The 121,896-nt window shown below is 37.8% G+C and overlaps 7 protein-coding genes and 4 non-coding genes across 15 annotated transcripts in view; 5 read left to right on the top strand and 6 right to left on the bottom strand.

Annotated features, from left to right (window-relative positions):
• bcl2l1 (BCL2 like 1) overlaps nt 1–9,170 on the bottom strand; it is a 42,829-nt gene extending 33,659 nt beyond the window's left edge. Inside the window, exons 1-2 of one of the 3 annotated variants that reach the window (XM_007249924.4) lie at nt 8,986–9,170; nt 4,244–5,045 (exon numbers count right to left, since the gene is read on the bottom strand). In XM_007249924.4, the coding sequence (XP_007249986.3) occupies nt 4,244–4,816 (573 nt within the window). In that variant the 5' untranslated portion in view covers nt 4,817–5,045; nt 8,986–9,170. Of the gene's footprint in view, nt 1–4,243; nt 5,046–6,814; nt 6,992–7,602; nt 7,755–8,985 lie in introns of those variants that run through there. The other 2 variants (XM_007249925.4, XM_022677392.2) reach the window with 2 other exon arrangements.
• Nucleotides 9,171–11,109: 1,939 nt separating this feature from the next.
• arfgef2 (ADP-ribosylation factor guanine nucleotide-exchange factor 2 (brefeldin A-inhibited)) lies at nt 11,110–51,723 on the bottom strand. Its single transcript, XM_022677391.2, has 39 exons — nt 51,392–51,723; nt 45,585–45,615; nt 45,078–45,201; nt 44,542–44,688; nt 43,772–43,951; nt 43,331–43,631; nt 39,087–39,236; nt 38,849–38,967; nt 37,597–37,730; nt 36,121–36,355; nt 35,011–35,110; nt 33,943–34,082; nt 33,513–33,621; nt 32,374–32,551; nt 32,165–32,276; nt 31,836–32,041; nt 31,556–31,640; nt 31,104–31,275; nt 30,831–30,982; nt 29,562–29,690; nt 27,831–27,989; nt 27,589–27,736; nt 27,387–27,483; nt 27,247–27,287; nt 26,022–26,191; nt 25,765–25,916; nt 25,486–25,658; nt 25,197–25,357; nt 24,879–25,009; nt 24,488–24,617; nt 23,714–23,849; nt 23,289–23,427; nt 21,688–21,745; nt 19,797–19,911; nt 19,327–19,466; nt 18,201–18,378; nt 16,799–16,937; nt 15,662–15,779; nt 11,110–12,979 (listed from the first exon to the last, which is right to left on the bottom strand). Exons 1-39 carry the CDS (start codon nt 51,555–51,557, stop codon nt 12,815–12,817), a joined length of 5,520 nt encoding a protein of 1,839 aa, XP_022533112.1. The 5' UTR covers nt 51,558–51,723; the 3' UTR covers nt 11,110–12,814.
• A 4,106-nt stretch (nt 51,724–55,829) lies between these two features.
• pard6b (par-6 partitioning defective 6 homolog beta (C. elegans)) lies at nt 55,830–94,493 on the bottom strand. The gene is made up of 3 exons (XM_007249922.4): nt 94,099–94,493; nt 90,645–90,867; nt 55,830–60,160 (listed from the first exon to the last, which is right to left on the bottom strand). Exons 1-3 carry the CDS (start codon nt 94,159–94,161, stop codon nt 59,274–59,276), a joined length of 1,173 nt encoding a protein of 390 aa, XP_007249984.2. The 5' UTR covers nt 94,162–94,493; the 3' UTR covers nt 55,830–59,273.
• A 2,157-nt stretch (nt 94,494–96,650) lies between these two features.
• fkbpl (FKBP prolyl isomerase like) lies at nt 96,651–99,669 on the top strand. Its single transcript, XM_022677394.2, has 3 exons — nt 96,651–96,889; nt 97,509–97,908; nt 98,251–99,669. Exons 2-3 carry the CDS (start codon nt 97,525–97,527, stop codon nt 98,974–98,976), a joined length of 1,110 nt encoding a protein of 369 aa, XP_022533115.2. The 5' UTR covers nt 96,651–96,889; nt 97,509–97,524; the 3' UTR covers nt 98,977–99,669.
• A 1,709-nt stretch (nt 99,670–101,378) lies between these two features.
• trnan-guu (transfer RNA asparagine (anticodon GUU)) lies at nt 101,379–101,452 on the top strand. Its single transcript has one exon. It is a non-coding gene; the product is annotated as a tRNA-Asn (tRNA).
• A 3,852-nt stretch (nt 101,453–105,304) lies between these two features.
• Nucleotides 105,305–105,377, bottom strand: trnaf-gaa (transfer RNA phenylalanine (anticodon GAA)). The gene has a single exon. It is a non-coding gene; the product is annotated as a tRNA-Phe (tRNA).
• Nucleotides 105,378–106,660: 1,283 nt separating this feature from the next.
• On the bottom strand, nt 106,661–109,085 carry LOC103033067 (EBP cholestenol delta-isomerase). Its single transcript, XM_007249907.4, has 5 exons — nt 108,854–109,085; nt 107,739–108,045; nt 107,347–107,383; nt 107,120–107,250; nt 106,661–106,977 (listed from the first exon to the last, which is right to left on the bottom strand). The coding sequence occupies exons 2-5, from the start codon at nt 108,043–108,045 to the stop codon at nt 106,763–106,765; spliced, it is 690 nt and encodes a 229-aa protein (XP_007249969.2). The 5' UTR covers nt 108,854–109,085; the 3' UTR covers nt 106,661–106,762.
• Nucleotides 109,086–110,177: 1,092 nt separating this feature from the next.
• trnah-gug (transfer RNA histidin (anticodon GUG)) lies at nt 110,178–110,249 on the bottom strand. Its single transcript has one exon. It is a non-coding gene; the product is annotated as a tRNA-His (tRNA).
• Nucleotides 110,250–110,675: 426 nt separating this feature from the next.
• Nucleotides 110,676–110,747, top strand: trnae-uuc (transfer RNA glutamic acid (anticodon UUC)). The gene has a single exon. It is a non-coding gene; the product is annotated as a tRNA-Glu (tRNA).
• Nucleotides 110,748–111,664: 917 nt separating this feature from the next.
• Nucleotides 111,665–114,519, top strand: ccdc115 (coiled-coil domain containing 115). Its single transcript, XM_007249908.4, has 5 exons — nt 111,665–111,913; nt 112,021–112,124; nt 113,396–113,502; nt 113,687–113,872; nt 114,218–114,519. Exons 1-5 carry the CDS (start codon nt 111,803–111,805, stop codon nt 114,331–114,333), a joined length of 624 nt encoding a protein of 207 aa, XP_007249970.2. The 5' UTR covers nt 111,665–111,802; the 3' UTR covers nt 114,334–114,519.
• A 660-nt stretch (nt 114,520–115,179) lies between these two features.
• On the top strand, nt 115,180–120,480 carry si:dkey-109j17.5 (zinc finger BED domain-containing protein 4). 3 transcript variants are annotated; one of them, XM_007249909.4, is made up of 2 exons: nt 115,180–115,475; nt 118,308–120,480. In XM_007249909.4, exons 1-2 carry the CDS (start codon nt 115,284–115,286, stop codon nt 120,084–120,086), a joined length of 1,971 nt encoding a protein of 656 aa, XP_007249971.1. In that variant the 5' UTR covers nt 115,180–115,283; the 3' UTR covers nt 120,087–120,480. The 3 variants fall into 3 exon arrangements, with proteins under 3 accessions (XP_007249971.1, XP_022533116.1, XP_007249972.1); XM_022677395.2 differs by lacking the exon at nt 115,180–115,475 and adding an exon at nt 115,508–116,461; XM_007249910.4 differs by lacking the exon at nt 115,180–115,475 and adding an exon at nt 116,469–117,070.
• The last annotated feature ends 1,416 nt before the right edge of the window (nt 120,481–121,896 follow it).

Raw genomic sequence — 121,896 nt, forward strand, 5'->3', positions numbered from 1 at the left:
TCTGTGTGTAGTAGTAGTAGTAGTAAAAGTAGTAGTAATAGATAAGACTAACTTTAAAGCATATCTCACACCTATTTTTCAAAAATGGAAAGATGATGAGCTAAGTGAAATGAGTCGGATGGAGAGAGTGAGGGCAGCTGTGTGGCTGTGTGAAGGGCTGCGTGTAGGAAACCCCACTCGAGGGCCATCCCCTACGTCAGCAGGGACGTGTGGCTGGGATTTTAAATTTGCATATGGGAATGTTATACCAGCCAACACTATTATTACAAGTCATGGGCCATTGTTCCCTATTCTAATGTACTGGTACTCATGTAAATACAATAACTGATTGGTCATAAATATAGAGCAATCTGCAGGAAATGTTTTTTTCACTAGCTGCTTCAGACAGTTTTAAAAGATCAGAACAAATACACACACACACACAAACACACTTACACACTCTACATAGAATGTTTCTGTCTGGTTGACATTTAAAAAGCTCTGCGAGTTTCCCTTCTTTACTTTAAGAGAAGCGAAACAGAACAGCTGAATCAAAACCAGCCAGGCCCGGTTATTTCTTGTTATGTCAGACAAGGCGTTCTGTTAGCACAGAGTATCAGCTGATACATGAAAAACACTCAGCTGTTCAATTCTAATGTCCACAACAGGCATCTCAGCAATATCACACAAGACTAAACTCTGCTCTCTATGAACAGAGAGAGACTTAGGCCTAATCCCAATCCTAATTCACCCAATTCAAGATGACGGTCAATAGAAAGACACAAATTTGAGTATTTCCCTTGTTAAAATTTATGATAACCACTATATTACCATAGTTTAACGGGTCTTTTCAATGTTTTATGGCCATTACTTTACTTTATAACATGCATAAAAACTAGTAGGTCATCTCAGAAGCAAGGTAGCTAGCTAACTGTGCCATTCCACCATAAATGGTGCAGCAGACAGTAGGCTGCAGCATATAAGATGGAACGAAAAACAAAGAAAATAAAAGTTAAAACAAGCTAATTTCAGCTCCCCATCACAGAGGGATTAAGGAACGGACAGTAATTATTACTTAACCAGCAGCCAGGCTGACCTCCACTGCTATATACAGGTTTAGAAAAAATTAAGAGACCACTTCAGTTTCTGAATCAGTTTCTCTGATTTTGCTATTTATAGGTATATATTTAAGTAAAATAAACATTGTTGTTTATTTATAAACTACAGACAACATTTCTCCCAAATTACAAATAAAAATATTGTCATTTAGAGCATTTATATGCAGAAAATGAGAAAAGGCTGAAATCACAAAAAGATGCAGAGCTTTCAGACCTCAAATAATGCAAAGAAAACAAGTTCATATTCATAAAGTTTTAAGAGTTCAGAAATCAACACTTGGTGGAATAACGCTGGTTTTAATCACAGTTTTCATGCATCTTGGCATGTTCTCCTCCACAAGTCTTACACACTGCTTTTGGATAACTTGAAGCCACTCCTGGTGCAAAAATTCAAGCAGTTCAGCTTGATCTGATGGCTTGTGATCATCCATCTTCCTCTTGATTATATTCCAGAGGTTTTCATTTTGTTAAAATCAAAGAAACTCATCATTTTGAAGTGGTCTCTTATTTTTTCCAGAGCTGTATGTCTCTGGTATCAGGTGCATGAATGCTTGAAGGGTTGTTCCAATTCTTAATGGGAAGATTTTACTCAAAAACAAAGTGGTAGGTATATGTGTACAAAAGAGAAATTGGATTGGGTCCAAATATTCAACAGTGAAGAACAGGAATTACCTTTTCAAAAACATATTTTGAATAACTGATCAAATCTTTGAGAATAGTCTGCAGACTTGCCAGCATTTTGCTCAATTTGCTCATGGTATGGATGTCACAGTTTAGTGCACACGGTTACTTTCGCATGGAAAGTAAAAAACATCCTGATGCAATTCCAGCCTGTCAATCAAGTTGATAGCCCCCATAATTGCTGTACAATAACTGGTTAGATCCGAAATGGTTGATTAAATCTGCATGTGGGCTGCAGAACATTCTGTGTTGGGTCAAATGAGTTGCGAGTTACGCTAAAATGTACACACTAAAGTCATTTAAATGCTGTGAAAGAGAAAGGTTTTTTCCATCAAATGTACCAAACACATAGTCCAAACTACATGGTCCAAATTATGGTGTAAACCAAACCATGACTTTTGTGTACTATGTTCCAACCATAACAACAACAGACTGTATACAGCTTCCATTTACAGAAGACAGTTGCTGTGATTTGTGATTATTTTTTCTCCTCTTCATCTTTACAGTATGTAAACCACAGCCTGAGGCTCTACATCTGACTGTACTCTAGTACAGTATCAAAGCAGCTGATCAATACCAAACATTAGCCAAACCTAACCAGCAATTAGCTGGAGGCCTAGTGTTAATAGGGTGCCATTATCAAGCGTGCGTCTGTATGTGTGTGTGTGTGTGTGAGTGTGTGTGTGATAACAGGTTGTGAGCAGATCTCTGAGGATTGCTGGCCTACATTTAGCAACATTCGTGCACTATATTCGTGACCGTCTCCCTCACGTCAGACACGCAGACCCACTTTCATCACCCACAGAGGAAGTAGCATCAGAACGACACTCTTGCCTGCTTCAATTCTGGAAACAAAAAGTAACTCTAAAAAGAAACCCCTAAAACAGCTGTGTGTTAAAAACCACCTAAATGACTTTATAGTCATGAAGTCTATGAAGATCTAGACATTACTGGTGCCTAGCAGACTGGGCTGACTGCCCACTCAAGGTGGCGTTCTTGACACACCTTCTAGGGTCTATTAGGGACCAAGGAGTAACTTTGGAGGAGTGCAACACACGCAAACATGTTCTTTGCAAGATTCAATTTTAGGCCATAATTGAGGCCAGAGCTACATTAAGCACCACACAGATATTTTTAGTTTTAAACTAAACTGAGAGGAATATTTCTCAGTTCTCTGGACAGTTTACACCCAAGTGAAGACTCTTACAGAAATACTGCTGACCACTTCTCTTCAGGCTTTGGTTTAGCTTGTTATGCTAACAGAGAAATCCATCCTGCTTTGTGAAACACTCCCCAAGCTCATCGTCAAGAGTGCTGCTGTGTTGACGTTTGTAATTGAGAATGTTCTGAACAGCATGTGCTGAGAGGCAAGAAGTTAGGACATTCTGGAAAGGGAGGGACATGAGTAGACCAGTACATCATTGTGTGTACAGATGAGTGTATATATGTGTGTGTTTTTGTGTATAGAACAGTTTCATGTCACTTGATCCTGTGAAAGAAAAAAAAAAAAGAAAGGTAGAGAAAGAGAGGAAGAAATAGAAAAAAGGTTCAGTCCTGGCACATACTGCAGCAGCAACTCGAGCCAACCAATCAGGAAAGGGCTGCATAAAAAAGCTACCCAATCCGAGAGCCTCAAAATGACCTTTCTAATTAGACAACGACTTCCATACCATATCCCCTACAGACCACCCAATCGTCTGGTGGTCTTCGCCACAAAGAGACAGGGTTGTTTTTCATAGCACACCTCCATTTCCCCAGCACAAAGCCTCCCACACATGACCTCACTGACAACAAGCCTTTTGATGAACTGACCAGCTGACCAAAGAGGAGAGAAAAAAAACTATGTAGAAAGCAAAAGTGAGAACAATAGAATAAAAAAACAATGACAACAATGGACCACGAGCGCAGTACTCCACCCCTCAGCCCCCCCCATCCGCCAGCCATATGTACTCATCCTCCATAATGCCAGCCGTTCAGTTCAGTGCAGTTGGGTTTCGATTTAGCAGAACAGCAGCAGCAGAGCTGGTCAGTGCTCAGCGGACCACTGGACGTCTGTACTGTTATCTGCCTGTCCTTTCCCCTCCATAGAATTTAAAGATCTCCACCCAGACCCAGGAGAGGACAGGCACTAAAAACAGCTCTCGGCTCGACCCAGGGGAGCCAGCAAATCAGCCAATGCAAAACACAGGCACAAGCAGGCGCCTGGGGTAACTGCGTAAAATGATCAATAACACCCACTTAAGACTGCTTTCGCTTTCCTTTGAGCGACTCTTAAGGAGGCAATCAGAAGGCCTAATCAAGAGGGCTGAATACACAAGGACATTTATGATAACAATGGCACCAGGCAGATTTTAAAACTGCCAACAGCAACCACAAAACATCCCATCATGTCTGTCTTTTACTGGGAGGAAAAAAAAGAAAACGCTGTGACTAAGCTGACAAAGTTAAGAAAACAGTTCACCTACCCATCCTCCTTGCTCCTGGATCCAGGGCTGGATGTGGTTGTCCAAGTAGACGGTCATCCACTCTGCGATGCGTCCCACCAGGGGGCTCATCTCCTTCTCCACGCACTCCACACACAGAGCCCCGCCGAAAGCGAACAAACCTACGACGCGGCCCCAGTTGACGCCATCGCGAAACACCTCGTCCATCACGCTCTCAAAGCTCTGGTACGCAGTAGCAGGCGTGATGTGCAGCTGGGAGGACAGGTCGCTGAAGGCGCGAGAGTATCGCAGCTCAAACTCGTTGGCTGAGTCCCGCAGTGCCTCTTTCACTGCATCCAGCCCCCGAGCCCCGTTGGCCCTTCTCTGGGGGGACGAGGTGGGCGACCCTGCCGCACCGTGACTCGTCCCATTTACGGACCCGTTAACGACTGCGGTGGGAGTCACCCCGGCCGCCTCTGCATTCCCCTCCGCTTCCTGGCCCCCTTCAGTTCGATTTGTTTCTTCCATGAGTTCGATGTGATTAGTAGGATAGTTCCTCTGTGAGAGTTTGTACTTAATAAAGTACACCACTAATTCTCGGTTATAGTACGACATAACTGAGTCCTGCTCAATGCTCGTGCCGGGATCCCACTCTCCACTCACTCGTCACCCACCGTCTGCGGAACGGCGCGCGGACCCTCCTTGTCCCTTCTCAGGCGTGTTCCGATGCTGACGCTTTCATCACGGATCTTAAATCAGGCTGATCTCTGATCTTCATTGATTTCTTCTGCTTGTTATCCAGCATAAGCAAACACAATCAAGGAATGGCGCAACGGCTCACGAGCTGTGGTTAGAGAAGAGCAAGATGAAGAAACGATTAGTGAGGGCTCACAAACACACACGCACACAGTTTCCAGTAACACAAGCTAACACTGCTAAACCCCTCTTACTTAATTGGGTATCTCGCACAAAGCAGCAGATGGTAGCCTCTCCTCACCTGCCTCTGAGGAAGAATAGAGAGAATAGCTCCCCTTTCCCCTTTCCTAAAGCTTCAGGAGAGCAAAGCAAATCTACACTGACCTTGACACAGGTGAATTTGAGCAGCAGGGGGTATGAATAGACAGCGTGGTTTGAATTATGATTTTCTTGTTTGATCCAAGCTGCATAGAGGAGATGAGAGCTTCAGCGGACGAAACTCAAACAATAGAACATAGGACAAATCATCCTCTAAACCTTTTTTTTGCCTATTACTAGGCATATTTGAGTACATTTACGTAATACTTCAAAGCAAAGTTCGGCAAAAACCTTGAATCTCTAGAATGTCAACTATGCTGGAGAAGGAAAGACTCTTCTGTTTCACTTTTATTGGAAGTCAATTTAAAAGATTTCATTTTAATGATTAATTTTGGAGAATTTCTATTGGTCTGTTTAATGGTTCTGATTTGCATGCTTAAAATATGGATTTTTTTACGTTCAGCTTGTCACAATAATTATATTATCAACTTATCATGCAGTACTTTGTCGATTTTGCTGACATAAATATTGTATAGTGAGTATTAAAAGCATTTTATTATATGTATCTGTTTTACTTATTTAAAATATTAACATGTTTAAAATTTTAATTCTACATCTGAGCATTTTAATAACTAAAATTTCACTGCTATTTAAAAAAGGAATGCACAATGACATTGGAATTATATAGGTATTGGCTAATAATTTCTTTGATAATAATATATAATTGCATCATCTGATATGGCAAATATTTCAAACAAATATTTGCTGATGTATTTATTGTATGCTGGAAAAGGATCAGGCGGCACAGGCTTTGCTACTGTAAAATCCATTGAGTTAAGCTCATTTTTAGTTTTTTTTTCTATTTTTTTTTCTGCAATCTCCTGTTCATAGTGGCAGCACTTAGCCTGCTGGACAACACGGAACCCCCATTTTTAGTCATTTTTATTAGTGTTAAAGTTACAGCAGGGTGTGTAGTTTCTCTGAAAGTTATGAATGTGTACATCAACAATGGCAGATATGTACATGTGTAATATCGGATATCAGCATCATTTCAAAATTTCCACATCAGTACATCCCTATTCTAAAAGTATAAATAAATTATTATGCTTTTGTATTATCATTATATTAGTGATATTAATGAAAATAGTAATTAAAAAGATAAAAAGTTAGCACAATTTAATTGGGACAATATCATCCTAATAATATGTTTTTTTTATTATTGTGACAGGCCTTATGTACAGCTTTATAAACTGGTTCTTTATACATGACAATTTAAAAAACAACAAAATATTAAAGTTTAATGGTGCCTTTCTCTGAGATCATAAAAAGACAACTCTTGTAACGACTGTTGTCTTTTAAATAACATAGTCAAGTCAAGGAGCATCGTTTTCTTTTATGTTTAATATTTAAAGCTTTTTACTTAAATATACAAATAAACAGTACACAGCCAAGCTCTCCATTCTGTTTGTTCACTGTGTCTCAGTTGAAAACGATGGCGACACTCTGAGGGTGTAAATCATCACAGAAGACGACACTAGTAAAATATGTGTTCTGATGAAATATGTAGCAGTAAGATTTAGTGATAAACATTCTACATACCCTCAGCCGCGATTCACGGATATAACGTTACAGAATCCTACCAAACAAAGATACGGATTTTGCGTAAAACAATCTGCGTTCAGTTGGGGCACGGGAGGCAAAAACACGTGGTCGCCACACCAACAGAGCAGAGAGATAAAAGCACGAGGCGCTGAATTTAGTCATCTTCACAGAGACAGAACAGATCAGCACATAAACAACTACTGGAAGACACAGCTAATCCAGTATTACCGTAAACGTGGTCACAATAAGAACAACAACAAGAAGGTCTGTTAATAGATATATTTGTAATTAACTAACCTACATGAGGCGTAGATAACAATAGCTTATAATAACGTATTTGCTACAGACTCACTTTTCTAATGTTGAGAATCTGTAGTTAAGCAAGTTGTATACAGTTAGCTAATAGCTAATGTCACAAAGCTGACACAACATCTGTGTCGCTTTTGAAATTTTTATGTACACGAAACTCAGTAGGAATGCGTGCCCGCAAGGCTAGTCCTGCCACCGGAGCAGTTTCGTGTGACACCCAAAGCATCTGGACTATCTTAAAGAAATCTAAAGAACTATGTCCCCACCTAGCTTAGCTTATAGATCCGAGGCAGTCACGGGGAACGCCTGTCGTTTAAAACTCGTGTCTAAGGTCTAAGACTAGTTATAAATTACCCTAAAACACTGCCCAATCAGAACATGTCAACTTTGGACATTGAACATCCGCTCATTCAGAACCAGCTACATAACAGGTAAGCTATATAACAGCTCGAACGTTTAAAGAACATCCTGCTTACCATACAGACATCTATCTGCCCAGTCCTCAGATAGATCTACACACCTAACAGCTCCCGTGGTCCCTGTACAGTACCCGAACTCTGTAATATAAAATATCCTCGTGCTTCAGCTGGTAAATAAATATAACTTACAGCACAAACGTGAAAACGTGAATAGACCAAGCCCCGCCCCCGCGCTTCTACTGGATTGCATAGAAGAGCCTTAGGCCCCGCCCACACGATAATTACGTAACAGGAGGAGCTTTCTAGCACTTCTACAAACCTCTCGAAATTACTGTGATTTTTATTTAACTATAATATATATTTTGTATTCATAAAGGAAACAACGGAAATCTTAAGAATATACCTACATCATCTACTCTTTAAATTGAGGTAGAACATATAATGAAAAAGTCTTAGAATGATTAATAATGGTTTATTTTATTATTACCATTATTATTATTCATTTTAATAACGTACATTTATGAATATCAATTTTCGTGTAAGCGTTTTCGTGTATGCTAAATACCATTATAGCATAGATGAGCTAAATAAATCCACCTCACAATAACGTCAGTGTGTATAGGTGAACGAAATCAATTGACCACCTTAAAAATACAGTAGCCAAGCTTACCTAGTTGGTTAAATAAACTAGAGTTAGCTACGTTATATTCTTTACAGAACAAAAATACTTGATAGCTATGTTAGCTAGTTAACGTTAAGGCTATATATATCCTTTGGCTACCACATAAGCTCAAAGAAAAAGTATTTGAAGGCAGCTGTCATAAAATCCAGAATGAAGCAGCTAAGCTAACCTAGCTAGGTGAACTATAGATGAACCAACTCCATGTTAAACTCTGAGCAAGCTAGCTAGCTAGGTATATAACTGACCTTACTACCCCAAAATGAACAGACTTAACGTTAAAACACCAGTGGTGGCTATTAAGCCTCCTTACATAGAGCTAGCCAGCTAACCTAGGTTAGCTATTACAATTGAATTGTACACTTAGCTAGCGTTAGCTAACTAACCCAACGCTAACCAATTTAAGGTTCAGATAAAAACATAAAAATAAATCCCCTAGCTTGCTACCCTGTTGCATTTCAATGTAGCTCAACCACATTCACAAAATAATGAAGCTAACAGCAATAAACCAGCTGAAGTAGTTACAAGAATCAAGGACGTTTTGAACCTAAGCTGGCTAACCAACTACGTCAATCACAGGCTAACACAACTAGCTAGCTATGTGGCTAACGCTAGCTAACACCAGGAGCTTTAATGGGAACGGGTTGGGCTTTTTTAGTAGATAGCGTTACAAGAACGACGTAATTCTGACTAGCAGAGAAAATATAACGCCAGCTACTGCAGTGAATAATTGCGCCACTGCAGCTCCTGCTGCGACTTACTCAGATAATTAAAAGGGTGAGCTCTCCGGCCCACACATGATCGAAATATCCAGCAGGTCTCCGGTCAGAGAGCGACTGTAAATCCGACATTTCTAGCCTTAGCACAGCAAACCACCACGGCTGAAGCCTCTGGAAGCGGCGCTAGTCCCCACTAGCTCTCCTTGCTCGCCCGCTTCAGAGAGAAGGCAGACAGCGCATGGGTTGCCAGATCCAACAAAAATATCCAGCCCAAAAACCTGCCCTTCAGAAGCTTAAACTAGCTAAACTAACGAACATGTCTGTCACACGTTTAAAGCGAATGACAAAACAATTATGAGTGTACGACGTAGTATTTTGTTTATAAGGGTTTTATTATCAGTATTGCTATTTTTCTTAGTCATTAATACTATTGTAACAAAAGAGTTTTATTTTAGTGTTTAATAGAACAGTTTTATATTCCAGTCAAGAACATTTAATAGTAACATAATAAGTAAAAAAACTGTCTTTTATTAACTCATTTCTGTTCTTGCCCCTCCTGAACTTTCTTCTCTTCTCTTTAACATAATATCTTGTGATTTCTGGTTTCATTGTGATTTCTCTCTCGCTCTCTTTCTCCTTTTTATGCTGTCTTTTATGTCGTTATATTCTCTTTGTTTTTAATGCTGTAATCATTCTAATTTATGTGTTTGGCGGCCGCGGTAATTTTTAAAAGTAGCCCAAAAAAACGCACCCCGCCACCCCTAATTTTTCCCCCGCGACTAGTATTCGATCGCGTGAAAACTTCACACCTGGCAACTCTGGACTGCTAGCTAGCTCCCCTTCACGCATGCGCCGAAGCTCCGCCCCCCCCCCTGTGAATTTTTCACGATACTGCAGATTCTGTAAACTATCGTTAGTGTTCACAGAAGATTGCTGTAATTTGTGTTTTGGTTTACTCCGCTAACGCACTTGTTTCTGCTTGTTAAAGTGGAGTGTGGCTGTCCTCTGACGTCCTAAACATGACAGGCATTTTATTATGCAGATTCTGGTCAGTTGTTGTGTTTTCCGGATGTATTTTTTGTGTCTGTGTCTGAATAAATCAGTTCACGCACATTAAAAACACTGAATACATGTATGTTTTAACATGGTAACCTATGGTAACCCCAAAACGATGTAAACTTGTACTGTGTTCACATCCGTGCTAAACCAGCGCGCCCCCAAGCGGCCTGTCCTGACATTAACACAACTCCATCCACAGATAGCAGATACAACTACTGTATATACAGCTCTAGAAAAAAATGAGAGACCACTTTAGTTTCTGAATCAGTTTCTCTGATTTTGCTATTTATAGATATATATTTGAGTAAAATGTTTTTTTTATTCTATAAACGACAGACAACATTTCTCCCAAATTCCAAATATAAATATTGTCATTTAGAGCATTTATTTGCAGTAAATGCAAAAAGGCTGAAATAACAAAAAAAAATGCAGCGCTTTTAGACTTTAAATAAAGTTTTAAGAGTTCAGAAATCAATATTTGGTGGAATAACCCTGGTTTTTAGTCACACTTTTAATGGATCTTGGCATGTTCTCCTCCACCAGTCTTACACACTGCTTTGGGTAACTTTATGCCACTCCTGGTGCAAAAATTCCAGCAGTTCAGCTTGGTTTGCTGGCTTGTGATCATGCATCTTCCTCCTGATTTTGGTAAAATCAAAGAAATTCATTTTTAATGGTCTCTTCCTTTTTTCAGAGCTTTAAGTGAAGATTAAAATCTGTATATGATTTCAGATCTACAATTCTGATTTTGACTAGTAAATAGTCTGTGTTAAAAAGTTTATTATAGATATTTGTACTTGGAGTTTTAATTGTAAAATTTAATTAAGAATATTGATAAGAGGCTTAAGGTACAATATGACTAGTCAAGAACAAACTCAAGATGTCATCATGATATGTCTAGTCAGATTGTCTTTATAGATCTGCAGATCTGATATTATTACTAGCAAAACATTTCAAAGCTAAATTCTGAAATGAGTTTCTACTAGTAAAAGCTACATTACAGAAAAGTGTACTTTGAGTTTTTACTATTACAATTGATTTACAGCTAAATAAAGACTTGTTGGTTTATTAATAGCAGTGAACAGTGAAATGTACAATCTGTGCAGACCCTTTTTTATTATTTATTGAATAATTCACCAAAAGCTTGGAAGATTACATCCCAATATGTGTAGAGCTTCTTTTATCCTTTATTTTACATGAAAACTTTACACTTTGTATTTCATCATACTGTATATATATATTTATATTTTCCTCACAGCGGAGGGAGGCAAGGTGGACATACAGAGTTGCGAGGGGAGGAATGCTTCCAGAAAATATTTTAAAAGCACTTCATAGAATTAAATACATCCGCATAAAAATGCACCCGGAGCTTTATGTGCTCTAGTAATACAGAGGCTTGATACTGTTAAGAGATTTGAGTACAAACATACACGTCTGCACTGTACAGTATATGTAGTTATTTTTGTATTTTTTCTTTTTCCTTTAGCTTGGTGTTGGTAGGGCAACACTGGCTGGAAGATTATGACACAAGCTAACAAATGAGACTCACTCATTCACACAGTCATCAAATGAGGGGGGAGCAGCTTAGGTGACAGACTTTTATGATGTGGAGAGAAAAAAAAAATCAGGAATGCTTAAAGACCCCAGCCTTTCTGTAACTGTCAATCCAGAGGCCGAGAAAATTGTGTACGCTTCACGCAGGAAAAATTAGTGTGTACTGCTGAGTGAGGGAGGAGGGGTCCTTGAGGGAATGTTAAATGAAACCAACAGAAGTGTTTTGGAGTGCAGCCATGTTACATCACCCCTGTTCCCAGGCCAACACAGGGGCAGCTACGTTTCACTGTAAGAGTGTTGAACTACAGACAGCTTCTGGTTCATAGACATGAACAAATCCAAGAGAATATGAAAGGCTATCACCTTATTCCAGACTCTTCCCGTTATTAATTTAAACATCTGATACTCACAACCCAAGGCTACTTGTTGTTCAGTATTCTGGTGTGTAAATGCGAGGTTGCTGAGCATATGCTTGTAATAAATAATGTATATATTTACCCAGTCATTAAAGCTCCAATAAGAAACTACCTAAATAGCTCAGGCACCCCAAGAACTCTTGCTTTGAATTAGTTTTCTTCATAAATGTCACAGGGCTGTTAAAGCAGGACCAAAAACCGTTCCACCACTTGCCAAGACTCCTGTTTGAGGCTTTAATGATAAGTCTCACTCTTTTATCTGCATAGGCACAGATAAGCAAACCTGCTATAAATTACACGCTTGTAATTGATTGATATGATATTTCAAATCTTGTAGCTCCGTGCATTTGGAAATCACTGTCTGTTTGCTTATTAAAATAAGGACAAAAATAATTCCAACATAAGACAAAAAAAAAACAATACAAACAAAACAAAACACAAATCAACTGACCAACAATCAGGAACAGGATACACAACAGTATTGTTAATAAATTATCATCATCATCATCATCATCATTGTTGTTGTTGCTGTATTGCCCCCCTCCCTTTTAGAATGTATGACTTTAATATGATTGCACTTGAGCCACAATGTCGAAGAGAGGAGAGCCCTGCTGGGTCACACAGTGCTGCTCTCTCTCCCGAGTGGGTGGTAGGGGGGGATTTAAGGGCTGAGGGGAAAAGGTCAGGAGATCCAGACACAGAGTATGACTTTGGGTGAGCAGTGTCAGCATCAGCTCCAAGCCCTCCTGCACGCTTCCTCGCACCGCTGAAGGTCCTCGCACGCTGCAGCTCTCCCGACCCCTCCATTCCATTTTCTGTAAAGACACAGGACCTACTGTGCTCTACGAGGCCGGCGCTCGTGCGGCCGCCATCTCGGGCGCGGCAATGTGGAAGACTGAACCTATGCGGAGAAAGAAGCGGCGCAGGACAGCTCGCAGCTCAGGGATGAGGTCAAACTGCATCATCTCACACAGATGGGGGTAGTAACAGGAGGCGTGCGGCTTAAACTGAGAGAAACAGAGAACAAGAGAGAAAAAGAGGATGTGTTCATGAGGGCTGTAATGACACATGATTAGTAGAAGTCACTGTCTGACTCCCTTAGCTATTATTATCCCATCAAACCATTACGGCTTCCTCTTACTTTGACATCATTCAAGTTCTGTTTATGCAGAGTGTCTGTGTGCTCTACAAAACCTTTTATAGGCCTCTGAGGTTCAGCGCCACTCTGTAGTCAGTAACATTCTGTAATATGGAACTTCCACACTTGACAGATATGATTGCTGTGAGGTAGCCAGTTTTGTAATGCGAGATAAAAAGGTGTTAAAAAAAAGCCCTAACTGGACAGGATTAGTTTCTCAGGGGGTCCTGGGGTAATTTTCTCTTTTATGGGGGGGGTCCTCTGTGATTATTTTCCCATCCGGAATGACCACGTACGTGTTTTTGTCAGACGTGCTCTAAAAAAATTACAGGCTGAATTATCTACTGTTTTTCACGAAACTCTGTGCTTCTTTAGTAATTTTAGTCCCGTCTGGACGCACATCTCTGAGTTTCATCACCTCACATTTAATAAAATAGCTATTTGTCCACTGCTATGCACTGTATTTACACTTTGGGCGTGCAATTCCACAGAGATCCACGTAAACACACCAGAGAAGTGGAAATGGTGGAGATACTGGACTCCCACATTTTGTGGTTGTGAACTGTACTTTCAATTTGTTGACAAAAGTTTTATCACTGAGTAGAAGTGTTAATTTCATTTAATTTAATTTAATATCATTCGATAGGGCTTAAGAAAACAAAAAAGTGCTATAGTACTGATTTTGCAAAACACAGTATTGGTTTTCAACTATTAGTTTACATGTAAAAAATGGCAGTAGTTAATTTAGAGAGCAGTACTCTGTGGTAAGATTGCCATGTTATTACTGCATAAAAGTAAACATTTTTTATTTATTCTGATTTTATAAAAATGTATGCGTTTTTTATACAATGACAGTTTTCATTCAATTGTTATATACTGCTGTATTGATATGACTGAGATATTTAATTGTAAGCCTTACATCATGATTGGTATCTTCTCTCCAAGTTCTTGCCAATTCACAGCTCTAGTGAGTTTGGTGTATAGGAGTGTTAGGAAAACACTGACCAATAAATGCTCAAATGAGAGTACCATTAAAGTAAGGAAAGCTGACAAAAAAATTTATTAAAACTAGTTTGTTGAGCTGATTCTCAATCACCACAGATGAGTTTCTTTTAAGCAAACCATGACTGCAATAAGCAGTATACATAGGGAGTCTGTTTAAAGTAAAAAGTTTAAAATATTATACATTTTTATTGTATAGTTTTCGGTTTTGAATGCCAAAGCCATGTTACTCATGTAAAAGCAATGAATTAAACAATTGTCTGAGATTTACAATCAAATCTTCACAGCAATGTTTCAAATAATCTTCACTAACCAACCGTTGCTCACTTAAGCCTCTTTAACACACTTTCAAGGTATTTACCAGAATTTAAACATAATGTAAGGAAGTATGAAAACAACCAGTGTTTAAAATCCCTGTAAAGATGACTCAGAGAAAATAACTGCACACGAACCACAAATACGATTCTTAAGAAAATTACCAGGAGAGCTCGTTTGTAAACAAAGGCTGGCACACTACTGGAAAGTACAGAGAAATCCAGAATAAAGCCACTAAAATCATCTCTGTGCCACAATGTAACAGTACTTTTATTTTTGTTTTATAAATACGTTCCACAGAAGCTAAAGAAGCACGTGGGACCTCCTGCATTGCATGTTTATGCAATTCCTGCCAGAGTCACTGAGCAGTTCATATGAACAGTTCTAGCCAGATGCTGCTGATCATTACCAGCCACTGCGCTACTTACTGTCCACTGTGGGTGGTAATGCCTTCTATAGCATATTCCTGGTACACATTTGAATCACTATAGAGTTGGGGGATGTTAAATTATTGCACAAATGCTCCTTCCTTCTGGCACCCTCCATCAAGCTCTATCTCGCTCTAACTTCGATAATTCACATCACCTTGCCATGAGCACAACCTCACAAGTTATTAAAAAAGTGTGAGGTGTTTCAAAGCCCTTCCCCTGAGGAAAAACTTCATGATCAACGTGATTCATACTGGCATGTCTGTGTACTTGACTATTACTTTAAATTTAAAAGGGCTACAAATGTCAATACAGACAAAAGAATAATATTTCCATTTTAAACTGAGGGGTTATTCCATAAACAAATCCGGGTGTTCCCGGATGTTATCTCAGCACTGTTATGAATGGCAAAGGCTATCTGAGCGAGAGACCAGGAAAGATCCTGGGGCAGCCTTTAGATTACCTACGTGAATCCTCCTACATACAGAGGTCATCACACTGACAGGCTGACTTATCAGCTGGGAGCTTCCAATACAGGAGATTTACACCATACACTGAGAATAATGGAAATATTCAAATAAGGGGCCCTTTGTAGGAAATAACCTCATCAGAGAAAACATTACAACCCACCTACGCAAAAGCACAGGAGCTAACAATTCAGCTTTGTTTGTCCAGAGCCCACAAATGGAAGTCATTCTCTTTATGTGACGGATGGAAATTTCGAAACACCATCTAAAATATCTTTAACTTATCTGTGTGTGTGAGTGTGTGTGTGTGTGTGTGTGTGTATGTGTACATGTAATTACCTTGTCATCAGACAGTCTGAGGGTTCTAGTGAGCAGAAGCAGTAGTAAGCTGGTCCAGGCTTCTCTGTGGCTCTCTGAGGTCAAGCTGATAAAGTAGGCCAAGGCTTCACTACACACACTATAGGAAATACACACACAAAAATATAGGTCAATAGATATCATGCATGTGTAATACATTGGGCCCAATCCCATTTCTTATCTGTGCTCTTTTGCTTTGTTTTCACATGTAATCCTTAAACCTGGAGCAGAGTTACAATGTGAAGGGGAAAGAAAAAAAAAACCTTCAAGAACCTGATACAGATATTGTTAGCAGTGGAGTGCTAAAGTTCAAGAACCCACCTGCTGATTAACTAGGGACAAATGATGCAGCAATTAATTATTATTTTCCATTTCTTACTTCTGTTGTTATGGAGAAATGAAATGAGCTTTTATTAACTTTTTTATTTTTATTTTTCCATTCCACCTTAAATCCGGCAGCCCCTGCCATCTGTTGCACCATTAAAGGTGGAACGGGAAAGTTGGCTAGCTAACTAGCTAGCTACAAAGGCAAACTACTAGCGTTTTCTTATGCTTGTTATGAAGAAATTACACATTACACTATGGTAATACAGAGGTAGTGGTTATATTCATTTTAACAAGGAAAATATTCGTATTTGTTGGTTGCTTTGGCCATCTTGCCAGTGATTCTCATAACACTCTCTTTTAAGTGTGCCTTATCGTATGTAGTCCTAACACATCATCCTACCCCATTAGCTTTACAAGAATCGGGACATCCCTACCCAGAGGTGTGCACATGCCAAAAAGAGGGGTAGGGCTATGTGGTATGGGGGCCGTGGGGTGAAATGTGATTGGGCTTTGTTCTTCCTAAATTTCTAATAAACATGCACAGCTTCCATTAAACTGCTAATTTCAGTAAAACACCCCATTTTACATGCTTTGACAGAGTACCCTGCATTGTAAAACTCCCACTATGAAGAGAATGCAGTCAGTACAAGCCACAATGCTTCATTTTATTACATCCAGATGTACCACACACTCTTTTTCTCAATGACTGGGTCTAAACAAGCTTAACAAATGAACTCATATGGCTGCAGCACTTTGCTGTGGTGAGACCCATGTCCTTGAAAACACACTCACAGTAGCAGCCGCGTCTGGATGTCTGGCCAGGCTTCCTCCAGTCTCTTGTCTGAATACATTCGGAAGAGAATCCTCAGACTGCAGGCCAGGCTGCTGGTCTCCTGCTTCAGCAAGTTGGGTTTGGACTTGCCCTTAAATCCTACATAAGGGTACAGAGACAGAAACAAACACAGCTGATGAGCATTCCAAATCCATGGCATTATTCTTTAACAGCCATTAAGACCACATTTCCACTTGGTGACTTCATAAGTCTTAAATGTCATGATTAGATATGGATAAAGACAAGCAACATGAAGTGTGAACGCACAGACACATTTAAAACAGATACAAATTCGATCTCCTAAAGTCTACAGGAGGAAAGGCATCTGAATCGCATGTTATATTATTGTAAACAAACCATTTTCTCCAAAATGCACTTGATAACTGAAAGTTCTCCCTGTACAACTGCCACACAATGAGGAAATCTGTATAATCTGTGCCACAGAGCAATCTGATCGCAGTCTACTAAATGGAGACGAATCTGACTACTATAAGTATAAGTGAATAGGGCCAAAATCTAATCAAGGCAAAATCCAGATACTGGTCATATAATGGGACCAGTTTTAAACAGAGCCAATTACCCAACCCACTTACTAGGACTCCCCCTATCACTAGTGATGCCCCAACACACCAGGAGGGTGAAGACTAACACAAGCTTCCTCCGATACATGTGAAGTCAGACACCGCTTCTTTTCGAGCTGTTGCTGATGCAGCATTGCAGAATAGCATCACAGCGCGTTTGGAGGAAAGCGCAGGAACTCGGTTCCGGTACATCAGCTCACAGACGCCCTGTGTTGTGGACATCACCATAGAAGTGATGTGGGGAGAGAGCGCCATCTACCCACCCGGAGGGAGCAGAGCCAATTGTGCTCCCTCTGAGTGCCGGCAGCTTGATGGCAAAGCTGCATGAGCGGGGGTTCGAACCTGCGACCTAAAGTAAGTCCAGTTATTAACCCTTATAACTTCAATTCTGAGTTATAGGTGATTGCACTTCCTCACTTCTGACCCCAAAAGTCTGTCTTGGTGGCCCAGCTGCCACTGCGGACAAGTACAGCAGCCCACTTGTGCGCACTGTACTGGCCTTTGCTGCATGATTATAACATTTAAACTTGTGCCATTTTTTTTTTTTTTGCAATCCCAATGTGATTTGATACTGTGTTATATTGTGATAATTTACAACATAGCTTAATATAAAATGAAAATAGCATTAAACAAAACATAGGTCTATCACAGACTATTTCTTGAGCTCGACCCAACAGAACCCGAGGAAAGTGGCGGAAAATCTTGGTCCTGTCCGAGTTCAGATTGGGCATCGGGTCGGGCTCATGCAGAGAATCTAAACTCTATAAATGAATATACTAACCTGCCCTCCAGAGTGCAGTCCTCTGCTCGTTGTTTGAGTTAAAGTCCTTGGCAAACATGTGGGACTCCAGCAAGCAGTCAAGTAGTTTGAAGAGGTGCTGGGGAGAGAGGTACTTGTACATTCCCTGCTCTGACTCAGCCTGTGCTTCACTTTCCTCAGTGTCCTCCAGAGCGTCTCTCTGTTAAGTGGACAAAGGTTAAATACAGAATTAGATTGGCATTATAACCATCTATTTAAAATAAACAGGAGTAACAATCCACTGAAATCCAAAAATGTGGCAGTGCATGGTGGAACAAAGGAAGAAGAATTTTAATATTCGATGCATTTACATGTTAAACATCCAAATATGTCATTAACCAAGAACAACCGACTTTGTCACACTTTAAATTTTGTTCAACATTTCAAAAATTAAAATAGTAACAGCCATTAATTGACTTGAATCATGGACTGAAGGTTTGTGTCAAAGAATGCAACTGTTTTTATTTTAAATTCTACCTGATGCATAAATAGTAAGTATTTTGTATGGGTGGGCATATGCTCTGACTTTGTTACTTGGCTATGTACTTAACACTTTTTCTGCTTAAAATAGAGAGAAGAAAGCAAAAACGCTGATTTTTATTGTACTAGTTTTATTGGCTGGCACTAAATCGGTTTACAAAAGCAGCAAATCTTAGCATAGTACTGCAAAAATGTAGTGTAATAACACTATTCCATCCTGTAGCTATTATTGTATTTTACTGTTTTTCCAGCTTTAACCTAGTGACTGTAAATTGTGAGAGAGTAAATAAAACTAGTCAAGCCACTGTTTTTATTTATTTAATTAAATGAAGGGACAATGTTGTTAGAGGTTCATCCTGTTTCAGTTCCATTTACCAAACGTTCATTAGGTCAGCTATGCCAAGGAAAACCCCTTTCGTTTTAAGCTATTTTTGTTTTCCAGGGAAAGTAATGGGAAGTGAGCTAGACACAGAAAATTTACCCTTATTTATAAATTATTTAAATGGGCTTTCCACTACAAACCATGCATCTTAGAACTAAACTCTTACACATACACAACTCATACCAATCAGACTTATTTTAGATTACTTTTTACAATTTAACAAATAATTCACAGACAGACACGCACCAGAGCAGCCGCCATATTCTCAGCATCCTCCTTTTTGCTGGTGGCAGGATAGAAGACGATGTTGTCTATAGTCTGAATGAGCTCCAGCTGAACCACGCACTTTATGAGCAGCCCCGCAAACAGCCTCTGGTCCGAAACCCCTGTAACACATAAAACACGGGTTCATAGCTTACCCACAATGCCTAATGAAAGCACTACAGCACAGTGAGAATATTAAGTGGAAGCAATAACATTTACAAGGCTGTGATCTTTACAGAATAATGTCACTCCATCTCATTCCCCTTATTAGAAGTGTTGCCTTAGAGACGGAGCATGATAACAACGCTCAGAATAGACAGAATCCAGAAGTGACAACTCACAGAGTGAGGTCATACAAAATCAGATCAGGCATGGGGCAGAAGACTCACTGAAACTGGTTAGTGGAGGAAAAGATCAGCATATGCAGAACAGGGGTGAGGGGTGCAGCTTACGTGCATGGGGCTTTCCTCTCCAGCCCTCATCGCTGGCAGTGGACATCTGACTGTGTCCTCTTTCTGACAGTGTCCTCTCAAAGCTGCTCTGAGACTGAGAGTCCACCTCCACGTCCTGGAAAACAAAGATAACCATGTAGCTAATTCTACTACAGTGGTATGAAAAAGTTTGGGCACCCCTGAACATTTTCATGATTTTCCTTTATAAATCATTGGTTGTTCAGATTAGCAATTTACGTTAATTATATAATATAACAGACGAACACAGTGATATTTTAGAAGTGAAATAAATTTAACAGGATTTACAGAAAGTGTGCAATAATGTTTAAACAAAATTAGGCAGGTGCAAAAATGTGGGCACCACAAGAGAAAAATGTCATCAATATTTAGTAGATCCTTTTTTTTTTTACAGAAATAACAGCCTCTAAACCAGGGGTGTCCAAGCTTTTTTGGTTGGGGGCCAGAAAGATAAATATATTTGAAGTCACAGGCCACAGACTCTGTAATAAAACAAATAATGAAATATACCACAAATAATACTTTTTTCCTGATTATTTCATTTACACACCATTTTACTTGACTTACTATCTTTATCTTTGACAGTGTCGTGTAAACTAAGATTTTTCAAATTAATGTTTAATTTCATGATGTCTCTTAATATTAAACTCCTTAATTACGGCAAGTTTTAGACTCTTTGGCCCGTTTTTCTGCGCTAGAAATGCGCACCCTCTCCGCTTTTAGACTCTTTGGCCCGTTTTTCTGCGCTAGAAATGCGCAACCCTCTCCGCTTTTAGACTCTTTGGCCCGTTTTTCGCGCTAAAAACGCGCACTCTCTCCGCCTTTAGACTCTTTGGCCCGTTTTTCTGCGCTAGAAATGTGCACCCTCTCCGCTTTTAGACTCTTTTGCCCGTTTTTTGCGCTAAAAACGCGCACTCTCTCCGCCTTTAGACTCTTTGGCCCGTTTTTCTGCACTAGAAATGTGCACCCTCTCCGCTTTTAGACTCTTTTGCCCCGTTTTTCTGCGCTAGAAATGAGCACCCTCTCCGCTTTTAGACTCTTTGGCTCGTTTTTCTGTGCTAGAAATGCGCACCCTCTCCGATTTATGACTCTTTTGGACCGTTTTTCTGCGCTAGAAATGCACAACCTCTCCGCTTTTAGACTCTTTGGCCCGTTTCTGATACGTTCAAACTTTGAATCTCACATTATAAGAACCTGCTTAACAGCGGACCAACTTTCATTCTATTTCTAAAATACCTCGCGGGCCGCTCCAAAAAGGAAACGGGCCGCAAATGGCCGGCGGGCCGTACTTTGGACACCCCTGCTCTAAACGCTTTCTTAAACGCTTGCTATAGCTTCCAATAAGAGTCTGGCTTCTGGTTGAAGGTATTTTGATTTTATTTATAAAGTAAAAAAAATCATGAAAATGATCAGGGGTGCCAAAACATTTTATACTGCATAAACTTCAACTGTCAAATGTACATTAACTTAAGCAGTAAATACTGTTCTTTAAAGTTTATTCTATCTAAATAAAGTTGGGATAAATATTACTATAGTGTACTAGAAATATAATGCACTATAAAAAAGTATATACAGTATAATAGTTAAGAGTTTGTATCAGTATCTGTATCCACACTCTGTATTGATGCAACTCTGGTATTTAATAATCTGGCATCGGTATCCGAAGTGAAAAAGTGGTATTGGTGCATAACTACACAGATCATGTGTTTAGGCAGTTTTTTGGCTTTTTTTTTTATTTATTTATAGTAATATGGCTATCAAAGTGCCTGCTGGTTGGGGATTATCCATGTGTCTCTGTCAGTGTGTGTGTGTGTGTGTGTGTGTCTGTCAGTGTGTGTGTGTCTTAGTTATTTACTCATGTTAGTCATCTCACCATGTGCTTTCCATCTCCCACCTCCTCTTCCTGCCCAGCCGGTCGCCATGTCAACAAGCTGTTAAGAAGAGAATAATCATGTCAACAAAGGAGCATTTAATTAACAGGGCTTTAAATAAAGGACAACTGCTTGAAAAACAGCTTCATGACCATCATTAACCAAGTTATTAGGCACTGCATACAAAGAGAGACAATAAGACCGGATGTTTCAGTGCACATAGAGTGGTGGTCAGAAGTCTACTTCTACGCTCATGATGGGCAGAAATGTCATGGCAATATTAAGCTCTTTATAAACTGGAGTAGAATGTGTGTATACTATATGGACACATGAAAACATTAAAGACATTATCATATTTGTTTGTTTGTTATTAACAGAAATGCACAATTCCCACAATTATTAATATTTAAAATATCTAAAAATAGAATCAGCTCTAGATAATTAGAACAACATGAGCGAGGAGTTAGAAGGAGACTGTCATTCTAGTCATTTAGGGCTCAAACAAAGCAAAAAGTGGAGAACATTTACAACAACTGCCAAAATGAGCACCTTCGCAATTTCAACCCAACAGCAAAGAGCAAGATGGTAAATGTAGGAATGAAGAAGTCTCCAACAATCCTACAGAAATAAGGAAAGGCTAAAACTTAAAGATCTATAAACAACCAGGACCTGTTGACTGCAAAATAACCAAAGCTAGAATATCATTGAAAAGTTACTTTATTTCAGTAATTCATTTCAAGATTTAAAACTCATATTATATAGATGTGTTACACATAGTGATCTATTTTGAATCTTTAATTGTTTTATTTCTGCTGATTATAGATTACAGCCAATTAAATCCAAAAAATCGGGAAAAAATAGAATATAATATAAGACTAATTTGTAATTTTGGCAGTGTGGGCAGTGTACTGCTGGAGTCCTGCTGGAAAATGAAATCTGCATCTCCATAAAAGTTGTAAGCAGAGGGAAGTTCCACAAACCACCACTGACCATCAGTAAATTTTGCATTTCATTTGGAAATCAAAGGACTGGAGCAATTCTGGAAGAGTGGAGAGACACACAGTCTACGCTGATTGAGGTCTAGTGTGAAGTTTCCTCAATCAGTGATGGTTTAGATCGACATGTCATCTGCTGGTGTTGATCCACTGTGTTATATCAAGTCCAAAGTCAGTGCAGTGTTTTCCTGGAAAATCTTACAGCACTTCATGCTTCCCTCTGCTGATAACTTTTAAGGAGATGAGGATTTAATTTTCCAGCAGGACTTGGTATACTGCCCACACTGCCAACAGTACCAACTGATTTTATATAATTTATATAAATGTTTTTGAGGCACTGACTTTTGGGTTTTCATTGGCTGTAAGCCATAATCATCAACAATAAAATAAATAAACGCTTAAAATAGATCACTCTGTGTGTAAAACATCTATATATAATAGGAGTTTCACATTTTTAACTGAATTACTGAAATAAAGCAACTTTTTAATAATATTGTAATATTTTTTTTAAAACACTAGTATGCTGCACTCTGTCTAAGAAAAAGAACAGGTCAGAGAAAGCTCAATATTGCGAAGTGTCCAGAAACATGCATGTGACAGACACTTACGCGTGAGGACTGGTAGACTGGAATATCTCCAGCATGCAGGCACACGTGATGTCCCACACCTCTGGGCTGAACTTCTCTCCATTCTGGATCACCAGGTTCTCCAAACAGTTGGTGCCAGAACGTGCCAGCTGCTCATTATCTGAGAACATAAGAGAAGCATGAATTTCACACATACACTTTTTTCCCACTGTCTTCCACCTTAAAACACTCAGTTTGCAGATGTCACATGACACTCCCTTAAACCAGCCTATCCACAGTAAGCTGCAACATGAGTGGTACCATATTCACAACTGTCAAGCATGGCTAACACTGTCAACATCCTTCCCAAACATCAGCTGACTATTATACTGTAAGCTTTGTCTCCTACATGATTCATGTGATTATAGAGTAACAGATGTGTTAAAATGAGCCAGAGAAATCCCCACCTTGTTTCACGCACCACTGCAGCTGAGCAAAGACATCAACCAGCAGCACCTCGCTGAGCGGCTCATAAAACTGTGTGAAAACATCACAGATGGCATACAGGGCGTGGTTGCACGTCGTGGTCATCCATTCTGTTTTCTGTGGACAATACGAACACAAGGATATGGTTACACTGTTGCTGTGCAATTAAAAAACTTTAAGTGTCCTTCTGCTAAAATTTCCACTTTTTCTTTTTCTTTGTAAAATACAATAGGTCTCTCTGAGTTGTATATAATTCTACGTCAACCCGTAAATTAGTGTTCATTGCTTCGCCCACCTCTAAAATTGTCTATGGAACACCACCAATAAAGTACACTTGAAAAAGTAGGTGTATTTTTAGAACAGTTCTCTTTACACAGTTAAAAGTAAAAATCCTACCTGGGGTTTTTTACTTTTTGGACCTGGACTACCCACCTCTGTGTGTTTACATAGGTTTACACAGGATCTCCGGTGGATTTTGCATTTTACAAAGACTAGGTCAGTTGCTGAACTGCACTTAGCATTAGCAGGGCATTACAAATCCTATCGCTTCTCCCCTGTCTACTTTTCCACCAGACTAAAGCAGAGCTATACAGAAACTGGAGCACTTTTTTCACAAAAAAACAGCTCACAATGCATTTATTCATGCTAGAAACCACAGCTATACATTTTAAAATGATTGAAAAAACAATGTAATGAGACCTTAAAAAAAAAAAATAAAAAAAAAACTACATTTAAATTGTATTCAGCTGCTTCACCTCAGTCTGCTGCTCTGGAAGCTTCATGTTGTCAAAGATGCGGAAGACGATACGGAACAGGTCATGCCACCAGTGCTTCTCAAAGGTCTGTCCATAACTCTTCATTATTTCAAACATCACCGTCAGGCCTCTGAAACAAACATGCACACACAAACATTATTATTGCAATATTGTGTTTTTCAATGTTGTGCTAATCTTTAAAAAAAATTATTCGATCTTTAATTATTAGTTTACATGTAAAAACCAGAGGCAGATTGTGGTTAAATTGTTGTTCATTATAGGTGCTAGACTGCAGTGTCCTTAGATCTCACTGTTCTGATTGTACTGCTTGTCAATTAACAGAAATAGTGTGAAAGATTGAGTTTATGGAACTGTAAAAGAGATCTCTCACCTTGTTCTGATATCCAGCTTGCAGCGGTTGATGATGCAGGAAAGCTCAAACAGGATAGGGAACCAACCTCGCACCCACACCCGGTCTCCAGGAGCAACGTTCATGTCATCACTAGTGTACTCCCTCAGTGCCTGAACAGTGTGCAAGAGAGAGATAAGATAAGAAAAGATAAAATTAAGTCAATTTCTAGTTAGTTTAGCTTGTTTACCTACAGCCGGCATGTATATACAGGGTGTATTATTTGAACAACACGCAAGAGAAAACATGGAAATGTTATTTTCTAAAGTAAATTGTGGTTACACCTGAGCATGTACTCACCTGTGGTCTATCAGACACATATTTTGCACAGTGGCGAATGAGCCGGATGGCTTCCATACTAGTGTCAGGGAACGCAGCGTTACACACAAACTCAGACAGACACTTCACTGCATCCTGGAATGAATCAATGGCTGCTGCAAAGTGCTGCTGAAACGTGTGCACTAGGAGGAAGGAGAAGAATGATATTTTATGTCTTTAATATCTTACTTTAAAAAAAAAAAATCCACAAAATTTAGATAAAACTGAATCAGAGTGGTTTAAGTCACTGTCCCCTTCTGCTGGTACTCACTGACGATGTGACCAGTTGTCTGGAACGCCAGCTCAACTATCGTTTCATCATGATCTGATGCCGCCTGGTGGAACACTGAGAAGATATTCTTCCAGCCAGAGCGAATGTTAGCAGCTTGTGAGTTTACCATCTGAGCCACACAGCGAATCACCATGTCACGAATAGTGGGAGACCTTTGTGAGGAAGAGAGAAAAATAGAGAGAAATGTAACAAATCATTATAATTTGAAGCCCACTGATAAAATGAGATGCATTACTCCTTGTTTTAATGCCCACTAACCTGTTCTTCTTCATGATGTGTTCAAACGGCCTGAGGAAATCTTTTTGGAAACGGAAGTTGGCCAGCTCTCCCTTCTCTAAGAACTTCATGGACAGCTGTCTCAGAGAGTCCACAGCAAAGATGGCCACGTCTTCATTAGGATTGCAGCCCACCTGTATGAACAGCAGAGAAGAGCAAATAAAGTGTCATAATAAAAAAATCCAGTGGGCTAAAAAGTCTAAAAACCTCTAAACATGAGAAGTTTATTCAGCACTGACCTTATTAAAGTGGTCTCCAATAACCTGCCAAATGCGGGACCACTGCAGACGGATACGGTTCATGTTGTAGTAGGAGATCTCTACAATCTTCTGCAAGCTGAACATGCGCGGCTGGTGGGCAGAGGCCAGTTCATCCATTGAGACTGCACACAGCCAGCGCACAAAGTCCACTGGGATAGAAGAGATATGCTATTATTATGCAGACAATCACTATTTTAATTTTAATCCTTTCAAACATAATAGCTCCATATCATGAGGACATATGAAACGTCTTATTATATTTATATTTTTTTAAGGAGAACTTGTCACACAAAGGCCTCCTCTCCAAATTGTCAACTTTACAGGAGTAGAAAAACACTTAGGATATGTTCACATTACAAGCCACATTGTTCAAATCCGATTTTTTGCTCATATCAGATTAGGTTATCTTGACAGTTCACATTCACAAATGTAAGTGAGCTGTATCTGTGTGTAATGTGAACAAATCTCTCCCTCACATGTGCACATTGCAGCTCATATGGGGAGCATCTTTTGCTGGAGTGGAGAGTTTGTCAGGTTGAAGAGGTGAAAAAAACAGGCTGTTTTGCTTTTGCTGTTTTTATAGTATAGCTGCACATCTGCACCAAGAGATGTGTGGGTACGAGAGAGAAGCACGTAGCGCATGTGTAAAATAAAAAAAGAAAGACGCATAAATTCCGATTTGACAGTTCACTTTCATGTCGCATGTCCATGGATCGGACACGTATCACATAGAAAAGTGGCTTAGATTTGATTTGAAAAAATCAGAATTGGCACGTTCACACAGCCATGGAAATATACCGGACTTGTTTACCCTCTATGGCATAAAATATATCGTTTTAGGGAAAAAATGATAATGCTACTGCTTTAAAAAAAAAAGTTTAAAAAAAATAAAAATGTCATTAAAATGTGACGCATGCTTTTCCTTTTATGTATTTATGCCCATTTTTATTGATAGTTATTTAAAAGCAAACATTAAAAAAATATAATAATTTAGCAATTAAAGATATTGAATACCATGTGGCTTTGATTCCGCAAAGGAAAGATCCACATTCAAAGTAAAATCTCAAATCAACTTCTGTCCCCCAATTTGAAAATTTAAAATATAAAATGGAGTGCGTCTTGAGACATTAGTATATATTAAAGGAATGGTGTAATAAAAAAGGTGTTTTTTTATACTTTACATGCAAATTATATATGCCCTTACCAATTGCATTTCCATCAAGCCTGGTGGATCCAGTAAAAATTCTGGCAGACCAAAAAAGAAAAAAATTAAGTTAAACACAAAGACAAAACAAGGTTTAACGTAACATTCAGCGTTTTTTGTAATGTGCTTTTTTCGATCACCTGTCCACAGCCACCACCACACTCTGAGAGCTGGTCTCTCCCACTGACTCTTGAATATGAGCCATCTGGCGCCTGTCTTGACCCCCAACGAGTGTGCCTGAAAATAGAAACATGGCCCAGGAATATGGTTAGAGACAGTAAAGCTTATAACGCTAGAAAAAGACATAAGAAAAACACATCTATAAAAATGTTAATTTCTTACCCAACCCATAAGGTATGAACTCCTCTCCTCCAGTGGGAAAGCTCTTCATGCTACCTCCTTGTTCTCTGACTACACCAGAGATGTAACGTGTTTTCACCCCCGTGCCAATCAGCTGCGCCAACTCCAACTGACTGATACATCGCAGAATCTACAGAGGGTAAAAGAAAAAGTAGCATGAGGAAAGAATAAGTGAGTTAACAAGAGCAGAGCTTGTGAAATCTAAAGGAGCTGGGAATGCTCACCTCATGCCAGGAGTTGCCCAGGTAGTTTCCGTCAGTGTGGGCAACAGTGATGAGGGTCTTTATGGTGTCAATGTTCTTCTGCTTCATCTCTGTGATACTGGAGCTCGCTGTGAGCAGAGTGAACCTGGCCAAGGCCTGAATATACGCATCCCGCTCCAACTACAAACAGACAGACAGACAGGGTGAGAATGGGTCACAAAAGAGTTCTATGTAGGGGTGCGTCATATCAAATCATATGGAGTAATATCGCCAACATTTTTGAATATAGTGAACAATATTATACCCTGAAACATTGTGCCATATCACCCACCCTAATTATCACATCAGGGTACTTTTTTTTTTTTTTTTTTACTCTTTTTAGCAAAAAAAAAAACACATTCTTCTCATTTCTCAATATATATTTACCAGAGACAGATTATATCTGTTCAGGATCATTTATTTTGTTTTAATCCTGGATATATGGAGTGCATTATTAGTATCATGACATTCAGGATCATTGACTTCTGTTACAAATCTGATAACATTTGTGTGTTTTTTTATATCTCAGTTAGGGGTTTGCCATATCATATTGCATGCAGTAATACAATTCAATGTTATTTTGTTGTAGTAAGGTTCTCTTGATTTTTTTTTTATTCAGTGTTTTGTCATATAGGTAAGAGTATTGTTATCGCAAAAAAAATAAAATGAAATATCATGATATTATTTTAGTGCTATATTGGCCACCCCTAGATCTACGTAGAGTAGAAATGAGGAGAAACAGGTGCACTTTGCGTCCACAACTTTTGTGAAGATGAATTAAGCAAATTTAAATGCCAAATTGTATTAATTACTATTAATTAAAAGGTCTTGTTCCAATTTTTAGTTACTATTGTTATTAAATGGCCATTATTACTTGTTTGTTGCATTCTGACAATTATGTAGATTATTAGTGTTTACTCGTGGATTTTTTGTTAGAAACGTCCATAAAGTTCAACCCATTAAATATTTAGATGATAAAGATTACGTTTATCATCCAATCAAAAAACACTATGACAAATATAATTGTGACTATGAATCCTATACCAGAAAAAAAAATAGATTATAACTATTAAAAAAGATTCAATGCCTGATATAAAAAAAAACACACACACATAGATCAGCATCATCTCTTTTTTCGATTTAAAATCAGCTCTACTGTTAATAGAGGAGCACTTTCTAATTCTATAACTACAAGCTGTGGTATTTCTGTTTCTCTGCGTATTTTATTATCCTCTTTTCCCTCGTTTCTTCAAAAGATCAGGACCCCACAGGACCACCACACAGCAGCTGTGTGCAGTACTGAAGTGACACTGACACTGAGCAGCATAACAAACACTAACAACACGCCACCACGACGTCAGTGTTACTATAGTGCTGAAAATGACTCACCACACAAATAATAGCAGCTCTGTGGTCATCCTGCTGAGTCCTGACCACTGAAGAACTGAGTGACTAAAGGATGATAAAGTATGTAGAGATACAGGACTACAGCCTGCAATTATAGAACTAAACACTAAACACTCTTTTTATCAGTAGAGCTGATAAAACAGGTAGAAAAAAAAGGGTGGTGTTAAGGTTGTGGCTGATCAGTGTACTTATAAAAAGTAAAAAATATAAAAATAATGTGTACATTTTCTCAAGAATGACTAATTCAAGTCACACTGTAAGATCTGACAGATTGAGTAGTTTCAGTGTGTACTGTGCTAAACTCACCTGCATGCCAAAGATACAGGCAATTCTGATTGCACAGCGGATTCCTTCTAGACACAGAGATGCCACCTCCTGGTCATCACAGTCCTGCAGGCCTACACTGAATGCAGCCAACAGGGGCGTCCAGGCCAACTGTAGTAAGAACACAAAAACTGTAAGTGCATCAATTCAGTCATTTTTTTAAGCTCCCTTCATTGAAAATCAGATTTGTTTTTGTCCACTCCACCCTTACTGTAAAAATACCTAATTTGAAATTAGAGAATATTTGCTGAGGGGCCATGTTAAACTATAACTTCAGTAGTATTTTCATCAAATCAGTCTAAACAAATCAGAGTGCCTCCGTGTCTATGTTACCTCCTGGCTCTCTTTCTTTAGTTAGGCTGTTTTATTCAGATCTGCCGGAGTGATAAATCACACTCTGATAATAATATTTCATATTCTCTGTTTTACATGAATCCAGTCTAAACTAATTCCATCTCTCCGTCTCCCTCCAAACCTCATTACACTATTAATACTGTCTCCCTCCCAAACATACAGGGTAATACCATCATTAAACAAATATCAACTATGATTTTAATATTGTGGGGATTAATACAATATGTGTTTAAGATTAACACTATTAATATAAATATAATTAAATAAACATAATTGAATCCATCACTGATTCTTTTATTCACCTTTAAATACTCAATATTAAAAGCTGAATATCTAAAAAGGTCCCATGTTTTAAACTCACTTGCACAGTTTGATATTTGCACTGGTGATATTAATATTTTAGTTTCAAGTAAATAAAGAAAAACCTGAAATATACTGTTTCCTTTAATATATTTAACAAGCAATTATTATCCTTAATGATACGTTTTGATACCGTTCGATAATATTAAAATATATATTAAAAAAAAAAAATGTTTTTTTTACTGCATTGCCAAAGTATCGGCTCGGGACTCTGTATAGGCAGATACTCAAAATCAAATGACTGAGATAAAAAAAAAAATAAAAAAAAAAGTGTGATTAAGTCATCCCTCCTGGAACCAAAAAAAATACATAAATATAATCCAATATGAATTCTTAGGCTTCACTATCAGGTAAATGCTTAACCCAAAGCAAGCAAACATGTTAGTATATTAGGCTTCATAGGGACAGTTTTTTTTCAATTGTTTGAAGGAAAAAAAAAGTTATTGTAGCATAGAGAATATGAATACATTCTGTTTTATATAAATAAATACTCTGTATATAAAGGAGGAGCAAAGCCCAAATAAAGGCTAACGCTACCTTGAACATGGGCCGGACATGCTCCAGGTGGGTGGCACTAAAGAAGGGGGCTTGAGCGTGGCTCACTGCCTCCATCAGAGCTTTAGCTGTCTTAGCCATCTGCTCCATCTCCATATTATACAGCAGCCGCCTCTGCTTCTCACTGGCTACACCTGCAACAAGAACAGAGTTTTATTAGTGACTAAAAGGAAAAGGATAGTGCAATAATATTAAAACACTAAACATGTATTAATTATGTAAACAAGCAGAACTGCGGATGTGACAAGCACTTACTTTGCTTACTGGATTTAGGAGTGATTGAGTATTCTTTACTCTCCTTCATGGCAATCTTCTTTCCGGCAATCTCATCATAAATGGAGGAAAGATACTCCTCAGGGAGGTCTTTACTGTCATTAATGCCACGGTTCATCTTAATGTATTGCTCTTTTGTCATCTTGTTCTTCACCTGTTCCAAAAGAACAGATGTACATATTATAGCAATAATTTAACATGTAAAAAGTTTGATACAACAAAAGGTCAATCATTGTTTTTGAGGATAATTTTAGCTCAATTAGCCAATCAGAGAAATTAGTGATAATTAGTGGTGTTATTAGTCTTTACTCTGGTCCTTCACAAGGTACGTTAGTTTTACACATTCTACAAATATGTATGTTTGTGTCAGACACATAAAACCATTCATGCAGGCTTAAACAGGCCTTATATCTTTAAGAGCACATCAGACTGACCTGGGGGCTGTGTAGGTCGGTGGTTAACATGATGATGGAATAGGCAAGAACGTAGGCTGTGTCTGCACTGGCAAACAGCGTCTGACTAAAAAAAGCGAACAGCAAAAGATAAATCATGAGGCAGAACTGCATACACTATTGTTTATTTTGCTGCAGATAAATGTTCCACTTTGTAGGTTTTATACAATTTGAATGAAATTATCTTGCTATTTGCTATTACTTGATATTATACTTTACACTGTGCAAGAATAATTAAACAAGTCCAAGCTTTAGTGCTCACCCTTGATTGCACTCCAGATAGCGAGCTGCAAACTTTTCCATGAGTCGGTCAATTTTCTGCGCCTCTCCGGGCAACCTGAATCCCTCTAAGAAAGTGCGAAGAGCTGACACAAAATCCTTTCCACAGAAGTCCAGCTGGTCCACATAGCAGTACATCACCTCCTTGTTGAACTTTGCATTCTCTCCGAGGAACTCCCCAACCTGAGTCTGCATAAAAAAGCAGGAGAGAGAGAGAGAGAGAGAGAGAGAGAGAAGATGAGAGGCTGAAACACTGGAACAAAGATGAGGGGGAATCAGAGAAAAGATTAACAAGGAATCGATTACACATACTGTGCAAAGTCTCTCCTCCTGATGCAGGAACTGAGCAATATCCTCTGCGGAGGTTCCCAGCATGCCTTGCTCCTGCAGATACTGAACTCCTCTCTTGGGTTTTTTATTAAACCTTTTTCAGAACACATGGGAAAACATAAGGTTACAAAATAAAGTAAATATTAAAAAAAAATAGATTTAAAACAAAAAAAAAAAGAAAAAAGACATACAAATCAATGCCGTGCTCAATAATCTCTTTCTGCTGTTTGATGACTTCATATTGTTCAGGGTGGTCATGCTGAACGCTGGAGGAAACAGCAGAGTCCTGAGAGCTGACACTGTCCCTGCGAGAGGATAGGTGCTCAGGAAGCTTCGGCTCTGCTTCACCTTCTGCCTGATGCTCCTGGCCTACAACAGAAAGTCCAGTAACACGGTCACAATAACCACAAAACAAAGAAACAAACACACGAAAAGTATTTGCGCCCTACAGATTTCTTTAGTTTTTGATTTTTTATCATTCTTATTGTCAGAGTAACAAGTAGATTTTATCACACACATACAATATCAGAGTAAATACAAAATGCAGTTTGTGTAAAAAAAATATTACCCCGAAACCTAATAACTTTTTTGTGCCAATCAACAGCTGCAATTAAGCGTTTTCAATAAGGGGGTGAGGAGTCAGATTGGTTTATATTGCTCTTATTTCTTAAAAAATTAAATTATCATTTAAACACAGCTTTTTGTATTTATGAAGGTTACCTATTGTCTGACGGTAAATTGATTTGATAATAAAGCACAAACAAAAGAAATGAATTCAGGTCATTAAAGAGGCCCAATTATACGGCTCTGAGTGGTCCAGCGGTGGTCCAGGAGATTTGAATCTCGTTCCTGTAGCTTGCCATCCGCTACCGGAGTCCTGAAAGAGCCTGAATTGACCTTGCTCTCTCTGGGTGGGTAGATGATGCTCTTTCCCCACATCACTTCAAAAGGTGATGTGGATCAGCACAAGGCATCTTTGAGCTGATGTATCGGAAACCAAGTCGCATGCACTGTGATGCTATTTGGCAATGCTGCATCAGCAGCAGTTTAAAAAGAGTCGGTGGGTGACTGCACATATATCAGACACCTCCTGGTGTTGGGGCATTACTAGTAATAGGGGGAGTCCTAATGTGTGGGTTGGGTAATTGGCCGTGTAAATTGGGGAGAAAATGGGTTACAAATGAGAAAAAAATTTGATGAAACTTACAGTTGGTCAATGTTTTGTAATCATTAGGTAACCCATAAAAGGTATCACTATAAAAACATTGCTATGGAGAAGAAGTAGAGAAAGAGAAAACTTCTCATAAATGTTAGAAAGCATTCCTCTCACCTAGATTGGCCTGGAGGTTGGGGTTGACATAGAGGTCCCTGCTCCACTCCACCATACATTTCAGAATGGACACCAGGCACTCTAGGCCTTTCTTACGTAAACTGAGCTCCTAAAAAAAAAAAAAAACCCAACAACCGTTTTGACTCCAAAAGCATTGAAAAGAACTGTCTGCATGTTTCAAAAGCAAACACAAAAATGTTTATGCTATTTTTATCAGTTTATTGTGGTGAACAGAGATAAGACTGAAACACTTAAACTGAAGGTCTAAACAGGTTCTAACTATTTTTTCTGTTAGTACACCAACAGAAAAACCTTGTGTACTCGTGAAGCAAAATCAAACATATTTGCTCTGCAGTGTGTGCAAGATCTACAGCTCTAAAACTGCAGACAGATGTATGACCGGTGTTCCCACAGAGAGCAACCAGCCTACCTGCAGTGGAGTCATGCCCAGCTCCTGTCCACTCCGACCCTGAGCAATTTTTGAAAGGTCATTCACCAGCCGCTCAAAGATGTTTGCCGCATTCAGGTCACAGTCATAGTTCACGTAGATGTCCACCACACACTGAGCATCTGAGGTAGAAGAGAAAAGCGAGCGATGAAAGACTGATACTGTACTGTAATGCAATGTGTGCTTATAATTAAAAAAAATGTATAACATTTTACTGCAGTTCTTTCTGCATTATAATCTCTGAAAAAAATAAGAGACGACTTTATATTATTATAAATAATAACATTATAAGCTTCTTTGTATTCCAGAGATTTTCAATTGGGGAAAATCAATTAAGAGGAAGATGAAAGATCACAAACCATCAAACCAAGCTGAACTGCTTGAATTTTTGCACCAGGAGAGGCATAAAGTTATCCAAAAGCAGTGTGTAAGACTGGTGGAGGTTAACATGCCAAGACGCATGAAAACTGTGATTAAAAACCAGGGTTATTCCACCAAATATTGATTTCTGAACTCTTAAAACTTTATGAATATGAACTTGTTTTCTTTGCATTATTTGAGGTCTGAAAGCTCTGCACCTTGTTTGTTATTTCAGCCATTTTTCATTTTCTGCAAATAAATGCTCTAAATGACAATATGTTTATTTGGAATTTGGGAGAAATGTTGTCTGCAGTTTATAGAATAAAACAACAATGTTCATTTTACTCAAACATATACCTATAAATAACAACATCAGAGAAACTGATTCAGAAACTGAAGTGGCCTCTTATTTTTTTCCAGAGCTATGTATGTTTTAAGGGAATATTGAATACATTTTTAGAAAACTAAAACTAAAATTAATTATAAGCATTCTATATACAGGTCTATTATAGGAGGATTATTATGATTAGGGTTTACGAAAATCTTACGAAAAAGTATGTCTATAGATGTGACTATTACTTAAGCCTCAAGATGTCTTAAGATGTTTTCGTAGGTGTGCCTTCTAACACATCTTACGACATCCCAGGCCACAGTGGTGTATGGCTGGTTATGCAGAGGATGTGTTAGTACCTGCACAAATGCGAGTCAGTGTCTGGATGACCATCCACTTGTGCTCGAAGGAGCTGGAGGATGTTTCTAGAATGGTGAGAAAAATCTCTCTGAAGAACACCTGAAACAATAGAGAACAGAAAATATATAGTAAAATATATTAAAAGAAAAAAAAAACAGAGATAGGTAGGTCTGTCACAATAATTCAGTTAAACATTTATTGTACAATACATGAACATAACTTTAATTATTTTTGATAATCTCAACTATGCCCATTGTATTTTGTTTTGTTTTTTTACCAAGAGGAGCCCATTAATTTAAACAGTGCCTTTTTAAATCTATTTATTTAGGATATATATATATATATATATATATATATATATATATATATATATATATATATATATAATTTTACATTCAGATATGTCAGTATCTGAACATTTCTTATATTTACAAGTTTACTGCTCTTTAAAAATGGGTAATTGCATTATTATTGTATGTTCATTGTATCAGTGGCATAAAATGGTCTTAAACAATATTATTGTAATTTTATCAGAATTATCTCATCATTAACCCCTAAACAAACCAGGAAGCAAACAAAGCAAAGCCTGGCTTGCCTGGAGAAGCTGTGGTGAAAAAATGCAGGCCTTCCCAATAATAACTCCTTATTGGACAGAGGTTAGAGATGCAATTTCCACAGTTTTAGAGTTGGACATACCATATAACTTATGTTATATATTTCTCTTTACCTGGGTTTTATTCCAGATGAGAAAGACAAATATTTATTCAGAATTCTAACAGCTGCCAGCAAAAAAAGCTCTCACAAGGAAGTGGCTTCAAGTGGCACCCCAACAATAACCAGCTGGATGGAAACAGAAATTCAGCAAATTCAGCAAAAATGTATGACCCTAATATTGAGACTGCAGACAGAAAGAATGCACAGTCTCTGGAGGAAATTGAATATTTTTTCTTAATAATGTAGATCATGAGGACTGAAGGTAGCTGTGATGTAACCTCTCTCTCTGTTTTGAATTAATCTGTTGTAGAAGATGCCTGCTTATTCTTTTGAAGTGAAACAATGAGCAAACAACAAAAACAATTCAATACTTTACCAGGAAGTGCATCCATTACCTCTATCTGCATTTTAAGGTGCACTTTGAAATGGGACAGCAGAGTGAGGAAGATGGCCAGAGAGAGCTCAAACACTTCAGGCACAGAAGAGACACCATTCTTCGACAGGGCTACACACAGGTACTGCTTAATAGCGTTCACAAACATCTCATGTGTTCGGAACACAGGACCGGCTCCCTGAAGAACCGACAGCAACAGCTGCAGGGAAACCACCTTGGAGCGCAGCTCATGAGACCTGAGACAGAGAACAAAACCAGCACTATTCAAAACAATTCAGATGTTTTTACTTTAATGAGTTTATTGTACTCCTGGGAGAAGCCATTTTGGTATTTAAAAAGAAATAAAACAGGCAAATTTCCTGAAACACAGAAAACACAAGCAACCTTGAGATATATGGACAATAGGAACTGTCAAGACACTATTTATTACTTTCTTGCTGAACTGATGGGCTCATTATTATTTATATGTATGTGAAAATAACTTAACCCACATGACATTGTAATTACTGTTTAATCAAATACATTTTGGAAGCTGGACCTGAATGATGCTTCCTATAAATTAAAATAAATAAAATCCCCAGGCCTAAAGGTCATTCTCTGTGTTATATACTCTTTAAAAAATCAGCTTCAAATGGTTCTCTAAGAGGACCATTTTTCTACCATAAAGAAGTCAGGTGTGAGTGTGAAGAATCTTTACATTAAGCAAAATATATATTTTTATACAATTTACATTTTAAAGCCTGATATTAAAGGACCCGTAAGGCATATATTTTCTGTAGTAACTCATCTTTATTTGAACTGTGATATGCCACTGTAATCTATGTGGGATGTAGCCTCCAAATCTGCCCTCCGCCATTCCCCCAGTCCCATTTCCACATTCAGGGTTGCCAGGTATAGACAACAGCATGCAAACAGTAAGCTGAAGTCATGGAAACGGGTGAGATGGCTATTTTTCTGCTGAGTAGGTAATCAGCTGAGCTTCAGTAAGGTTGCTAACCAGAGATAAGCAATTTACCACCACCACCACCACTAGTAGTGGTGTAGTACAGATGGTATTTTGAACACTGAAAAGTATTTATATTACATTTACTGATCAACTAAAGAGTATGATTCATTGTTGCTTGCCATTGTGTGTCAACCTGGCAACCCGTGTGAGCTTTGCTCACATCTGATGAGGTGCAGGTGGGGCAGAAAACTCTATGCAGTGTTCTGTAGCCATTTCATTAAAGCACCTTTAATTTTAGAATGTATACACAAAACATTCACCTGATATCTAGTAGTAAGTTAACATTATTAATAACATTTAATTAAGAATGAAATATTGGAAATACTGTACTTCATAGTCTTTACAGCTTCTCTAAAATTATGAAACAAAGCAAAAAATAAATAAATCTTCCTAAAATACTGCCCTTTATTGAAAAATGCTGGAGTGTGGCTTTAAGCAGACACAGAGAAAGCTGCATGGTAAATGTCTCACTTGGGGTCTGGTGGGCCATCAGCCAGGGGTTTCATAGACAGTTTGCAGAGGGAGCGAAACACCAGGAAGGCATCTTTCTGCAGGATGTGGGAGAAGCGAGCAGCTGTCTGAGTATTCTGCATTGCCTCTGCATCCTGCACACAGTTGGAGTCCACAAACAAGACTGCTTAATAATGTGTTTCCATTAAATATCACTTCAGATAATAAGAGTAAGGAAATACTCGGTACAGGCTGGAGAGTTAATTAACCTCTTAACAGGGCAGGATTTTTGACAATTGTCTGCCTGACATTACACCACTAAATCTTTCACCACTAAATTTCTATTCAAGCAATACATAAAAAGCTTTCATGTTTGATAAGGAACATTACTGAAAACCATGATTGTAATTGCAATAGAAAATATAAAAACATTTACCTAAATGTCAAAATATAATGAAGAAAATCATAATATTGTCTCTTTCCTGAACTTCATTTTAAAATCAATATTTTCTTGAATACAAATCAAACAGTTAGTGTCCTCCAAACCTTTAGTTTCATTATGTTTGTCTAGTTTTTATGTCTTCAAATATCAAGAATTTGGGTCGATTCCTGTTACTGATCTGAAATTATTAAGTGAAGTAACGAATGAACAGGCAGCGTCTCCAAGTGTCCTGTAGGAGATTTCAAAGCCCTCAATTTTTTAGAATGCAAAAAAAAGGTATTTTACTGCACAAAAAAAGGGTTTATATCACCTGCATCTGTAGCCAATGTTTCAAAAAACATAAATTTTACACCATCTGTAACTGTTTGACTAACCCTCATTACAGGGCAAATTACATTAATTGGTAAATTCATTTTTTCAAGGTTTGCAAAGAGGCAAAGAGATTCATTGTATGCATTATTAAGAGTTTTCTGTGGTGTTCAATTCAATGTTGGAATTACAAAAGTGCTTTGTTGATTACTTTGAAAATATCCATTGCTAGTTTGTAGAGACCAGAATCAAAAGATACATCAAGCTTTGATAATGTTTAGTCACCTAGTAGAAAATTTTGAGTTTAAAAATATAAGTCTAGTCTGCGTTTGAAGACCGGGAGTGACTCTGCAGTGACTCTACACTTGGTTAAATACTGAGATATCATATCAGAGAGAAAACGTCACCTTGGCTTATCAGAGAAATAAAGCTTTAACAAAACAAGCAACTCTTTTTATAACACATCTCAGTACTGATGGCATGGTAGTGTAAAGAAAACAGATTTTGACATTTTCAGCATACCATAATATCTGTGGAGGACACGGAAGCTCGGTCATCCACAACACCATTCAAGTGCTGAGTGTCTGTCCTGACAGCAGTGGGGGTTACTTTGCCCTCAGAGTCAGAATGTTGGTCCAGACCTACAGAAGAGTAAACAGTATTAAACAGAAAGCTAAAGATCAGATTTGTGTTTTCGGACAAGGATCTGACGCATTCATATTTATCAGAAAAAAGTGTGTATATGCATATATACACACACCTCCCTCCACAGAGCTCTCTCCAAGGCCACTGTCTGGCTCTGCCTCCTCCTGAGCCTCTGAGGTTTGCTCTGACTCAGCATCCAGGATCTCCTCTCTATCAGGATCCTTTTCATCCGGCGGCTTGGGAACAGGGGGACCGGACTCAAGACCTTTAAACACAGAGCATATTAACAATATCAGGACCATTTTAACACAAAGACAACAGCACATAAAACAAAGAGGGAAGAAATGGAAGGGGGTGCGCAAACTATATAAGAACTATATATGAATATAAATACGAAATAGGCCATTTCATTGTTTTATTTGGTACTATTTGTGGAAAAAAAAGAATCAATACGGAGAGGACAAAACAGGAGGGAGGAATAAGGGAGGATATGTGGGAGGAAAGAAGAAAAAGAGAGGGGAAAAAAAGAAGAAATACTGAATTTTGTGCTGATTTCGTACATTTACTATTTCGTCTATTATTTCTGCGCTTTTATACTGAAAATTGTTAACATTTTTCTTTTTACACTCATTGGATTTGTCTTGTTTCTATACTTTCCTGTTTTATTATTGTAGTATTGTTTTTTTGCTCCCTCAATAAAAAAAAAAACATAAAAAAAGAAATCAATACACATAAAACAGAAAAAAAACAGGTATTTTCCCAAAATATACATTTTAAAAATAAAATGAGGTCCCTGTTAATAGCTGGGTGATTATAATTCATCTTAAACAGCTACGCCAAAAATAGTAGTAATACAACACTTTAAAAGTCAGCTATTGAGAATATCAAGACTGGGATGTAATTAATAGTAATTAAATGATACCACACTAAACCAAATTAATTTAATGCTGACATAACCTATGTTATTTTTATGCCTGTACTTAAGTAATAAACTCAACTTCTTGTTGTCCATTATGTCTTTTTAGCCATGTGAGTCAATTACCCTAAATAAGCTGGTATGTTGCTGCACTTTAGAATGAAGTAACTGCATTTTATTCCCGGTTTTGTTGTGTTATATTTGTTATATGTTGTTAAATCTGGTCCTAAAATGACAATTTAGTTTATTGCAGTTAATTAAAAAGTAGTTTTGTGAGAAGTCTAACACCTAATTGCTTATTATTACAACACTAACAACATGAACTATTAAACCAAGGTATAGTATAACACCTAATTGGAAATTATAAATTATAAAATATAAAAAAAATTGTAGTCAACAAAACAGACCATGTGTTAATGTTTCGATCTGAAAAGTGAAACATGTCAATTTTTCAGTAAACCAGTTAACTAGGTAATGAACCTTACAGCCAGACTGTAACACTAAGGATTTGTTCACACAGCAGATAAAGAGGCCTATATTTTACATATTCGATTTTTTTTTTTTTTTTTACCTGTACACACTCCTAAACTGATGTGCATGCACACAAGTACACTCCTAGTCAGCGCACATTTATGACTAATGTAAAGTTGGATTAATATAAAATGTGCATGAGTTCAGATCTGGCTGTTTAGACAATTGACTGTTTAGCAATACTGCATAATGGAGATGAACAGAATTTTAATACCATGTGAAAGCAGCTCTAATCAGAATTTAAGAGCTCATGTTCAATGGCAACATTCACACAGATGCTTAAGTTTTTTGAGCCACAACCAATTCTTAGGTTTGCACCCCTGGTTTCTTTATATTTCACTTTTAAACTTTTTATTGCTTTTTGGACGCACGGCTGTTGCATTATGTGCCTTCTAATCTTGTTTATCTCCTCACGTCCTTGTGTGCTCTTTCTCCTTCACATAAAAGTTGCATGAAATCCAACCTGGCTGCTCAGACTGCTGCATATTGGATTTCAATATCACACATGAAAGTGTAACAAATCGGAACAGAAAATATAAGCTTTACTGTGTTTTTACTGTTCACACTACCACACAGGTGACACAGGAGTGTTATATAATAAAAACATCAGATTTGACATTAGATTTGGGCCACTTTTTTAAACTTAGAATGTGAACAATATTGTGCCTGTTTGGGCTGCACAATATACAGCTCTGGAAAAGATTAAGAGACCACAATCAGTTTCTCTGATTTTGCTATTTATAGGTATTTGTTGTTTTGTATTCTATAAACTACGGTAGGGCTGAACGATTAATTGCATTTGCGATAATCTCGCGATATTTTAAAACGCGATTCTCTAACCGCACTGGCTGCGATTTGACTGGTCACGTGACTTGGGAGCGAGCCAAGCCGAGGACGAGCGGAGCATACCCGAGCAGAAGGCAGGGAGGTGGAGAAGTGAAGCCAACACAGCGCACTTTAGGGCGTTTTCACACCAGCACTATTTGGTCCGGTTAAAATGAACTCTGGTCTGTTTGTAACTTTAGTGCGGTTCGATTGAGCAGGTGTAAAAACAGTAATCGCACTGGGGTGCGGATCAAAAGAACCAGACCGAGACCAGCTAGAGGAGGTGGTCTCGGTCCAGTACCAAACGAACTCTGGAGCGGTTCGCTTGTGGTGAGAACGTGATCCGGTCTCGATCGGATCCAGCTATTAAATATAAGCCATTTATATGGCAAGCACAGTTTAAACTAATATATTAGCTAGATAACGCTAATTACCACAGCTGTGAACATCAACATTGTGTCCATGCACGTGCTGCATTCACTGCTCTGTTTATTATGTATAAATCTGCGCTGCATTCACTGCTCACAGCCACGTAACTCTGTGTTTGAAAGTGCAGTGTTTCAGCGTTCAGTGCTAAAGCACAGATATTTGCGCTGGAACACAAAATCTTCTCGCTGTATTTACTTTTTTCGTATATTTATATTTAATGTACTCCCGTGTCAGACAGCTCTGACCAATCAGAGGACACAGGCTGCTCGCGTGGTTTATTGATGCGCATTTTGGTGCGTTTACATTTATGCCTGTGGGAAACCAGATCGAACAGAGCGAGAAAACGCTCCAAGTAAACGAACTCATTAGAAACAAACTACAGGTGTGAACACGCCCTTGTTGCACAATGGCTTCAGGCTCGAAGGAACACATCAGTTGTGTAGAATTACTTTGGCTTTAAAAAAGAAGATGCTGCTCAACGTCAGGTACTTTGCTAAATGTGCCTTGCTACTGTTGCTACGACGCGAGGTAACACTACAAACCTTTTTCAGCATTTAAAAAAACACCACAAAGCCTTGTGTGGTATTTGCAAGGCTAAAATGCCAACGACCAGTGCTGCATCTTCAAATACAGAAAATAACGAGTTGGTTAAAGCAGATTCTCTTTATGTTTTTTGCATTTTAATTTTTCATGATGTTACTAGCTGGAGAGCAGTAAGTTACATTTTGTATATCTATTGCTTTTCCTAATAAAAAAAAAATGGTGAAAAGGAAAAGCTATTTATCTATTTATTTTTCTATAAAAAAAACAAAAGATGAAAAGGAAAAGCATAGATTTTTTTGCTTTATTGTTATCTGTGCTTTAAATAAATCTGACATTGTTTATTATTAAACAGATTGATTTATTGCTTCTGTTGTTGAAAAATACTTGAGAAGACAAAAAAAAATCGCATTTTAAATCGCAATCACAATTTATAGATAAAAAATTGCAATTAGATTATTTTCCAAAATCGTTCAGCCCTAAACTACGGACAACATTTCTCCCAAATTCGAAATAAAAATATTGTCATTTAGAGCATTTATTTGCAGAAAATGAGAAATCGCTGGAATAACAAAAACAAGAAAAGAAAATAAGTATATTTTATATATTTTTAAGAGTTCAGAAATCAATATTTGTTGGAATAACCCTGGTTTTGAATCATGGTTTTCACGCATATTGGCATGTTCTCCTCCACCAGTCTTACACACTGCTTTTAGATAACTTTATGCCACTCCTGGTGCAAAAATTCAAGCAGTTCAGTTTGGTTTGATGGCTCATGATCATCCATATACCTCTTGATTATGTTCCAGAGGTTTTCAATTTGGAAAATTTTGTATTTTGGTATTTTTTTCCAGAGATAATTTCATAATTTTCGTATCAAGTAAGGCTAATTAAACCATACACTTCAAAGACATATCTATCAAATCAGATTTTATTGCTGCAAAATTAATTAATTTATTTTAATCTTAGATACAGAATGCATCCTAATATCAGAACCACTGACTTTAGGACAAAACAGGTGAACATTTCTGTATTTTATAATATCTAAAATCAAATCAATGTGTCTATAATGCCTGTAAGATGAGAATTTTAATAATTCATTGTTCTTTGTTAAGTACCTGGCTGTGAGCTTTCCATTTCATGCTGTTCTTGTGATGGCACACCTTCCTCTGTAGGTCTGTCGAAGTTAGAGTTGTCCTGAGGAATAGGGGATGTGGAGGAGGGTTCTGTGGGGCTAGAAGAGGACAAGGGTGGGCCGTTTTGATCTGACTGAGCACGTCCGGGTTGTGGTGATCCAGATACTCTTCCTAAGGTGGGGGAATGGTTTTGTGGAACAGGTGAGGGGTTTCGGGGTCCTGGGACAGAATTTGGAAGCTGCAGTCGCTGCCTCTCCTTCTCTGCCTCCTGAGCCTCCAGAGCCTGAAAGCACACAATCATAAAGGAAACATGTCTTCAGCCACATCTCTCGTAACAATTCATCTGTAAAACCAAAAACATAAAAAGCTCATTCAAATAGCCTCCACCTGCAGGCTCAGGAAACAGCAGGAGCTCATACTGACCGCCTGGTTCTCCATGCGTGTGAAGATGACATTCAGCATCTGAGTTAGGGTGGCTTTGGCTGTGGTCTGGTTGATCAGGTTGCGGCTGGCCAGGTATATGTTGTAGCAGGTGCGCACAGTGAGCAGAATTGTGCCCTCGTGGATTTCTATATGAGGAGATGTCACTGTGGTCAGAAGAGCCTGTGAAAGCAAGCAACAAAAGTAATTATGAAACTGACACAGATGTTGGCTTTAAAAAGACACAGATGTTGGTTTATTTTTTATAAACTAAAAGAAATGTGTTTTAAACGTCATACTCATGTTGTGAAAGAAAAATCATCATTATACACTATACTTTTTTGTTACATTTTAATTATTTCCTATAAAATCAGTTAAAAGCAAGTTAGACAAAGTTTTTTTTTGTTTTTGCTGAAGTTACTGAAAGTGTTACATTTATATGAAATGAAACTGTAATATTTATTTTGTTGCAGTAGTATATTCTTGAAGTTAATAAAATGCTGATGATTTTCTGGAAGATTTTAACCACAACCTGCCTTTCCTTACTGCAGAAACTATGTGATGAATCATAACAGACAACCAGAGACGCAATTAAAACACCAGACCACCCAGGGCGCATATTAATGCCCCTCCTTCCATTCTGCTAGTTGGTATGAACACTACCTGAAGCTGCCATTCCATAAATGCAGGATACATTTATGTGTTGCACTGCTGCCACATGATGGCCTAATTAGATAATTACATTAATGCTTAGACGTACAGGTCTGTCTCACCTTGATTATCTGTAGCTGCACACCCTCGTCCGTCTGCGGACCCTGAAAGCAGTTGCAGATAGTCTCCACCAGTCGGTCTATCAGCCGTTTTCCTGGTGCGCCACTGTCCGGGGCGTTCCCCGTGATGTGGCCATAAGCAATGAGTTTCTAGGAGCACAAAAGGGAGACAGTTTATGACACTGAGTTTATGGCTCTTGTGGTTTACAGACACTGTACATGTACCTAACTATTATAAAAAGGCAGTTACAAGACATACAAGGGGAATATATTAGGGTTACTAGGTTTGCACCAAAATAAAAGACCAAAACTATATAAAAAAATTAAATTAAAAAAATAAAATATTTGGCCAAATACTGAATATGGAACATGTTTTTTGGACTTTTTTTTTAACTGTGACTATATTAAAAAGCCTAAATTTATTTTTTTTATCTTTTTCTCACTTTTAAAGACTTTGTTTTGATTGCTGAATATTTGGTGCATCCCTAGAAAAAGAAAAGTTTATTATTTAGGTATTACAAAACAAAAAGACAAGATACCTGTAAGCAATCCAGAGAGGTGCTGACAATACGTGGACACTTCGACTGACATGCCAGCTCAAAGGGAAGGACATACTTGTCAGCTTCAATGTAATTGGCCTTTGGTGGGACTACAGTGCCATCCCTGAAAAAAAAAATCAGATTCAGAGTTAAAATAACAATTAAAAAAAAGAAGCACATCCTCAAAAAACAATTATGTTTAAACTGTAACTAAAACACTCCCAACAGCTTGAGATGGGTGATTGCTTACTTGCTGAGTGCACAGCCTGCTTATTAGTTTTCAATTCAAGTGAGCAGCAGCAGCTGTGCAGTCTGTCCCCAGGCCAGCACCCAAAGCTGATGCCTATTCAGCTCTTACATAATCACTAGATCTGTGTATTAAGACTGCATTATATGCTACAGAATGCATTTCAAAGACACAGCTGTTTTAATAATTGTCCCACCAGTGAATATGTCCAGCTACGAGATAAAGAAAAGCAGAAAACTCATCAAAAAAACTATACTTACTTCTGCTTTTCCAGCTCAAGTTTGATCTCCTCTGAAAAACAATAGAAAAAAGGCTAATTAGAAATGAACAACCTTCTCATTCAGCACTGTACCTGGTCAGGTTTGTTCTATAGGAGACCCTCCCCACCAGCAAACATTACAATGAGTGATGAGATTAAAGGAAAGCATACAAAGAACTAAGATCTGGAAACCTGTTCCAATATTTGCTGCAGTGTTACAGAAATTAGTTTTATTTACTTAATTTTTGATGTAATCCAAACCTTACTTTGGATAGAGTTTTAGATACTTTTGATTATATGCTTTAAGTAACACTACACCAATTAACTTGTGTAATTTGTTTCAAGGAAGTTTAAAAAAGAAATCTGCAATGACTACCAGTGTATAACCTCTCTCACAAGATAAAACCTCAACATATAAAAGGTATGGGCAGTCACAAACTATCCCATGACTTTTGGAATGCCCGTATATGTAATGATAACATTATACAGTATTAATAGCTACTGATAATCATTTTGGTGTGTTTGGATTGGATCGCCTTTTTAATGCCTTTTCACTATTAGTTAGATTCATTTTCGATGGTATTCAGACTGATGTAATCTAAAGTTTATGGCATCATTCACCATTTTAGTTCTACAAGTTCACTTACATACTAAGGGACTTTTATATATTACATATATAAAAAGCTTTTTATATATACACATATAAATATATATATATATATATATATATATATATATATATATATATATATATATGTTTTTTTCTACATATATTATATTTATATAATACACTATATTTTGCCATTTTAAGACTTTGTGTAATTATAAAATAATAGCATACTAATAATTTATTTCCTTAAAAACAACAATGAACAATCTATTATAAAATTCAGATGCTGGTATTTAAAAATGCTTGAAAAGGCAAAATAAATAAACATAAAAAAAAAATAGACATACTGGCTCATTCATATCAATTAGTTCTCCTCGCTAAACAAAACACAATAGGCAATAACAAGGTAATGTTATAAGATAAGATATTAACAAACAATATACAAAAATCTATGTACATAAAAAATAGAAGAGAACATAAAAAAATAAGCTAAAAATAAATATATTATTACCATATAAAAAGCATGGCTGCCTAGTATGTATGTGCTGTGAGGAGCAGTGAACAGTGCACTTATTTCTAATAAATTAATAGCAAATTAACAGTAAAAGAGTGGTAATATCATATATACTGACGGTGAACATATTATGCTATACATGGTGAATTTACATACTGCACATAGCAGAGCAATACAGTAATAACAGTATGAAGTTTTAGTGCATATATAACAAACGAATAGTAAACTACCCGTACTGTCTACTGACAAGCATCTATTATACAGTCTAACAGCGTCCTGAAGGGAAGCAATACTTATGTCTATATTTTGTATATTTAGTCAATTATATCATTGTTGTGAGAGAAAAAAAATTATATATCACTTTTAACTGCATTATTACAATATACTTCAATATACTGCATAGTAACCCCTGTATTGTAATATCAGCAATACCCAGCCCTGCCAAGTACAGTGAAGAGCAAAGTACAGAACAAACTAACTGACTCCAGTGACATACAAAAAAAGTGTGTCAGCCTCAAGGAAGTTTCTTGATCAGCATGAAAGAAGCAAAAACAAGACTTTAGGCACTATTTCAGTTGTATTTTTTCCTCCTTCAGCAGTTTTTTACACCAATACAGAAAAGCATCCATGTTAAAACTGAAAGCAAACGTCAAAAATGTCCCTGAGATTAAATTCCAGCTGATTCATCCATGACTTTATTTTTGGACTCTACAGTACATGAGTACTGAAGGTCTCCAGAGTTTATATAAGGGTTGTTTTGGTATTAAACAGTCAAAGTACTGCAGATATATGTTATTTCACTGCTCACACACATACATACAAACAAACACCTTATTGAATTTCTTAGAAACCTCATTTAAAATGATGTTAAAACTAGCAGGAGTACTGCACGCCAGGTTTACACATCAACTCATTATTAGTCAGTCATCTACATGCAACAGGATGCTTACACAATATCACATTGCATAACTTTGGGGGAAAAAACTATGCCGCATCAAGTTCTTACATTAATTCTGTATAATAAGTGTATGAACATAAGTATGTTAGTAAACTCATATATTATAATTAAATCATTTCAAAACCCTCCCCACCCGATCATAGCTTTCAAAAGGATTATAGCGTACTAAAATCATTTTCATCATGACCCCCTTTTCAAATAGTCACACTCTCACTGCAGAAATCTATCATTGATTAAACCACTGTTTAACATTATCTCAGACTTACACACCTGAATCTCACAGTACAGTAGGCTGTAGTGAATAGCACAATATAATAAGTCAGGCTTTCATGTGAAAAGCCATTTAAAAAGGAAACAAGCAAAAGAGATGAATGAATATTAAGCCTCTGTGCCAGGTGTGCCTAAACATTTTGTCATGAAGGCCTAAAAGCAATGTTTGCAGTTGGCTGTGTGCATCAAAATTACGATAAAAATTATTTTGTACAGTATTAAAATATTTTGTTGTTAAGTATAAACAACAATTTAACAAGTTAAAGATAGTGTAGAAATAAGAGGAGAGAGTTTGGTGTCCAGAGTTACCAGTCACACTTTCAGTACTCTGCAGTACTCTGCACTAAATGCAGGTCTTATGAAAAGTCATAAGTTATGATGCAGATTCATAACCTTAACAGCACATGCAAATGTTATTTACCATGTAAATTATGAATTTATAAGGCTGAAATTACAGGAGAAATTCTGTAAGTGAGAACAATGCACTTGGTTTAGTTGATTAGATATTAAATCGATCTTGGCAAAAAAACATATCATGAGGTGAAAACAAAAGTAGAGGGCAAGTTTCATCTTGAAACAGTTTCATCTACTGAAGTCTACACAGATACTTTAATTAATTTGATTGATCGAATTACTGTTTTAATGCAATTTTTTTCAAAAATAATATAATATAGATTCTACATCTTTTCATATAACGGTGCCAGAAGGAATATTAATATAGATATTTGCATCTGTCAGAAACCTGTGAAGAACTCTTATGTGGCAGCGAGTTTCATATTTCACACTTTTCCTTAACTAAAATACAAGGAGGGTATGTTTGCACCATGCTTAATATAAAAGCATCATGCAAGTATGAAAGGGGCTGCTTACTACACGCAAAAAAAACAAACAAACAAATGTAAAAAAATCTTCACTAAATGTAACGCAATCAATAGATTGCGCATCACTTTAAATGGTAAGAACCAAATGGTAAAAATCAATTATAAATATAGAATTACTCATATAGTTAAAGAATATCGAGATTAAAATGTTTTACAATATTGCTCAGCCCCAATACTGGGGGTTGTGAGGCAGTTTCACAGCAGCCTGTTTAGACTAAAAACATAACTCCAGCTTTAAATAGTCAAATAAAACCGAAGTGAAATGCTTCTTTATTATTATTGTGTCCCTTTATTTCTTCTTAATAGTTTATTAGCTATTTTTTTAGGTACAAAAAGTGATTTAAGAATTACTGCTTTATAATTCCACTTTAGGCCACACTTCATATTCATATTTCTAACCTAATACTGAATGCAACAGAGTAAGGTCATCTACAAGTAGGAGGACTGTGTGCATAAGCCAAATCTAAAGCCAAGTCTAATGCTGTGAATCCGGGATTCTGCTGTGCAAACATGTGCTGTAACTATTCCCTCCCTTCCTAACACAGTGAGCTAACATAGGAAGGCTTTTATACTCTTTGATAGGAAGGAGGGGTGTCCGCCTGAGACAGAGCAGAGGTCAATCAATTGAGTTGATCAAGGATCTGCAAGGACATGAAATGTAACCTGGCTAGCAAAACAAATGAACCATAGAAAAGCCCAGAGCCTGTATCTAAGTTTTTTTGTGGACTTTGGCTTTGTTTTTTGTTCTTCAAAGTGGAGGAAGTTAAAGAGAAATAATTAGAGAGCTTGGAAAATGCACCAGGAAATACGATCCGCTCACCTCTACAGGTATTCATTCAGTTCGTAAATAAATAATGCTGGTTTCTGAGGGTCTAGATGTCTTTTTTTTTTAAAGCTACATGGTTGGGTAGCTAAATAGCCCAGGGCAAATAGCAATTCAAGAAAGCTTGAACAACTGGACTTTCAAGCAAGTATCATCCTGACAGCCACATTTAACCATGCTTATTATACCCGAGCAAAGCGTTTAAACAACAAACCAAGTGGTACAGCTATAGAGTGTGTTTATTAACTGCTAGTGAATGTTCTGTATAATTATATAGCATAGAGTGAAATGGGTAGTACATGGGGATTATTCTGAAAGTATCAGTATACATTAAAATGTAATACTTCATTACATGTCCAAGGGGGAAAATACAACGATTAACTCCTTTTTATCTATCTAGGCCAATAAACTACTACAATTTCAAGAGCAGTAAATATATTATTTTTTGTCTGTGTTTTTTTTTTGGCCAATGAGGCCAATACTGTTACAGCTATACAGCTCTGGAAACAAAATAAGAAAGCATTTAAAATTATGAGTTTCTTTGATTTTACCGAATTGAAAACCTCTAAAATATAATCAAGAGGAAAATGAATAATCACAATCCATCAAACCAAGCTGAACTGCTTGAATTTGTGCACCAGGACTGGCATAAAGTTATCCAAAAGCAGTGTGTAAAACTGGTGGAGGAGAACATGCCAAAGAAGCATGAAAACTGTGATTAAAAAAAACAAGATTTATTACACCAAATTTTGATTTCCAAACTCTTAAAACTGCATTATTTGAGATCTAAAAGCTTTGCATCTTTTTTTTATTTCAGCCATTTCTCATTTTCCGCAAATAAATGCTGTGAAGGACAATATTTTTATTTGGAATTTATTGGGAATTTAAAAAATTGTCCATAGAAAACAGCAATGCTCATTTTACTCAAACATATACCTATAAACAGAAAAATATAGAATCTGAAACAGAAACTGAAGTAGCCTAGTCTCTGAATTTTTATCAGAGCTGTAAAGTGTGTTTATTAGCTACCTAGCTAGCTTAAGCTTCTTGTGGATAAATACCAATAAATTGAATTCAATTACAGGAACTTAATTCAATGAACGAATGAATGACTGACTGAATGAATGAATGAATTGCAACATACAGGCCTGTCATCATGCAATTCGTGTTAAACCAGATATACAGCCCGAACCAGACGTTTGACTAAACACAGTAGCAAAAAAATAAGTTTTACGCCAGTCATAATTGGAGAGCTCGTAGCTGTTATGTTAGCTAACCTTACACAGCAAGCTACCAAATGACCAAACTCACAAACATTAGCTAGTTAACAACACAAGCTAACTTAGCTAGCTAAATACTAGCTAGCTAAACAGCAGCTACGTATTCTCACTTGATTGGTCCAAAAGCTTAGCCCTTTTATTGCATTGATAAAAAGGCACAACTCAGTCATTTTTTAAGCCAAGACCATCAAATTCACCATTATTTCAAGACACTACGACTGTCAGCACACTTAAAACAACTCAAACATAGATAGGGACACCTCAGGTTTGACGTTAGCTGGCTAACATTAGCTAGCTTGTTGGCTAAAGTGGTTAGCAGAGAGGCAAGCTGTTCCACTGCGTCTGAAACAGAGTCAGCTAGCTAGTTAGGTTAGCTCACCTAGCTAGCTTTAAGCTAACTAAACAACACTGAGCCCGTGTTAAACAGAGAGCGGAGCTGCTGTGGTAAATAAAGCGCAGAAGCGGAGCTCACCCAGCGCCACCTGACAAGCCTTGCGCAGCTGGCTGTGCTGACTGCGCTTGAGCTCCTTGTCCGACAGGATCCTCTCCAGAGCCCGAGACAGAAACATGCTCTTGGTTTTGTTGCTCTCGGTCTTTGAATACTGTCGCTGTGGCTCGGGGAGTTGCTTCTCTTTCATGTCTCGTTCCTCCACGTGTTCCCCGTTCAGGCCGTCATCGCCGGCCCGGCCCAGGCCCCGCTTCTCCACTCGCAGGTGCGGTAAATCCCAGGCGCTCTCCGTGCAGTCGGGCCCGATGGACGCCGCTCAGTTCAGCGCTCGGTCGCCCATGTTGGTGACGCGTGGCGTCACGTGACTGTCGTGTGTGTTGAACTGACGTGTGAGGAACTTTGGATTCAGCCGGTGTCCTGTCGAGTTTTGCTACCTTGTCAAATCGTGCTACCCTAGTATATATTTAACTGTAAAAATACAAAAGAAGCACCATATTAGAGCATGTTCTCAGTAGAAGTCCCAGTAGAAGTAACGTTAGCTAGTATATTTGGATAGCATAATTCACTGTGTCTTGGTAAAAATATGGAAAGATATTTTTATTTTTTAAATAATAATGATTGTATTTATTATTATTATTATTATTATTATTATTATTATTATTATTATTATTATTATTATTATTATTATTATTAATTTCCATTTATACTTTCGTTTGATGACAGCGAGTCCAGGTTGTTTAATGAATTAAAAAAATACGAGAAATGAAAAAAAAAAATCTAAAATTGTAGGTCAGCGCATGCGCATGCGTATTAGGAAGTACGTATCGATGTGTAGCATAACTCGACAGAACACCACGGCGGCCCTGACACACAGAGGAGACACTAACACTATACTGTATATAAAACAAACATTTAAATAATAACTTTACATATTATTATACAGCATAGGCTGAAATGTACGTGGGTATTTTTGAAGTATTATTATAATTAAAAAAATAATACTTTTAAATCAAATCAATTTTATTTTTAAGCTCTTTTTACAACAAATATCTAAAATATATTTAGGTTAATAGCCAAACCAGCAGTGGAAGCAGTTAGAACATTACAAGTTCGAGTTCATGTAAAATACATAAGCAGTTTTTAATTACCTCACATTGCCATAACTTTACCATGATACAGTGATTTATGCTATCCAAATATACTAGCTACATCTACTAGTAACATGCTCTAATATGTTGCTTCTTTTTTATTTTTAAAGTTAAATACACTCTAGGGTAGCACGATTTGACAAGCTAACATAACTCGACAGAACACCAGCGGCCCTGACGCACAGAGGAGCCACTAAAACACTGTATAAAAAAACAGATATTTAAATAATAACTTTAGATATTATTATACAGAATATGGTGAAATGTACGTGGGTATAATTTTTTTTAAGTATTAGTATAATAGAAATCTAATACTTTTAAATCAAATCAAATAAAAAAAAACGCTTTTTACAATTAATATCTAAAATATATTCAGGTGAATAGCCACACTGGCAGTGGAAGCAGTAAGAACATTCCTATTTTGAGTTCATGTAAACTTTGATACCATTTATAGTGGAGAGTGAGCAACTAGTCAAAGGCAGGTGGCATAAACTGGGTGGTGGGCAGCTGATCTGTGGTGGGTGACTTCCAGAGACATTCATCAGTCTGGCTGGACAGGTGACAGGAAAACCTGAGGGTTGAACATCCATCAGTCTCAGACCAGACAAGTGAGCAGTCAAATTTAATTAGTTTGCTTCAGCAGCGCTCTCTCCTGCCCAGGACCGCAAGATGCAGAGAAAAGAGGAGAGGGCTAAGAAACGGATTAATGAAATAAAGGCCAGAATAGAGAGTAAATAAGAGGGGTCAGATAGAGATGAATGAAAATAAGGCCTGTGTAAAAGAAGTAGACGAGGAGACTGCAGTAAGGTTGAACAAAATGAGGGCCATGAAGCAAAAAAAAAAAAAAAATGGAACGATATAATTAAGGCATAGGAACGAGGTAATTAAAGCATGGGAACAAGATCATTAAGGCGTGGCCATGACTTATTAAGGTGTGGGAACGAGTTAATTAAATCTAGCTGGAGAATAATAAAGCTCGCTTTTCTGTAAATTAATGCACATGAAGAAGACGGGACATTACATTAAAGCTCCAATCCAAGGATAATCGTTTGTGATAAAATGTTGGTTTCATTTTATTTTAATCTTGGAATGAATTATGGTGATATTTTGGAGTCTCTCTCAGAAAGACATGGAATAATTATTAGTAAAAGACACTTAATTCTCATAATAAAAGCTAACAGGCTCAGATGCAGACAGCGTACAGACCCGTTAACCCTCATAAGGCAGTCATTTTCTGCACAACCCCTGAGAGCTGCTTGCTTTTTTAACTGTGAAACCAAAGGACTTTTGGCCACGCCTTAATGACTACGATTTAATAACCTCATTTTCACGCCATATTAAGTTGTGGCCACATCTTAGGATCTTACATTATTAGGATCTCACATTATTATTGTTTTTTTTTTTACATGATGTCACCTTAGGGGCTCCGTCCTTCAGTCTATTTTTCGGCAGCTGGGGTACATTTTCAGTGTAATCCAAAAACTGCACCCTGCTGCCTGACAAACTGAACCAACTCCTTAGCTTAGCATATGGAGATTCTCAGAAGGGTGGCGGTGTAATTTTAATGATTCAACTTATGATACATTTAAACAGCATGTCAAATGTTGTTTATTTTCTCCTAGGCAACTCACAGAATACATTAACTAGCCTGTTTTATTTTACAGCTTGGGAGCTTGCAGTCAAGCATGCAGGGAATATTTTGCCACCAAAAAAAAGTTTTAGAAAAAAACATTTTACAAAAATTGCACCACACACCCAAAGGTCATCAGTGTTCACTTTAAGTAAATAAAATTCTAAATATTTTGTCTACGTTTTTTATTCACAAACCTAATTTAGCAATCTGCAAAAGTGTGAAAAAAAGTATTTACATTAATTACTCAGGTAGAAGTATAGAGACTAGGGTTTAACATAAAACTCAACAAAAACTTAACATTTTACTCAACTAAAAGTGTAAAAGAAGTGGTTACAAAACTACTTAAAGTATAAATGTAAACATAATGTAAGGGGGAATAAATGCCAGAAGGACAAAAGCTTAGGAAATACCACAGAAGCCTATAGTGCACTACCAACTCCTAGATATTTTTTCAGTCATCTGAAAAATAATTACTCCAGTGAAGTACAGAGACCGCAAATTTATACTTAAGTGAGGTAATAAAGTATTTGTACTTCACTTCTTGACAATTCTACCACTCTTTACCACTAGTAGTTTCACATAGACTGGTTAATAAGAAACCTGAAACTCCTTTCTTCTAAATGAAAACTAAGAATCTGTGTGACTAATAAACACATCAGCCAAACACTAGATGGCAGTGTCATACCAGAATTCACCTAGACTACACATTAAACTCTGACGAGCCTCCATCTTTTTTCAGAAAAGACTTTTAACCATAAACGAGTAGACTTTACTGAACTCATAACATGTGTTGCCGTTTCTGAAGAGAGGTCTGCCTAGTTAACATCTCCCCTGTTCAGAAAAGATAGAAAATCGGTGTATCCCTAGTTTAGTGATTTCTTTAACAATCATCTACAGCTCTGGGAGAAAAAAAATAAGATACCCCTAAAAAATTATGAGTTTCTTTGATTTTACCTAATTGAAAACCTCTGGAATATAATCAAGAGGAAGATGGATGATCACAAGCCATCAAACCAAGATGAACTGCTTTTTTTCCATAAAATTATTCAAAAGCAGTGTGCAAGACTGGTGGAGGAGAACATGCCAAGATGCATAAAACTGTGATTAAAAAACAGGTTTATTCCGCTAAATATAGCATTTATGAACTTTTAAAACGTATGATATGAACTTATTTTCTTTGCATTATATGAGGTGTGAAAGCTCTGCATCTGTTTGTTATTTCATCTATTTCTCATTTTCTGCAAATAACTGCTCTAATTGAAAATATTTTTATTTGGGATTTGGGAGAAATGCTGTCTGTGGTTTATAGAATAAAACAACAATGTTCATTTTACTCAAACATATACCTATAAATAGCTGTATATTGATAGTTTATGTGGTTTATGGATGCTCATCTCTGGTTTACGGAGAAAACAGTCTTGAAACACAACTACTGTTTTTTTTTTTCTCTACACATTAGTTTATTTCATCCAGCTTGTAGACTATGTTTACATGTGCACCTAGGTCTTAATATAGTATTTATCCTTTTAAAACAGTTCATTAAACGTGATACAAATTTACATCATATAGTATTGATAAGAAAATACTGATAATTTCAGTAGAAATCTATACCTTAGGATTTATCTATCAAGCAAAAAAAAAATATTGCTCATTATATAAAAAACAAAAACAAAACAAGGAGTTGACACAAACAAGGTTTAAAAGCCCATTAGTATGGTGGTCACATACAGGTCTCCTCCAGAAATGAAATGAAATTCACAGTATGACAAACAGCATGTTATAATCTTCATTTTGTCCTCCCCATCAAATCTGAGCAAAACCTCTCGCTAAAATCATCAAGTGGCTACAAATTGCGCAGAGACCTCAGTTTGAAGAGATGATCCACAATTGAAAACTAAAAAAAAAAACAATCATGAGATGTAAGTTTAGCAAAATTGAAAAGAAAAGAAAAAAACAGTAAAAATACACATTGTGTCGATTAGAAAATAAATACATTTACTGTGGTTACAATCCCCAAGTATGTGTGTAGTGGTTAGCATATAAAATAAATTAACAATGCTTTTCTAAAACTCCATTCATAAGGTCACTCGTGCTTTTACAAAGAACAGTTTGGAATAAGAGCATTAGATCCCAACCCTCCCCCCGTTCATACTATGTCATGTAAAATTATGTACCAGTAAAAGCCAGTTGTTGTGATGCAAGCTCGTTAAAGTGTCTGTGTAAAAAGGAGAGAAGTGTAGGTAGAAAGGTATAGGCTCTGGTCACAGTCTTCCAGTGTTTGGGATTCTCATCAGGTATTTTTGCAGGCGAGCCTGCAGGTAGGCTAGAACTAGAGAGAGAGCGAGTGAGAGAGAGAGAGAGAGAGAGAGAGAGAGGAGAGGAAAGATTTTGAGCTACTGTTGTTACAGTATGGATGGAGATCCACTGGACAAGAGCACTGGATGAAACTGTGGGAATCTCAGGTGTGCTTGCTTTTTTTTTTAGCAAGCAGTTCAGTCACATTCAACATGTACCACTTCGTTACATCCATTATAGTAAAATGTATTGTGTTTTGTTGTTTATAGCCTTGGTGCTTCCATGACTGCCATCCATATATCTGTTATTGATGCAAGTGTTTAAATGTTCAAAGCAGGAGCAGCAATTGTAGAAATCATAGTGTAAATTACTACTGTCCAAAGAAAAACATGGATTTCCAAAATGGTATCTCAAAGGAGATAACCGTAACTTTGAATAGAAGTTTAAGATGCAGTCGTACACATTTCTTTTTTAAATGAAAGCAGTAGTATTCTTAAGTGAGGAGGCGTCAAAATATTCCGATAAATGTGCTGCCACTGTGACCATCCCTTCAAAGCCAAATATATTAATTCTAAAATATTTGAGTTTTAAAAGTTTTTCTGGCCACATTACATCTTATTGACAGTTTTTTTTGTTACCTGGCAACCTTAGCGCTGCTAATGGCACTGATACAAGAGCTACTACAAATATGGTGATTTCAGAACAGCAGTCAGTCAGTCTTTATCTGTTCGCTCACACATTGTTAAACAAAAGCAATTGCTGACAAGCTATAATGCAGCAAAAACAATCCTTGCTAAAAATAACCAGATTCATCTGCTCTGAAAGGAAACTGAACTACGCTGAATGTACGTTATAAAAGTACTCTTCCACATGCTTGGTGCTTTTGTCCCCAAAAAATTACAAAAAATACAGAGCAGCTACAGGTTTCAAACAATGGAGAAAAGTTAAAAATTGTCAAAAATGGAGACACGTTTTTTTACTGGACAGCAGCAAAATCAAGTCATTATAACTGACAGAAAGGAATGCATTAAAATAGTAAGGTCTTTCCCTTGTTTATGCAGAGATACGCCTGGTACTGTGATGTAGGCCCATTTGTTTGTAGGTATTTAGCTAGTATTCTACTGTCTTGGAGGCATCAGAGGAAACACACTGAGCTCAGTCATTATTATCCACCCAGAGGTAGGTAGACTCCACCTTGCGTTACGAAGCAGCACAGTATCAGGGAAGGTATGCGAGTCATGAAAAGGAAATGCAGGTGTGTGAGTGTGAGTGTTTTGGTTCATGGAAAGTGAGAGAAGGTGCGTATCTTTGTTAGATAAGGCTAAATGCAGCCGGCCTGCAACGTGCCTACTGCACATGTGCTTACATATCGCTGCCTGTGTTCACATCTACACCATTTCAAAGTTACACAACTGCTAAAAGGCCCGGTGGTGATCCGCTGTGGGTCAGAGTTCATTTCAGACCCCTGAACGTGCCACAGCACCTCACCTCGATGTTAGAAAAATTATTCCAAAAGTATCTGCATTGCTGCATTGTTCTGGGAGGGGTAGCAACACTCGTCATACATGAAAACATGAAAATCTTCCACTTCAGAGTGCACAGAACATAGTAGTCAGATATGTTCCTGGGTGGATGAAATGCATAAGGTAATGGGGTTGTACACATGTAATCAACGAAAAGATGTACTGAATAAAAATTAATCAGATGCCACAGACTTGCGTGACAGCCCTTGTTACACGGATTTGTACAAAACAATTACCAAAAATATGACTGATTTTTTTTTTAGGTTCTTGGCAATGATCGAAAGCATTAGCACAAGGCCTGCATCCTAATTTGTGCAGCACATTAGCTTCAAAATGTACCTCCCAATCAATTAAACCCTTACATAAAAGATAAAAGATCAATCACATCCTCATACACAAAGCATCCTATTTAGCATATGTTTGATAAAAACGAATGAATCTCTCGAGAAATACTAGAAAAGTACATCAGATGCGAATGCAAATATGACTTAGCATTAGCGGGAACATTAGGAAATAATCCCACACTCCTCTCTTAGTTTAAGAGTATAATAATGCCAGAAGACTGGCCTTCAGCAGTTACTATTGTAACCATGAAGAATGGAAGTCACTGTAATTTGTTCTAGCTTCAGACACCGGAGCCATGTTCTAGCTTCAGACACCGGAGCCACGTGACTCCAGACGGAGCATCGTCTAGGCGAAAGCGGATTGTCGTCAGTGATAGCGCTTCTCCCAGGAGAACAGTTTTCCTCCGTCGTTCCATATGCAGCAGGTAGAACCTGCAGACGTGCAATTAACTGATTGATCAATCAATTAGTCAATTATTCATTCATACATTCACTCACATTGGTCAAGTCAAGTCCATTATTATTATTATTATTATTCATTTTTGGGCCCCCGAACATGGAGGGAAGCGTACAGATGCTTCCTGTGGTTGAAGAGAAGTGCTGTAGGATGCAGTTTATGGAGGCCATTTCTACAGGAGACCTTCCTTTGTTTTAGGCTTTGCGAGTCACTTAAGAGTCGAGAGACAGGCATCATTAGTCCTATGGCACGAGAGATGGTGTTGGCATGTTTTTTGTTGTTGTCGTTGTGGTTGCAGTAGTAGTAGTAGTAGTGGTATTTTGCAAGGGGTGTTTAAATGTATTGTGCTTGTGGATGACTACTATAAAAAAGAGTATTACTCAAGAGTCACTATATACTGTAAATATACAGTATACACACACCGTCTATGCACACTGTATGTATTGTGTGTGTTCATGTTGCGTCCCATGCCGCAGTGCCTTTCTTCTTTTGTTTGTGGCTCATCTCTACAGTGTGATCACAGTTCCGTCTTCTTCTAGATTCCTCCTCTCTAAGCCCCTCTCATTGGTGCTCAATGACCCCACACTGGAGCTAGTCGCCATTGCACCGTTAGAATGGCGGAGGTTAAGGTGAGGCTCGTACCTGGGCAGACTTGGCATGCTATAGCTGGCCGTGGCCCCTGCTGCAGACAGCGGAGCAAGTCGCATGTCTCCTCCGGTCTCAATCACCAAGTCCTCTTCCTCGTCGTCGTCGCTTTCCACCTCCTCCGGCCGGAAGTTCTGAATGATGTGCGACGGGGTCATCGCCACAGCTCCTGGCGCTGAGTAGCTGTAGTAACTGGCTCCACTGTCAGATGATCGCCCTGAGCTGCCTGAAGCAGCCCCACCCCCGCTGTTGCTGTTACGTACCACGTTGTTGCGTTGGTTGGCTGGCTTCACGGTGATGATGAGGTTGTGGCTGTTGGCAATCATCATGTCCGTAACCTGGTCCAGGGATTTGCCAGCCACCTCGATGCCGTTGACCTCCAGCACCTCGTCGTTGACAGCCAGAAGACCCGTGCTCTCAGCCAGGCCGCCGGGCACCAAGCGAGAGATGAAGATGCCAGGGACCTTCTCCAGGCCCTGGGGCGTGACCCGTACGCTGGAGCCATCGCGGATGTAGAAGCCCAGCGGTTTCTCCTGTCCGTGCTTGTATAGACGCACTCGCCGGTGTGTCTCGGGAAGGATATCCACGTCAATGATGGAGGAGACAGGCCTAAAGTCTTTCGGCAGGCTGATGATGACTGGAGGTTTCTTCCTGTTGGCGTCCGGTCGCAGGAGGACTGCTGCCAGTGCTGCCGGAGTCTTCTTACGGGTCAAGGAGTTGGTGCCGAATGCAGAGTATTCCGCCTCCTCTGCAGAAACAAAGCAGATAACAGAGAGCAAGCTGTTAGATTTGTTTATTAGAGCTATAATGATTAAAAAACACATTACTTGGACAGAAGAAGGCAGTAGAGTCAATGTAGTGTTTACCTAAAAACAAAAGCACTCCATTATGCCCTGTAATGTTGATATGATGAGTATAATAATTCAAAAGAGACTGCAGATGGGAAAAACAGTTATGGCACAGACCTCAAATTGCATAATGGTTTAAATAGAAATTATTTAGAAACTAGATTGTGTGTAATTGTATGCATTCAAGCTAGAGGGTCACAAAACAATGAGAACAAAGGATTATTCAGAACTTTCAGTTCTTTTGACATCATCTTGTAAATCACAAGCCAAAATTGGTATAGACTCAAAAGAATTAAATGAATTAGCTGCAGATTTTTTTTTATTATATATAGACTGCAGATGTATCAAGAAGCACTGACATTAGCATGTTTACAGCCAATCACAAGCTTAGATTCAAAAAGAAGCACATTAACTGCTCCACTGATACCAATAAAACTCACTTTTGTCCATTTGGTGCACTCTCTGAACACTTACAGACATGGACCGAAAAGAGCAGTACTTTTAGAAATTGTTGCCACAGTGTAGCCAATAGTTTAAGCATGAAACCAAACAACTACTGCCACAAATGCACAGAAAAGAAGAAACTCACACACTGGTGATGCAGGTTATAATTATTCTACATCCACACGCTGCAAAGTATTTAGTTCAAGGCCTTACAGACCACCGCTACTGCCTATTTTGTCTTTTTTTGTAGGAAGTACATTACAACCTTTTCCACTGCCGCCATGTTTGTTGTTCTCCAAAGCATTTGACTTTGTACTGCCCTCTAGTGGATGGATCTATTTTCTTAATTTTCACACCAATGTAAAGGACAATCAGAAATCTGTGGACAGTAGTGCCGGGCGGTAGTGCATATCACAGTATTTTGCAAGATTCCGACGGTTTCACAATATATCATAGTATTTTGTTTTTTATTATTATTTATTTATTGTTTTTTATGACTGGGCTTTAATATAGGGTTGTGACTTACTGTACTGTTAGGGATACATAAAATATCAAACATTAAGGCTTTAAACGAAGGCTAAGGATTATTATTTGTTTTACTTTACAGCTGAAGACTTTAAACAATAGACCTTAAAAAGAGATACGCCAACAACTTTAACTTAAAATACTCAAATTTTAAGTATTTAAAAGATATATATTTTCAAAAGCTTTATTGCACAAGAAAACACAAGTTTAATATCAATTTTGCAGTGTGTTATTATTAAAGCCATTAGAGGCATTAACATATTTAAGCAGCAGTTTTTCACTTTCACAATTCCCCTAGTTTTCCAGTTAACAAATACATTCAGTTCAGTGAGCATTAATATTATCCTTTAAGCTACAGTATTAATATATTTAAAAGGGCACTAGCAGGCAATAATGTTGACATGTTTTGAATGTAAAGGGAGTCTAAATTATCCTAAAGAGGAATTATTTGGGTATTGGGTACTTCAATAATGTGTCCAGTACTGTAAAATATTTATGTTTAAATGTTAAAACACCTTCTAATGTGTACAGACTCAATTACTTCCCGACTGCATTCCTTTCTACTTAAAGACCCATTCTCACGGCTTTGTTGTAAGAGGAGACCTAAAGGGGATCCCAAGGAGAAAACTGCCCGCCTCGTTAGTTTCACCTCTGATCTGAAGTGTAATCTACTGTAAACCCAGGCCAGGAGTTCTGCCTGCCCTCCCTCTCCTTTCCTCCCGCCCTTCAATGGGTCTCCCTCTTTCCTTCTCTCCCTCTCTCCCTCTCTCTCTCTCTTACTCTCAGTCAGCAAGCATTCGCAAATTCCTCAGAGGCTTACTCACAGGGCTGTGCTGCATGGACTTTCACCTGTGAGAAAATCAAACTCGGGATTAAAAGAACTATGGGAGGTGGCTGAGGAGTGAGAGAAAGAAAGAAATAAAGACCTGAGACAAGCAGACCAACGGAACCAGACAGATAGCAATACTAATGGAGGAAATCAAAGGCATAGTAGAACATAGCTGTAGATATAATGAAAAAAAAAACGTAGATAGGAAATATAATGAGAGAATAGATGATAACCGTGTGAGAAAGTGCATGGTCACCATTGTCCCATAGAAAAGCTAATGGTTAACCTGAGCTTCTAATCATTAACTTCTTAAACATCAGTGCACATGTGTGAGTAATTCTACAGCTTCCGAACTCTATGGTCTAAAGCCAGAAAACGGAGAAAAACAACATCTGAGAAATTATGACAGTAATGATATTGTATACAGTTTATACACAGACACAAACACACACATACCAGATATATTAGCCCATAGCAGTATAGAGATCATATATATAAGTAGTGGTGAAGCCTGACCATTAGATCCCTAATAACTCCCCTCTGACCATCAACATTCCAAAAGTATTCTGGGAAAAATAAAGCACAAAGTTTAAGGTATCATATAAACAGGAAGTAAATAATTAATAACTATATATATATATATATATATATATATATATATATATATATATATATATATATATATATATATATAAATAGGCCTTATGAAAGGATATTTTTATTTTTATTATTAATAATACTGTTTGGCTGCTTTTCGCCTCAATTAAGTCAATCTCAATCCCCACTTCCTCGCCATGACTCTCTCTATCAGACAGTGTACCAGCACTTCCTCTGAAACACATTAAAGCACCAAAATGCTTTTAACACAATATCACAGAACAGCTGGCTGTTACAACAGATAACACCAAGTATCACGCTGAGTGATGGGGAGATGAAAGGCCATCCTATGGACACAGAGAGAGTGCAGCCACTTATGCTTTCTGAAACTTGTGGCCACAAATGGATGTGGCATCAGTTTCTAGTGAATTCAAAATCTCCTAATGACAGAGCCAACACTTAGATAGCTGTGCCACTCAAGTGCAGCGTGGACCTTTACCATAGTAGAGCTACACTCTCCTTCAGCTACACACCTAAATGCAATTTATTGAGATTTTAAATGATAGACTAACATAAAGTTGCACGTAATAGTGAATTGGAATGAAAATGATGGATGGATGGAGCTAAATACAGGGCAATCCTGGAAGAAAACCTGTTTGAGGCTGCAAATGAATTAAGACTGGTAAGGAGATTCACCTTCCAGCTACAGTGGAATGGTTTTGATTAAAATATATTCATGTGTTAGAATGGCCCAGTCAAAGTCCTGACCTAAAAATACCATTGAGTATCTATGGCAAAATATGATAATTGCTGTCGACAGATACTCTCCATCCAACCTGGCTGATCTTGAGCTATTCTGCGAAGAAGAATGGGCCAAAATCTCAGTCTTTAGAAGCGTAAAACTGGTAGAGACATTCCCCAAAAGACTTGCAGCTGTAATGGCTCTACGAAGTATTGAATACTTTTGCAGGCCAAACATTTTAGATTTTTATTTGATTAAAACTTTAAAAAACGTGTTTCATATTGTTCCACTTCACAATTGTGTGCTACTTTGTATCAAAATCTCAATAAAGTACATTTAAGTTTGTTGTTGTAAGGTAACAAAGAAGGAACAGCATTTGGGGGCTAAAGGTGTCTGTGAACTGAGTCCCTGCGCTTTCCTCCAAACGTGCTGGTTATTCGGCAATGCTGCATCAACAGAAGTTCAAAAAGAGGCAGTGGCTGACTTCACATTTATCGGAGAAGAAATGTGCTAATCTTCACCCTCCTGGTGTTGGGGCATCACTGTGGCTTGTTATGGCTTCAGTCAAGCATCATCTACTGGTGGAGTGTCTGATCTAAGAATAGCTGGAATGGGTTGAAAGTGAAAAGGTAACTTCATGCCAATGCAAGAACCTAAATATAGCACACCACACACACAAACACACACACAGAAGTGTTACAGTCTGCCTTTCAGTTCCCATGAGATAAAAAACTCACACCCACATTCATATTCATTTTCCTAAATACACTCCCTCATACCTGCAGGTATAACAGTGAAAGCTCATTTTCTCACTCACTTGCTCTCATTAAGACTTCAATAATTCATTCCTGCACATGCATGAGCGCACACCCACACACACACACACACAAAGGCTGTGTAAGCATCCTCTATGGAACATGCGTGTTCAAGCTGATCTGTGGTATGTACAGTCAAGCAGTCAAGCATGTTAGCACATCTCTTATCTCTCAATCTCCTCCATCTTTCTTCTCCTACTCAATCCTCTCATCTCCTATACTGACTGTCCTAGAACAATGGGCTTACAGTTGATGATATAGGACAGATTGCAAAGGCCCTGAGGGTCCCTCACAGAAGCTCTAAACAAACAAAGGAGACAGGATGTGTGTGTGTGTGTGTTCTATACACAGCTTTTGGACTTCGTATAGAACTAGAATAGAAGTGTTTTAAAGAAGAATTATTCAGAAATTTGCATTGCTTGCTCCAGGGCTTCCACTACAGTGAGGAAGTAATACTTTAAGCCACACCTCAAGGAGGACACGCTTTATACATGCATTTACGGTCAAGCTAAGAGATACAAAATAGTCACAGAAAGGGAAAGGAGCATGTGGATTGAGGCAGTAGAGTATTATTGAAAACTTGAATAAAACAAGTTCTCTATCAAAAACAGAGTTGAGTAGAAGTGGAAGTGTTCTATAAGCACCACATTTGGACGTGGAATATGAAAGTATTCCACATTTACTGTATCTTAGTATTGCAAGTAGCTTATTCTTAAATGCACTACTGAAGTACTGAAAGTAAAAGTACAGTACTGTGTTATGTAGTTGTTACAGACAGCAGTGGAAAATTATGAAAGTGAAAGGCAGACCAGAAGCAGCGTGGTCTTCTTATAAGATCAAATGTATCGCTTGATTCACTAATGTGTAATGAGCAGCTTCATCAAACCCAGGGACAGTGCTGAGCATCTGCCTCTCTGGTAGTAATAATGTGGGTTTGGAATGATTCCTAACCTTTTTATAATTGTAAAATCGATGCAGCACATAAAAAATATATCAGAGTAAAAGTATTAAACTCATCCAAAATATGTAATGAGTTAAAAGTAGAAGAAGTAGGAGAAAAATAATACTCCTGTAGATACAGATACTGCATTTAGTGGTTAGGTACAGTAGTGAAGTAGTTCTACTTTGTTATGCATACATCTCTGCAATAGAGTGTGCATCAGACAGCAAAGTGTTCTCAATTTATTCAGTTGCCTTTCTGAGCATTGTGTCAAATTCTGTCTTCCAGCCAAAATATGCCTCCCTTCAAATGCACACTCATCATGCAGCTAAATCAGTGCAACATGCTTTTTCTTCTTCTATTGTTTAATGGGTGACAGTAGCCTGTTACCAAAATGAAAACGTCCAGACAAGACAATGTACACGTCAAAGCACCCTATATTTCTTACTGCATAAGAAATTGGTATGTGTGTTCCTTATCTAATAAACCTGCATCTATTAAACCTCAATCTAAATCTCATGATTTAACTTTTTTTTAATATTCAGCATTTGAATCATTTTAGCTATTTGTTTTGACCCCTTGTGTAGTAATGTTTCACTGCACACTCGTGCACACGCACCTACACTACAACACCTGAGAGTCTTTTCAGCACAAAGCTCTGCCCTCCCTTTGTGAAACCTGAGGCCCTCACCACGGAAACCAAGCCAGTCATCACCACGTCCCATTACAACCATCACAAAGAAAGCCCTGAGTCCTAATCACAAACACACACAACCTCGCTCCTCTCACGGTCATCCTCTGACCCCTGATAAACGCTCACCACACTGACCATCCTGATCAATAGACTGGGGAGCGCATCAATAATGTAGAAGCTCAACCTACTGCAGACCAGTGTGCAGAATATAGGGGAGCCAATTCCCTAAGCCCCACTTAAATTAAACCCTCATTTCATTTCAGCACATAAAGCCCTAGTGCATTAATACATGCTGATGTCAACAATTTTACTATGTTGTAGCAGGAGAAATGTGAGGGTCAGGGCATGTCGATATCCCACATTAAACACTATAGCTAGGATTAGCAAGGTTTGTACAGTCATGAAAAACCTACAAAAAAAGTCATAGAATTTGAGCATAGCAATTTCAAGGCCTGGATAAGTTTTGGAACATTAAAAATATCCAGAAAAAAAAAATCATGGAAATTGACTGATTTACCCAAACCACAACAGCTTTTCTCAATCACATGTTTTCGCTGGCTTAATGCAGTCTGGCTTCATTCAAACAAATATCAGGCATTGACATAAATATGCCAAAATGTTATTTAGCTAGTAAAATGTCATATTTCAAAGTTTTTTTGTGTTATCAATATTAGGAAAGATACAGGCCTACTATAACCAGTTTTGACATAAATTTTTAGTTTTATTGTCCATGTCATAAAAAAGTAAAAAAAAAAAAAATGTATAGGTTGAAAAGTGTGTGAACCATTTTCGACCCGTTTCCTTTATTGGAGCGGCCCGCGAGGTATTTTAGAAATAGAATGAAAGTTGGCCCGCTGTTAAGCAGGTTTTTATAATGTGAGATTCAAAGTTTGAACGCTAGGTGTCAGAGACGGCCAAAGAGTCTAAAAGCGGAGAGGGTGCGCATTTTTAGCGCCGAAAAACGGGCCAAAGAGTCTAAAAGCGAAGAGGGTGCGCAGTTGTAGCGCAGAAAAACTGGCCAAAGAGTCTAAAAGTGGAGAGAGTGCGCAGTTGTAGCGCAGAAAAACTGGCCAAAGAGTCTAAAAGCGGAGAGAGTGCGCAGTTGTTGTGCAGAAAAACAGGCCAACAAGTCTTAAAGTGGCGAGTGTTCAGTTGTAGTGCAGAAAAACGGGCCAAAGAGTCTAAATGTTGCCGTAATTAAGGAGTTTAATATTAGGAGACATCATGAAATGAAACATCAATTTGAAAAATCTTAGTTTACACAACACTGTCAAAGATAGATAAACATAGTAAGTCAAGTAAAATGGTGTGTAAATGAAAATAAATCAGGAAAATGTATTATTTAAAGTGGTATATTTCATTATTTGTTTTATTACAGAGTGTGGCCCGTGAGTTACTCAGTACTAGTAGGGAACAGTTTTTTAGCTTGCTGAGTTTGTTTGCTTGAAATAAAACCATCTGATGTAATATTTGCTTTACATTGGGTTACATAACCTAACCATTGTATAGATCACACAAACAAACACAGCCCTGTGCTTTAAACACATACAGCAGGGTGTAACTATCTTCTGCATCATACAAATATGTGAACATACAGCACTGAATAAAGTGAGATGTTTTATGTAGTTCACTTTAAAAGCTCTTTACCTTTGTCTGTGTCTGAATGTTCCAATTAATCACTTCTTCAAAACCTTACACAGACAAAAGTATTGGGACACCTGCACATTACACCTATTAGGTTTTTATAACTTTTCCCTTTCTTCTGAAGCTCCCCTTCTAGATCCATAGACTTTACACTGCCATCAGCCCATACTGTACAGCCCTATCAGCTTCTACTCTGCTGGGAAGGATCACTATAAGCCATACTCCTCTCTTTATTAACACCATGGCTGTGGAAGTGGTCAGCAGCATAAAGTTCCTGGGGGTGCACATCACAGACAACCTCACCCGGTCTGTAAACACCATGTCACTGGTCAAGAGGGCCCAGCAGCGTCTGCACTTCCTGCATAGGATAAAAAGAGCCCACCTGCCTCCGCCTATCCTTATTACTTTCTACGGACGCACCATAGAGAGCATTTTGACGAGCTGCATCTCTGTATGGTGTGGAGGCTGCTGCGCCTCTGACTGGAAGAATATGAGGAGAGTGGTGAGGACAGCGGAGAAAATCATTGGGACTTCTCTTCACCCCATCCAGGACCTTGCATTAGTACACTGCATATCCCGAGCGCACATCATCAGTGACCCCTTACATCCTCACTGTGGTTTGTTTTCCCTGCTGGCTTCTGGAAAAAGATACAGGAGTCTGAGGTGCATGACCACCAGGTTCTGTAACAGTTTTTCCACCAAGCTATTAGACTGTTAAACTCCTAAAACCTTGGTCAATTTAAGGAAACTCTGAGCCAATTGCCCAATATGTCTTAATAAGATTTCCCTTCATAACAATCTCAATGTCTTGTCTCTATGCTAGCATTAGCACTCCCCTTCACTGCAAGAGCATACCACATCCTGTTTTACAATATTATAATAAATCATAACCAAAAGAAACCACAAAAATCAACATAATCAGGGAGATGTTAAATCCTGCACCTGACATCTGGGGCTACACATAGGGCCCATTCCCTTCCCCTATACACTATTCTACCCTTAGAAAATTAAAACAATTTAAATAAAAAATTTCAGCTGGCTTATCTTGGTACATTACATCTTACTTACAAAAAACTCCTTTTTTGCTAATAGATGACAACCGATCCATCAGCCAAATTTAGATAGTAGATAATGGATTAGGAGATAATATGTAAATATATAAATGAAATAAATAATACTATTCCATACAAACAAATCATCTGAACGTGAGAAGTAAGCTCTTTTTGTAAAGAAAAATGCATTTTGTAAAGTTTGTAAAAGCAGACTGCATGGCTAGGTGCTTCGTTTTATACACCCAAGGCAATCGGACTGAATAAACAAATAACATCCATCACAGACTGTTATAGGCTTATTATAAGTTTATAGTCATCTTTTAAAAACACCTTTAGAGCCACTTTCACTCTCCAGCTTTTTGAGTTGTGATCATGGGTCATGTGCTTAATTGTGCCTGAATGAGTTTTCCTTGTTAAGCACTTTTATAACTATTTTTTGTTTTTTTACAGTGGAACGATGCTATGGCTGCTGTTAGTTTGTCACTTGTTGATTTATCCACACTGCACCCATATGCTGCACTGGCCAGATTACTCTGCCAAAAGCATACTGGTACTGCCAATACAAGCAATGTGAGTTACTTGTAAATGATAACTTCAGCTTAAATGTAATAAGGTTAGGCATGGTTGTAGCTGGAAATACTTTTTTCCGGAAGCATTTATGAATGAAGCCATAATAATAGTTGTATTTTATATGGAGAGACTATGGTTATCATTTCAGTGGTATTTTTATTACATCCTCCATTACAGCCAACTTATCACTTGGAAGCACGTCACACCTTCATTACACAAGTGGCCACTCACAGCACAAGTGAAGTGTTTAAAGTGTTACAAGTTTGAAATCAGACAGCACTAGTATATACACAAATCAGCCATAACATTAAAACCACTGACAGGTAAACTGAATAACACTGATTTTTTTTTGTATGAACAAAAAAAAAACCTTAATGCGTAATAAAGCTGTTAAATATCTGGATATTGATGTAAAACATAGTAAATAAAAACACTCTAAGCTCTCATAAGCTTTATTAGCACTTGGCCTAAAAGTACTCACTAGGGAATGGATTAGATCGGGACCAAAAAATCCAGCGCGACCCGGTCCGAGTCTGTGCATGTTCTGCCCGAGCCGAGCCAACCCACCCCATACACAGTCATTATGAGCCTGAGCCTGATTTAAACAAGACATTTTTGAGTAAGTAGAACATTAAAACTGAGCTTTTACAAACATTTTCGCGATGTCTGAATGAATGAAATCTGTTCAGAATTATGTTAATTCACATTGCAACACTGACCTATTATTTAAGAAAAAATATTTATTAGGAACAGATCTATTACACACACACACACACACACACACACTAAAGACTGTACTTTTATATGTTTCGTTGTATTTTATCCTTTTGTAACTTTGTGTATATACCTGCTGCTGAATGTCTATTTCCCCTCGGGGATCAATAAAGTGTCTGTCTGTCAGCCTGTCTGTCTGTTTGTCTGTCTGAAGATAGAATTAAAACAAAAAATGCGAACAATGATCCACAGGCCTAAACATTGTTAAATTAGGCTATAAGAATTCTCTGAATGACTTTATTCTAATCTAATATAATTTAACATGGTTTAAGAACAGAAAATAAATTCTAAACAATCTTTTTTTTTTTTACATTGAGCATATAGTCTATGTGCAAAAACAAACAAAACAACAACAACAACAAAAAAAAAAACAGTAATAAGGCTATACACTGCACTGCAAGGCAGGTGCGTAATACGGACAAACGGAGTGTGCAACTTTTTTTTAAATTTTTTTTTTAAACACAGTTTGATTTGTTACCGATTATCGCACTATAGCTTTATAATAAAAAAAATATTATTAAAAAACAAACTCCCACGTCACAGATTATTTTCTTGAGCCCGACTCGACCCGACCCAGCCTGAGGAAACCCGGCCTGGGTTGTGTGATTGGCTCATTTAGTAACAAAACCGCTTTAAAATATTGCAATACTTCCCTTTTCTTTATTTTTGTGGCTGTTAAAACCAAGCTCTCATAGGGCTGGAGCAAGGTTACAGTAATATGCTCAGCTTTGTGCTTTGTCCTTTGCACTTGCCTGCAAGGATAAAAATATTCTCAAACATAGAAGCTTTGTAGGAGCTCTTGCATAGTGAAATAATATGCCTCCAAAATGTACTATTCCTTGCCATTGGGTGATCGTAGAAGCATTTGTGAACCTAAAAAGTCATGCAAGGAGCCACGGTTTGTCTTGAGTTCTTGTGTATGAAAACAAACCAGCCAAAATAAGTTAAGAGTGTAAATGCACTTCAACTCTTAATGCCAGACAGGGGTCTTCATAGGTTCTTTTGGAGTCCATGCTTGAGTAAGTCATAGCTGTTTTGGCAGCATTAGGGAGACAGATACAATATTATGCAGATGGTTTTACTGTTATGTCTGACTGCTGTATGTTAGACATTTTTACCATACAAAATATTCAGTGCAATGTTAAAAAATGCTTTTTTGTTTTTTTTTATGCATTTTACAGTTATAACTACATTTCTGCTGCAAATAATTTAATTTTAGACTCTGCAATGACATGTAGAGTTAAGTCAGTGTTCTTTTAGCACTGAGGAATATTTAATATAAAAAAAGCATATTGTTCATACAATAAGAACATTTATCACAACACGATAAAATATCGTCATACTGCCCAGCTCTACCTGTACTTGGCCTCTAGTTAGGATTCAGTCAGTTTCTTCTTAAGGATGTAAGGCCACATTAACACCTCTGATTGTATCTTAGTGTAGTCTTAAAAGTAGTCCATGGTGTCCAGTTACTCTGCTATCACTTCCTGGAGACACGTCCCTATCTCCTCCATCACTGAGCTCAGCACAGGAGCCAGCAGAGTACCGATCAACACAGCGCAGGAAGCAGACCCTATGACCAGTTGGTCAGCAGGGTCTGTGTGTGTGGTAATAAGTGGGTTCACGAGTGAAATACAACACCACTATTGATCCTGCTATCCTCTTACACACAGCCAAGGGACCTCTTTCTAAATAACCTGTTTGTTAAGTATGCTACATTCATTCAGGCTTGAGTAGCTCACTGATCAATACTGACTTTAAAATACACACAAGCACCCTCAGAGGCCGGCAATTAAACAAATGACTTACTCACTTATAGTCACTTTTTGCCTTTGGTTTAAAATATGTAGGACATTCCAATGTAGCTGTAACAGTGATTCATTCAGAAGATAAAAATGTATTAAGAATATGAAATCAACACCAAAAATGAGATAGTATTGCATCCCATGATTTTTGGTACCTCCTTTGGAAGCTAAAGATGCTGCGCTGACAATAGGGATATACAGCTCTGAAAAAAATTAAGAGACCACTTCAGTTTCTGAATCAGTTTCTCTGATTTTGCTATTGATACGTATATGTTTGAGTAAAATTAACATTGTTGTTTTATTCTATATTTATTCTATGGACAACATTTTTCCTAAATACCAAATAAAAATAGTCATTCAGAGCATTTTTTTGCAGATAATGAAAAATGGCTGAAATAAGAAAAAAGAGCTTTCAGACCTCGAATAATGCAAAGAAAACAAGTTCATATTCATAAAGTGTTAAGAGTTTAGAAATCAATATTTGGTGAAATAACCCTGGTTTTTAATCACAGTTTTCATGCATCTTGGCATGATCTCCTCCACCAGTCTTACACCCTGCTTTTGGATAACTTTATGCCACTCCTGGTGCAAAAAAACAAGCAGTTCAGCTCAGTTATGTTCCAGAGGTTTTCAATTTGAAACTCATCATTTTTAAGTGGTCTCTTATTTTTTCCAGAGCTGTATGTGCTGGGCCTCCTGATGTGATTCCTAAATCCTAAATCACTTTGTCTCAGTCAGAGACAATTCAAGCCACACACAGCTGGTCATGATCATCACAATAATTATGACGATTATTATGCCTTTTATGCCTCTATTATGACTCCCACTCAGATTATTCACAACCCCTTGCCATGAGTACGCTGGCCAGAATTTAACCTAACTTACAGGATGTTGATGATTGTAAAGAACACCTCACAACTTCTATGTATAACATTATAGAATAATTTACTGCTGTCCTATTACTTCTGGTATGCCAGCATATATATTTCATAGAAAAAAAATCAGTTTTAACTATCAGTGGAAGTCAATGTTAAAAGATGCCCTGCCTTAATAAAATATATAATATAATAACAGCTGCAGACTTTAAAAGGTGTTTGGACAAGTGCAAGCTTTGCTCCCAAAAAAAAGCTGGGCATGGAAATGAGAGAGTGCCCTGTGTGCCTGCCCGTTACAGCCCGAGACACGGACTCACCTCATTCAATATTCAGCAGCTCTGTGGCAGGCCATATGATGGACGGGATGCCTCATGTCTCACTTCACTGAATGGCTCGATTCACGACCTTTTGTAGCAAGCTGCCCTACAAGCCTGTGTGTACTGTCCGGCCAGGCTGAGCGCGCCTGGGCTCGGCCTTGCACGGGCCGCCTGCATGACGGCATCTCTGCAAGGGCTCCTGTTCCTTTAAGATTCAAGGGCTGCATATCTCCTGCATGGTGAGTGAGAGCGAAAGCGAGTGTGGGTGTGTGTGTGTGTGTGTGTGTGCCACCGTGTTCCAGTTACAGAGCGATAGGGTGAGGGGGGGGGGGGGCATAATGAGCGCTTATTAAGGAAAAGAGAAAGAGACAGAGAGCGAGAGAGAAAGACGGGGAGAGGGGTGAAAAATCCTTTCAATAGGGAAAAATTCCTGAGGTGTTGCTATTCTGGGCTGGCTGTGTGCATACCTCGGTGGCAGTGCCAGGATAAAGCGAGCCTTGAACTGATAGCATGATGAAAGAGGAAGAGAAAAGAGAGAAGAAGAAGAGGAGGAGATAGTTGCAAAGGAACTAGGGCCAAAGCCAGACAGCAGAGAAACACAGTGATGGCTCTTCGTGCCAAGTGAGGCTAAGGGAACAACAGAGTAACAGCACAGAAATAAAGTTCTGGTAATTCTGGACTGATGACAGCAACCAACACTGACACCTTGTTTTATTTGCTGATATAAAGAACAAGACCATATAGTTTACTCACTATAGTTCATATACACCGATATGCCGACATCATAACATGGATTTAATTGATCACAAACTGTTACCTCAGGGGACTATTTGGATCAGAGTTCAGGCAAGAATCCCATGTCTACCAGGAATAGGTCATAGAAGGCATGATCACCCATTGTGCTGTCCATTCTATGACTTATTCTATAACCGCAAGTGTCTGTCTACAAATATCCATGCAAAGAAACAAGCAAATCTGGCAAATCCACATCCAGTGCAGGAGGCACCACACATATCTCACATGCCAGGGCAGTCTTCTCAGCATAAGAAGTGAAAAAAGCGTGAGATTCTAAATACTGGGCTTAATTAACTAGGACTGAACTGAATACTTAAATCTAAAAAAAAGGCAGCAGGTCTTATGCAGACCCTTTTTAAAGAAAAAACAAATAGTCCTTGATAGTCCCACCACCTTTATCGGAATATAGCTGTGGTGTCTTCTCTGTCTAAAGCAGTAGTGTTTTTCATTATGCTATTCATTAAAACAGTGGTTCCCAACCCTGGTCCTAAACAACCCCCTGCCCTGCATATTTTATTGGATTTCTGCTGTAACACACACCCCTTCTGATCAGAAAGGTCTTGTTACTTAGCTGATTATCTGGATCAGGTAAGGTATGTTGGTTCGATGTTTAGGGCAATGGCTCCTCCAGAACCAGTGTTAGGGGCCACTGCATTCATTTAGAGCTGTGGCTCTAAACCAGGTTAGTCCAAGTTTTGTTTTGTTGAGTGTTTGGGTTCAAGCTAAAATGATCATCATCCAAGGGGTCTGGATGGTCAGTTTGAAAGCTAACTGGCTTGAGAGCCATTACATGTCTGAACAAAGATTTAGGATATTTAGGATTAAAAACAGTTTTTGGGTGATAACAAGAAAAAGTAGGACTATTTCAGTTACACTAAGGCCATGTCTACCTACATTCAGATATTGTTAAAACACTGATTTTTGATGTTGTGTGGATGAGAAAAGCGAAGTTAAAAAAAAAACCTGACATTTCTGTTTTAAAATAAAATGCCTTCTTACTCCTTATACAGTTAATGACACAAGAGGAAACCAAAATTTATACACTCAGATAACATATTTATAAAAGTACATATGAAAAGTGTGAATCATTTTCTATTACAATATAATGCTTTTTATTTTGAATGTCATTTTTTGCATAATAAACTAGTTGTTGAACAAATGTGATTTGGGGATTAAACCTCTTTTTTTCCTGCAACTTTGTTTTGGGCCCTACGGGAGGAGAACATGCCAAGATGCATGAAAACTGTGATTAAAAACCAGTCATTGCACCAAATATTGAGTTTTAGAACTTTTACATCTTTCATATTTTCTGCAAATAAATGCCCTAAATGACAATATTTTTTATTTGGAATTTGGGAGAAATGTTGTTCGTAGTTTATAGAATAAAACAACAATGTTCATTTTATTCAAACATATACCTATAAATAGCAAAATCAGAGAAACCGATTCAGAAACTGACGTGGTCTCTAATCTTTTTCCAGAGCTGTAAATGTGGATAAATATAAATTTATGAATGTGAGTGAAAAACGGATGTGTGCGTCATTCTTTTTCCTTTATCATAGTAAGTAGCAAGGTCAGATTATACCAGTATATTATATTGTGAGATACAGCAGGGCTAAAGGTGACCTGCTGCAGTTCATTAATGATGCGTAGGGTGGCTGTATACAATGTGATCATGCTTCTTTTTTTTTTTACACTATTAAGTTAATTCACGTCAGCGTGGTGCTCTACTGCATTGAGCGCTGTAAGCAAATCAAGACCAGTGAACTACTGCAGGCCTCTGCAGCAGATGACACAAATCTCTTTATTTGGATTAGGCAGTGTGTGTGTATGTGTGTGTTTAATAAGAGTGAGTGTGGGAGGCTATGACTCCTTCCTTCTGCCTCATGTCACCTCTGCTGCATGCATACATCAGCGTAGAACCTGCTGACTACGTTCATACCTCTCTCTCTCTCTCCCTCTAGCTTCTTCCCTCTCTCACCCTCCCTACCTCTCCCCCACCCTCCCGCTCATCATCTTTTGGCTTGTCCTGCTCTTCTGTACTTTCCAGCAGAGCTTCCTGGCCTAAGCTGGCCTGTGGAGTTGCTGTGGTCTGTCCTGCCTCATTTCTTCCTGGACTGAGCCCTATCACTTGGACCACCCGGTTACTCAGTCGTTTAATCAAAGACATGCCTGGAGATGCACTGCTGACCTGCTCTCTCTGACTGCAACCCTCTGGCTCTGAAAGGAACAGAAATCTGTCCGTCACTGAAAGAAAAATGTGTTTATTGTGCAACTCAGAGTGGGTTAATCATCCACAGCCACATCATAAAGCATTCAAACTCAACTCTGACCACTTTAGAATCCTATCATTCATATCACACACCTAAAGCTCGGAGGCTAAGACAAGGTTGGGTAGTATCCACATTTTCATACCGTCTCTAAAAATGACCACAGTATAGAGGATTACCTGAAAGAGAGTAATTGACTAGCAGAATCTGTTACTGCTAAATGCATTTTTGTCTGCGTGTCAAAACACAACAAATACTGTATATTGTTAAAATGTTTATAAATATTAGGGGTGTGCGATACAGTCCTAAAATAATATCACAATATTTCATGGTATTTTTGTGATAATGTTACTCTTGGCAATATGACAAAACTGAATTTGAAAAAGTATTTCAGGAATACACTAGTGCAACAAAATGAAAATTAAATTTTAATGTTGCATACATTATGATATATGATATGGCACACCCCTAACTGAGATATTAAAAAATATAAGAATTTTATCAGATTTGTAACAGAAGTTATGATACTAATGATGCACTCCTAATATCTCCATATATTGAGGAATAAAGTAAATTAAATGATACTGGACAGATATTATTTGTCTCTAGTAGATATATAATGGGAAATTATGAACACTGAATTTTTCTTTTACTAAAAATGATATACTATATAAATAGATATTTCAGGGTATAATATCGTTCACGATATAAAAAAAATGTTTGGTGATATCATGGCATACAATATGATATTGCACACCCCTAATAAATATCATATAATGTTTTTACAGTATCACCCAGTTCTATCAGCACTTGATTACGTACATTAAGAGTGGTGGCTAGCTATTGTGTTCATATCAATATCGGAATGATATTGTGTCGCCCCTTTAAAAAAATATATTGTGATTTTAATTTTGACCAATATTTTCCTACCCTAATCTATCGGATAAAACAACTGCAGTCTGGGCAATGACCAATTTATCAACATATTGCAGAATCAGAAATATAAGAATTTTACCCTTCTATTTGCAATAATTCACTACATGCACAAGACAAGCAAGGTATGTGAACATTTACAGATCTGTTACAGTAATAGATGCAACTTAAATAAAGTAACTGAATTCATTAGAAGGTGTGTCCACAAACATTTGGACATGATGAATTCTCTAAAGTACCATGAAAGGACAATGAACACATGGGCTCACCGGTAGCCTTGTCTGGATGAAAAATGACTTTGCGAAAAATTAGGCCAACCTTCTGAACAAACACAGCCTAGCCCTAAATATACCCAAAACAAAGACGCCACTACCTACTCATGGCAAAGTAGCTCCACTCTTTCTCTGCTCATTCCTGTGCTTTTTACTCCATTTCCCTACCCTTCCTCTTACCCATATCTCTGCATGTTGAGCGAGAGCTTCATTCCTTGCACTCATGTATGCGGCCTGCTGTCCTGTCTAATCTGGCCAGTGGAGGTGATCAGAGTCTGGCCACATTCCACACAGCACAACCCCCCACTCCTTTTTCCCTCTTCCCCTCTTTTCCCTTCCAGATCACGGCCCCTTGCCTCCACACAGGCGGCCTCCAGTGCTTCTCTCCCTCTCTCCACTTCAACTCCTGATACTTCTTACCCTCCTCCTCCTCCCCCCATCTCTACAAAAACTGCAGCTGCCCTCCTTCAATCTTTTTATCTCTTTTTTTCTGCTTACGCAAATAATGCACATACACAGGTTTGTTTTAATACTCTTTCAGAATGTGGGACCATACACCATGGTCATATACCATGTTTGATATGTGTCATATATGTAATTTTTATGCATCTTCATGTAATAAGGCAAGACTTTCATGAGTACTTGATTAAAATCAATAAAAAGGTCAAACAACTTTAGTTTTTAGTTTTAATGATAAATAAGGAAACAAGGCTGAAGATTATACACAATTCTGCACTCCAGTTAACTTTGTGTTTATAATCAAAGGAATAAAAAGTAAAATTATTATGTTTGCCATTACAAATTTGTATTTATATAAAGGAAAAGGTTTTATTTAAACACCTCAGCAGGTAATTTTATGCTAATAAATGGAATATTTCTGAGGTATTTTTAACATAGTAATTTCCTTTTCAAACTTGACTATTTTTAGAATAAAAATAGAAACACATTAGTGCTACTTCATATTATATCTCCATACTATAAATCCATGTTAAATTAACTATTGGTGATAAATGCATCTGTTACATATAAATTTACAGCTTCATTACTGTACTTTATGCTTGCTTTGGACATTCATCCACTTTTTTGTGCACTTAAGTAGCAGTTCATATAAATAAAATTACTTAAATTATATGATACACATATAATTGCAGAAGGTAGATAACTTGCGTACAGTACTTGTATGTTAGACAGGTATTATTATATGTAAGTACACATATTCATCTGTTTTATATGCCAGTCTGTATAATCTTATAAACACTCTGTGGAACCCCAATAAGAAATAGGTTTTTCCCATTTTAGGACCAAAAATGTTAAATAATTAAATAATTTGATAAAATATTTTTTTAAAGTCAACCAAACTTAATTGTTGATTTCTTCTGTTTTTGTTACCAAGTCAGAATGAAAAAGTACACAACACACACACACACACACACACACACACACACACAGTCCTCAGCACTGGTGCCTGCTCTGCCAGGGCTGTATGACGTAATACAGTTTCCCCGCTGTTGGACTGCCAACATATCAGCCTGAGATTCTTTCCTCTGACACTGGAATTCCTCCCTCTCTACCTCTTTCACACTCACTCTCGTATAATTCTAAACCACAGGGAGTGCTGCTACTCCTCCTCTTTAAAACTGAAACAAAAATGACAGAATGAAGACGTCAGCAGGTATCGTGACAGATAAGCACACACACACGCAAACACACACACACACACACAGGTTGGGCGATGCATGGAAAAGTAAACAAATCCTTGGTTTCAGCGGAGAAAGAGAGAGGTTCTGACGTCACACGGTTCTGTGGGAAGAGGAAACACCTTGTCCAGCCTGACACCTCCTACATCTACACCCATTCCAGTCCAGCCAGACTGTAACAAGGTAACAGTACATATCCTGAAAAACAACTAATATGTCTGCAGTGGAACTGTGTACAAACTTCCGGATAGTATAAATGATACTGGCCTGAAACAATGCACAAAAACTAAACTGGAAAAAAACAGAAACTACTTTTATCTAAAAACTAAAATTTACTGAGGAATTATCTTGACACCATTTTGCTCCATAACTGACTCAAGAGTTCATAAAAACAAGATTGAGTTGCTACTGTAATACAATCGCATTCTGTATTTACATCCTTTGCCCAAGGCCCGTCATCAGGCTGGGTTGTGTAGCTTAGAATAGAATAGAATAAAATAGAATCATACAGGAAAAAACATATCAGATTACAGTCTAAAACATGGACACTATTGATCTAATGCAAATGTTCTAATGAACATATAGTATGTCAATACAATGTGAAATTAAAATAAATATGAACATAGCTCTCTACTAAGACCATGATAAAGCATAAAATTTATCTTAAGTTTTAGAACAATCTTTTTTTTTTCCCAAAATGATGTCAAAGTTATATAATAACATTCTTGGCAAATAATTTCTATATTAATTAGTGCTGGGCGATATGGGAAAAATCATGTATCACGATATGGAATTTTTTATAACACGATAGCGATAGATATCATGATATACCACATTTGAGTATGTTTTCAGTAATTCTTTGAAAAATATGACAAAATAATATTTCTTACTTACTTATTATATTTATTTATAAATAAATTAACAAAACATAAAAATCAGGGAATTCAATCTCAATCAATCAATTTCAGTTAGTTTTAGTTTTTTCTTTTAATTACCGTTTTTATTAGTTTCAGTTAAAGAGAACTTTCACTCAGTTTTCGTTATTTCGTTTGTTTTCGTTAACAATAACACTTGGTTACTTAGCTATATGGTGATTATCAAACCATACCTTTATACAAAATAAAAATAGTATTAAAAAACAGATGACTACATCACAGGCTATTTTATAGAGCCCAAGGGAAATGATTTTGGGTCTCAGGAAATCTCGGGTCGGAATTCTCACCGCTTTCCTGGCGTGCTGTCGGGTTCGGCTGAAGAAAATGGTCTGTGGTTCAATGTAACAAATCACACTGTGATTTTTGTGCTGATCGAAATGTTACAACTCATCCGCACATTTAAAGCTCCGCAGGTGGATTAATGTCAGCATATAAATTGCGTGCATTTTCCTACAGGACAAACTATTCAAACATGTGGATGAGCATTAATTAAAAAAAATAATAATAATCACACAGTGTCTGTCTGGCTTAAAATAGTTAGATAAAGCTATTAAATGAATAAATCAACGTTAATTAAAAAAAGACGAGTGAGACATTCTGTATGCTAAATAAAGAAGGCAGCAACAAGCTAGAAGCTAATAAGCTAATAACAATATTTAATAAAAGCAGAAAAATATATATGTAATAAGAAAATACCCCACTAAACTAAGCTCAAAATGCTAAAATAAATATAATCTAACGAATTCTAAAAGAGCAAAACGAAATAGTGAACACACAGATGTGCATGAATAATTTATGAAATTACTGTAGAAACGATAGGGGCGATAGAAGGTAAGTAGCATGATAAACACTTTTCTTTCGCCCCCACGATATTTATCGTCATATCGTACAGCACTAATATTAATTAGTCAAGTTCAAATAAAAGTAGGTTTCATACCTGGGGCTTCTGAGAGTGTAAAGCTTTTCAGAAAACTGGACCTAAAAATATTTCCTGCGTTAAAAAGTTCTAGTGTCTAAAAAAAGTAAGAGAGTAATAAATTAGAGTAATACATGTTGCAGATAAAACTGTATCACACACACACACACCAATCAATTTATCTGTAAATCACGTACTGATCAGTTATTAAGAGAAGTAGTTTCCAGCTTTAAACAAACGTAATGAAACAAGATGAGGCCAGAAATAGATAGATGCTGCAGAAGACAGAAAGAAGGAAAGGAAAGGAAACACAAGCAGTTAGACTAACAACAGTCAGTATAGTGCTTCAGCATCCAACTGGATCAGCAGAAGAGCGTGAGGAGAGGAGTGAGGGATGGTGTAAAAAGAAAAAAAGAGGAGGAGGAGGGGAGTAAAGCTAATTTCCTGAACTCATTTATGGAGTGATTGGAAAACAGAGAGGAGGACTGCAGATTGCCAGGGAGATAAACAGCCACAGTCTAAAAGCTACGATGCTGCACTTCTGTGTAGCTACAGATACAAGCCAAAAACAATCAACAGAGTAACATCTGATTATACATCCCAGATCAGAAGGATTTTGTTGTCTCAACTTTTTAGCAGAGTAAACAGTAGGGGTGTATGATCTGGACAAAAAATGTGATGTTTGATAAGGCTATGGATATCTCAATGCTGAGGTGAAACAGGATTAATAAATAAATAATTACATGGACAATTCGAGCCAGATGCCACCGGTCACAATCATTACCTTCTATGATGTATTCCTGGCACACACTTTACACTGTGGATTGAGAAATGCTTACACAACTCATGACAGAATTTAGACTTCAATGTCCCATCCATCTGGAGCCCACTATCAAACTCTGCTCTAACTTCGATAATTCACATCGCCTTGTCATGAGCACACTGGCTCACAAGATAACAACTCAACTTATAAAAGGTGTGGGCATTCCTAAGCAGTCCACAGAGGTAACACATTATTATCAATTTACAGACAGCTATCCCATGAATTTTGGCATGTCAGTGTATATGCTGTATTGTTTCGTCTCAAATTAAAATGAGAATTGTTACTTATTTATTTGATTGACCCTAAAAACTTTATATCCATAGTATGCTGCTTCTAAAATTGCAGTGTTCCTTTGGCCAAGAGTACTGGGTTTAGGTTTTTAAACGATACTGAACAATAAGTACTTTTATATTTTTTTTATGCCATTTAGGACCTGTTTAAATACATTCAAATGTTTGTTTGTTTTTTTAAATGCCCTTGTCTGATTTAAATTACTCATAAAATTACTTGGTGACAAAATCTAAAAACAAGAAATCTGTTTACATAGAGAAGAGGTACTCTGGAATTGTTCTCACGGTATTCAGAGTCATTATCTTGACTAATGCTAGCATAAATATTCTCACATATATTCAGAAAACACTAAATTGACTTTTATCAGTATCAGAAAGCATTATATTCTAGTCATAAGTGGGTCAAAGGGTGTCTGAGTCACTGAGAAACTATGGAACAGAAAGTCTTATCGGATGAAGAAAGCTTAATAGATTTATTTGTAATGTAATGAAAGAACAGTACACACAAAAGGCCATCATTTTATGTTGGGCAGAGAAATAAAAGCAATAGTTCCAAAATGGCTACTAACTATGTAGTTTTATAATAGATTAATATAAAATAGAACAATAAGAATAAGCTTGTGCATAGCAAGGAGCTTTCAATTTGTTCCACTTAAGTTGTATTTAAACATTCAAAGCTTAATCCCAACTCTCCTGAAGAACAGACAAAGAAAACACTTTTGTTGATCTGAAAGGAGCAGGTGGGCCTTCTGGCTCCTTTCTGTCATTTGCACTCACCACAGTCAAACATCAATCAGCTTGAGCTGAGCTTAGTATGGTTTGTTTCTAACCTGCTAGAAGCTTACAGCTCAAAAAATTCCAGGTAAAAGTCAGATGTATAAATTTTGTTAGGTTCATCAATCTTTGCTAATTTTCTCATTGAGGGCCGCTGGGTTGACATGTGCAGGAAAAAAGATACAGACCTATTTAGAAAAGTTAAAAAGTGGAAAAAAGGATTATTTTTTTTACACACCATTAAAAGGGCTCCACAAGATTTTAGTATCATTATTGCAATATAAGATCCTGTGGCAAAGAACTACAATGTCAGAGCAGATCAAACAACTACACGCATAGCACCAGAATGACGTATTTAGCGTGGTTTAAACGTAGTGTGAGAAACCAAACAAGAGCTGCCTGGCACTGGGTTTGAACCCTGTTCTCCCACAAGGCAAACTTCACTGTTCAGCTAAACATACAGAGTGCAACACTGATGTGTTTAAAAGATGTGAAGCAACAATCTAGCCATATTACATTGTCTATTTATGATTTTAATAAGAATGTCTGTCTTTTTTTTGACAACAACAAACATGGTGATGGTGGCAAAGGTTGTGATAATTTACAAAAATAAATTTAAAACAATTGGGAGAAAAAAGCAAATGAAAGAGGCATCTGTGTAAATATCAGAAAATATATCAGGGCTAGGCGAAAAACCATAGAAAAAAACTATTTCTTCTCTATTTACTCCTACATTCTGTCCATTCGGCTCTTTCTGTATCCATATTTATCATTGGTTATATATGAGCCTCTACAGTGCTTCAAATAGGTCTATGGAGTTGTGATGAGTACTAAATAGTATTTTTAAAGTTTTTATTTTTATTTTTACAGTAGTAAATAACACTTTAAAGCTGTTAGTATGTTTACTAAAAGGAGAGATTTATTACACATTAGTCTACCTGCTGTAGATCCTGTCAGAATGTGACTAATGTATTGTTTTTTTTTTCAATATTACAACTTATACAATTGTATTTAATATCCTTATCCAGCAGCCCTAGAAATAATTCACCCATTACAGTAGAATGCCACCAGTCACAGAATAAACTGGACCAAGTTGTTTATGCCATAACAGAATACTAACTGTTAATATTAGCAAATTCCTGGCACCACTTGAATCTGAATGCAGGGGTAAATATAGTCTGTGAGTCACTGAGAAACCTAGGAACCAAGTGTCTTATCAGGTGAAGCAGGCCTATGCACTACCACACCTTAACTAAACTACAGCTCCATGACTGAGCAGCGTCATAATTCTTCATCATGTAGATGTGTGTGTGTGTGTTTATGTGTTTGGTATGTAACAGGCACATGTGAGTAATGGTATTTAACCCAGCATGTCTTGCTGCTCCCATCACCACTAAAGAATCCCTTGTCATTAAGCTCAAAGCGCTCAGGCCTCTTTAAGGCAGCCATGGCAACAGGTAAACAAGTGAGAGACTGGTGGCATTGCAGCCATCCAGACATTGTTCAAGAGACTGTGTGTGTGCAGGGGAGTGTGTGTGGGTGTGTGTGTGGGTGTGTGTGTGGGAGTGGGTGTGTGGCAGCAGGGGGTGGCAATCACAGACAATACATATTAAACCATGGAGTGGTTTGACGTAGGAATATCATTAAGGCAATTGAACATGCCAGCACAAACTATTCAACAAACTGACTTCATTACACACCACTTCCATATGCAAAATAATTTCTGCTGAATGAACACTACACACACGCATAAACGCATTGGTTTAACTATTCTTGTGAGGACAAATTCTTGTTCCACATAATAACAACTGTAGCTAATTTGTACAAGACCTTCACTTAATGTTAACCTCAGTGACCAAAGGTAAATCATTTAAATCTTTTAGATTTTTAAATTAAAGCATTTTGGTAACAAAAAAAATGCTTTTAAAGTTCAAAAGACTACCGAAATGTCCTCACAAACCATTAAATTATAACATAACACTATGCTTGTAAGGAAATCTGGTCCTTAAAAGGTACAAAAACATGCACACACACACAGCGCAACAACAAGAAGACACAAGCAAACTGGACAAAGTCTCTAAAGCCCAAAATCAAACACACACTACAAAATCAACACACTACACCCCACCACCAGTGAATTAATACACAGCACTGAATCTCACTGAATTGTAATCTGATTCAGTGACTAATTCATTCAGCCACGTCAACATTAACAAAAGAAGCACTGTTACACATTTACAGACTGATACCAAAAACTATGAGTCCCCTGAAACATATGTCCATGACAAACTATGTACTGAAACAGGAAACACAGGTGACTGCCTTTAAAAGTACATCTGTGACTCATGGTTCACTCAGAACACACGATTTATGATTCTCTGACTAAAGTGCAACTCAAGCTAAATTTGTTTTATCAGAGGACGTCTGGGAATGTTATTTGGAACTGAGTGAACTGGTCATTTTGTATGAGACAAATAATCTGTTTACCCCAAACAGGCCATTTTAAAAATTTCTAGCTGAAACGTCAAACAATCCTTGTATACTGAGTGAGCTTATTGAGCACATTCAATTTACCACGTGAAAAAGTACTACCAACAAGCATAACTTGTCTAGCGTTTTTTGAGATGGTGTTTATATGATTCTGCCTCATATACAAATGTTTAGATCAGGCATTCAGTTTCTGCATGGCAACAGATTTTTGGAGATTTTTTACAAAAAAGTTGCTATTTTTCAAACGGGAGAAAAACATTAGAAACACCAAACCGACGATATGGGGTACCACAACAATTACTTTGCAATACCCACTAAGCAACATCATGGCAACTGCAACCACCTGGGCTACCATAGTACCCACCCAGCAACCACTTAGCATTTTCAATATAAACCACCTGATACACCATAGCACCCACTTAGCAGCACCACAGCACTGACCTGTAAGGCCTTTGCAACAACATAGCCACAGGATAGCAACCATACTTCAGCACCATAGCAACTGCATGGATTCTACTTTCAGATGCCTAAAACCTTTGGGTTTTACTCAGCAAATACACTTTTTGGGACAGTGTGCAAGACAAGTATTCAATCTAATCTGGACTATATTTTAGTTTCAATGGAAAAGCTCAATTAAAAATGCTGTGTAGTCAAAGACTATGCTTAATCCCTGTCTGGAAAACTGTTGTAAATTCTAACAAAAGCAGGAAACAACAGGAAGTAGTTAGCAAAACAGTACGAAAAATCCCACGTAGTATAACTATGTTTTTCTACTAATGGGTGAGAGGGTGGATTTCTGGCGGGCTACTTCAAATATCCTCACATGCCAGCTTTTGCCTGCAGGACACAGTTTAAGCAGCCCTGACGTGGGATATACATTACCACTTCAGTAGCAGCATTTGTTCTCTTTAAAAGGTTTGCAGTCTCTTGTTTATCATGTGTGTTATTGTGTTTCAATACTACAAGTATAGAGGTTTCTATCTCTGTGAGAACAGTAGCCTACGGTTGTTGTCAAACTCGTCTGTTACTCACTTAATGATCGACTTGCTGCCTCATCACATACACAAATGGCAACTGTAAATCTAATGGCAGTCCCTGCGTAAGAGAATAATTATTACAGCATGAGTCCCTCTGACAGGTATGTTAAGCAGTTGCTAAGCTTGCTTTTTAGCAAGCACATGACAAGACTTACTTTAAATTAGCTGATACTTAAAATAAGGGCATCATCAGAGCACATATATTTCGGCAGTGGTACATGAATGTGAATTTAACCCACTAAATTAGCAATTTAGCAACTTAAAATATAGTTTTCATGAACTCTGTTAAAGAAACCAAATTTGACTCTGTTAAAGAAGCAAACTGTAACTGATGAACTACTGCTTTTAAGAATAATTTTGTAGTTAAAATTGTAGCTGTATTAGTGACAAGTGTGAGTATACCCTCATCAACTGCCATTCCACTTACAGATGACAGAGTGTGACATACTTTTTGCCTCAAACACTGTTGGTTGTCACTCAAAAAATGGCGTAATTAGAGCTTATTAGGGGTGAAACGATTACTCAAGTAATTCGAGTTACTCAATTTTAAAAATTGATCGATTAATTTTCTGTGCCTCGAGGAATCGTTTAAGAAAAATTTCTTATTTTATGTTTCATCCGATTACTCGATTAATCAAATTGATTTTTCAGTAGAGTACTCGATTACTAAAATAATCGAAAGCTGCAGCCCTAGAGCAGATTAATATGGCCAAAATTAATATCACAACATATTTCTACATTTTAGTCAATACAATAAAATTTAGATATCTACAAAACTTCTCGAAATACATGTGTTAATTCAAGTAATGCACCCTATATTAAAAATTAATTAGTAACAGATAATGTAAATAATGTATATACAAATTTTACAGTTATAGAAACATTTCATATTACGGAATATACTGATATTGAATTATTGTCCAGCAATAGGCAGAACCAAAACAAGAGTGAAATAGGGCAATTTTAAAACCTCAAAACTGTTACATAACAGCATTGACTCATTTTATTTACATCTACAACATTTGCATACCCTCACCCTTCAACAGCCTTTCACTCCATAAAGCCCTGAAATAGCTTTCACTTTGGTAGAATATAGTATTTCTGAGACAGTTCTCTAAAAGAAGCAGTCATAATCCCTGTTGCAGTGGTTTTATTGTGCCAGTGTTTAAGAAAGAGTGGGTCAAACTTAACGAGCCAGAAAAGCTAAAGCCTGGGAAGCAAGTGGATATCCATGCTATACTAAAACCCTGTTAAAACCCTGCTTGAAAACACAGTAGACTCACTGGACCTGTAGCTAAAAACGTTTCAGAAGAATAACTAAAAGAGCCCCTTTTTAGAGAAGGCCAAAGCCCAGATATGCAAGGTGGTTCTAGGCTAAAAGCTAGCTCGTCTATAGTGTCTTTAGCCTAGCATCTCTGGAAAGACAGCGCTACAAACAAAGCTGTGCTAAACAGCTTCTGTGAGCTTCACTGTGGTGAACAGTCAGCAAAAGCAGAGCTAATCATTTCTTTCACAAGTCCACCATAAAAAAGGAAATTGGTTTTATGCTGAGGTAAAAGAGGGTTTTAAATTGGCTTATACAAATCCTTTGAGCATGTTTTTAACACAATACTTAATTACTATTTATACATCAAGAACAACTCTTCAGTTAATAAATAATAATGCAGAAAAAAAGTGTTATAACACAAGATATACAAGTGATGGCACAAACCACTAGTAATGCAGTAGTAATGCCTGTAATACATTTCATGACTAACATGCCCCAATAATGTCCTGTCATGATAAAAGTCTTCATTTTAGTAAAGTTAAAATTCCTTTAAATTGTAAACCAAAGATTCCTTAAAATAACTAATAATTAATATAAACAATCTGACAATCTTATAGCACGGGAATGAGATGAACAATGAGGCAGCACATGAATAAAACTAAGAGGTAATATGAGAAAAATAGGATGACAATTAAGCAGAGAGAGAGAGAGAGAGAGAGAGAGAGAGAGAGAGAGAGATTTAACCAGATTATAGATGTTAAAGTTCTACAGGATTGATTAGACATACTGGCAAACTAGAACCAGGATGAAACAGGATGGAGCTGAACAAAGAACCAAGCAGCTGAATCAGGGAATACTAATGCAGTCAGTCACTTAAATATAGAGGAAAATTTACAGTAGCTTCTAGAGCTGGACAATATGATGAAATGCTATTGTATTGTGATGCATTTCCATACAAATATACTATTTTAAGCACATGGATACCACCAGTGCTTAAAGAACACTGACACAGCTGTGTGTTTCCTTACAGAAAATGCAATTAGTCCTGTTTAGTTGGATGATGTGCAGCAAAAATGGAATAAAAAATGCTGTTTTACATTAAAAAAGCATTTGAATAGCAGTTTTTATAAACCTGTCTGATGTTTTTTTTTTTTTTTTGAGCGCGGAAACATGGCAATAAACAAAAAGTGTCGTGAAAATGTTTTTAAATATCATATCATGATATAATATTTTTAACATATTGCTCAGTTCTAGTAGTTTCCCTTTAACAAGAAGAACATGAGAATCTGATGTGTGGAGAGGACAGAGACTCAATCACAGACCAGTCCTGTCCCAACTTGTGGCCGTCTCTCAAATAGTTGACACTTGGGGAAATGTGTCAAATAATATGTTCTCACCTACACACACATAAACACACACACAAACATACAAACTGAAACACTAAGACTCCCACAGTGGAAAGCCCCAACAGGACACACCCCTTTTGAAGTGGACTGGTACTGGTGTGTGTCTTCCTCACACACCCCACTGCAGCCAGCAGCGACGGGGGCACAGCAGGATGCTAACTTTGAGCGTGTAATTGAAACACAGGCCCATGCAGCGCTACACACTGACCCCTCTAATCTCCTCCTGACAAAGTGGCTTAGCATCTATAGGTCATATGGCACACAGACGCAGCTTAGACTGGGACGCCCCAATAACAGAGCCACTCCCTAGGGCTCCACCAGAAACAAAACATACCCCAAAAACATCCCCCACAGAGCACATAAAACTGCCCAAGAGGGGTCAGGTCACAGCTTAGCCAAAAACACAAAACCTAGCTACACTCAATTAAGATTAATTCAGGTTCAAATTTAGGCACACATATAATTTACAAACTTTTGTCTAGAACCTACTCGATTATTAAAAAAAATAAAAAATAAATAAAAATAACTCCCCAGAAACTAAATGGTACAGTATTAGGATTAAGATTATTATTTTCTCAGAAGACCTCTTGCAGGTTCTATATGTAAAGAGTTACAATCTCGAATCACATTAAAACATTAATTTCAATTAATCAAATTAATCTGAATTAACCCACCAGCATTAGTTTAAAGTTTATGTTTTAAATACATTTTAAATTAGACAAATAGCAATACTAAAAATACTAAAAAACACTCCCTGAGGACAAAATGAGACAGTACTGAGATTAAGATTAATCTTAAAATCCAAATATTAGCCTTTTTTGAACTCAAGATTTTAAGCCCTTCTTTACAGCCTGGCTCAACAAGAACCTCACATAACTCAATAATGAATGCCAATGATCTGTCAGATTTCAACACTGCACTGGAGATTTAACAAGAAATAGAGGAAAAGACTTTTAAAGAGGATCAGAAATGTCTATAAAAAGAACCAGGCTAATACTCCCTTTCCAACATGAGAGGTGTGCTGTTGTTAGATTACAGTCAAACAAAGTAGATGCTAACAGAGCTTCCTGTATGACTGCTGACATGGTGATAATGCAAACTGATAACACTGGTAAACACAAACACTGCCTCTGTCTCTGGACGGCTGGTTTATTGAATCGCTGATAAATATCACCACCTGATATATGATACTAATATCCCAGGTCATTAAAATGCACCTATAGGAAAGCTATCTACAGAAATACTTGACCTATGCCTGCTCTGACCACATTTTTTTGTAGCAACTGTTGGGTAACTTAGGTTAGACGAGCTCGAGCTTAGCTGAATTTTTGACAGCATTCTCTAAGGCTGTTTTTACACTAGTTCAGACCAGAGTCCATACAAAGGTTGATGTTTTTGTTACACTGTAAACATTTGGTCTGGTTAGATTTGGTTTCACACTGCAGTTTATTGAATGGACTAAGAACTACTTCCGGTTGCAATCAAAAACGTGGGCTGTGTCTTCCTATGCTTGACATGGTTTGAATTGTGGAAGGGTACGTGTTGAACTTTCTATGTTCTTAATTCAGAAAGTTGCCTTTCCAGGGGTTGGGCCAAATTGAGCCTCCCTGCAGCATATGCACAGCTTCAGCTAATTTGTACCAACCACTGTTTTTAACCACTATTTGGTCCAGGCCATGGTTTGCACCAACTTTCATCATGAATGTTTCACAATGAAACATTATTTTAAAGCTTATCCAACCTAAAAACAATCTGTATACTTACAACAGAACCCATCAAAGAATGGAAGAAACAAAACAAGCAGAATGGATAACTGCTTTTCCTCGCATACTCAAGAAATCTTAAACAACCCTCACCTTTCCTCTGCAGAAAGAGACGGAGCAGGGGTGCTGCTGTAGAAATGGCTTTGTGGTAGTTGTCATCGTTGTTGATTGGCAGGAGGTCTCCATGGATATCAGCATAGCCCACCAGCAGGTCAACGTTGGGGATTCGGTGAACATGCTGCAGCAGGCCGTAGAACTCATCAAAGCGGCCCGGCTTGGAGCGGTCCAGAGAGAAGCGCCTAAATTCTGCTCCAAACTGACAAAATCAAAACACACAAACAGCAGTATTCAGCACAGACACAAACAGCACATCTCCATCTTTAGATGGCATATCATCACTGTCACACAAAAAAACAATTTCTGCAGTTCTCCTCCTTTTGACAGTTATTCATTATATCACGTAAAATTCCAAAAGTGCTTTCTTGTGTATAACAGTAATAATATAGAGGTAAGAAAGCTAACTGCATTTGAATTGTTCGAACACCAATTTGCCAACAAACAGCACTGATCAACACCCCGGGAACCCAGCATGTTTAGATCTTGTGCCACATTTCTTTCAACTCCTGTGTTTTTAGGCCTAATTTTGACAGACAATGATGATGCAAAAAATGTGTCTTCTAAAAGAAACTAATTTGCTAATTTATGCTTAATATGGCCAGTGAAGCTGAAGCCTTCCGATTGATCTGTAGTTAATAAAATACCTTGTGTGGAACAAAATGTCTGATTTAAGGCAATTCATATGCATTTTGTGTTTCTACACACAAATTACAATTTCTTATGCTTAATGAATGAAAATGGACCAAAATGATTTTTCCTTAATATACCGCTATTGTTTTGAATGTAAAAAAAATAAAACATTTTAAATGACATATATGGTTGGACAAATCGTAGCCTTATGAAAACAATTTAACATAAGAACTTTTTCTTATTACTGAAATAAAGCACTAAACTGCTATAGAGCCATTCTTGGTCCAACAACAAAAGATCATATCAAAAAGTACACCAGCTTTAGCAAGTACACTCACTGGTACAGTATGTCTTGTTAGGCAGTAATTAATTAAGACAGAACCCTTGAAAACCTTAGTAGGAACTCTACTTTAAATGACTCACTTTTCTTAAATACAGAAGGTAATAATGCTAAATCACAGACAAAACTAGCTAACTAGTCATTTTAGAAAGAAAACTAAACGGCCTGATTCATTTTTAGGTAGTTAGTTAAGGCTAATATTTTAATACTGAGCACAATCATTATAAACACCACAACGAGAGGTAAAAGTTAGAAGAATCATTAATTTTATATTTAAGCTTAGGTTAAAGCTGGCTAAGCAAAACTTGTCCTGTTTAGCATCAGTTAGACACTTGACTCCAGTGAGAAAGTAAACACAACCGGGCTACAGGGCAGTGTTAGCTTTAGCTACAGGTGAGCTAAAGCTAACACTGCAAGGCCAGTAGTCAGCTCCAGCTTCCGATTAAACAAATTACTTACTAGCTAACTTAACACACACCCTTCACTGTAGTTAAAATAACCCCAGGCGCATGCTGTAACAGTATTTGGTCTTCGTCACAACCTACACAGTGGAATAAGCTTAGTTACACACAGACTTTAACTCTGTCTGCATCTGCTTTTTGATTATTACCTTAACCTAGTTAATTAATCCAAAATAAACAGCAGCTGAACCTTTCTATAAACTCAATGACTCACAGCAGGTTGTGTAGTTAAGATAACACCACCAAAAAACAGGCTTATAGAACTGCTTAAACGAAATAAACAGACCTTAAAACATAATCTTCAGAAAAAGTATTCTATTAGTTACTGAAATAATGAAGCACCAAAATACTGTAAAGCTATGCTTGGACAAAAATACATGCTATTGTACTAGCTAAGAAGTATATTTACAAAAAGTACACTAGCATTAGTAGTACACTCACTAGTACAGTATATCTTGTTTAGTACTATGTCATTGAGACACAACCCTTGAAACCTTACTCTAGATTAAAAAAAACATTAACTGAAGTGTATTGTTTTCAGTTGGTCAGAACATGTTCAAATGACTCAATTTCTGAAATAAAGAAGATAATAATGCTTAACAGCAGAGAAAACTAGCTAGCAAGATCATATTTTAATACTGAGTCATAAACAAGTCAACCACCATCATTATCATCACTACAGCAAGAAAGAATGACAGGTTAGGTTCAAGTTAACCCAAGGTGTTTCCTTAATAATATAGGTATGCTTATTAACGACATTTTGTCTTAGTTATAATCTACACCGTGAAATAAGCTCAGTTACACACAGACTTAAACACAGTCTGCACCTGCTTTTTGATTATTACCTTTAGCAAGTTAACCAAACCAAACTTCTGGAATCTTACTATAAACTCACTCACTTATAGCAGGTAACCTAACACCACCAAAACACAGGGTTATATAAATGCTTAAGCAAAAGAAACAGACCTTAAATAAGACATAACATTATTATCAGAAACTATTAGAAACTAAAACAATAAAGCACTAAAACACTATAGAGTTATGCTTGGCCAAAACACATACTATTGTACTACAGATTATATCAGTAAAAGTACACTAGCATTAACAGTACACTCTACACACTAGTACAGGATGTCTTGTTTAGTACTATGTAAATTAGACCCAACCCCGAAACCTTTCTCTAGATTAAAAAACTCAAACAATAAGTAAAATCTATTGTTTTCAGTGGGTCACAACGTGTTCAAATGACTTAAAAACAGACAAATTTTAATTTTAATATTATTCACGAATCGTCATTATCATCATCTAGGTGTTTCATTCATTTCATATTTAGGCTAATTTACAGCATTTAGTCTTCTTCATAACCTACACAGTGCAATAAGATTAGTTACACACACAAACACAGTCTGCACCTGTTTTTTGTTTATTAACGTTAGCTTAGCTAGTTACTAGTTAGTTAGCTATTTAAATCATTAATCCAAAATAAAACAACTGATTTTTTTTATCTAGTGAAGCTAGTGAAACTCACACCACCAAACTTCAAACTTCAAACAAAATGCTAGATAATAGATAGCTTAATATTCCTCAACAACAGATGGGTAACTAACCTAGCTAAAGTTTAAATTAGTTAGCTGAGATATATTAGCTAGCGTTAACTAGGTTATATAGCTATACATGCTTGTAAGCTAACTAGATGAATGTAAGTTACTGAATCTACCGTCGCTACGACGCTCAAGTTCGAATTTTCCGGTCCACCTTAAACAGCGCAGTAGTTCCATACTGGCTTTACTGTTTAGGGTGGACTGGAAAAGTCGAATAAGAAGCCGACCCAACTTCAGCTTCGTCGGTTTAACAATGTGAAGACACTTTTTTAAGGTAGCCCAGACAAACACGCTGTACACAAGAAAAATCGGCTAATCGTGGCTCGGGCGAAGCACGGAGACTCAGCGTTAATCCCTCCGCCGCTGCGTGTAAGAAGTAAATTAGCTTTGCTGCGCACCTTGCTCTTCACCTCCACGGCGCTCAGAGTCCGGCTGCTCGGCACTCGGTGGTTTTTGTTCATCTTTCGCTAACTGCGCCCCGCCACAGCACACACTTGCCCTCCTCCCGGGGCTGCTGCACTCATTCGCCTGGAAACTCGCTCTTTCCGTCGCTTTTCTCCACTCGATCCAGGTAACGTAAACCGGGGAAAACGTTGATGTCCGGCGACTCCTCCGCTCCGCGTCCTGCTGTGCGGCTAGCTGCCTTCCGAGCGGAGTCGCGGTGACAACCACAGTCAACAGAATATCTTCCCAAACTCTTCTCACCCCCCGCCCTGCCCAGCTTAGCCTTGTCTGTCTGACTGTCTCATACACTCTGCCACATAGCTGCTGCTCTACTGTACTGCCTGTGACGCTGCCTGCGCGCACCCAGGAAACAGCCCCAGCCTCGTTCCTTAAAGCGCGCCCCCGCTGGCCACTTTTGTCCCTCTACCTGCCCCCATACCTCCATACCTGTACCTGTCCTTGAGTTATTTATTAACAAAACAACATTGTGAGCCTTTCACAACTAAATAAATACTTTTATGTAAAGAGTCATGTCCATTCACAGGCAAAATGTGTCCAAAGCATTTATATTAATTACTCAGGTAGAATTTATTTTTAATTGTTCTTCTATTTTTTTCCATTTTATCCCCAATTAACATGGCCAATTACCCACTTTACTCATTAGGACTCCCCCTATCACTAGTGGAGGGTGCCACCTCTGATACATGTGAAGTCAACCACCTCTTCAGCAGCATCGCGCTCGGAGTAAAGCTCATTGACTCGGTTCCGATACATCAGCTTACAGACGCCTTGTGCTGAGTGACATTACCCTTTGGAGTGATGTGGGGGGAGAGCATGGCTAATTGTGCTCTCTCAGGCCTCCGGTAGCGGATGGCAAGCTACATGAACAGGATTCGAACCGGCAATCATAGTAGCGGCGCTTAGCCCGCTGGACCACTCGGAGCCCAGGTAGAAGTATAGTAATATACTAGGGTTAAAAAATACTTCTGTAGAAGTTGAAGTATCAACTCAAGCTTTTTACTTAGGGAAAAATATAAAAGTACTGGTTAAATTACATAAAGTAAAAGTAAGGAGAAAAAACGCTATTAAGAACAAAAGCGTAGGCCCTCCCACAGGGGTCTATAGTGCGCTACCTCACCTCTCCAAAACACATTTTTCTAAAAGCAATAATGACTATGATGTTATATTACAATGTTTAGGGTAATGATTTTTTTCATACAATACAAATATATTAAAGAACCCTAATTCTAAATAACTTTTATACAAGGCTACATACATCTGCTATGTTCTTGCTGAAGTGTGGCGTGATATGTGCAGGTGCGATCAATTGCATTCAAATCAATTGGGTGTCGGAATGCTATGTATGGATGGCACAATTTATCTGTATAAACTGAAATTAAATCAATCTGAAATGAAATAGGTAACGAGTAGCAAGGCTATTTTTTAAATTTAAGGAATAGAAAGTACAGATAATTGCGATAATTGCGTTAAAAAAAATAAAAAGTTAGTTGAAAAATAATTACTCCAGTAAAGTATAGATAATCGAAATGTATACTTAAATAAAGTAAAGTATTTTGTAAAGCTGAAAAGTACTTTATTGCTTGACAACTCACCTCACAGGATTATTCACATGTGTCTTGAAGGGCCCATATTGTGGAAAACATTTATCTACCTTGTTTATGAAAAACAGAAAATTTAAATTAAACAGGTGCATGCTTACACATCCTGTTGACTACCCTATCTGTACAACCCACATATGTTAAATTAACTGTAAAAACAGCCCATATTAAAATGACTGTTTTTGTTATATCACACAGAAACAGTTACATATACTAAGCCTGGCAAAAGTCAAGGGACAGAGTAATTAGTATCATACCAGCATTAAATGCAGTAAGAGTTTCTGGGAAAACACTGATGACATGGCTCTCTAAAAAAAAATCACTGATTGTAGAAACTTCACAATCAGTGAATCACTTGGAGTGTGTGTCTCTGATGCTCAGTGATGGTTTGGAGAGTTATGTCATCTGCTGGTGTCGGTTCACTGTGTTATATTAAGTCCAAAGTGCAGTGTTTTCCTGAAAACTCTTACAGCACTCTATGCTTCCCTCTGCTGAAAACTTTTATGGAGATGCAGATTTCATTTTCTAGCAGGCACACTGCCTACACTGCCATAGGTACCAATTGGTCTTATATAGTATTCAAATTTTCTGAGATACTGATTTTTGGGTTTTCGTTGGCTGTAATTAGCCATAATCATCAACAATAAAATAAATAAACGCTTAAAATAGATCACTCACGCGTTTAATATATCTATATAATATATGAGTTTCACATTTTGAACTAAATTACTGAAATAAAGTAACTTTTCAATTATATTCTATTTTTTTAGATGCACTACTAGTACGAGCTCGCCATCTCCTGGCAGTAGTAGGTGGAACAGGCGCAGCACCGCCCTTTCGCTCCAGACCTGCACGGGGCGCTGGAAAGTCGCGTATTAATACACGCTTCTTCTCTGCCTTCACACCGCGCGAGGAGTAACATGACTAGACAGACTGCTGGAGCATAGTTACAGTTATCACCTGTCTGTAGGTTGATAATATATACTTATATTATTTTACATTCACACACACATGTGTGTTTTAGATGTGGAGACTGGAGCAATGGATGAATGAGAACAGTGGCTAAATCTGCTGCTTGGTCATCAGCCTGCTGTCTGTCTGACTGACTGTCTGTATGACACTACAGGTAAAAGTAGACACTGAATTTAATAACCTCTCACCTCTCACTTTAAAATATACCTACTTTGTAAAGATAGTTTTGTAAAAGCTCCATAGTGTGACAGTGTTTTAATAGGGCGTGTCCACAAGATAGCAAGCTAGCTAATACTTTAATATGTTATTTTGTTTTTTTATGTTAATTAAATGCCCTTATTACAAGAAGTAGTCGTAGTTTTGTGAACCTGATGAGTTTCTTCGAATTTACCAAATTAAAAACCTCTGGGAAGATTGATCACAAGCTATCAAACCAAGCTGAGCTGCTTGCATTTTTGCACCAGGAGTGGCATATAGTTATCCAAAATCAGTGTATAAGACCGGTGGAGGAAAACATGCCACGATGCATTAAAACTGTGATTAAAACCATGGTTATTACACCAAACATTGAGTTCTGAACTCTTAAAACTTTATAATATGAACTTGTTTTCTTAGCATTATTTAAGGTCTGAAAGCTCTGCACCTTATTTTCTGCAAATAAATGCTCTAAATGACAAGATTTTATTTGGATTTTTTATATTTGGAATTATCAAGTTATTTTGGCTAGTTGGGTTCCAAAGATCTCCATAATTATTTGTCTCTTTTTACCTCAGTTTTAGGGATTTGTCTATGGCCACGACTACACACACAAAAGGTGACGTCACCCCTGATGCCCCATGGATATCAGTTACCCCTGCTGGTCTGTGGCAGGTGCAGAGGAGATGGACAGGAGAGAGAAAACAAGGAGATGACACTCCACTAATGGGTTCTGTATGCAAAATTAGAGTGTACCTCAAGACCCACACAGAATCAGACACCCAACCACCAAGCCTTAATGAAACGGAACCGGCGGTCAGTGATGATTCTGACAATCAAGTCACACAGCATCCTCGCTCCCAAGATTCTGTGCTGCAGGTGCCACTGGACAGATGGGTCCTGTTGCGCATGGGAGAGGGGCAGTGTGACATTGTAGAGAGCTGCTTGGAGAGAATGAGAGCTGGAGAGAGTTGTGAGGTAGGGACAATGATGACACACAAGTATCACATAGTAGACACTTCAACTTTAGTCTCTATCATATTGTAAATCATATGTGTCAAAATGGTTCCCACAGAAATAAGCATAATATGTTCTCAGATGGTTTCATGTTTGCTTATCTTATTATGTTTGAAGATTAAATGCACCTACACTATGGGGCAGTTTTATGGACAGGGACTAAGCCCAGTCTAAAACTATATTTTTCTTTCAATGGAAAAAATCAATTTAAAATGCTTTGTAGTCTAATATTATGCTAAGTCCCATTAACATACAAGCAATACACTGCAAATAAATATATATTTACTGTGCTTTTAATTCCAGTTCACTGTAAAGGCCCATCCAGAGGATTCCACACAAACTTCCATGGATGCAAACGGCCCCCTGACAAAAAAGACGGAAGAGAGCAAACAGTGTCAACATTTTTCTCTGCAGCTCCACTCTTTCACTCCTGGACAGGAGTCCTGGCAGATGAGTCCTGCAGAGAAATGGTCCTGGGTTCAATCTCACAGACAGAGGGGCAGTCAACGGTTCGGAAAGGGAGATATCTGGGGTGCAGCACAGTCTTACTGTTGTGCTGTTAAACTGGTCATCACACTTAAAGGACATACCAGAGCAAACAAAAGGGACCAGAAGGAGTTAAATGAAAGTGAGGAACAAGATTCACCAACACAAGATGATATCGGAGAGAAAGAGGTCACAGACACTCAAAGCCCTCACAAACCAACTGAGAAGGAGTACAGAACTATGAAAGCCGAACTCCACTCAAATCTATCCCTGTGCCAGCTCAAGCTAAACCAGCCAGCGAAGGCCAGGGACAGCAGCACCAAAGCCACTGCACTGGACCCATTAAGCTTTAAGGCCTGGTATCGGCTTGGCCAGGCCTGCTTGCAGATGGGGGATTTCTGGGAAGCCCGCCAAGCCTTTACAAAGGTTCTAGAGCTCCAGCCAGATTCTGCCTCAGCCCGCACTGCTTTGAAACAAGTGAATTCTAAAGCGAAAGAAGTTGACAATAAGCTTGGTCAAAGGCTAAGCAAAATGTTCAGCTAGAGCTTGTTTGTATTGTTAAGGGCTTCAATAAATGTAGGAATAAATGTGTGACTAATCAGAGGTACGAATCTAAAGCTGCATTACTAAATCTAGGCTGTAGTCGCATGTATGTATACCATAGAAGGCTCTTCCAAACTAAAGTGGCCCTTTGTATAAAACCAAAAAAGCAAGCCAAGGTTTGATGTGATTTAGAGGATTTGGGTGCCAACAATTATCTGTGCAAATATAAAGTAATGGGAAGAAAAGAAAATAGCACTATGAAGGTTAAATCAAAATCCAAAGAAAATCAAAAACATTGTTTTAAAAATGTTTGGTTTTGCAATTAAGATAATAAAAAAGTACATAAACTTTATGCCACAGGTCCACTATGTGACGTTTGCATGTGACATCACTGGTTAGACTGTTCCACTTGTGTGAACAATAGTCTACCAAATAGGAGCCTTTACAGGACGGTCTACCAAGAATCTAGCCTACCTCAACTGCAGCCTAGGCTATGGAATGCAGCTTAAACCCTGATTTAAAAACATATTTAGAACATGCATACTTCATGCTTAATGCCTTAGTAAGTAGTACACTGTATATGAGGGCATATGTAACGAATGCTCAAACACTATAAGATCCCAATGTACAAGAAATGTTGTTTTGTGGATGGTGGATGTCTGCTGCTGAAATAAAGTTTCATTAAAAAACCTGGCTCTGCTGGAGGCTTTGGCTGTTGAAGCAAGAGTCTTGTTACAAAAATGATAACAGGCCATTAGAGCCATAGTAAATCATGGTACTTTAAATACATACGTTTTAATGCAAATACTTTTGTACTATAACATTACTTTTACTTTATGTTTAAATTGAGGACTTCTACTTTTACTGGAGTAATATATATATATATGTTGCATCGTGGATCTGAGCAAATTTTGTTTTTGCCTCTCCCAAGCGCAATGTGAGCAACGACGTTTTTTTTATAGTCTCTGAAAAATCTGTGAACCAATCACGAAAACCCATTTTGTTGCGCAACCTGAATATATTTCGTTGCTTATCTCTGATTGGCTCTTTGAGTCATATAAAAGCGTCAGACTGTTTGGAGAAGTTTATTCAGAGACGTACTGGTTCAGTACAACAAGTCTTGTCAGTGTGTACATGAGAGGCGAATTAAACACTTCTTCCAGTTTAAACGGACTTCCACAAGGTAAAGTTTGCTAAACTGTGCTGGTTTGTTGATCGGTGTCACTTGCTTTTTTGCTTTTGTAACGCTTTTGCTGTTTAATTGGAAGTACCAGCAGCTTGCTGTTAAGCAGGCTAACGTACTAACTTGGTTAGTAGCAGCTAATCTCTCCTAACAGTGATTTAAGGCGATACCTCTCTGCACGAATTTTTCAATAAACATACACTGTAGTAAACCCTACAGTGCGTAATTTTCAGTATTTCCAGTATTATTAGCTCTAGCTTTAAAAATGACAACATGCCCCCCTATTATGTTACAATATTATTAATGACTTTAAGATAAATAGCGATACTGATAATGAATCCCTTATAAACAAAATACGAAATCGTACACTCATTGTTTTGCCATTTGCTTCAAACGTGTGACAAACGTATATTTTGGGCTAGTTTAAGCTTCTAAAGGGCGGGTTTAGACTGACTTGGGCTGGATATTTTTGTTGGACATGGCAACCCTGATCTGTCTATATGACACTACCGGGAAATGTAAGTTGTTACTGAAGTGAATATGCAACAAACACCTCACAGCTGACTTTTGTGGCAACCACCATGTCACCTTACGTAAAAAAGAAACATCGCCACTCTTGGAGGTTTGCATGCTTAACATTACACATGTAACCCTATACTTGCTCTTTTTAAGTGTCAGCCACCAAAGACTACAGTAACTTAATGTTGCTTGTTCTTTAATGCTATTGGTGATCTGTTAGATCTGTATTGGTAAGATGGTGCCACATTCGATAGATTAATCAGCTGCAGTTATGGCAACTAGAAATAATTTAAAATATTATTATTACTATTATTTCTTTGTTATCAGGGTCCTTAAATGCCAGGTTTAGTGGGTCAAAATCTCGTGACATATTACGTGTTATTTGATTAAAATCAAATTAAAGAGTGATTGTATTTCTCATAATCTATGTTCAGTCTCATTGTTGGTCAGTAGGTGGTGCTGATGGTTTATATATAAACTCGACCGCGTGGCAATTTTCAGATTTTGTTTTACTAAGGTTAGACTCGTGAGAGGTTCTGCTGACAGGTAAAATACAACACAACAGATTAACTCAGATCTGCCTCAGTTAAACCTACAGTTACACACTATTATATAATGTTAAATCATATATTGTCAGCTGAGCGCAGATAACCGCTGTACGTGTATTCAAAAGAACACTTGCGACGTTCGAGGTTCTCAAGTCTCTGTGGCGCAATCGGTTAGCGCGTTCGGCTGTTAACCGAAAGGTTGGTGGTTCGAGCCCACCCAGGGACGCACACTTTTCATTTTTTAGATGTAAAATTCATTGCAGACCTAATGTCTGCATGCTACAATAGTTTTAAACATAACATGTGTGGCTAGATAGTAGTGCTTTCATTTGGCCCGATTAATTAAAAGATTTTTTTGAGACTTTATCCAGCTTCTTGAAACACACATTAAGTATTATTAAAGGCAGATTCTAGCATAGATCAATACAATTAGAGCAGAGCTACATTTTTACCACATTTATTCATTATATTAAAGTTGGAGACACTCGTGTTACCAAAAATATGTATTACCTAATACTTGGCTATATCTCTCCTATACATGGAGTGAAGGTGGAATAGGTATTCCAGGGGAATCCTAATGTATGAGACGAGGCTGAAGTTGGTTTGATATTCGCAGCTCCAGATTCGTTTGGCTCGATATTCGCAGCCTCGTATTCCCCGGCTGAAGTTGGTTTGATATTCGCAGCTGCCGCTTCACTGAACCACCGTGAACTAAAGGGAGCGTTCACAAACACCCGCTGTTTATATTAAACACCTCACAGATCAACACTGAAGGAGATAGAATACCGATCCATAAAGCACAATTTTTCTTTATGTAAAGCTGATGTTCCAGTGTGATTTTGAAGAACTTTTTCATGTTGGGCCAGACCAAATACACATGATCTGAAGAGAACTAGTCTTCTACTTTAAGGAAAACCTGGAATTAGCCTGGACCGAGCTGATTTTATACTTTAAAATGAACTGGCAACATAGCATACCGATCCATAATGCACAATTTTTTTTATGTAAAGCTGATGTTCCAGTGTGATTTTGAAGGACTTTTTCATATTGGGCCAGACCAAATACACATGATCTAAAGAGTACTAGTCTTCTACTTTAGGGAAAGCCTGGAATTAGCCTGGCCCAAGCTGATTTTATACTTTAAAATGAACTGGCAACATGGCCTACCGATCCATAATGCACAAAAAAATTAAATATAAAGCTGATGTTCTAGTGTGATTTTGAAGGATTTTTTAATCTTGGGCCAGACCAAATACACATGATCTAAAGAGTACTAGTCTTCTACTTTAAGGAAAACCTGGAATTAGCCTGGCCCAAGCTGATTTTATACTTTAAAATGAACTGGCAACATGGTATAACGACCCATAATGCACAATTTTTTTTATGTAAAGCTGATGTTCTAGTGTGATTTTGAAGGACTTTTTAATCTTGGGCCAGACCAAATACACATGATCTAAAGAGTACTAGTCTTCTACTTTAAGGAAAACCTGGAAATAGCCTGGCCCGAGCTGATTTTATACTTTAAAATGAATTGGCAACATGGTATAACGAGCCATTTTGCACAAAAAGCCACTGTTCCAGTACAATTTTGAAGATTTTTTTAATCTTGGGCCAGAATACATACACATGATCTAAAGAGTACTAGTCTTCTACTTTAAGGAAAACCTGGAAATAGCCTGGCCCAAGCTGATTTTATACTTTAAAATGAACTGGCAACATGGAATACCGATCCATAAAGCACAATTTTTTTATGTAAAGCTGATGTTCCAGTGTGATTTTGAAGGACTTTTTCATCTTGGGCCAGAACAAATACACATGATCTGAAGAGTACTAGTCTTCTTCTTTAAGGAAAACCTGGAATTAGCCTGGCCCGAGCTGATTTTATACTTTAAAATGAATTGGCAACATGGCCTACCGATCCATAATGCACAAAAAAAATTAATATAAAGCTGATGTTCTAGTGTGATTTTGAAGGACTTTTTAATCTTGGGCCAGAACAAATACACATGATCTAAAGAGTACTAGCCTTCTACTTTAAGGAAAACCTGGAAGTAGCCTGGCCCAAGCTGATTTTATACTTTAAAATGAACTGGCTACATGGTATAACGAGCCATAATGCACAATTTTTTTTATGTAAAGCTGATGTTCTAGTGTGATTTTGAAGGACTTTTTCATCTTGGGCCAGACCAAATACACATGATCTAAAGAGTACTAGTCTTCTACTTTAAGGAAATTTTGGGATTTGCCTGGCCCGAGCTGATTTTAGACTGCACAATTAATTGGCAACATGGCAGCACAAACAAAATATTATTTAAAGCTGATATTCCAGTATGATTTTGGACTTTTTTTTCAGACCAAATACACATCAGATGAAGAGTTCTGGTATTCTCAAAATCAATGCTTTATATTCATTATTTCTGTGCAAAATGGCTTTCATGTCATGTTGCCAATTCATTTTAAAGGATAAAATCAGCTCGGGCCAGGCTAATTCCAAGTTTTCCTTAAAGTAGAAGACTAGTACTCTTCAGATCATGTGTATTTGTTCTGGCCCAAGATTAAAAAATTCTTCAGAATTGTACTGGAACAGTGGCTTTTTTGTGCAAAATGTCTCGTTATACCATGTTGCCAGTTCATTTTAAAGTATAAAATCAGCTTGGGCCAGGCTAATTCCAGGCTTTCCCTAAAGTAGAAGACTAGTACTCTTTAGATCATGTGTATTTGGTCTGGCCCAATATGAAAAAGTCCTTCAAAATCACACTGGAACATCAGCTTTACATAAAAAAATTGTGCTTTATGGATCGGTATTCCATGTTGCCAGTTCATTTTAAAGTATAAAATCAGCTTGGGCCAGGCTAATTCCAGGTTTTCCTCAAAGTGGGAGAGTAGTTCTCTTCATCTGATGTGTATTTGTTCTGGCCCAAGATGAAAAAGTCTTTCAAAATCACACTTGAACATCTGCCTCATATTTTTTGAGCGCAATGGCTTTTAAAATATAATTGTATTAAATATATATTTTTATTATTTATTATAATATATAATTATAAATTCAGTAGTTAAAATAAATATTTTACAATATACAATTAGCTCCGGACAGGATAATGCCAGGTTTTCTTGAAAGTAGGAGGCTAAATCTCTATTTCAGATATTTTTTACTCAGGAAATGAGTGAATTACACTAGAACAGCAAATTCATGTTGTAAGTAAAACTGGAGAAAATAATTGATGAAAGGTCGTGTATATAAAATTATATTTAATAATATATTGTATATTTACATTGTTCATTAACAGCTGTACTGCTTTTCTTCATTCTATCTCCTTCAGTGTTGATCTGTGAGGTGTTTAATATAAACAGCGGGTGTTTGTGAACGCTCCCTTTAGTTCACGGTGGTTCAGTGAAGCGGCAGCTGCGAATATCAAACCAACTTCAGCCGGGGAATACGAGGCTGCGAATATCGAGCCAAACGAATCTGGAGCTGCGAATATCAAACCAACTTCAGCCTCGTATGTATGAGCAGGCCATATGTGTGTAAATATATAAAACATATAACATAATATAATGAGTTAAAGTTCATGTTAATTTTTGACACATTTCAATCTAATAGCCCGGGTGAGCAATAGAGAATGTCATGTCTATGTTTAACTTACCGTTCTACGTAATTTATTACTGCTGTTCATGGTTTAAATGTAGATGTAGAAATTCAGGTGGATGGTCAGCCAACAAGTTCACTATCCAATTGATACAACAGGCAGTGATTGAGAAGACTGTAGTGCACTGATTTATATATTTGTTTACAGCAGTAATATCGCTTCATCATTTGGTATTAGGCTGACATTACATATATCCTGTATACCAAACATGTCCGTTCTCGCAGGTACGACAATGGCGCTAAACCCAAAAAGGGAATTGAGGACTAAATGAGAAAGGATAAAATTAGGTTAATTGAATAAAAAGAGAAAGTATGAGTTTTCGGCAGCACAAATCTATCAATATTTGTATAACAATTTGAGCGTTAAGAGAAGACTGGGATTGTAAAACAAAACATGCTATTGTATGAATTACCCAAACGCCAGCAGCAAAATGCCGAAACCCGGGATCGAACCAGGGACCTTTAGATCTTCAGTCTAACGCTCTCCCAACTGAGCTATTTCGGCGGTGAGATGAAGGACTGGAGCCACGCCTCTTGTGTTTCTAGCTCAGATTACATTTTATCGCTGCCTACGTGGCTTACTTCTGCTCGTGATATTTTGGTGGTTCTTGGCTGAAAGTAACAAACGTTTTACACCAGAAGGAAAGTAGAAACAAAAACACCCTCTTACTACACCGCGCTCTCAGCAGTCTGTGCTCTGTGTTAGCATTAAAATACAGCATTTACTTCTACAAAACCGTGCACACCTCAGTCAGTCCACGCTGCACCTTAGGTTCTGCTGTTGGTTAACCTACCTCACTAAAGTGTCTCTAAACGCGAACCTCAGGACTTTTTAGGGTTTGAGTAAACGCCAATAAACAACGCCTCCTCTCAACGCCGAGGATTTAGTTCAGCGGTATACCCCAACAATTCACCAGAAGACTTTAACACTTCCTTTAAAAGACTAAACTCTCTGACTCTCACAGCTAAAGACAAATTTTCATTTCTCCACAAACACTAACTTATTACTACAGGGTCTCTATTGCAAGACTGCAGCTAATTACATTCATTATGGGAGGATTTCCCATCATGCTCCTGATAAAAGAAAATTACTTTCCACCACCAATGTATTGAAATGGTGTCCACAAGTCCAGGGGGTGAGTAAATATAAGTGACACAGACATGCTGAGAGATTCTATGATGCAGTGGTCAACCAGCTTCAACTGTAAAGGTCTGTTGTGGCTGATAATATTGACACAGATTCCTTAGTTCTACACCTGTCATCCTTTCTGTCAGTTCTATTTATCATATAGGAGCACTTTGTAGTTCTATATTTAAAGAGTGAAAGTTCTGTATCTGTTTCTCTGCACACTTTATTTTAATCCTCCTTTATCATTTCTGTTCCTGTTGTTCAATGGTCAGGACCCTACAGCTCTCTCTCTCTGCATTCGAATAATATGTCTAAGACCTTGTTTAGGATTAAACCTTAGCCACATTCATTGACAATTGGTAGACTATGCTGTCTTTGGTTAGTTAGACTGAAATTCAGTATGTCTAATGTGTGTGGAATATGCAAAAGGCTTTGTCAGAAAGTTCTACAATGAAGTATTTTTGCAAATAAGAGCACTGAACATTTTAATACTGTAATTCTTATTAACATAACAGTTAGTCTTTACATTATAACACACTATGCAGATTTAGAGCTGTGTGTGTAAGAAAGAAGGGAAAACACAAATAAATATATGCAGAACATGGCAACCCAAACTGGAAGTGAGAACAAGTGGTAATGCACCACAGAACAACATTCAGTTCATAGTAAATTAGACAGTTTATTCATAAAAATATAAAATTGCAGGCATCACCTAGAATGGAGTACATTTACATTACATTCATTCCCATTTCATTTTTCAACTATTTGGATTTGTGTTTCTGTGTTTTGTCAGACAAGGCTTGAGTGTTAGATAGCTGAGACCATGAGTCCAAAATAAGAATGAAAGGGATTACAATCCACAGGACATTCATGAAGACAAAGTAGAACCAGAAATAGATGGGGTGGCCATACTCGCTGTGGATGTAGCCGTCTCTGTGTTCGGTGTAGAAATAAAGCACAGCTCCATAAAGCTGACCTGTGAACAGAAGAGATTAAGACTGATCAGAGACTAGTCCAGTGTATTCAATTTGTTAAATGCGCAAAATCTACTGTGCACTCATTGCATTAATCTCAGATGCACTCTTTTTTATGTGGTGATGTGAAAGAAAACATCTCACCTAGGGATACAATTAGCTGCAAGATAAATCTGTAAGGCCGATTGAACAAAAAGGCCATGACGATCCACAGACTGAAAGGTCCCCATAGACAAGCGGTCACTGTCTCCATGCAAACAGTGAAATTATCCGCTCTAGAAAAAAAAACATTAAAGTGGTTAAGCAATACAAAAATAAAAAAATCACATTTTAAAAAATAATTACATATTGTACACATCTGGATAACTTACATCACATATCTGCTGTCACCTTTTGAATATTCCTTCCCTGTGAGGAAAAAACACAAATGGAAAACAGCACAATTCATTTATTTTATAGGGGTGTTTGTACAAGTAGTCAATTTAATTTGACCAAACACACCTGTACAAATTGTTTTATTCCTACACAAAACTAGTCAAAAATATTCTGACCTCTGTGTTTTAAGTGCAACTATAACCAGTACTACGTCTCATGCTATGGAACAGGGCTTATCTTGCCTGGACACTGGGCACCCCAGGGCTGTCATCTAAGTCTGATTGACTGATCAATCTGATTCACATATAACAAACCAAAATAAATCTACAGCACAAATCTGTAATCTATAAATGCTACTACCATTTAAAATTCAGACAATTTAACTTACAGAGTTGGGAGAGGAAGCTCTGGTCTCCTGGAATGATGGGATAGTAGAGAGCAAACCAGCCCTCAATAACACCATGGATAAAGCCACACACTGTAAACCAGCACAGAGCCAACCTTCTCCAGCTGCTGAGCCTCCCTCCAGCAACCTTCTGCCCTGTCAGAGCCCAGGCCACCAGGACAAACAGCCCGGACACAGAGAACAGGAATGTGACAATCTCAATCATGGAACGGTCATTTGGTATGTAGTTCGGAATGGACAGGTCTCTGGGCCAGAAGGGGTGATTTGCCACTGCTGCTGCTTTTGGCATCTAAGAAAGACACAAAAGTTGTGTTGTTTTTATTATTTGATTCAGCAAGTCACAGTGAGATAAATCTAGTTTAAAAGAGACCTGGCCAAGTTAGCAAATAAATATATATATATATTATATAATACCAATTGGTACTTTTGGCAGTGTGAGCAGTGTGTCAAGTCCTGCTGGAAAATGAAATCTGCATCTCAATAAAAGTTGTCAGCAGAGGGAAACATGAAATGCTGTAAGATTTTCCAGGAAAATACTGCACTGACATTGGACTTGATAAAACATAGTGGACCAACACCAGCAGATGACATGGATGATGATGGTCAGTGAAGGTTTGAAGAGCCAAGGCATCTGCTGGTGTCCACTGTGTTATATTAAGTCCAAAGTCAGTGCAGTGTTTTCCCGTAAAGTCAATATTATATTTTTCTGAGATACAGACTTTTGTGTTTTAATTAGCTGTAAGCCATAATCATCAACAATAAAAAAATAAACACTTAAAATAGATGCGGAAATAAAGTAACTTTTCAATGATATTCTAATTTACTGAGATGCACCTGTAAGTGTATCCATTTTTATTTAATTCTGCAGATTATTTAATGTTCAAGCTGCATAATAAGAGAATGCATTGTCCCAAAGCAAAGTACAACAGAATAAAACACGTTATATTCAGTAGTGAATAGTAGTGGTGCATGCAAGATTTATAAAATAATTAAAAACTCAAACATCTGCACATGTTTAAAACTTGCCCTAATCTCACAATTAACAGAAATACACTGTTTTTTTTATTGTGGTATTTTGTCTAAAGGTCGAAACTTACCTTGAATGATAAGCAGAAATCTAAGGTGGAAAGCTGCAGTTCTTGTTCGAAGTTGTCTCTGAAGTGCAACCAGTAGAAATGTAGGACAGGAGAGTCTTGACCGGCTTAAAACGTGCAGAACGCTTCTGGTGAACTGGAAAAATTACCCTGTCATAAATGACAGCAATGCAATCAACCTGTGGTGCAATGGAGCTGCACGCGCCGCCCAACAGGTATTCACACCAGAGAAAGGAGAGGAGGTTATTCTCCACCCACTTTGTTGAAACAGCCAATAGAGAAGTCTCACATGAGGTGGGCTCAGCTCTCAATTGGACGGGGCTGTCGGAACATGCGTGACGTCAGAGGTAATTGAGCTCGGTAATAGGCTACAAACAGTGGCGGAGGATGCACCCAAAACAGCTACACGAGGAAAAGGTAAAATATTAAGACGGTAAAACAAGAAGCCCTGCTTTTAGACATCGATATATTTTACATTTACTTAAAACTTGTATTAATCACAAATTAGTTTTTTTTTTTTACTATACTCCATCTACTTATATATTCCATAGTTTATGTAGACATTTCTTTTGCTTTGATATGTTACGTTTTTTGCACACATTTGAACCATAAAAGAAAAATGCATAATGGTGTAGAATAAAAGTAAGATGTCTGACTTTGGAATAATGTAAAGTCACCAAAATCTAAATATTTCAATTTCAATGTTCCTCTATTGAATTAATTATGTTTTTTGGGGGAAATAAATAACATCACACCATTTGACAGTTTTTTGGGGGGAAATTACAGATGTTCAGACCGTTTTTTTTATTTTGTTAACAGACTGATTTATTTTTATCACCACTACTTTATCATGATGGCCCATATAATGTAGCCCAAGGCAACACATGACAAAAAAAAACTCTTTTAGAAAGCTTACAACAATGATGTAAGAATATATTAAGCATATAAACAGCCATATACACACGTTCTATTTATGACCCACTTGTGTGCTTCTTTGTATTGGTCACAGATAATGTCTTAGATGTTATGTTAAAAATAATACAAAAATACATACAAATGAATTATGGTATGGGATAGCGTAATAAAATATATATTTTTTTAGTTAAAAAAAAATGCAACATAGAGGGTTAAGTACATTAGCTAACAAACTACATTTTCAACTGTTCACCGCTTTTAACACTTACAAAACGTCTGCTTTTACTTATTAGTGATTTGCGCTAATTATTAAATATAAGTAAAAGTTGTATGTATTATAAATAAAGAACATGTATTATAAATAAAGAACATAGGTCATCGGGGAAAAAAATGTTCAGCCCGTTTTGTATTTTGCCGTGACCCGGATTCGAACCGGGGTTGCTGCGGCCACAACGCAGAGTACTAACCACTATACGATCACGGCTCACCACCGGGGCGGTGACATCAACCATAGAACAAACATTCTAAAAGCATCTTCTGCAGCCCTTCAGCAGTCATTTTTGGCTTATTTTAATGTATATAATGTCGTCACATATATACAATAAACCATTGTCACGTATTGTCAGCAATTTATCATTCCTAATAATGCCATTAAAGACACCCAGATAACTTTACATTACAGCATTACAACTCTAACGCTAGCTAACGTAGCGTTAGCTAACCTGCTAGCTAGCTATGCTTTTTGAACGTTAACTATCTTAACAAAAGTCCCGGTTTTCAACTAAAACTCTAGCTTGCTACTTTCTCTAAATGATACTGATTTGGAAAAAAACATCATATAAAATGTAGACCTTAAATAAAAAAATAGCCCGAATCTTTCAAAACGTGAACTGTTCGAGCTCGTATTATCTCCCATATGGTCTAGCGGTTAGGATTCCTGGTTTTCACCCAGGCGGCCCGGGTTCGACTCCCGGTATGGGAATGAATGTTTTGCTAAATGTACTTCCTGACCTTTTAGACCCTGCTAGAGCAGTGTTTCCCAACCTTGGTTTTCACAGCACACTTGATCCAAAATGTTAATTCAATTTATACCAGTTTATTTCAGACTTGTAATGGGTAGGTTAAATCAATGGAGATTCTAGGGTCTGTTGGGGCTCTGGGCAAAAACTCACAATGTGTTACAAATAATTTTAACCTACGTTACAATGATTAAAGTGTCGCTCTTAAAAGTGTCTCATTAATGCACTGAAATGAATATACAATATATGTCGAAGTTGACAAAATCACAAGTAAGTTAATGTAACGGCTTACGTAACGTTACCTGTACTTTGTTCCTCTGTCTTTCAGTGCATCTGAGAACAAATCTCGGTTGGGCCCATTCATTCATTCAAACAATTTAAAAGATACATGTAAAGATGAAAAGAATAATTATCCTTTTACAAAGCAATTTGGGAAATAGTGGGAAAAGTCAAGAGTTTTCACAGTTTTCAGATTCGGCCGTGGTGGGTGGACCCATATAGTCATTACCCTGCAAAAAATCAGCTCAAGACATCCAGAAAAAAAATAATTGCACGGTGGTGGGCCAAACAATGTAAAATAAAATAATAATTGAGAACGAATTTGAGAAATACAAGAAATGATGGGGAAATACATTAGGGAATTGGAACGATTGAAAAATACATTCAGAAATAAAAGTGACACATGAAATCTGTGGCTGGAACAGGCAAGACATGCGAGAAACATTTTTATATAATAAATGCAGTTTTCCCAGTTGCCTTGTCCACTTTCAGTTGTCTTAGTTGTCTTCGCTTATGAACCTACACGACCTGTGCGTAATCTGCGCACTGTGTTTGGTGAATGGCTCGAGCTGAGTCAGTGGAGGGCAGTGTTTCCCCCGTCAGCTGACTCTGTCATGTGACCTGTTATGGCGGCGCAGGTTTGAGGAGGAACTGGGCTGAATTCAGCATCTTAATAATATAAACGTGTTGTTTTGTTCACTCGGTTGTACCGCCTAAAGCTCCGTTTTAACTGCCGAAAATGGGTCTCGATCCAGTCTCTGTAAATCTGGATCAAAAGCTGCTTGAGTTCATGGATCAGCTCGAGCTGCTGGAGGAGAAAAGGCAGAGACTGAATTCACTCATAGAGGAGGTAATTTAGCTACACAACCAGCCAATAACTGTACTCTGTTTATTTCGAGCTAATATATTAATTAAAATACTAGTGTTAACAAAAGGCCTGTCATTGTGTTTCTACAGGGATGGTTTAACATTTCCAAGGCGCGGTACTCGATGGGAAATAAGCAGGTCTCCGCTCTGCAGTTCGCCAGCGAAATAGAACCGCAGATCTGCGTTCATTCCAGGTGCAGACTCATTACAGCCTAGTCTACACCACAGTAGAAACCACCCTATCATTACCCGAGCCTTATATGAGCTGTGTAGAAATCAATTTCACAATTTAATTTAATTAATTCAACCTATAGGATATTAATTTTGAATTTAAAATTGAATTACTGGAATTGAATGAGTTGCAATTCAGATAAATTAATTATTTATTACATACCGTGAGAATGTAATACGTTTAACATACATTTTTCTTCCAAATGAAAGAACACACACTAACATTAAGCATACATTTCCTTTAATGTTGAATAATGAGCTATATCTTTATATATATATATATATATATATATATATATATATATATATATATATATATATATATATATATATATTAAGGTAATCAAATGAAACAATGTTTTTGTAAATGTAATTATCATAGCTAGCAAGTACTTTACAAGGTAACAACATTAGTGCATCTTATGATCAGCAGTTCCTCAAAGGTCCTAATGTCCTCTTTGGACAACCAGAAGTCTTGAATACAGCAAGATATCCTAGGAATGACATGCTGTCCCTTTTTCACAATTTAAACATGTTAATTATCTGTTTTTTAAAGGATGTTGTTAATTTTAAGTTGTGGTCCTTATAATAATATCTGTATGAAATCAAATGTCATATATACTGTAAAGCTTCACTGTTAAATACAATTTTATATTGTGGAATTTCAATTTAGTCCTGCAATTTGAAATGCAATTCTGCTTCATGTTTGCAATCTTAATTCAAATTCAATAATTGAATTGAAATGTAGGGGGTTATTCTAACTTCAATTTTGAACATCACTATGATTACAAAACCAGAAGCTTAATATGGAAGAATGTACACTTAAAACACTTTCACGCCAGTGTATGTATGTGCCAGAAGCAGAAAATGAGCAAATTTTCAATATGTTGAATAGAGTCACAGTCTTACCCCTTTGCAGTCTTAATCACAGTTAAGCCATTCTTTTTGTGATCCACATTACTAAAAGCATGAATTGTTGCTATTTTAGTGATTAAATTGATTTTCAAATATAAAAGCACAACTATGGGATTTGTAGGCCAATGCTGATCTGTAAACATTTATAACATTTATGGAAGCACATGAGTTCAGTCACTGTACATGTAGATGACCTATTACCTTAATACAACTCTGCGTAGCCTATGTATAGCTTTAAACATTAAACACAGTGTTTAATATCATCCAAAGTAATTGCAGCATGAAATTTTAATTTGTCTGCTTTTGTTTTGAAACGCAGCCTTTCAGAAAAAGGTAATGTGGAGTTCAAGTGTGAAAGAACAGAGCCCAAAACAGAAGAACTGGAACCGAGTGGTACAGTAGAGAACATAGGACCAAAAGAGGGAGGTAGGCCTGAAAATGTTATTTTTCTATTTCTGTATTTACATTAGAGTGTAAACAGAAATCACCTCACTCAAATGTTTATCTGCTAGTAAAATCTAGTAAAGTCTGCGAGGTACATGCATCACATCAGATGACACTGAACTAGGAGTTGTAACTAGAGAATTAAAAAAAAACCTCTCTTTTGCAGGCCTTAGAAGGAGAACTAAAATTAAACAGAAAGAAACTACAGTAGAAGAAACTTCAAAGTGTGAAAAGGAATCACAGGACAGCATAAAGAGTGAGAAATCGCCATGCCAGCATCAAGATCCACTGAAATGGTTTGGAATCCTTGTACCACAAAATCTAAAGCAAGCTCAGGCTGCTTTTAAAGAAGGTAAGATTAAAGAAAATTGCACTAACACTCCAGCATCAGCAATACCTGTACACATTTGGATTAGAAACACATTTATACAGCAGGTAAATGTGTCCCAATCCTGTAATACAGACATGTATTTTTCAGTGTAAATTACCTTTTTAATTCTGCCATTTTCATATAACAATTCACACTAAAATGCCTTATTTTGAACATGTACACAGACATTTCTTAAGTGGCCTTTCAGTTTTAGGGACTCATACTGCAATAATGTGTTTTGTTTGTTTGTTTTTTTACCCAAAAAATAGACACTGTGCATTCATGTTGTCCTTAACTAAAATGTACTTTTCTTCATATTGTTTGCAGTTATCACACTGTCAGCGGAGATAGCAACCCTTCAGAGTGCAATTCTGGCCACTAGGATGGAGATGCAAACTCAAATGAAGGAAAAACACAAAATTCAGTCTGTATTGGAAGGATAATACATACCATTGTATATGTTTGTTTGTTCGTTTTGGGATTAATTCTAATTTGTTTCTCAATCTTTCTTATCTCCAGAAAAAAAAAACTGTGTAAACATCACCCTGCACATACTGGTGAAATACAGTTGAAAGACTATTTGTGGTTTATGCATTCCTATTAAACAGCTCAATACTGAGTAATACTGAGATATGTGTGCTGAATGTGATTTGTATTGAGTTCTTTTGCATGTATTACTTGCTTGAGACTGTGCTTTAGGATATGTGCTTATGTTAATTTAAAAACACATTAAAGTATATTTCTTTTCAAAGGCAGAAGGAATTGTGGAATAAGAGTTCATTATGAATTTGCGTGTCTTGCTTACTATGTTGTGTTTTAAGTTTGTATGTGAATTTTGCATTTACAGAAACCATTGTGTTCTTGAAGAAATCTGACATTTAAAATCCCCATAAATAAGCAATTTGTTATTCTAGCCTTATACAAGTGATATGTGTATGGATAGCCCACCTGTGAACCAGGAAGGTTTGTCCATGGATTCTATACTGGTACAGAGTATGGATGTCCGTATTGGGACTAGGAGAGGGTAAAACAGGAGTACATCATGCAAGTTTAAGATAAGCTCTTAACTATGGGAGAGTAACATCACCTGTACAAATGCCCATGCCCACCTGGAACCCACATATGTAAGCCCCATATGAGCATCTTGGCTAGGAGGTCTATCTTTAAGCATGTACCTACATATATACCTGCTTTATATCCTGTAATGAAATATCATCTGATTAAAAAACAACGTTTTAATCAAGATCAAGGTAACGTGAGTGTTTTCGTTCGGATAATGTCCACCAGGGGGTACAGAGGGATGTATCAAACTGTTTAGCCAACTTACAGCCATTTCTGTGTCTGGCTAAGTGTTTCTCAAACTTTAGCTCAACGTTGTTAACCGAGCAATTCGATGGATTCGTTCTCGGTTACAATGGGGAGGAAAGGGAAGGTGGGCTTTTATGCATGGCGGTTTAAACGACACTTTACTCTGCAGGAGGAGCGGGGGAACAATCTTTATGTTCAGTGCAATTTGTGTCTGCCTACCAAGAACGTTCTTTCGACACCGAAAACGTCCTGCTCTAACCTGAAGAAGCACTTGGATGTGAGTTATCAGGGACTGTGTGTGATTGTGTGTTTTGTAGCTGACTTGTAACCTGCTGTCTGGGATGAGCTCATGATTTGTTTACAGTTGGCTAGCTATGTTAGCTCGCTAGTTAGCCAGCCAGCTAACCTAGCTTAGCTAACGTTAGCTAAGTTGGCTTTATTCCAGCTAAAATCATTAAGCCATGAACGCCAGCTCACACTGTTGGATTATAGTATAGGGCGGATTATTGGCTCTGTGAACATTAAAATAGCAAACGTTAAATATACATGATTAAGAGTGTGATTAACAATGCCTTTTTTTTTACTAAAGCTATGTTTTTTTCCATCACTTTAGATTAACTAGGTTAGCTAGCCTATAATAATAACACCAGCATCCCTGCTGCCAAAGGCTAGCGTTAGCTCAGTTAGCTAGCTAGGTTAGCTAACAAAGTGCACAGAGAATTGCAGTGAATTGTGGCGATTTTAAACACTGAGGCTGGCCAGCTAAGATAACCTAAAGAGCTAACGCTGCCTAAGCTTTAAAATATGCAAAATCAAGCTAAGTACATAAGAAAATGGAGTAAATTAGCTAGCCAAGCTAACTTAGCGTTAACTAGCTAGCTAAGCTAACGTTAAGATATTACACATAACGTTAGCTGGTCCTGTCCACAAAATATAACGGATAAGATATGCTAGCTAAGCTAACCTATAGCTTAAAACCCAAGTAAACTAGCTAAGCTACAGAATTAGCTAGGTATCATAGCTAGCTAGCAAGCTATACAATCTATAACCCAGCTAATAAATCATGGCCCATCCTAGCTAGCTGAGATAGTTAACTGTAAATGTGCATTGTCCGCTTGGATGCAATAGCTTAGCTATTATTTCAGCCAATTGTGGAGGATGGGATCCGTCAAAATGGTCGAGGGAAGCGAAGCCCTCCCCTTCACTGTCTACTTCCTGGAGTCCGGGAGCCCTATCGGCTAGATAGAGCTGTTTACAGTGGGGGTGAGCAGCTTTCCAGCCACATTAGCTACATTAGCTTGGCCTGCATGTCTCCAGTTTAGTTTTCGCCCGGGGGAGCCTAATAAACACACAGCGCTCTGGATGCTGGATGCAACAATTCCGCCATAATGCGCAGGCGGTGCGTTTCAGACCGGCGTGCTTTCAGATGAACGTTAGTTAGATAGCGTTAGTTAACGTTATCTTCTTCCAGACAACAGCCCTGTTATCTGGCTCTAGCGTTATCCGGCTCTAGCGTTATCTATATATCTATCTGTCATGTGTGACAGCGGAGAAGAAATCGGCGCGGTAACGTTACTGAACCGAAACGCTATTAATCTTTCTATCTAATCTACATATATATTCTGGATTCATTTTAAAAATAATAATACGAATCGAAAGCAGTCGATTCGGGAAAGTTGATTGCTTCTGGGCGTTTTGTTGCGGATTTAATAATAATCACCGATGGCGTCAAATTCTCGAGTCTCCATTCTGGATTACTTCAATATTGTCTTTGAGGGGGAAAATGGAAAAATCGAATCGAACTGCAAAGCTTGTGGGACACGGATACAGGCCAAGCGGACTGTTACCTCTAACTTCGTTACACATTTAAAGGTATGCGATGGGTAGCAAAGCTTAATGAATGAATTAATGTAATCTAAACCGGTTAAAATATCGTCGTTTTGGTGATGTATAATTAGAATATTAATGTGTTATAGGGTTGCAACAAATAATAATTTTGGTAGTTGACTAATCTGATTATGTTTTTGATTAGTCAACAGTTATTTCTGCCATATCTAAAAATGATAGAAACAGTTAAACACGAGATTTAAAAGGCATTTAAATGTCTAGATGTTGTTTAAACGTGGGAATGTCTGATATTTAGTAATTAAATATGTAATATGTTGTGTTTGGGCACTTTTGGAGACGTAGACCAAGTTGAGTGTAATCTGTGTGAGTGAGCCATTTACCCACTTCTGTCCCCAGCACTTTGTGTAATGTGGTACTGTTATAAATTAACGATTAGTCTACAATGAAATTTGTAGTTTACAAATTTAAATAATCAACATTGTTGATTATATCGACTAATCGTTGCAGCCCAAATGTGTTTAAGTCTAAATTAGGGGAATGATGGTATTGGATAGCGTTCATGATTTGGAATGTCCCATCTTCAGCTATAGTAACCTGATTTTTTTTTTTTTTTTTAGTTTTAGTGAAATTTAGCTTTTAATTAATTTGCCATTACAAAGAAAACATTATTTTTGGAATTTTGATGAAAGGAGAAATCTGGTGTGAAATGGACTTGGGGTATAGGAAAAATGATAAGTATAAGTTTGTTTTTTTTTTAATAGCCAACCTCCATTCACTCTCAGCATTCCCAAATACAGAGCATTTAGCCAATGCTACCAACAGGCTAACAGTGCTAGTGATAGGGACACTGTCAAAGCGCTCAGTGCCTCATTTAAAATTTCCTGCCCCCTTAGAATTCTATCAATGAAGTGTGGAGCTACTTTGAGCTTGATAATAGTGTAAAAGTGGAAGTGCAAGTGGAATGCTATGCCCCTATCACTAGCATTGTAAGCCTGTTGGGAGTATCAGCTAAAAGCGCTGTATTTTGGAATGCTGGTGGTGAACGGAGGTGGACTAGAAGACAAAAGTTAGTACTCCTCATCATGTTTCACTACAACCCTTGTACACATCACACTGGATTTCTCATTTAAATTTTTCATGAAAATAAAAAAACATGCATATCAATGTAATAAAGGATTTAAACACAGCAGGGATCAAATCAAATGTTCATAGCCAATCAGTAACAACCATTGTCTTTCCTATCTTTCTCACCTTTACACAGCGCAAACATCAAGCGATGTATGATGAGTTTCTGAGGAAGAAAGATGTGAAAAGAGAGGCTTATGCTTCAGGGGCGGTGCAGACCTACGCGCCCGTCAGAGAAACAAACCGAACAGCTACTCAGAGCGGATCAGGCTCAGGCAAGTTTGACCGCACCGATCCACGGCAGTCACTCATTTCCGAAACCATCGCCAAGATGATCATCCGAGACCTGCAGCCTGTACAGATTGTACAGAACGAGGGGTTTCGGGAGCTGCTGCAGCTCCTCGAGCCCCGTTATATCCCAGAACCGAGTCATTACATCCAGCAGCAGCTCCTGCCAGCCTACGCCTACCAGGTACAAGTCTCGACCAAGCTGGCCCTGTCAGGAGCAGAGTCCTGCAGCGTAACCCTGGACCTGTGGAGAAGTAATGCTGTGTCTGTGGGCACTAGCTCTGGCTACATGGGAGTGACATGCCATTTCATAAGCGCAGACTGGCAGATTAAATCTGTACTATTGGCTTGTTTACCTCTGTCAAATCAAACTGACACGCAGCGCATGCTCGCTGACTTTGAGGAAATCTCTCATGCTCATGGCATCTCAGGTAAGGTGTTCCGCATAGTCCTTGACCCCTCTGCCTGTGAAAGCCGGTCTGCCTTCCGCCTGCCTGGTTTCTACCTCCATGGTAATGGGGATGTGGAAGATGAGGAAGATGAGGATAGTAGTGATGAAGAGACCAGCACAGGGATGTGTGCAGAAGCTGTAAGTGGAGAAGAAGAGGACAACTCTGTGAACCAGTACCTGGGTCAGTGTAGAATAGACTGTTTTGCACGCTCTCTGAGTCATTGCGTTCGTGAAGGAATCCGTTCCTCCCCACAGTTATCAATAACTCTCACTAAAGCAGCGTGCTTCTACAACTACATCATTGCTACAGTGACTCCTGAAAAACTTGCCCAAGTGTTCAGCCACGTAAACGGACAAGGCCCTCTGGCTTCAGACCGACACTGGAATGCCCAGCTTAAGACAATGCGACAGATGCTTGAGTCGGTGGATTTCTTAGAAGACATAGTGGACAGAAATGATCTGACCCTCAACAATGTTGAGAAAACCATGCTGCGAGAGCTGGTCGAGGTCCTGGAGCCTTTTGAGGAGGCCACAGACATGGTCCAGGGAGACAAGCATGTATCCATCAGCCTTGCTCTTCCCAGTGTGCTTGGGCTCCGCAAGCATTTGGCAGAGGTAGTCACACACCAGTGCACTGGAATTGTAGCAGGATTGTCTCAGGCGCTGGACCGGAGGCTGGCAGGCATTCTGGAGGATCCTCTGTACGTGACAGCGACCACCCTGGACCCGCAGTTCAAGCTTTCCTGGAGCAGCGACCGCGAGTGGCACAAGCAGGTTCTGCTGGAGGAGGTGGGAAAGCACACCCAGGCTGTAAGTCCACCAGAGGCTAGTTTGGATGCTCAGCCATCACCATCCAAACGCAGCAGGCTGTTCTCCTTCATCAAGCAAAGGCCGACCACTCAGGCCAAGAGCACAGAGCAGGAGCTGTCCGCTTACCTCCTCGAGGAGCCTACAGACGAGGACCCGCTGCAGTATTGGAAGCGCAAGTCCATTGACTTCCCTCTTCTTTCACAAGTGGCTAAGAAAGTGTTCACAGTACCAGCCACATCAACAACAGTGGAAAGGATATTCAGTCTGGTGGGGAAAACACTAAGACCGGAGCGCTGCCGACCCTTTCCAAAGAACTTAGAGACACTGATTTATTTAAAGGCTAATTTCAGTTTATTGTGGTCATAACAGAATCAAAAGGGCATCTTTACAGGTTATTGACAATAGCTTTATAGAAATTGGGATTTTTTTTTTAACTGAAGGATGCCTTCAATCCCAAAAGCAGTGTGTGCCTGTACGATCTGAGTATACAACTGTAGAGATACCCAAAGGAACATCAAACTGTCTTTTTTTTTGTCTGGGTATATAAATATATATACACACTCACACACAGTAAATCTATTTATAGATGCATATATTTACACGTTAATTACAGTGTAGTCTAGAATTTTTTCTGTACTAGCTGATCCTTTTATCTGTTTAGTTACGTGGCATGTTTTTCACATATTATAACTCAATCTCATGTTCTTTCTACTTGTTCACAGCAATGTTATGATATCCAAATAAATAATTGAAACGGTCACCATACAAGGGCATCCTCCTTCCATTTCCTTATCAGGAAGGATACAGTAGCCAAAGGCAGGGTGCTGTTTGCGAAATCTAATTGATTTCATCCAAAAGCCTATTTATTGCTCACATTCAGGCGGAGAATAACGGAAAACGTGCCACATTCCTGTTGATGATATGACCTTTATAACCGCAAAGGAGATCAGAGCAAACAACAATATACAGCAGATAAGTGTTTTCTGTGTTTGTTCTTCGCTTACAAATCCAGCCTAGCGGAAAGATGCAGGCAGGCTGGGTAATTGGAAATAATTACATTTCATTCCTGTAGGGAATTGGAACAGAGTCTCCAGCTGGCATGGCTGAATAGCAAGAGCATTAAACCATGAAGGAAGTGAAGGCCTGTAATGCATTGTTTGGCAGTTGGTGTGTAAATAGCAAGAGGAGTTTAAAAATTCTCACTCGAACATCATCAGCCGTCAGGAAACAACAGCTTTTTTGTTCTCTTTGTCACAACATGGAGAGAAAAGCGAATCCCATAGCAACCGGAGGATTACCATTTTTATACCACAAAACTATCACCACAGATTTTTTTTCATATAATGGTGACAAGTCATAGCACAGAACACAGGACTGCATGCACTGCATGACAGGTTATGCATTTTAATATGCATATAAATAGACCTTTTTTCTGGCCATTACGAAATGATATTAGCATAAAGCACCTACACATCTATAAATGCTGTTTTTCGTACAGGTTTAGATGGTACAGAGGGGAGCACTGGCGCACTGCAGATGTAATGAATATTTAGAGAATGTGAGAATGGAGAGGGGGAGCAGCACCTCAATTTCAATTTCTCCTCTCTCTGCTGAGTAATTCTTTTCAGAGGTAATTACCAGAGCTACTGAAATGGATGATCAGTCATTGCGTTGCTCTGGGAGGAGAGGATAAATGCACAATGTATTCTTTTAAATTGCACCCAATAGGCAAATAGGCAAGAAAAACATTGATGGCTGTTGGAGGAGAATGGAGGGTAAAATGCTCCCTTAAGAACAATGTCCATTTACTGTAAAGCTACACCACATCTCATAGCATTATGAAGCACAGAGCTGTGTACAGTTGGAGGGAAAATGTGGGTGTTGCAGTTTCACCATGTTTTCTTTTAGGAGTGCAGAGCAGGGGCAAGATTCACGAAAGCTTTCCAAACAAATGTTACAAAAATACTTAAGATAAGCACTGAGAAGTTCTTAAATACAATGTCCAATATTCTCTAGACAGTAAATTATGTGTCAGGCCCTACAGTCAATTCAATTAATATAAAGACAATTAAAATGGTAGGTGAAGAAAACAAATAACAAATGTTCTAGATCTTAAGTGAAAAATTAAGAAGAAAAGTAAGATTTTTGAAAAATATATTTTTTTCTTAGCATGTAT

Source organism: Astyanax mexicanus, chromosome 13, assembly GCF_023375975.1.
Source record: "Astyanax mexicanus isolate ESR-SI-001 chromosome 13, AstMex3_surface, whole genome shotgun sequence".
Classification (NCBI taxonomy): domain Eukaryota; kingdom Metazoa; phylum Chordata; class Actinopteri; order Characiformes; family Acestrorhamphidae; genus Astyanax; species Astyanax mexicanus.

Excerpts from the sequence above, each read along its gene's own strand:
- arfgef2 (XM_022677391.2), bottom strand. The coding sequence starts at position 51,557 with ATGAAAGAGAAGCAACTCCCCGAGCCACAGCGACAGTATTCAAAGACC. Across the intron at positions 32,552-33,512 it reads CAACCTCCAGGCCAATCTAG|GCCAGGAGCATCAGGCAGAA; the intron begins GTGAGAGGAATG and ends TTTCTGTTGTAG. Across the intron at positions 27,288-27,386 it reads GTGGTGGTGGCTGTGGACAG|AATTTTTACTGGATCCACCA; the intron begins GTGATCGAAAAA and ends TTGGTCTGCCAG.
- pard6b (XM_007249922.4), bottom strand. The coding sequence starts at position 94,161 with ATGAACAAAAACCACCGAGTGCCGAGCAGCCGGACTCTGAGCGCCGTG. Across the intron at positions 90,868-94,098 it reads CCGTGGAGGTGAAGAGCAAG|TTTGGAGCAGAATTTAGGCG; the intron begins GTGCGCAGCAAA and ends TGATTTTGTCAG. Across the intron at positions 60,161-90,644 it reads TCTCTTTCTGCAGAGGAAAG|AGGAGGCGGAATACTCTGCA; the intron begins GTGAGGGTTGTT and ends TTGTTTCTGCAG.
- fkbpl (XM_022677394.2), top strand. The coding sequence starts at position 97,525 with ATGGCCACGACTACACACACAAAAGGTGACGTCACCCCTGATGCCCCA. Across the intron at positions 97,909-98,250 it reads GAGCTGGAGAGAGTTGTGAG|TTCACTGTAAAGGCCCATCC; the intron begins GTAGGGACAATG and ends TTTTAATTCCAG.
- LOC103033067 (XM_007249907.4), bottom strand. The coding sequence starts at position 108,045 with ATGCCAAAAGCAGCAGCAGTGGCAAATCACCCCTTCTGGCCCAGAGAC. Across the intron at positions 107,251-107,346 it reads GGTGACAGCAGATATGTGAT|AGCGGATAATTTCACTGTTT; the intron begins GTAAGTTATCCA and ends TTTTTTTTCTAG. Across the intron at positions 106,978-107,119 it reads GCAGCTAATTGTATCCCTAG|GTCAGCTTTATGGAGCTGTG; the intron begins GTGAGATGTTTT and ends TTCTGTTCACAG.
- ccdc115 (XM_007249908.4), top strand. The coding sequence starts at position 111,803 with ATGGGTCTCGATCCAGTCTCTGTAAATCTGGATCAAAAGCTGCTTGAG. Across the intron at positions 113,503-113,686 it reads CATAGGACCAAAAGAGGGAG|GCCTTAGAAGGAGAACTAAA; the intron begins GTAGGCCTGAAA and ends TCTCTTTTGCAG. Across the intron at positions 113,873-114,217 it reads TCAGGCTGCTTTTAAAGAAG|TTATCACACTGTCAGCGGAG; the intron begins GTAAGATTAAAG and ends TATTGTTTGCAG.
- si:dkey-109j17.5 (XM_007249909.4), top strand. The coding sequence starts at position 115,284 with ATGGATTCGTTCTCGGTTACAATGGGGAGGAAAGGGAAGGTGGGCTTT. Across the intron at positions 115,476-118,307 it reads ACCTGAAGAAGCACTTGGAT|CGCAAACATCAAGCGATGTA; the intron begins GTGAGTTATCAG and ends ACCTTTACACAG.